The 127,715-nt window shown below is 34.8% G+C and overlaps 3 protein-coding genes across 5 annotated transcripts in view; 1 reads left to right on the forward strand and 2 right to left on the reverse strand.

Moving 5' to 3' along the window:
* Positions 1 to 1,224, reverse strand: part of LOC111053687 — a 9,284-nt gene extending 8,060 nt beyond the window's left edge. The window contains exon 1 of the mRNA XM_022340605.2: positions 1,015 to 1,224. Coding sequence (XP_022196297.2) covers positions 1,015 to 1,121 — 107 coding nt within the window. The 5' untranslated portion in view covers positions 1,122 to 1,224. The remainder of the gene's footprint in view (positions 1 to 1,014) is intronic.
* A 10,392-nt stretch (positions 1,225 to 11,616) lies between these two features.
* LOC111046899 (RNA exonuclease 1 homolog) lies at positions 11,617 to 96,959 on the reverse strand. Of its 3 annotated transcripts, none has more exons than XR_005573108.1 (16): positions 96,828 to 96,959; positions 61,765 to 64,203; positions 59,319 to 59,428; positions 57,822 to 57,950; positions 54,224 to 54,296; positions 52,653 to 52,813; positions 47,771 to 47,902; positions 44,131 to 44,245; positions 38,859 to 38,897; positions 35,592 to 35,846; positions 31,962 to 32,250; positions 26,159 to 26,297; positions 24,845 to 24,965; positions 20,456 to 20,547; positions 16,840 to 17,265; positions 11,617 to 11,822 (listed from the first exon to the last, which is right to left on the reverse strand). XR_005573108.1 is itself a non-coding variant. In XM_022332549.2 (15 exons), the coding sequence occupies exons 1-15, from the start codon at positions 65,985 to 65,987 to the stop codon at positions 11,790 to 11,792; spliced, it is 4,227 nt and encodes a 1,408-aa protein (XP_022188241.2). In that variant the 5' UTR covers positions 65,988 to 66,102; the 3' UTR covers positions 11,624 to 11,789. The 3 variants fall into 3 exon arrangements, 1 of the variants encoding a protein (XP_022188241.2); XR_005573107.1 differs by lacking the exon at positions 96,828 to 96,959 and adding an exon at positions 65,888 to 66,146; XM_022332549.2 differs by lacking the exons at positions 16,840 to 17,265; positions 96,828 to 96,959 and adding an exon at positions 65,888 to 66,102 and having other exon boundaries at positions 11,624 to 11,822.
* On the forward strand, positions 69,696 to 110,790 carry LOC111046906 (glutarate-semialdehyde dehydrogenase). Its single transcript, XM_022332558.2, has 10 exons — positions 69,696 to 69,908; positions 77,181 to 77,429; positions 79,706 to 79,876; positions 82,810 to 82,893; positions 87,842 to 87,974; positions 90,421 to 90,528; positions 92,364 to 92,527; positions 95,149 to 95,304; positions 100,086 to 100,258; positions 109,356 to 110,790. Exons 1-10 carry the CDS (start codon positions 69,873 to 69,875, stop codon positions 109,618 to 109,620), a joined length of 1,539 nt encoding a protein of 512 aa, XP_022188250.2. The 5' UTR covers positions 69,696 to 69,872; the 3' UTR covers positions 109,621 to 110,790.
* The last annotated feature ends 16,925 nt before the right edge of the window (positions 110,791 to 127,715 follow it).

The raw sequence follows: 127,715 nt of genomic DNA on the forward strand, positions 1-127,715 counted from the left end.
TAATTCTGTGTATATTTTGAGTTTTATTGCTGCTATAACATGTAGCCTATTGTGTTTTTGAGGAATAAACAGTTTGATTTGATTTGATATCAAAAACAAATGAAGAGTTTATACTACAATACAATGATATAGATATAGAAATAGAAAGAAAAATAAAAATCTTAGTACACTTTTTGAAATATTTCAAAATATTCAAGTGATAATAATGTGAAATATCTGTTCTATTTTTTGTTTTGAAGCATCTAAATTTGAAAATTTACTTTGTGAACATATTAGTGGTCTGAAAATTTGGCGAAGTGAATAGCTACAAGACTTAACCTATTTCGGACTATGTGTAACCATATCTAAATTGGGGACAGGATTAGCACAAGGTTACCTTATTTTTCCTCTCCCTATCATTTATATGATGTATACTTATTATATCAATCAATAAAGAATAAAGAATAAAGAATTTAATCACAACAAGTTTCGGACATTGATGCCATTTTCAAGTGATATGGAGTAAATAAATAAATACTGCTGGAAGATTCTTATTTTGATCATATGTTAGTGTATTCATATGATTTTATGAACTAAAACTATAAATTGTGGATTTAAATTCGCATAATTCTATCAAAAATGGGGTTATTGGTGTCTAATTGGATTAAGTTTATTATTTTATCTCTGTTTAATTTTGCCGTTTTATAAATTTGAAATTCTTCTTTAACATTCAGTTTACCACTTTTATTACCATACTTTAGTATTTTCATATTTTAATATAGATGTATATTACACATACGGTACTATACAATGTGTACTGTACATCTACTGTTTACAAATCTTATAAATTTGAATGTGTCAAAAATAAAACTGTTTTTTCAATAACGGGTATCCTTCTAATCGTTGTATGTAAATTGGCCTGAGCAATCATTAACTTTCAATTATTTTAAACTATAATGATTCAACTATTAGTACCTAATAATTTAAAATATGATTGATGATGTGTAATAATTGCCGAATAGATACTGTACTTACCCGAGAACTATCAATTGTGGCACAAGGAAATAAGGATTCAGCATGACGTTCATCATTTTGCGATCTTGGATTTGGCCATGAACTTGGCCCGCTTGTTGCTCTTCCATCGTCTAAGTGGTCACTGCGACTGCGCCTGCACACCTCACCTAATTTCTTCACTGAGAAAGCTCTCTTTCTCTCTGCACTGCGCATGCGCAACAACGCAACTCGACTGGACAACTTGTACTAAGCGCTCTGTGGTCACTGATCTAAAAAGTATCACTGGCCTCACTGGCTACCTTCCTACCTATCTGCCTAAACTGATAATGACTTCCATTCTATGAGAGTGGACTTCCAATATGTTACCAATATGAAAATGAAAATTCTTTATTAAGCGGAGACTTTCAAGTCCTTTCTACCACTCAACCTTGAGTATCATTTTAATTAGTTAAGTTCTTAAGGCAGAATAGTGTAATGAATTTAAAACTCATTCATTAAATCATGAAGTACAGGAAGTAAGTACAGGAATATTTGCACTAAGAAGGCTGGCACCCATTTGTAATTTATTAACTTTGAGATCCGTGATCTAAAAAGTATCACTGGCCTCACTGGCTACCTTCCTACCTATCTGCCTAAACTGATAATGACTTCCATTCTATGAGAGTGGACTTCCAATATGTTACCAATATGAAAATGAAAATTCTTTATTAAGCGGAGACTTTCAAGTCCTTTCTACCACTCAACCTTGAGTATCATTTTAATTAGTTAAGTTCTTAAGGCAGAATAGTGTAATGAATTTAAAACTCATTCATTAAATCATGAAGTACAGGAAGTAAGTACAGGAATATTTGCACTAAGAAGGCTGGCACCCATTTGTAATTTATTAACTTTGAGATCCGTGTATTATGCCATTGTCCACTCTCATACTTCATATGGCATTGAGATTTATGGTGGGACTAGTGCATTTAACTTGAATAGGATATTAAAACTCCAAAAAGAAGCAATAAGAAAAATGTTCAATTTAAATAGACAAGAGTCGTGCAGGACATTTTTTAAAAAGTGAGAATTAATGACGGTGTATGGACTTTATATTTATAAAACAATATTACACGTAAAAAATAGTGAAGACAAATTCCCCAGGCAATCCAGTGTGCATGACTATAATACAAGATATAGGAACAACTTTATTAATATTTATAAAACAATATTACACGTAAAAAATAGTGAAGACAAATTCCCCAGGCAATCCAGTGTGCATGACTATAATACAAGAAATAGGAGCAACTTTATTATCAAAGAACTTAGTAAAGAGAAGTACAAACAAAGCCCGACCTATATGGGCATCAAATTCATCACTTACCTTCCTACTAAGATTAATCATGAAAAAGATATTACAAGGTTTAAAAACAAACTGAAAAAGTATATCGTGGAATTAGAAGTATACAGTTATGAAGAATTTTATAGTGCCAACTCATTATGTATTTAGACTACCTATTGTTGATGTATTTTGTTTTTTACTTGTATTTATTTTATTATTTTGGAAATAATAAAGAAAGACGCATTCATGTACATTTTGATGTATGTTTTGAATAAAGAGATTGATTAATTGAATTTCTTTTAGAAGTTTCATGAACTAAATTCTACCTGCCTGACGCCTATAGCCCCACTATAGAACAACTAACTATTTTTCATGACCTTAAAATCTATCAAAGTTTTTGTCTGATCAGTGATCATGTGGTTGACATGTAGGAACATAAGTGATTGTTAACCAAACTTTGAGTAATCTGCCATCAGTGGATTTACTTTCTGAGAAGTTGTGAAGATGATATTGTGGTATAGTGAGGTCCACGTTAAAATGACAGTATTTGATTAGCATTGGTGTTTGCTATCCTTGTTTCAAATCAAATTTTATTCACCAATTAACAACAGTTTTACAAGAAAATAAATAAATAATTTGTTGTTAAATAATTGGCTTGGCTGGAAAAAGAAATCTAGTGCTCTAGCCACGAGTTCAAAACATTCCTTACCTATATATATATAATATATATATATATATATATAATATATATATATATATATATATATATATATATATATATATCATTCGACAAAGCAGATGGTGCTATCCTTTTCTAGCTCTGCAACGTTTCCAGATCGTCTTCAACAATGTAGAAATATAACCAAATAACAATATATTTAATCCCAATCATTTAAATTTACTATTAAATCGTTGAAAATGTAAATTCTTGGCGAATAGAATAAAATTGATTATTTATTTTAAACACAGTTATATCAGATTACTGGTATCAGCTATCCTCTACAGAAGTGGCAAGGCAGAGAATCGGCAATGCCAGAGGCGGGCCTACATGAAGGCGAACAAGGCGGCGCCTGGGGCCCCGCGCTTCTCTGGGGCCTGGGATTTTCTGGGGCCCCACACAGAAAAAAAATTGAGAAGGAATTTTAAAATTTAATATTTCAATTTAAAATATCCTATATAATCGGCAAAACTTCGATCCTATGTACAACTAATTTCCAGATTATGATTATTGTTTACTCAAACGCACTTGAAGTGGGTGGGCATTAACTATTAGCTGCTAGGCTAACTGTAGCTTCGGCTAATGTATGGCATGTATGCTTTTTTGGAACGTTACAAAGGCTTTATATATTGTTTTCTGCTTCACCTAATAGATGGAGTATTCTAAAAAACAAAACAAATACTACCCTTACCTTGAAGCCTCTATCAGAAACTAGATGGGAATGTAGAGTAGAAAGTGTTAAAGCTCTTCGTTATCAACTATAAGAGATTGCTGAGTGTTTAGAAGAACTTTCAGATTCTACTAATGATTCTGCTACTGCCAGCGAATGTAATACACTCACAAATGAAATTCTTTTGTATGATTTCATAATTTCATTAATTATTTGGTATGATTTATTGGTAAAAATTCAGTTTGTTAGTAAAATGTGGCAAAGAGCTGACATAAATCACTTCGATAAGTTTCTATCTTGGTTGGCTGAGTACAGAAATAATGGCCTAGTCTCTGCAATGGTCAGTGCAAATGAGATTGCTGAAGAACTTAGTATATCAAAAGAGTTCAAGAAAATTAGACATAGAAAAAAGAAATCCAGCTTTTCTTATGAAGGAGAAGATGATTATAAGCTCAAATGCAGAAGACCTTTTCAGAACAGATTTTTTTCTCTATTCTCATTGATAAAATTACTGAAAACACTGAGTTGAGATTTAATGAGCTTAAAAAGTATGAAGAGAGATTTGGGTATCTCTGAAGACTAAATTCATTGAAGGGCAAATCTGATATAGAGATTTTAAGTTTCTGTAAACAACTTCAAGAGACGCTAACATTTAAGACAGAAACTACATCTAACTCCGAACTATGTGAGGAATTGAAAATGTACTGTCGAACCATACCTGTGGACTTGAAAATTAGTGAAGCAGTTAAATTACTGATTGAGAAAAACTTAATCGATGTAGTCTATATCCTAATACATCTCGGACATTGACGGCGAAGAACTATGTGAAGAATTGAAAATGTACTGCCGAACCATACCTGTGGACTTGAAAATTAGTGAAATAGTTAAATTACTGATTGAGAAAAACTTAATCGATGTATATCCTAATACATATGTTGCTCTGCGAATGATGATAATAAATTTCTAGTACAAACTTATTTCTTGTTCATTGAATCAGCACTTTTTTTCTAAGTGAATAGTTGACAATTATTTATTTTAGATATTAAAAGGGGCCCACCGTTAAGCTTCGCCTTGGGCCCCGCAAACTCTAGGGCCGCCTCTGGACAATGCTGTTTCCTATCTTTCTCTACTCCCATTATAACGTGAAGCTCACTAGGCCTATAGCTACCGTACCTATCCGTTGAAAGCTGATAATGATTTCTGATTTGTGAGATCATAAGATTTCTTGTGATGTTGTCAATATCATTCTAATTTGAAGCTAGCAATATATTGGTTGAATATCAATATTTACCTGTCTCAAACCAACTTGTAAGATCAAAGAGATTTATATGGTAACAATATTATTCCAATTAGAATATAGCACGAAATTGGCTGATTAACAAAATATACTTTTACTGTCTCAAACCACCTTGTAAGATCAAAAAGAGTTATGGTAGCAATATTACTCCAATTAGAATATAGCACGAAATTGGCTGATTAACAAAATATACTTTTACCTATCTCAAACAACCTTGTAAGATCAAAAAAATTATGGTAACAATATTATTCCAATTAGAATATAGCACGAAATTGGCTGATTAACAAAATATACTTTTACTGTCTCAAATCACGTTGTAAGATCAAAAAGAGTTATGGTAGCAATATTACTCCAATTAGAATATAGCACGAAATTGGCTGATTAACAAAATATACTTTTACCTATCTCAAACAACCTTGTAAGATCAAAAACAGTTATGGTAAAAATATTATTCCAATTAGAATATAGCACGAAATTGGCTGGTTAACAAAATATACTTTCCTAATCTACCACCTTCTGATATCAATATTTATAATATATAGCTGATCATCAATATTTTCTTGTCCCAAACTAGTAAGAATTAGATAAGAGGATGGAGTACGTTTTAGAAAATCATCATTGATTTTTCAGTTTCATTGATGGAAAGGTTTCGATTGGTTTCTTTCAGTACCTGTGCGGCAGAACAATTAAATAATGAACAAGAAAACAGGATTCACGCAACCTATTTCTTATTTGCAAAAAAACTGGAACCTAACAGATAGGCCTACCAATAAAACCTAGGTATTAATTTTTTGTTAGGGCTACTCTTATTTATCAGGAAATTAAAAATTCAAGTAAACGTCTTAAAAGCTCTTTTTCACAACAAGTTTCAACACATTAATTCCATTTTCACTTACTTGGAAATGGCATTAATATGTTGAAACATATTGTGGATAAAAGTTTTTAAAAAAGGGAAATTTGATTTACAATTTCCTGACAAAATCTAGGTACAGTACTTTGACTTTCTCAGAGTATAATTTATAACAAGTTGAGTACCTAAAGGTATAATTTCATTAAAAAATGAAGCCTTCATAAATATGTCATACATGACATCAAAACCTATTCAATTTTTGAAATATTATTTTGTGAATTGGAAATCTGGTCGCGGATTTAATTATTAAATATAATTGATAAAGCGAGAAGATCTCCAATGTACAAAGATGGAACGTGTGTTTTATTAAGGCAATATTATGGGTTTTAGCTCCATGCTATACAAACAAGAGTGAGTTGACTTTTGGTCTGTTCAAGGCTGTATGTGTTTTTCACATAAATAGATTTGGAATTTTTCTTTCGAGGCCCGTTTGTGAAGTGAGTTGTTGAGTTAAGGCATTGGTTACCTGAAGGATTCTGTCTTGAGAATTCAATTATAGGCTGTCGCAGTCCGGGCAGTTTAAACCTACATAATTGTATTTTTCAGGATTTGAATCTTGTAGGGAAAGCTGGTGTTTTTGATTCATCTACTGGCAGAGTTTTTTTTATATTTTTTTATTTTAAATTCGGGAGTATTTTAACTGGACCTTTGAAGAACAGGCCAAGGGACTTTTGTTAAGGTAAAGTAAGATCTATAATTCTAAATAGTAATTTTTTGTTTTTTTTTCTATTGTTTTATTATCATAAACTGAACGACCCCAGATCAGCAAAGCGAGTAGCCCCTGAAATATTCATCTGATTATTAATTATAATCTGATGTAATTTCTAATTATAATTCTAATTTTGTAATAAATAATTTATTGATTTGTTTTAAATATCAAAAACCTGTACGATCTCTTTTTCTTGTTTTTTCATTTTCCCACCCTTACATAATTGGTGAAGGCATATCTTGCTTACAAATAGTTTTGGAATATAGCCGGCACACTTTTTATAGATGTAGGCTATAATAATGGTAGGCCTTCCATAGAAAAATAGTAACTACATAAATTATTATAGACTCTTTTTATATCATAAGAGGTGGTTATCCTCTTCGACTATTACCTATATTAAATTGTTCATTTTAAAATGTAACTCTCATAACCTAAAGTAACTTCACTAATATGGGCTACTTTGTTCAAATTAATAAAAACAATATAAAAACTTGAAAATGGCCAAAGTAGGTCGAAACTAGTCGTTAAAATGTTTTAAAGTTTTTAACATGTTTTAATAAAAGGGTCATACAAGTTTTATATTGTTTTTATTAACTCTCATAACCCTGTGTTTTGTTTAAATTGAAATAGGAACAGAAGTTATGGACTTTGATCTCTTGATGCTTTCCGCAAGTGATTGTACTTATTGTGATAAATAAATAAAATATATCCACTTTGTTGATTCAAAAATTTCTATAAAATAGTGGATGAAAACAGTGTTATAAGCAGTGGATGCTCATTAATCTATTTAATTAAACAATATTCAGTAACTCTTTTGTTTTTTATAAAGTTTGGAGTTTTATTCTCAATAAGCACAATACAAGGAAATGTAAAATACAAATTCTAGTAAAGTCTTCGACTGTATTCTGATAAAAAATGTAGGGAAGCTACTGAACGAGATAACTGGAATTGATATGTGAGTGTGTGTGTGTGTGTGTGTGTATGTATGTAGTGTGCGTGGTGGAGCAACACAATCGACCTACTTGTCAATCTTACCATGCGAGAAAAGTATAAAAACGAAAATAAGTGGGCTGTTTCTGTCATGTGTTCCACTCCAAAGAAATCTCTAGTAAAAGGAGACAGATTTGTTAGTTCATTGAAATGAAACTTGTCGGTTCAGATATCCTTTTCTAGTTCCACAAAGTTGCCAGGTGGTTTTTCAACAATGTCGAAATATAATTGACAAAATTTCAATTTCAATCATGAAAATTTCATGAAACTTTTCAAAAAAGAAGTCAGAATCATGAATGACTCGGCTTCTCTGGATCACTGCAAACCGATTTTTATTGAATTGAGAATTAAAACAATAGTTAATTTATACATTTTTGTCATACTTACTCAATTGCAGCTGTTTTCCATGCATTAAATCAAGCCGGTAAACAGCTGTTTGCAGACAAGAAAACATGTGATTTTCATTACAGCATACTATACTGTAGAGATCATATGTTCTCTTTACAGTCGAGTATGTTAGGACTCTACTGAGTCTCAATAACATCTGAGTAATGAATATGCTAACTCAAATAATAATTAAAGAACTCATTTAAGGAGTTTCAAGTTATAAGAACTCATCTGAAATCTAATAATTTAGGCCTTTATTATTTTATTTGAGGTAGAAGGGTCTGTCTGTTATGAACTAGGCGCTACGGGCTAGGTCATGTTTATAGAATGCAGTAGCTCGAGCAGCAGCAGGTAATGGTTTCTGTTTCTCAGCAATATTATCCTTTCTCAGATAAGTATGACAAAAAATATTGTACGTAACTTGCACGGTAACGTATTCACCGCATTCGTATGATAATTCTAAAACAATCATACTTATGCGGTAAATTATCGTTACCGGACTTGTTACGTTAAGTACTATTTAGAGCTAGTGACATTCTCTTTGAAAAAATAGGTACCCTATTTGACTTTTAATAAAGATGTTCACAAGCATGACATTCGCAGTAAGCGAAAAATTTGTACCGACTATTGCAGATTGGGTAAATCTCTCAAAAGCCATACGGTACTATCTAAAAAGGTTTATAACAAGTTTTCAACACCTTAAACAAATAACCAAGAAAGATTTTCCTTCACAAATTAAATGAATGGCTTTTAAGAAACCCTTTTTATAGTATTGCGGAGTTTTTCGAGCACACCGACATTGACTTCTAAAGAGTGCTTAAATATAATTGATTGGAACATGTAATTTATTGTTATGAATATACCGGAACTGTTTGCTGTGATAATATTTCTGTTTTTGAGTAAGCGAAATGTTTGTATTTATTTATTTTATTATTCTAATTTTTACAAGAAGCACTGAATGGGAGAGAAAAACTAAGGATACTCCTTGTACTATTTCTCTCCCAAATTTAGATAATAATTTAAAAGTCCGAAATGAGGTTATGATTCCACTTTTCTAAAATTTAGTTCTTTTTCACTCAAAAACAACTAAAACTAAGAATTTTGAATTTTGAAGGTTGAGAAACTGGATAGGAAACAAAAATACTACACTCAAATCACTAATAATTAAAACATTTTCACGTAATTTTACAAAATTTAGAACCAGAAAAATAGAACTATATATGATGTATGTATATGTTTACCTGATGACTTTGTCAATATAACATGTATTTGTTCACGGCGATAAAAACATTTTGAATTTGTAAATTTCAAAATATATTATCTTGATTGATTATTTTTTTTATTTATTCCATTGACAATCACAAATCATTATTACATTTTAATATGATTGGGAAAAGACAACAGGCATAGCCAAAACTGTCTGTCTCCCAAATTTTGATGAATAAAAAAACAAGAATGAACAGTTAATATTACATAAGATACCGGTGTCAACTATTCTCTATAGAAGGCAGTGGCAAATCAGAGGATCGGTAACGCTGTTCTTCTATCTTTCTCCACATCCATTATAACGTGGACCTCATAATAGCACTATAGATATACAGTATTGTGAATAACTAGTAGGCCTACTGTCAATACGTAGTTTTAAACATAATGGATTTTTGCAAAAATGGTCAAAAATTTAAATCGCTCTATCTCTAATGGTCAACCTGTATCCATAGCCCGAATTCAACCAAATCTGGGAGATTTTCATTATTCAAGAAATCCATGAATCATCATGGATTTTTGCCAAAATGGTCAAGAATTGAAATCGCTCAAACTCTCAGGAATTATAGTACTTTACTAGAGGAACAATATGTCATCACATTGGCGAAATTACCTCCTATTCTTGAGTTATAAGCATTTGAAGATGAGTGATTTTTCTGATCTGAGAGTGGAGGGAAGATTTTATGTTTCAGTGGATAACTCACCCTGTATTGTAGCGAAACGTCTCATATTATAGCACGACACTTGTTAGGTCAACCTCTATCCATAGCCCCAATATCAACCAAATCTGGGAGATTTTCATTATTCATGAAATCCATTACGGTAATTGAGGAGTTAAATGTGTGACAAAAGCTGCTGGTGGAAGGATGGGAAGACCTGTAGACCTATAAAAAAGGTCCATGGACATGGATTTTTATAGGTTATTATTTTTTATACATTATTTATTATGTTTATATATTATTCATTATTTTTATACATTATTTTCTATAATTTCAATGTAAAATATAGGACCACAACGTTGCCGATTCTCTGCCTTGCCACTTCCTTCTATGGAAGATAGCTGATATGATATTAACTGATGTAATATTAACTGTTCATTCTTGTTAAAAACAAGACTTTATTTTTTATTCGTTAAATAATAGTTATTTGTATATCTAGAGTGAAAAGTACGACTTTTTCTCCCTGTGGGAGCAATTTTCCTGAGGGAGAAAAAGTATTTTTCGCTCGTGATGTACACAACATTTTTCCTCCATCTACATTTTTTTATAGAAACTGCAAATAAAATCATTCTAATAACTTACGTATTGGTGACAATGATTCCTAACAACATAACCTAAATCTAAAACCTAAAATAAGATCGTCTGATTGGCACTGCTGATTGCGCTATCTATCGGCAAAAGTTGTAACAATTATATCAGCTGGGCAGCTACCAAAAATGGCTGACTCCAGATCACGCGGTTCAGATTTGAATTGCAGATCAAAATATTTGTTTGCTGGTATTTTGAATAGAATAAAATATTTTAAAATTGTATAAATTTTTATCGTCTACTAATATTAAGAATATAATAATTATCATACAAACATATATTTCATGAGTTGATCAAATTTCTGGTTGTGGTATTGAATTCAGTTGACTCAATGACAGACACCTCTATTATGCTTTCTCATCTGAGCTTAGACCTTCTAACCTATTACCATGTAAGTTTTTAAAATGGAGATGCTTCCCATGTTATTTAAATGGAGTCACTTTTACTCCCTAGGGAGTTTTTCTGTTTTTTACTACCGAGAGCGAAAAAGTGACACTTTAGTATTATGTTTCAGGGAGTAAAGTAAGTACTTTAGACAGTAGGTGGAGGAAAAATGTATTTGTTTAGTGTACACTTGGAATTTTACTCGGGAATTTTCATTTCCAAGTAATTTAACGTTATATTTCCAAGTATTCGACAGTCTACACTCTGTAGCTATTGGTGTAGGCTATTGGTGCTTTGGAGTTCCTGCAAAGCATATCAAGATGCAGCAATTGTCTAAAAAGTAAAATCATAGACTAGTGTTTTCATTGATTGATGCACAATTTAACTGCGAAGCAACGGATATGCCCATCGTGTGGTGAAAACCAAACCCTGCAATCAAATGGCGCAGAGTTTCACGCAGTAATCGAGTTAGTGAACAATCATAGATATAAATGAATATTAACACGTTATTATATTTCAAAATTCAAAATTTCATTTTGAATAAAATTTATCCAAAATTCAACACACAATATATAAATCAATCTCTTTTTTTTAATTAATGGGGAAAGAATTATGAAATCTTGACATAAAATCTAATCAAAAATTCATAAGTGAAAATAAAAAGTCATAATTAAAAGTCACAAATGTATTTTTATTTATATATATTTTATCATTTTTTTAATTAATCGAAAAAGATTTATGAAATCAAATAAAAAAATCAGTCATAAAAGTAGACAAATATTAATTATGTAGTACATGAAATCCGTAAAAACAAATGAAGTCTATCCTCTCTAGTGCCGTGTCTCATTTTTTGAACGTATCAAGACTTATGATGTTCTGAAAAAGAAAAAAAAATATTAATAATCATGGATTTAAAATTTGAATATTAAACGCAATTACAAATTACATGATTGAGAAAAAATTACACTCTCTGTGTGAGTGTTCCAATTGCTCTTTCCAGATTTTGACCCGGTTGCACAAAAGCCGGTTAAATTTTAACCGTGATTAACTTCACGAGAACCAATCAGAGAATGCGTTTTTGATAAAACGGCTTCTTTAATCACGGTTAAAATTTAACCGGCTTTTGTGCGACCGGGCCTTTGTTTCTCATCTGCACGCTTGATCATGTATAACCAAGCGTGCACTTGCACTAATACACATCCACAAAAGCAAGTTTGAAGAATAACAAATCAATAGCATAATAGTGAGAAGCAATATACAGAGTGTTTACGAATTCCCTACCAATAGTCTAGGGCATTGTTCCTGGGTGAAAAACATATCTAAATATCATATTTAAATTGTCCGGAAGTCTTCAGTTACTCACACAGCGGCCATTTTGCTTTTTTCACCTATTATTTTTTTTCTAAATATTGGTTAAACATACGAAATTGAAACTTTGCACAATCATTTATAACAACTAGACAAAGCTACAAAAAAAATATTATTATTTTTCAAATTCATAAAACAAAATGGCGGCCATTTAAAATTTTGTTTCTTGAATAACTCAGAAACCGTTGGTTTTACAAAAACTTTACATCAATAACTTTTTTAGTAAATTCAATTACCTATCGATTGGTACCAGATTTTTTTAATTGGGCCAAAATTAACTGAGATATGGCCTAAGTGATAGGTGACCACTGAAAGTTTGTTGCAGTGCAAACCAAGGCATGCTAATAGAGTCGCCCCAATGATGCAACAATCTCTATTTGCATTGCATGTTGATAGTAAGCGATTTTAAGTCATTTCAAACTATAAAATAACGTTACATAACCCTCTAAAGGTGAGACACCAACCACTAAAACTGCCATATCTCATTCAATATTGGCCCAATTTAAAAAATCTGGTACCATCCGATAGGCAATTAAATTTACTAAAAAAAGTTATTCATGTAGAGTTTTTGTAAAACCAACGGTTTCTAAGTTATTCAAGAAACAAAATTTTAAATGGCCGCCATTTTGTTTTATGAATTTGAAAAATTATCATAATTTTTTGTAGCTTTGTCTAGTTGTTATAAATGATTGTGCAAAGTTTCAATTTCGTATGTTTAACCATTATTTAGAAAAAAATAATAGGTGAAAAAAGCAAAATGGCCGCTGTGTGAGTAACTGAAGACTTCCGGACAATTTAAATATGATATTTAGATATGTTTTTCACCCAGGAACAATGCCCTAGACTATTGGTAGGCAGTTCGTAAAGACCCTGTATAACAGTCTAGTGAATAAGATTAATAATAAGAAGTATAATTTCTTACTATTCTGTTGCTTTCAAATTCTCACATCGAGTATAATAATCATCATCATCAAATGAAAAGGGAATCAAGGGAAAGAGAATCAAGAAAATAGTATATTACGCTACAAGCACAGAAAGTTAGTGTTTACGGTATGAGGATAGTTTCCCGGGGCGAGGCTTGCCGAGCCCGGGAATATGTTATCCGAATACCATAAACACCTTTCTGAGAGAGTCGCGTATGATATTTTTCGCCACACTACAGGTATAGCTGACGCCAAAAAGTTAGGTGGTTTTCGTGGGTCTCTTGTGCCTTCCAACAGCTGATGTTGTCAAGTAGAGTTGTCATCTAGCTTGGCAATAAATAGATGCATTGCATCAGCTGTGAGTAGGTTACATCATGTGACCCACAAAGCCGCCTAACTTTCTGGAATCAGCTATATAAGAATAATAAATTGAATAAGAATGTTTTATGAGAGGGGGGGAAACTTTGATGTCTCATATCTCAAGAACCAGACGTCGTAGGGTACTCAAAGTGGGGTGGAAATTTCCGATCTCACCCTCCTGAACACAATGCACCATATGACACAGTTGTCCAAACACATTTTCAAAAAGCGGCCGGAAAGGGTACTCTTTCCGGCCTTAGCCGGAAAGAAACCTGTTCTGACGTCAGACGAGAGTCGTCTGCAAACAATGTCTTTCAGATCTACGTAGGGACTGGAAAACAACTGCTTTCTGTGCAATGTGGCGAAAAATAACGAAAAATGTTCTCAAAAAAGTGTAAGCTATTATTTATAAATTTGATTGATCTTTCAAAAGCAATTTCATGCAGCGGCTACAGAGATATAAAATCATATTCATTTTTCATCTAATAAGAAAATTTACAGATAGGCCTGAAGTTTTGGGCTTAGCCTGTTAGTACAAGTGTTAGGAATTTAGTACTATAGTGAGGTCCATGTTATAATGGCAGTGTACGATTAACAATACTGTTGCTGTCCTTTACTATCATATAACAAAACAGATAGAACTATCTCTCTCTCGCTTTGCAATGTCTATTTGCCAGAATATTTTATATTTACTTTTGACAGTGACTGTACAAAACTGAACAAACAATATTCTCAGCCACCATTTTTTTCATTCTATCAAAATACTTGAGTACACAAGTCGTATAATTGATTTAAAATGCATTTTTGAAACAATGAAATAATTTTTAAACATTACCGTATGAGAAACACAAATTAAAATACCTGAAATGACATTTTAAAAGTTGATAACTAACCATCCTAGACTTCATCCATGCTTTAGTTAGCCCACCCGTATAGGTTAGACCTACTCGTACCGGTATAAATAATATTGAAAAGTTATTTCAGAATTAATCCATTGAAATTACTTATTTTTAAATAGGATTTCTATTTTTCTATTATTTTTGAAAGAAATTGGAATAGAATACCCACCAAATAACTCAATTTCTATTGTTTTGAAATTCAGATTGTTGTATCACAGCTTTTCAAATTAGCCGCCATTCCAGGTTTGTATAAAAATAAATTCTGATCTCAGTTACGAAGGCAAATTTTTGAATCAAATTATGGAAAAATATATTTTCTTGATTAATTTAACATTAAATTGATTATTTTATCAAGGAAATGATAATTATTATTAGATTAAATTTAATGGGATGGATTGAGTAACAGCTGTGTACAGTCAGTGGCAAAATGGAGAGACTTGGCAACGTTTTCCTCCTATCTTTCTTCACTGCCATTATAACGTGGACCTCACTATAGACAAAACAATTGTATATGTATATATTTTATCCTTGATTTATGTATAAAATTATAAATACATATGTCTTGTATTTGAGCTAGCTTTTGCTAAACTCAAAAATGCTCAATAAGTTCTCAATGTTGAATTTTGTTTAATAGTTTAATAGGTTTATGTTCCTACATTGATGTTATTTATTTTGATTCAGATTCATGCCGTTAAAAGTTAGAAAAAAGAGTTGATTCACGCCGTTAAAAGTTAGAAAAAAGAGTTAAGTTTCAAGTAAATTTCGATTCAGATTCATGCCGTTAAAAGTTAGAAAAAAGAGTTAAGTTTCAAGTTAATTTCGATTCAGACCGCTATTAAGCCTAGACAACCTATAGCACCACCATTGCCATTAACTAGAATAAAACAGTTGAACTAAACAGTTTCAAGGAATACTATTACTAACTTACAACAATAATATTGTCTACATAGTTTTATAGAATAATGAAGATGTTATAACCATAAAGCAATGACTGATACTAGGACTAATTGGAAAAAATATTGTAGAGAAAACTATGTACATATTGTTTCAAGGCTCGAAATTTTTTTTAATAATTTTTGTTGGACAAAACGTGTCGCAAACATAAAAATCGCAATCAAATTGAGCAAGTGCACTGTAAATAAATACAGATATGATAAGCATAGAATCAGCTGATGAAAAGCGAAATGCGCATAAATCGGTATGCAACTTTAGACAAATAATTCTTGTATAACAAGCTTGTTTTGTAATGTTCTAATTCTAATGGTATCTTTTCTCTATGGTGAAACTAATGAAATGTCTCAATGTGGTCATTAAATGCGCGCGCAGTTAAATGCAGTCAGTCACTACAATGCCCCAGAACTTATCTGAACATCCTACCTACCAGAACTTAGCTAAACATCGGAGAAAACAGTTTTTAGTTTTTTGACTTTTTTATTTACATTTTCATGTATGTTTATATGCACATCATGCATGTTGTGTCACCAGCGAAAGGCTTCCAACAAAAGACAGCTGTTTGACAACAGCTTCTAACACAATATAAACTACTGGAAAATTACAAATTAGAATGATACAAAAATAATTTAACCTCAAAAGAGGTTATTTTTTTCGTCCCTACTCTAATTGAGGTTAACTTATCATTATAATTTGTGATTTTCCAACAAAAACAGCTGTTTGACAACAGCTTTTAACATAATATAATAATAAATAAACTTGAATGAAAAAGACTAAGAAATTGTGAAAAAACCACTGATTTATTGATAATTAGAAAGACCGGTTTCGGTTATTACACCATTGTCAATCTCTGATAAACTCTAATCATAAGGTCTTTCTAATTATCAATAAATCAGTGGTTTTTTGACAAGTTCTTAGTTTTTTTTTCATTCAATATGAATAATTACCACAATATCAACTTCTCAACTACACAAAAAGGGGGAAAAAATAAACTACTGGAAAATTACAAATTATAATGATACAAAAATAATTTAACCTCAAAAGAGGTTTTTTTCGTCCCTACTCTAATTGAGGTTAAATTATTTTGAGGTTAATTTGTAATTTTTCAGTGGTTATTTTATGTTGGAAGCTGATGTCAAACAGCTGTTTTTTGTTCAAAGCCTCACGCTGAAGACAAAACAAGCATGTAAACACATGTGTATCATGCATATCCAACCGTTAGTGGCCAGTCTACGACGAGCACATGTGTACACACACTAGCGAAGACCTTAAGTGGATTGGTTGTCATGACTAATGGGGGACTTAATTCTATGACTACTTAAAGATACAACAATGGTGGCGTGATTGGTAGCCTAGGCCTAAAGGTACTGTAAACATTAAAAAAAATCAAACCTTCCATCTAGATTGCAATCCTCAAATCAACTGAATATTCCACAAAAGTCTCGGCATGAATCAGTTCTGGTGGTGATAAGCTGGGTGGAACTGAGTGGATGGATGGGACGGCATCGGATTCTGGTAGAATTGAATCGGGTGAAACTGAGTTGGATACATTTGCATCGGGAGAAATTGGTTCCCATGAAATTGAGTCGGATGAAAATGATTCCAGGGGAATTGAATCGTCCCAATTTGATTTGTCCCAAATTGATGCGTCGGAAATTGAATTGGCCCAATTTGATTTGTCCCAAATTGATGTGTGGGAAATTGAATCGGCCCAATTTGATTTGTCCCAAATTGATGCGTCGGAAATTGAATCGGCGGACTTTGATTAGTCTGGGGTTGATTGGGGTAGTGGGGGTCCATCCTTCCGTAGTGCATAGTCTGATAAGATAGAGCAAAAATGGATAAATGAAAAAAAGTAATCAAAAATGATTATAATTGACTTCATTAATTCTAATGTCGAATTCCAAAGATGGAATGGCATTAGATTTACATTGAAGTGGAAGGAGAATATCAAAATCAAAAGGAAACAGCTTGATATTAAATATGGACGAATTGCTTGGTCGCCAATCTAATCTTTGAAACAACCAAATCTTAAAACAAATTTGGGTGTACAGGATCCTACTCTAGGGATGTGCCTGTAACATCATTATGACACCAATATACAGGGTCTGTATAATAAGTAACCGAACTGACTTCAGGAAATTTTTTATTGGCAAAATATGTACAATTTTTCATCAGATATCTTCAAAGTAGTCCCTATTGGAGTCGATAACACGCTGATACCGGATTTTCAAATCCCTGAACGCTCCCTGGAAGTCGGCAACCTCTATGCTGTCTAGAGCCCTCGTCATAGCACATTGAACGTTTTCCAGAGTCCCGAACCGCGTCCCCTTAAGTTGTCCCTTGATCTTGGGGAGCGAAAAGAAGTCTGGTGGTGCCATATCCAAGCTGTAAGGAGGATGTGGCAACGTTACCCTCGACTGTTTGGCCAACTGCTCGGTGACGAGCAGGCAGGTGTGCGACGGAGCATTGTCGTAATGGAGGATCCACGAATCGGCAATCCCCGGACGGACTCGATGAACTCATGTGGTTAGTCGACGGAGCACCTCTCTGTAGTACTGGCCGTTCACAAAGAGTTTGTGCCACCCGTCCAAACTGTAAACGACCAGTACTACAGAGAGGTGCTCCGTCGACTAACCGCCCGGGTTCATCGAGTCCATCCGGAGATTGCCGATTCGTTGATCCTCCATCACGACAATGCTCCGTCGCACACCTGCCTGCTCGTCACCGAGCAGTTGGCCAAACAGTCGAGGGTAACGTTGCCACATCCTCCTTACAGTTCGGATATGGCACCACTGGACTTCTTTTTGTTCCCCAAGATCAAGAGACAACTTAAGGGGACGCGGTTCGGGACTCTGGAAAACGTTCAACTTGCTACGACGAGGGCTCTACACAGCATAGAGGTTGCCGACTTCCAGGGAGCGTTCAGGGATTTGAAAATCCGGTATCAGCGTGCTATCGACTCCAATAGGGATTACTTTGGGGATATCTAATGAAAAATTGTACATATTTTGCCCATAAAAAATTTCCCAAGGTCAGTCCGGTTACTTATTATACAGACTATGTATATCATCATTATGACACCATTATAACATCAATATGATACAGAGATTACAAAATTAAGTATGGCGGAATATGGTCAAAGCTCCTTGGTACATGGACTTGAACAGAGATTTATACATTCAATTTGTGTCCAATGAGATCAGTCGATTTGCCATGCGGCATGAGTCGAGATGCCATAATCATGTCAACCCTGAGGCATGCATCAATAGAGAAAATATAGTACAAAGATTTCAAAATAAAGTATAAAGGAATATGGTCAAAGCTCCTTGGTACATGGACTTGAACAGAGATCTATACATTCAATTTGTGTCCAATGAGATAAGGCGATTTGCTGTGCGGCATGAATCGAGATGCCATCATCATGTCAACCCTGAGGCAAGCCAACTACTACAAAATTAAGATCTTATCAGAAGACTGAAGAGAAGGAATCTTTTTGAACTAGTTTAAAACCAATGTGTGATAGTGTACGTAGACTATATAATTGTTACTGTCCTCGGAACAATTTGGGTAATCCATGGATGAAATCTGTAAGATATTTTTGTTTTTAAGACAGGATAAGTCTGTAAGTCCGAGAGATATTTATTTTTAAACGGTTCTCTCTCGATGACAGAGAGGCCCGATGCTCTTTCCTTCACTAATCACTGCCACAACCTAACAGCATTCTGCCTACTTTAGTGTCAGCATCCAGCAAGCTTACTCCTCTCCACTACTCTGTCCATGCTACAAACTGTGCAACGAGAAATTAGTTTCCACTCTTCATGTTACAAGAAATATCTCTCGGACTTTAGCTTTACTGACAATCAACATATAAAAAACAAAAAACGAGAAATATCAAAAACACAAACAAATCGATTGAGACTATCACCTCCCTCCAACTGCAAGATGCATAGTTAGCTATAGTGAGGTCCACGTTATAATGGCAGTGGAGAAAAATGTTGCCGAACCTCTGTCTTGTCAATGCCTTCTATAGACGGTAGCTGATACAGGTTTATTGATGTAATATTAACTGTTTATTCTCTTTTAAAATAATCTGTTGACGCCGTTTGAATTTAATGGAGTTTGGGCGCTGAGTAGCTAGCTTCAATCTCCCCCGTCTAGTTCGTAATTGTTTAATTGTTTGGTTTGAAGTTTTTCGTTCAGTCGGCTCGCATAGCTGCCTCCGTTGACAGGACAGTTCGACTCGTTCGTTGATTTTGTTCGTATTTCTATTGGAAATTATTAGTTGTAATTTCGTGTCTCCGATCGTAGGGAGTAATAATGTGTTTTAAATTACATGTGAGAATTTGAGTATTTTTTATATTGAAAGTAGTAGTGAATTAATAGTAAAATTGAGAAGCAGAATTCCATACATGATTCAACAACTCTCTGCAGTGCCTGGCTACATCATAAATCATCAGAGGTCAAGTGATTTATTTACATTTCTCTATTCCTTAATTCTTTCCTTTACCTTTTTACCACCCAAACCTATAGGTAAAAATCACTCTGACTTACAGCGTAGATCATCAGCCCGGGGTAAGTTTTAATAATAGAGATTTTCATTGCATCATGAATGGATTCATTAGTATTTTTCTACCAGAATATATTGAATATTGAATCGATTAAAATTACAGTCCACTTAATCAGAAATTTGTATAACTATAATCAATTATATTTTATTGAGCAAGAAATGTTTCTAAAAGATGAAATATTTTGTTGATTAATTATCAATTGAAAGACGATCTGGCAACAGAGCAAAGCGAGAGAGATAGCGCTATCCGCTTTGTTGAATGATAGACAAGGATCGCAATACCATTGCTAATCAAACACTGCCATTATAATGTGGACCTCACTATAAAAAAATGAAGCAAAATTAATCAATTGAGAATATCACCTCACTCCAAATGCAAGATGCATAATTAGCTACAAGAAAAGAAGCAAATGAAGTAAACGATTGATTATAACTCACCCTAGGCTTGTAAACCTTACAGTCTTCTTTTATTTTATAGATCATAAGATCTAGAGCCGCAAGAGCGTCTTCAGCAGAGCAGTGCCCGGAATCTGAAACATTCAAATATAATTTTATTTATTTATTTAAATATTAATTTTCAATATGATGAAGAATAGCAACTTCTAACTTTTAACCATTTCATTAACTAACAAACAGTAATTATTCATCAATTGGTTTACCGACATTTTGTCATTATTTCAACGGTGATGCCGCACCTACATGTTGGCCCAATGTCGGCCAGTGCAATGGGTGGTTTGCCAACGCTGGCCTTCATTTGACACTGGTCACATATTGCAGGCTCGGCCAGGCTGAGCCAGTTTACTGGAACAACATGTATATGCGGCATAAAGAATAGTTATTTGTATATCTAGAGTGAAAAGTACTGTTTTTCTCCCTGAGGGAAAAGTTTGAAGCCCGAGGCGAAGCCGAGGGCAACAATTTTCCTGAGGGAGAAAAAACATTTTTCACTCGTGATATACACAAACATTTTTCCTCCACCTACATTTTTATAAAAACTGCAAAATAAAATAATTTTTAAAAACGTATGTGACCAAACAATGTGTTACAACATAATCTAAAAAGTAAACAGCTGGGCTGGCTTGTAATCACAGTTCTCCGCCAAGGTCTATAAAATACAGGTCATGACACAATCCCGTAATGCATTGCAAAATCGCCATTTTATGGTGTTCTAGTTCATCAATTTTCTAATTTATCATCATAGATTGAACAAGATGTGTTATTTTGTTATATTGTTCAAGGAATATTGCTTGGCTTTGAATTGTAAATCGTCACACTTTAGTACAGTATTATGTTCCAGGGAGTAAAGTAAACACTTTAGACAGGAGATGGAGGAAAAATCCATTTCTAACTCCGATGCTTTCAAGTTACATTGGACTTATTTCCAGCCTAAAATTGGTTCTATAGTGGGGTCCACGTTATAATGGCAGTGGAGAAAGATAGGAGAACAACGTTGCCGAACCTCTGTCTTGCCAATGCTTGCTATAGACAGGTTTATTGATGTAATATTAACTGTTCATCCTCGTTTAAAATAATCAATTATATTTTATTAAGTCAGAAATTATATTATTTCATAATGAATTTTCATAATTAAGATTAAATATTTTGTTGATATTAATTGTTAATTCTACATTGTTAAAAGACGATTAGGCAACCGAGCAAAGCGAGAAAGAGATATCTCTATCCGATTTGTTGAATGATAGACTAGGATAGCAATACTAACAAACATTTCCATTATAACGTGGACCTCACTGTATGAAATGAAATGATAATATTCTTTATTTGGCTGAGTTAGAACTTTTTGGTCCTCTCTACCACTTAGGCTGGTGACACACCGATTAGTCAAGACAAGACTAGTCACGTTTAGTCACAATACTTCACATAGCTGCTTATGACGCAACACACACTGATTAGTCATTGCAATTAGACATGACTCCATAAGCAACTATGTGAAGTATTGTGACTAAACGTGACTAGTCTCGTCTTGACTAATCGGTGTCACCAGCCTTATTGTAAAATTATTCATAATTGCTACATTCAAATTATTATTTTTTTATAGCGGATGATCCCCACATAAGTTTTCAGCATGTGCGTGGGTAATGGGAAGGAAGTGGGTGATTACATTAGATGAAACGTCCATGCATACAGCGGGATTCGAACCCAAGACCAGGTGGTGCTAGCAGACTGAAGGGTCCAACGCCTCGGATATCTCGGTTGGTAGGATAAAATAATATTGATTTTTTTCAAGTGATCTAGTTACAGTTTTACATTTGATTTCTTTTTTATACATAATTCAAAAGTATTATTTGTTGTCCTGTATTCTAAATTGGACTTATTTCTTGTGAAAGTTTTTCTAATGACTTTATCAATAAAACTTTTCAGAGGTGTAATTGAGAATTTTTATTTAATCAATGTAAAATCTCATTCAGTTTCAAGTTCCTGTGCATGTTCTTCCTGTAGATTTGATTATAAGTTCTTCCAGTTTTTATTTAGCGAATACAAATTCTTGATTCTGATTAATAATAATAATATAATAATAATAATAATAGGGAGGTCGTGGGCTCATTGACATCAGATGGGCGTGTATGAAGCAGATCAGAAGCATGAAACAATACTTCTTGGCTAAGGATGGAGATTTGTACAATGCGGTGAGGAGAGCTGATCTAGGATATACCCCACTCAATCTCTCTGTACAGCTCAACGACGAACCAAAAACAGATGGGCAGCATGAGAATGAGATCCTTCAGCAATGGCGGGCAAAACAGCTGCATGGGAGGCATGCTTACATTTTGGGACAGCCTGGGATGGATGAAGATGCCTCAAATGCGTGGCTCAGACACGGAGATCTGTTTATAGAGACAGAAGGCTTCATGGTAGCTATTCAAGACCAAGTAGTAGCTACTAAGAACTACAAGAAGCATATATTGAAGCTGCCTATAAATTGTGACTTATGTAGAAGATATGGTATGGCTCCCGAAACATTGCAACAGACTACAGACTACTTGAGGCGCCACAACTCTGTTGCTGGAATCCTACACCAGGATCTTGCCCTGAAGTTTGGTCTACTGGATCAAAAACTGCCATACTATCTATACAAGCCACTTTCTGTACTTGAGAATGATACACACAAGATGTATTGGGATCGCTCTGTGCTGACTGACAGGACAGTTGTGCACAACCGGCCAGACATTATCCTCATGGACAAGACAGCCAGGGAGACTATTTTGATTGATGTTGGCATACCATGTTGCCACAACTTGGAACAATATTACAATGAAAAAGTATCCAAGTATCTCCCCCTGGCTGCTGAAATCAGGGATGTCTGGAAGCAGGAGAAAGTTACAACTGTCCCTATAATTATCTCTACTGTTGGAGTGATCAGGCAGAAGGTTTCAGCGAACCTCAGTCGCCTTGGTGTCTCAGGGAGTGCAAAACATGGAACTCAAAAGGCGGTTGTACTCAGCACGGTATTAATGATTAGATCCTTTTTAAATTTGACAGAATAAAGATTACCAAAGTCTTGTCAATGGCCGACTTAGGTTACAATAAAAAATGCTCACTTTGTAAGTGATGAAATAATTGAATAATAATAATAGTAATAATAATAATAATAATAATAATAATTGTGATAATAATAGTGATAGTTATTAATTCAGTTATGTCTAGATAAGCGGAAGGACCTACAAGAAAATGGCCAGGAGTGGAACTCACGTAGGTCACGAGGACCAATCAGTCTGAAGAAACTGCCAAGCATATCACACTGGATTGCGAGAGACAAGGGCAAGGAGAAGGGCACTGTTTGCCTGCAAGCAGCCAGGTGATGAATGGGATGTTAGTATAGGGAAAAACTCCTGGACCTTGTGAAGGAGACATGAGTTGGTTTGCCCAACTAACATACTTGGGACACACAATAAGCTTCGGTTGACGTGTGAGGTTCTTTGAACCTTTGGATCCTTGAATCTGTCCCTTCAAACATAACATAGGCCTACATAATAAGTGTAACAATTTACACTCACGTATGTTGATTTTGAATAAAAAGACTAGATGTTGTCTAACCACAGATTTATTAAAAACGAAACACCGGCTTCTGTTGTTACACCATTATCAATCTCTGTTAGACTTATCAGTTCAACTCATTATCTAGACTCATCAGTTCAACTCATTATCTAGACTCATCAGTTCAACTCATTATCTAGACTCATCAGTTCAACTCATTAACTAGACTCATCAGTTCAACTCATTATCTAGACTCATCAGTTCAACTCATTAACTAGACTCATCAGTTCAACTCATTATCTAGCCTCATCAGTTCAACTCATCATCAATTTCTGGAAGACACCGTTTACCTCTGGTAAACTCCCCAGTCTACCAGAGAGATTGATATTGGTATAACAACCGAAACGTTTTTCTATATTTAACGAAATCTCGTTTTTCGATAAACTAGTTAAGACAGCAACTAGTAACTCATTATCAATTTCTGGAAGACACCGTTTACCTCTGGTAAACTCCCCAGTCTACCAGAGAGATTGATAATGGTATAACAACCGAAACGTTTTTCTATATTTAACGAAATCTCGTTTTTTGATAAACTAGTTAAGACATTAACTAGTATTTTTATTCAGTATGGGTAAATATCAGATTATCATCTTCACAACTATTAAGTTGGTTTTGATGATAACTGTTATCATTTTGTTTTTGTTCACAACTATTAAGTTGGTTTTGATGATAACTGTTATCATTTTGTTTTTGTTTCAAACAGAATGCTGTAAATTGAAGACTACAAATGGGTAAATTGGTATTGATGAAATCAGCATAGTTTGGGTTACTTACCACCATCTTGGATCGTTCTTTTGAGGAACTCACGCGCGAGGTCACGCAGCTTCTTTTTAAATTCATCGGATCTCTCATGGGGGAAAACAATACTCGTGTCCACTATGTTTGTATGTATAATCTGTAAATTAAAATAAGGGTTTAGCTTTTACATGTATTTTAAGACGTGCCCCGCAAGAGTCTAATAAAAAACTTGACAAATTGGACCTATTGCGATCTTGAATTGCATTGCAATTGCATGCAATTGTTAAGAAGTGCTCTGCAACGGTCTAATCAAAAACTTGACATACTGGACCTACTGAGATCTTGAAGAATTGAAAATAGACCTATAACTATCCTCAGTTAAATTAAAAATCTATATGAAAAATTTAATGTTAATCAGTTCAGTAGTTCATGGAAAACAATGCGCAGTCAGCTAGATATTATAAAAATCGGATTGAGTATTACCATAGAGAAACGATAGCATAAGTAGATATCCCATGGTATAGGGCGTTTATGTCGCAACTTTTACTGTTATCCCAAGCCGATAGTAACGTAGTTCTTTCCTATGCAGCTGTGTGACGCTGGTAGTCTCTCAAATTGTGCCGTTCATACACTATCACCCAGTAAAAATTGACAATAATCGACAGTAATCGGCTTGAGATAACAGTAAAAGTTGCGACATAAATTCCCTATACCATGGGATATCTACTAACGCTATTGTTTCTCTATGGTAATACTATTTATAAAACTTACAACAATATTTAGTATTGACAATACATACAAAAATGTTTTGTGTTGAATAAAAATATTATCTTATCTCATAGAATATCGGTTCTCAAAGATATTTTTGTAGTGTGAAACATGATAAAACTATCAAAATTGACCGCAAACTGAATGAGATAATATCTGTTAAGTATTCGTTTATTCACTTAAATAAGACAAAATACAACATTGACTTGATGCCATTAGGCCAGATCAAGTACTAACTATTTATTCTAAATCCCATGATAACGTTCCAATTAAATATATGATTTCTCAATACATTACAATATCAAACATGAGTATTAATGTTGTGGAGTGATCCGTGGTCTAGTGGATAGAGTGCTTGCGTAGCAGCATTGAGATCCCGGGTTCAAACCCCGCTCATAGCCAAAAGTTTTTGAACTGGTCACTCCCGTGTAATCGGATGTGCACATTAAGCTGTCGGTCCAGGTTGAAGTATGACAGCCGTGAGGCCCATATTCAGAAGAGGTGGGGGACCTTCCCGCAAGAGACCCTCCACCAACAAAAGTCATAAGAATTTACTTTTTATTAGAGCTGTAAGTTACTTACTTTCAACGCTTTCAGATCGTTGCCGATCCCATGGCCTACGAGGATAGTCCTATCGTTGAAAATGCGCATGAGATCTTCTTGTACATCCTCTAAGGTTTTTGTAACACCTTGGAGGTCTTCTTCTGTCACGCCGGAAAAACTGCAATAAATCAACATTATTATTTAAACGTTACATACCAATAATATTGTACAATAGAACTCACAATGAATTAATTTTTCAAATAACGCAATTTAATAATTCCAGTTGACTTGTAATGTTTTAAAGAATGGAGCAAACAAGAAAGGGTAATAAAGGAATGGGGGATATTAGCAAAAGAGATAAAGAAAGAGAAGAAAAAGAAATAGGCGAGGATGAAGAATGAAAATAAAAAGAATCTGTAAATCACTGTTCAGTTTGAGATACGAACACTAACAAATTAAGGCTATGCAAGGGCTAAAAATAAACTTTCTACTCGTTATATTTTTCCAAGTTTTTCGATTTGTATATCATCAAGCTATCAAAATGAAAAAGTTTTCTCATGAAAACAGTTTTTTCCGATCATTACTTTTTGAGATATGAGCGACTGAAGTTTGAATTTTTGGGACAGAACATTTCAAATTCGGTACGATATAAATCCATGAGAACAGAGGATGGATTCTTCATGGTATTGTTGATCTAGTAAAACAAACATTTTCTGAAAATATCAATTTATGAAAAAGTTATTCAATTTACCAAATATAACTCAACTAAAAGTAATTTTTAGTAAATTGAATAACTATCTTAAAAATTGACATTTTCAGAAAATTGTTGTTTAACTCGATCAACAATACCATGGAAAATCTATCCTCTAAATCTCATGGGTTTATCTCTTACCGAATTTGAAATGTTCTGTCCCAAAGATTTGCACTTTAGGCGCTCATATCTCAAAAAGTAATGATCAGAAAAAAATGTTTTCCTGAGAAATATTTTTCATTTAAATAGCTTGATGATTTAAAAATCGAATAACTTGGAAAAATATCGCGAGTAGAAAGTTTATTTTTAGCCTTTGCACAGCCTTAAACGGTTGGAGGTCAGTCTAGACCTCCCTTCAGATACAAGAGCTCTAGTTGACCTATTTTTTCAATTGCATAGGCTAATATAAACAATGAGAGTAAGTGTACTCACATACACTACCTGATAGGAATTCCTTTTAAATTAACAAATAAACAAAAAAAGTACTCAAGCTGTCCCTTGTACAGTTATTTTTAATACATTTGTTATTCATTATTTTCCATCTTGCTGAGCTGTTTTTTTTTGTTTTTTTTTTTTTTTGTTATCTTATTGCTTTTGATTGTAAATATTCTGAATTTAAATACATCTAATTTCAATTATGGGAATTATATTTTCAATGTTCACTGTCACTGTGATGTGTGAATCCAGCTTTATCATTACTGCTCTATCAATCTATGAAATAGATTCAATAACTCATGATATGAAGAAAATATCATAAGAAGATATCCCATGATATAGGGCGTTTATGTTGCGAATTTCTCTGTTAACTCAAGCCGATAGTCCTAGTAGTAGTTTTTAGTGAAGCTTTGTGACGCTGATAGTCTCTCATACTATGCCGTTCTTACACTTTCACACGGCCAAAACAGTAATAATAGACAGTAGACGGCTTGAGTTGACAAAAATCGACATGGAATTTTCAACATAAACGACCTATACCATACTATCTTCTTATGCGATATTTTCTCTATAGTTTAGATTAACACAATGTTTATATGTTCATATTACATTTTATTGATTATTCTCTGTGGCTATGCTTTTTGAGGGTGGGCCTAGTTATTCAGGCTGCAAATTTGATAATAAGCTCCCTAAATATTTAGGGCCGGTTTCCGAGCTTGGGATCTATAAGTTCTGGACTTACAGAGTCCAGGACTAGAATAAGCTCTCGGGTCTAAATCAACTTTCCGAGTCACGGGTTTATGTTCTAAACTCCGGGGTCCATTAAGTTCTCGACTTATTCAAGTCCAGGACTTTAACGCAGTAAACATGAGGGAAATTCTCAATATTTTGCTGTTGTATTGTTGGCATTAGGCCTATAGCAAAACAGCTGATTGCAGCGGGATAGTTCAAATGCTCTCCAAACTATTTTGTGAAAATACGTTTCGATTTCTTTGTATGGTGTAGGTATATACATTCAAAGCAAAACCTAACCTTTTGAAACATGAATAAAAAAAACATTTCATTTTACGTTATGTTATTATTTAGCATTGATTTTGGAATAAAAAGTTTATTATGCTACTACCTATTGAGTTGTAAAACGTATTTGTTTTGAAAGAAACTGGAATAATAATTTATTATTGTTATATTATTATTAATAATATGTTGAATATGGCATTGATTAGTAATATTCACATTGGGAAATAAAATTCCAAGGCAATCCTTGTATTATTTTTCTTGAACATTTTTAGGTTACGTCAGTCGTAAAATAAGGTTAGTTTTTTACATATAATTTTATTCCAAAATAAACTTGCAAACTATGAATTATGAATTTAGATGGGCTAATCCAAATAATTTAGGTATTCCATGACATCTATTTGGCTTTTCATCTACTCCAAAACAATAACTGAATTGTGTTTGCTCAGTTAAGTCTAGAACTTTAAATTAAACCCTACCCCAGTCGAGGGTTTAAAATTACGCTGTTTTAAGTTCTGGACTTGACGATTTTTGATGATATTGTACTATATAGTGAGGTCCACGTTATAATGGCAGTGAAGAAAGATAGGAGAAAAACGTTGCCAAGTCTCTCCATTTTGCCACTGACTGTACCTTAGACCAGTTATAGAATAGACACGCCCCATTCTATATTCGTACTGAAAGTCGATGAAGCCAACATCTACTGCCATATCGCCAAATCGTGACGTCAACATCGGATAGAAAACTTTTCTGTAGAGTTTGTTTACATTGTTTTCCATAGCAGATTATGTCAATTTTCATGAATAATAATCTACTTTCATCTGAAATAGACACAATCTGCTATGGAAAATATTGTAAACAATCTACAGAAAAGTTTTCTATCCAATGATGACGTCACGATATGGCGATATGGCAGTAGATGTTGGCTTCATAGGCTAGACTTCCCAGCGTGTCTATTCTATAACTGGTCTAAGGACTGTACACAGCTGTTACTCAATTCATCCCATTAAATTTGATCAGATAATAATTACTATTTCCTTAATAAAATGATCCATTTAATGTCAAATTAGTCGAGAAAATATTTTTTTTCATAATTTGATTCAAAAATTTGCTTCCATAACTGGGATCAGATTTTTATTTTTATACAAACCTGAAATGGCGGCTAATTTAAAAACTTGTGATACACCAATCTGAATTTCAAAATAGAAATTAAGTTATTTGTTAGGTATTCTATTCCAATTTATTTCAAAAATTATAGAAAAATAGAAATCCTTTTTAAAATAAGTAATTTCATTGGAAATAATTCTGAAATAACCTTTCAATTATTATTTATACCGGTACGAGTAGGTCTAACCTAAACGTGTAGGCTAAAATCTAGGATGGTTAGTTATCAAGTTTTAAAATGTCATTTCAGGCATTTTTAATTGTGTTTCTCATACGGTAATGTCTAAAAATTATTTGATTGTTTTAAAAATACATTTTAAATCAATTATACGACTTGTGTACTCAAGTATTTTGATAGAATGAACAAAAAAAAATGGCGGCTGAGAATTGTTAGTCTACTTTTGTACAGTCACTGTCAAAAGTAAAAATAAAATATTCTGGCAAACAGGCAACATTGCAAAGCTAGAGAGAGAGATAGCGCTATCTGTTTTGCTGTATGATAGAAAAGGACAGCAACAGTATTGTCAATTGTACACTGCCATTATAACGTGGGCCTCACTATAGTGTAATATATTGTAATATTACACTGTGTTGAATGAATTAAAAATCTATCTATCTCTATGGTCATGCTCACCAGGGGCCTATTGCATGTTAAAATACAATCTAATAATATTATAGTTGGGCAAACGAAAATGGGTCCCTCAAGGTCAAAGTTTCTTCTTGACACCACCACCCGTCTCTACCAACACTGTTGCCACTTTGTACTAAGGGTGGCTAGTAAGATAGAAAGTGAATGTGTGTATGAGAGTGAAGTATTGTTCTTGTGAGGAGTATTGTTTGTCTTCGATGGATTGTTGACTATGACGAGGACAATATAGTTCACAGTTTTACAAATGTATTGTACATAATGATTATATATTACGCTGTGGCTACAGTTACGGTAACCGTAGCTCGTATCGAGTTCCGGTAAACATTTGAGCATGCGCGGCTACCGCTATTTACATGTGCATTGTGGTGCTTGTGGTTTTTGGTCACATGGTTATGATTTCTAAGTAACTAACTAACCTCATTATTAACTAACTTATTTCTAACTAACTTCATTGAAACGATAGGTTATCATAACCATGTCACCAAAAACCATCAACACCACAATGCACATGTAAATAGCGGTAGCCGCGCCTGCACAAATGTTCACCGGAACGCGAATGGAGTTACGGTTACCGTAACTGTAGCCACAGCGTATATATTATATATAATACATATAACTTTCAACAGCTGTACTGGTGTTCGAATGAGAATTGATCACATGAGAATTCATGCAAATTGAAAAATGCAGAGTGAAGTGGACACTACAAGAATATTGAATAAAATAAATAAAATTACATTACTCCACTTCCAATTGATTATTATAAAAGTCTTCAAGTAACCTTTATGAAGTAAAGCTCAGTTTATAAATAGTTGCATTTATAAGGAAAAATCTAATCATGATTATAAAATTGGATTTCTTGATGTCATGACTCAATAAAGAGTTATACATTATACATAACAATATTATTTCCTCCATTTCATGATGTTGAAGAAGATAGCGGTGGAGGGGAGGAGGTAACGGGGGATGTTATTGTTCTAACTTCAAAGAATGACACAATAGAACTTTTGAACCTGACGTGCTCAAAAGAATTTGTGACAGGTAGTGACGGAAAACAGGAAGAGGGAAGGTATGAGAAGGAAAGAGCTATCTTCAGGATGTAGAAATATAGTCAATGTATATAGACTGGTCGAGTGAGGGGTGGACAACAGTGGCAACATTGCAGTGGCCTTGAGAGACCCATTTTCGTTTGGGGAACTATAGTAGTCAGCTGGTTATTGGAGTAGGAAATTACAAGAATATTATAGTTATTTGTGCAACTAGTGCGCAAAGTGTCAGTTTGCTGCCCCGAAAGAAACGTTTACGCCCGAGCCGTAGGCGAGGGCGGAATGGTTTCTTGAGTGCAGCAGAGGAACTTTGCGCACGTATTTCACATTAAGTTTTTCCTACAGTTACCATTGAATATGAAAAGTGGGTAATTATGGGTAAAATTGCCTGAAATTCATCAAATGTTTTTCTGTGTAATTTTATTATTGATAAAAACATTAATCCTAAAATCCTAAAGTTCTCGTTGTCCTTGGTTATAATATATAATGAATAATAATTAGCGCGTTGTGCTTGGTTGCACCTCTGCTCACTATAGCAGCCACAGCAGTCACTGTTACCAACTTCATTTTGATTTTGCTGCACTGTTGCTCCATATAACCTACTAAGTATTTTGCGTTGCCATGTTGCAAATCTGGAGTGCAGAAAAATTTTTCCCGCACTAGAGCGGAAAAGTGATTCTTTGCGTTCTGTAATCAGTGCAGCAATGGCCACTTTTCAACGTAACTGTAGGAAAAATTGTATTTTATCATGCAACATAGGCCCGGTATTATTATCGAGACACTTACCGTGTGCAATAGTCAATTATAGGTGCCAACGGTTTGCACAATTCGTCATAGACAGTCTCTCTTTCGTGGTTGACAACGGTAACGCGGGTTAACTCACAGTCTTCTGTGGTGTAGCACATCTCACAATCCAAGGCATATATTCCGGGGAACGCTTCGGGATCCTCACAGAACGGCATTTTTACAAAGCCTGTCATCCTCTCGTAGTTGACAACGTCCCGGATGTGAAACTCGGAAGTTACACAGGGATCATTTTGATTACAACAACCCCAAAAAGGTTCCCTGAAGCCACCTGACAAATAAATAAATTTTTATTTCACAAAAAATAGAACTACTACATCAATTAAAGAAAATATTGGATAGTTTACAATTACATACAATAGTTGGTTTCAGAAATGTCTTGTGTGTTTTCAGTTCACAAGAAACCGTTACAAAAATACCAGGGAGTTACAATGGACTCTTTTCTGCACTGGGATCATCATTTCAATAAATTATGCGGAATAATGATGACACAAATAAACGCTAAAAATAATTGCAAAAATAAAAATAAATGTATTTATTCCACAACATTTCAATATGTGGACAACAGGACAAAACACATGAATGTCAAGGATTCCTCTACAAGACTATACGTCTGTAAGATATATTATTATTTATATGTGACTCATAACGTGGTTGAATAACTCATAACGTGGATTCCTCTACAAGACTATACGTCTGTAAGATATATTATTATTTATATGTGACTCATAACGTGGGTTGAATAACTCATAACGTGGATTCCTCTACAAGACTATATGTCTGTAAGATATATTATTATTTATATGTGACTCATAACGTGGGTTGAATAACTCATAACGTGGATTCCTCTACAAGACTATACGTCTGTAAGATATATTATTATTTATATGTGACTCATAACGTGGGTTGAATAACTCATAACGTGGATTCCTCTACAAGACTATACGTCTGTAAGATATATTATTATTATTTATGTGCAACACATAACGTATAAATTACATAAAGGACTTATAAATTTCTTTGAGGAAGTACTTTCACATTGTCGCCATATTTACAATATTAACCTATATTACAACTTTTTTAATAATTAATTATAAGATATTGGTCAACTGACGGAGAAATGGAATAACAGTAGGCAATTTATATGATGAATCGTCTCACAGACGATAGTGAGACAATGGTGTCAATGACAGGAGGTTGCTAATGATGGTTTTAATTTTGATGAAAAGTGGTTCTAATGTTATGGCTTGTTATGATATGCAGAATGTTAAATGCTCAGAACTCGGTTTCAGATCTCATACTAAAAACAAAAACAAAAGCTAATAGTTTTGCAGAAACTATTCGTCTATGAAACAGGGAAATTTCGTGTTGAAAAGGAAAAAATTGTGCAGTCAAGTGAGACGTTTTCTACAATAATTAATAAATACAGCACATTTTAGAGCGGCACTTGTTCTATTATAAAAAATGAGAGCAAATGCTCTTACTTATACTTATTTTGGGAAAGATTTACTCTTAACATATTGTAAATATAATGATATTTCATTTTGAAAAGAATAAAAACTGCTGTATCTTGCAAAATAACGACGCTAGATACGGATAAGTAACTTTCTGGAAGGAGGTTTGTCTGCGGTTTATCAAATTACAAAAAAAACCGGAGGTCTTATCAAAAATAGTTACACATACGTTTCTGCGCCTTGTTTCAAAGAACTTGTATACCAAATTTTATCCAAATCGGACAATAACTGCGACCGTAACTGCGGTACAAACAAACAAACAGACAAATGCCGATCGAGTCGAAACTAAGACCTCAGCTTCGCTTCGGTCAATTATTAATTCATTAGCATTTGAATAAATGCAATATCTCAGTAATTTCCATCTGTAGAAGGCTGTTATGCTGTTCAAAGTGTTACCAAAGCTGGCCACTAACGCCAGGACAAGTCTGTCAAATATGTGTGAAAGAAGTGTCTTATCGAACGATCTATTCTTAGCAAACATTGTAATCTATTCACTCGGTACCTATATTATAATAATGAATTATTAGTAAAACGTGTTAGGCTGGCCCCTAACGACGGGACAAGTATGTCGAACATGTGTGACCGGACATGTCTTCGCATGAAACACATTCACGCGAAAGGATTCGAACGAAAAACAGCTGTTTGACAGCAGCTTCTAACATAGAATTAACAGTCAATAACAATCAATAAACCACTGGAAAACTACAAATTATAATGATACAAGAATAATTTAACCTCAAATAGAGCAGCGAAGGAAAACTAAACAACAAAGAATCTAAGATACAAAAACCTAACCTCAAAAATTGTTAGAAACCGATGACAAAACTTGTTCTGACATTCGGTCCGCCCGTTACTCGAAAATCACAAAGCTCATTTGATACTGTTATGATAACTATGTCTTCTAAGTATCGTTGCATGTAAAAAGAAATATCACCGCTTATTTTATTATGAAACTATTTAATTTGATTTGATTATTGATCACAATTCCACGGTAACCAACACACTAATGACTAGTCGCTTGAAATAAATAATGAAGTTATAAAACATAATAACTGTCCAAGTAAATAGTGATGGATTATGCACATGCATATCACATATCACATCCCAGCCATATTTCACAGAAGACACAAAGCCTGAAAGCTTATTGTGTAAGGCTCAACTCACACTACCTCAACTCAAATCGTACGACTCCAGTCTGTCGACCTTACGAATTTCTTGCTCATTGTCACTACTTCAGTTCCATGCTACTCCATTTCTAACCTCATATTATTAAAAATATGGGATCAAATTCGTCACTTCTGCGCATGTAACAAATTTTATAATAATAATTATAAATATATTGTCTTATCTAATTCTTATTATTGTCTTATCTAAAATGATGAAACATCACTTTCATTCTTATAATTGACTTTTGAAACATCACTTTCACACAACATAACCTCACTTTCATTAAAAATGCACGGTACTATGCAACTCAAGTCGAGGCTCGACCAACATGTCGAGTCGACGCTCGACTCAGTCTCACAGTCGTGAGGTCGCGGAGACTAGAGTCGACTGGTCTGAGTGTCATCATTTGAAAACACATGCTGCGTCGAGAAGAGACTAGAGTTGCAGTCGCTTCTCGACCTCAGTCGCGTAAGTGTGAGTTGAGCCTTAATGAGCGAGTAGGTGAAAACAGCTCCTATCTATCTACTCTTATGGCTTTTATTGGCAGAGAGATCCTTTCGGATGTTCTGCCTTGCCGTATTACCCAATGTCATTTCCTATCAACACTCAAGTTTATAGGTTATGTTTTGGGTTCTTCATTTTTCTCACTAAAAATTTGCACTTCCACTTCCTGAGTTCCTATTTTATAAATTTTAAAATCAAGAAAACTATTTTCAAACACAAAATCACATTTAAAAAGCAAAAACTATAAAATTTAGCTCCTATTATTTATATGATCACTGATTGTATATTGTTTTGGCAAATAAATCTTATTCTCGTGGGCCAAAGAGCCCCGTGCTACAAAGGTTTGCGTTTAGTGTAAAATTCTGTTCAACAAATGTAGTTAAGTGAATGAAACAGAGAAGATGAAACTATATTGAAAGAAACTCACCAACTTTTCTGAAACGCTGCTTATTATCCAAGTGATAGCGACATTCTCTTTCGATGCTGAAATTATTTTCATCGACAGAAAAAGGCTTTCCGCAGTTTAGACAAATACTTCTTTCCTTATTGAAGCTGCGACGGTTCTCTCTATATAAGACCTTCATCCGTGCGCATCCAGGATCATCGGGGATTTCGACCGGAATACCGGCGTTGTAGAGGTCAGTCATTGTATATTTCACGAAACAGTCGTACAAAGGCACTCCTATGAAATAAAACCGAGAATGAAGCATTGAAAAATTATGAATAAAAAATATCAACAGTAGATCAAAGTGGAGATGTTCGAATTTTAGGCTAAACATACAGAGTGATTATAAAAGGACTTTACAACTTTGGAAGCACATAAATATTTACTGAAATTACTTACAGAATTGAGAAAGGTGTAATTTTGTTACAAAACCCTTCAAGTTTAAGGTGTGGGTGTTATTTTGGTTGGATGTGACAGCCGTTGGTAATGCGACATACATCCCACCGATAATAGATTTCTTGCCACACTCGTACCAGCATATCTGGCGTAGCTTGTGCAACCGAAGCGATCCGATTTCGGAGGTCATTAAGATTTTCGGGTAGAGGCGGACATAAATATTTACTGAAATTACTAACAGAATTGAGAAAGGTGTAATTTTGTTACAAAATCCTTCACGTTTAAGGTGTGGGTGTTATTTTAATGTGACAGCCGTTGGTAATGCAACATACATCCCACCGATAATAGATTTCTTGCCACACTCGTACCAGCATAACTTGTGCAACCGCAGCGATCCGAATGTGATCCGATTTCGGAGGTCATTACGATTGTCTGGTAGAGCCGGAACATGAACCTAATACTTGATGAAACCCCACAGGAAGAAATCCATCGGTGTTTCTAGACAATTGCTTTCAACTTCGCTGGATTACCATGCAGGGCCAATTGCATGGCCACCTCGCTCACCGGATTTAAAACCGATGGATTTCTTCCTGTGAGGTTTCATCAAGTATTAGGTTCATGTTCCGGCTCTACCAGACAATCGTAATGACCTCCGAAATCGGATCACATTCGGATCGCTGCGGTTGCACAAGTTACGCCAGATATGCTGGTACGAGTGTGGCAAGAAATCGATTATTGGTGGGATGTATGTCGCATTACCAACGGCTGTCACATTAAACCAAAATAACACCCACACCTTAAACTTGAAGGGGTTTGAAACAAAATTAGACCTTTCTCAATTCTGTAAGTAATTTCAATAAATATTTATGTGCTTCCAAAGTTGTAAAGTCCTTTTATAATAATCTTGTATTTTCGAGATTGCTTCAATATTCTATTTTATGTACATTGAAATTAAAAATCAAGTACCGTTTTTTTAATTTATTTTATTTCTCAGTATAGACAAAAAATTAAGTTGAAAACAGGGTACTTTGATTTTAAATTTGTATATAAATACAACAAGCCCTTACCAAGAAAGTGAATATTGTATCAAAAAATTATCTATACTATAATTAAGCAAAGGACTGGCTTATACATGTACGGGATAGGAAAATTATGTTTGACGCATCATCAGGTCCGAACTACTGGACTGATTAACTTGAAATTTTAAAAATAGATTCTTAATCAACCGAATATGGCTAAAGGTCTCTTTTCAATTCTAAAAAATTTCATTATGTCAATTTTTAAAATAGACTCTTGCGGAGCACGGGTTACTTGCTAGTCATGTCATACATAAATTGAAACACAAACTACTTCATGTGTTTGTTTGTGTTGTTACTTTTCAATTAACCTATCAAAATTCAAATTATAGTTGAAAATTGAAATGATCACTTATTTATTTTTGAAGTGTAGATTATTGATGTGATTCTAAGCATACTATTTTTAGTAATGTACTATTTATTAGACAAAATTTAGGAACAGAAAAAGATTTGGGCTACCGCCTGTTTCAATTATTGTAACAGTAGGGCTTCTTATGGCTCAAAAACAGGGTTTCGTGGGCAGTTCGTGAAGATGGAAAGAGACCCAAATATTCTGATTCTAGGGTACCTCACGATATCCAAACCACTTGATGCGCATTTGGGGGTCGCGACTGGGCCGCGTAGTAACCAATTCAAAATGGCGGATCCAGCATTAATTAAAACGGTCATAGAATGGTTACCATCCATGATAGAGACCTCTCTCTAGTAAGCGACAATCGAATCAAAATGAACTATTCTACAAAGTTTGTTATTACACATTTCCACCCAAAACATGATTTTAACCCACAAAAATGCACTTTTTCAAAAATATTTCATTTTTCACGAGAATTTTTTCTGAATAAATACTTTCAATGACAATTTTTGGAAATAAAGTGCCAAACAAAACTTCTTTGAAATAGAATTTATGATCTATTCCCGTTTGTTTTCAAGTTTTTATCACCTTTTGTTCTGAAGTTATGATTTTTTTATGATGCCATTCTAGCCGCTGAGCCAATTAACTAGGCTACCATTAAAACCGAACTATAAATTTTTTTTTTCATGATTACTTCATTATGAAGAATTGAAAATGATCTCAATCTCCTCGTTACAACCAACCAGATAAGAAAATTGATGAAAAAGCAAAGAAAATATTTTTCATAATTGTAATGGTTTGGATATCCTGAGGTACCCTAGAATCAGAATATTTAGGTCTGTTTCTATCTTCATGAAGTGCCCACGAAATTCCTCAAGTAACCCGCTACTGTAAATTCATTAGATAAATTTAATATTAAATTACATTGTATGCTACGGAACAACAATAGTATGAAACAGTGTGTTTAGACAAGAATTATTGGAGTGATATAAATCATAGGTCGGTATGGGAACAATGATTTGTCATTATAGTAGATTAAATCAACAAATAGAAAGTCAACATTGTATAGTACATTTTAGGCTCAACTCACACTTACGCGACTCAGGTCGAGAAGAGACTCGACTCTAGTCGAGAGCACGTGGGTGACGTCACGGAGACTAGAATCGACTGGTTTGAATGTCACCATTTGAAAACACATGCTCTCCACTAGAGTCGAGTCTCTTCTCGACCTGAGTCGCGTAAGTGTGAGTTGAGCCTTAGACTCTATAGTGGGATGCTACAAGTTAGTTTATGAAAATTAATCCAAGAATGTAACGGACTTTTTTCCATATTGCAAATGTTTTTTCATGTTTAATAAATACCTCTGACATGGGTTACATGACAGAGAAAAAAAGTAAGTCAACAAATTAAGACAAAATTACTCACCGTATGTGTAACTTGGATTCAGTGGGTCCTCGTCCAAGTCTGAAAAGCAAGATCAAATTTATATTTTAAAAATTTGATCGAAATTCAGATCAAAACGAAAAAAACTTCAGATCGGAAACATCTGAAACTATCATTGCAAATACAAAATACTAATGTTTTTCAATCGTTAAAAATTGAATAGAAAGAAAAAAATTTGTGTCATTTATTGAAAAAATGAGATTGTAACTACAATTGCTGTTCTATGAAGTGATGGCCGATGGTGCAAAATTAATTGTTTATGCAGATGATGTTGCAGCTGTGATCTCAGGTCGAACACTGGAAATGGCCCAGTTAGCTTTGAATCAGGTTAAGAGGAGAGTGAATACCTGGATGACAGACCATGGAATTGAATCGGCCATGTCAAAAACTGACATATCATGGTCTGCATTATCAATACTAGGAGAAGAGTACCAATTACCATGGTGTAGAGAGAGGAAGTGCAAACACATCCCACGGCCAAGTATTTGGGCTTGACCTTGGACACAAGACTAAAGCCTGGTTTTCACTACTACAGATAGTGGTCGAGTGGCATACTAACTCTACCGAGCTAACTCTACTCTACTTACTAGGTCCAGTAACTGTTTTCACTACAATTGAGAATAGTAGGTAAAGTGTGTTGTCTAGTGAACAGAACTAACCTTAAAATGTCAATACTTTTTAATAAAATAACACTTAAACACTTATCAACATTTAAATAAATTCAGGCCCGGTTGCACAACAGCCGGTTAAATTTTAACCATGATTGATTTCACGAGAACCAATCAGAGAATACGTTTTTGAAAAGACAGCTTCTCTGATTGGTTCTCGTGGAATTAATCACGGCTAAAATTTAACCGGCTGTTGTGCAACCGGCACTTTTTAATAAATAACAATACTTCTAACCTACGGCACAACTCTACTCTACTATCTTGAGACTGGTTTCATTAGCGTAGTAGTGGTAGAATAGAGTGAGAAGCGGTGTTGGGTGGTGGTAGATTACTATCCCACTCTACTCTACTAAAAACTTGTAGTCTACCATGAACGTTTGCATTGGGAGAGCTCACAATATAGTTAGTACTTGCCCAGGGAACTCGACCACTAAGGGCCGTTTGCACAGTGTGTTTAAGCTAAAGCTTAAACCAAATCTGGATTTTTTTGGTTTAAACTAAAATTCCGTTTGCACAGTATCAGTTTAAACTCTTTATTGTGTTTAAACTCTGGGACAGTTTAAACCTCCCAAGCAGGAGGTTTAAACCAAATAATTTGGATTAACTTGAAATCTGTAACGATTTGATGGGGAAACAGCCGATAGTAAATTATTTTTTCGACGGTTGTTTTTAATGCTTCTGTAGACGATAATTATTATTAATTTAGGTTATAGTGAATCATTATTTGAATGTAGAAATAATTGTAAAGGAGGAATTGATAGAAGCTTTTAATGCGATTGATAAAGATGACTGCGAAGAAATTTTGAAACTGAGAAAAATTGGGCAAAAAACAAATAATTTAAATTTCTGGGATAGAGAAATTTTCAACGGTTTTGCTTGAGTACAGCAACTGCCAATTTAGTATTTTGATTCAATAAACCACTTGATAGAAATTAAGACAATTTTTAACAGTGGTCTCCGATCAGAAAACATGTTTTTAATAACACATAGCAGAGATATATTGCTTTCGAGAGATTTCTAATAAACGAGGAAGACCGTAGTAGATTCAAGCGTAACAAAATGAATTTTTTATCTTACATTCTAAAATATATTTTCTGGTTCCAACTAAACATAAGTTTTTAAAGAATTTCTTGATCGCTTTTCACTTTTATAACCGTACAGCTTACAGCTCTGTGGATTTTGAATAAGAACAAGAAAATACTAAAATAGTAGCTACATAACCTCAATTTACTGATCGTTTGTAAACAAATAACAAATTTCCTGTAAAAATCATCCTTCCTGATATTATAAACGATGACATTCTATTACCAACTTAACGCTAAACTAGTTTAACTTAAACTGGATTAGTAAATGCACTGAGAAAACCGATTCAAGTTAAAACTTTCAGATTAACTTAAACTCGATTAACTTAATCGAGTTTAGCAATCTATACTGTGCAAACGGCCCTAACTCTACTAATGGAGACCAGGCTTTACTTTCTAGCCACACATTCAAAGAGTATGTGAAAAGCATTAAAGGTCACTCAGGCTCTAAGTACATTAACGGCAAATGTGGGTGGTCTTCATCCAAGCAAGAGAAGGCTTTTCATGTTGACTGCCCCAGGAGCTATGCTGAGATTTGGGCAGAGGCTGTAAACCTAGCTCCGCAGTGCAGGCTGGATGCTTGTCTGACTCGGACTAGGCGCTGAGACAGCAAATAATAGCAACGTTGGTGGGAATGCGAGCGGCCGCAGTAACATCTTCCACCCAGCAATGGTCGGCGTAGTTCCGCCTAGCGGACAGACGAAAGATCAATCCAGTCGGTTATTTGATCCCTCCAGCCAGGCTCAGCCAAGCAGCCGAGACAATAGAATGGAGTGGCGGTCTTATTCGCGTTCATCAGCAGTTTTCTTTCTCACGATTATTTTGATTTTTGTGTGCCAATAACAACTCCAGTCACCAGTAAAAAGTTTCCAGAAACGTGGTGTACTACCATATTAATTACTTTTCATGATGATTTTTAATTATTTAAAAACATTGTTGACATTCTGAGCCTTCAGGCTAAACTTGGGGTCGCTGAGAACGAATCTGCAATCAGAATTTCTCTATCACGAAAAATAACGAAAAAAAACCCAGCTGTTGATCTTCCGGCAACCGTTAACAGTCATCCTGTAATACGGCCGAAACACTTCCAAGCCAGACACCCATCTCAAATGACAACAACGCCAAGCTGTGAGAAACCATCCTGCACTGCGGCGCTAGGTTAAGGGTAACCGTCTACTGGAACCGTATTCAACCGATCCGTTCGGCCGTTGGTCGGCCGAATCTGCCGGCAGTAAATTCTGCCGAATACGGTCGTCCATTGAAACCGTTTTCGTCAGTCTAGTTCAGGTGGTTGCCAGAACGTGTAGTGGCAAGCTAGTTAGTAGGGAAAGTCATTCTTCTGTGTGTGTTTACTAATAATAAATAAAGATTTATAAAACAGAACAAGTTCAAAAAACAAAAACAGACAAGCCTGTGAAACAATTTGGCTTGTAAACTACAGCAGTAGAAAGTCAACTTTTTCTTTCTTGTATTGTGCCCACTGTTGTAATGACTCATCCTCTAAACACGGACTTGTTCCATATTAGAGGGAGTAATTTTCAGGGAATATAGCCTATTGTAAAATGTACTTTCTGGAAATAAAATGAAATTGAATATTGAATATATTTTGAGGTTAGGATGATGTTGTCTCAGCTCAACTTCGGACGGATAGAGCCGAAAAATCCCATTAAATTCTGATCGATAACTTGATCGTGCACGGACGTATGAACCTGTTGCAATGGACGAGCATCTATAACTTTCTTTGTTGGGGGATCGTTCGGACTAGTTGGTAGTTTTCGGCCGATGCTAGTTCGGACGAAATCGGTTCCAGTGGACGGCCCACCTAAGAGTGAAGAAGTGAAGGACTCGACTGGCAATAAAGTCTTCACGGCATATCAATTTACTTTTGGTTTATAATGTATGGTAAAATATAGTAACTCACAGTTTGTGGAATTAGATTTTCTATCACATTGGTTTTTGAATCAATCCCCTTCGAATAATCAAATATTCAAGATTGTAAAAAAAAATGATGCCTAATTTATAAATCTTATTACATTTATCAAGCATTATATCAAGCCATTCATAAAAAATCAAGTCTCATATCTGATAGGATGACATATTTGATGAAATTCTTAATGCCAATTGCAATTGGTTGCAGGCTAACAAGGCAGGCATCTAAAGCTGGCCACTTACGACAGGACATGCATGATGATCATGTTTGTACACACATGTCGTCATAAATTGTTGTGTCATTACAGCGAAACGCTCGTAGCAGGCGCCGCCTTGTCAGTAGAAGCAAGGAGCACACTGGAGACGCCGCTTTTGCTCAACGCACACTGGGAGCGCACCGCGCCGCCCCGCCGTTTACCGGACATGACTCTCCACCCGACCACTGCCTCAATTATGTATCGTGACACCGTTGTGAGCAGTTCGTTTTGTGTCGTTGGATGTGCAGTTCGTTTTGTGTCGTTGGATGTGCAGTTGGTTTTGTTAATTCATTTGTGTCATAAGTTGAGTTATTTTGTTAATTCTGTGTCACTACCCATTTGTGTAGTTAACAGCTCTGAAGATGAGTATTTTTGTCCCTGAATTCAATTTTACATATCTAGAATACTAATTATTGTTTTTTTCTCAAATTGTCACATCTTTGTATTGTGTTTGTGTTTTTTGGAAATAATAATTGAATTGAATTGATGGTATCGGAAGAGGAGGAGAAAAAGAGACAGCTGTATATAAATACAATACAACATTTAAACTCATCTGAAATAACTTCGTGTATGTGAGCAAAATCTGTGCAGTTTGTAGCGAGGAGCAAATCTGAGTGAGCTAACCTAAACAAGATTGAGCTAACCGAGCAAAAGCAAAAGCTTTCGAGGGTAGCGAAGAGGCACCCGAAAGGTGGCGGCACTCTGAGGAAAAATTCTTCTCCTATCGCACACTGGAGACGCGCCTCGCCACGCCGCACAGCCACAGAGGAAAATTTCCGCTCCGTATTCTCCCAAAAGTTCCGGCAGCGGAATAATTCCACGGCTGCGCGGCGAGCCTCCAGTGTGCTTATTCTAACTTATTTACATGCTAAGTATTCAATCAGAATAATTCCACGGCGTCTACGACTGCGCGGCGAGCCTCCAGTGTGCTTATTCTAACTTATTTACATGCTAAGTATTCAACCGGAATAATTCCACGGCGCCCACGGTTGCGTGGCGCGTCTTCAATGTGCTCCGTGCTAAAGGCTTCTAAACAAATTTGAGTTTTCTGTATCTCCGATTTTTTAATGGTTATTTTTTTCTTCGCTGCTCTATTGAGGTTGAATTATGTTTGTACCATAATCATTTGAAATGTTCCAGTGATTTATTTCTTGTTATTCTATGTTAGAAGCTGCTGTCAAACAGCTGATTCTTGCTCAAATCCTTTCCTTGCATGACAGAACATGCATGATGAACAAGTGTGTCCTGTCGTTAGTGGCCAGCCTTATAATAAAAGTAAATGAAAGTTCGAATATACTCGATTTTTGAAGAGACTTACCAAGAGGCATTTGTGTTGAAACATTTTTTATTTTCATCATCAAATTTGCGACTCTATTACGGTACACACAAGCAGTCTTGCAAGATTCGGCGATTTTGCTTTCTGCCGCTACAGTCTAAAAAATGCATAATAATTGACGAATTAAAAACAATCATCATTCATAATAATTCAGCAATAAAAGTTGTTTGGTTTTGGAAATTACCAATTTCAGTATAGCATCCCAAAAATGCAAAAGAATTTTGGGAAGATCAGGTGATCATTCCTTAATTAATTTCAATGGAGTGATCCGTGGTCTAGTGGATAGAGTACTTGCTTAGCAGCCTAGAAAACCCAGGTTCAAACCCACAAATCACCAAAAGTTTTGGACTAGGTCGCTCCCATATTTATCAAATGGCCACGTTATTGTCGGTCCCGGCTGAAGTATGACAATCGCAAGGCACATTGACGGTTTAAATTATATGTCCTAGCGAGGTGGGACCTTCCCGCAAGCGACTCCCCACCAACAAAAGCCATGAGAATTTACTTTATCTAATTAATTTGAATAAACTGTTTCATAATACCGGATTACTACAAAAGATTCATTCATAATTACTCATTCAGTACTCATTCGAAATGTATAATCTCTATACCAATGGACAGAGAAAATTCCAAAGTTTTTGTTACAATGAATACCTTGGGCCCCTTAAGACTAGGCAGCCAGGACGCGCAGCCAGCCAGGCAACCAGGTCATACAGTCAGCCGAGCAGCCTATTTTGGCTGCCGAGCCTGACGACCTCACTGGTAGCCAAACGTGGCTAAAAAAAATCTGGTGTGGTACACTCACACAACTTTCCTTGCTCATATTTGAAACTACAATCAGACTTCTGTAGGTTATATGTGTATATATAATTGTTTTCGCCACACTTGGATGTAATGAGCTGGTTTACATGCGTCATATGGTGGCCGAAAGTGATTGTTTTCCGACCAGGCCGGTAAAACTTTACGGCCCTAGGGCTGTAAAATGACCTTGAATAACAGCTGATTCTGATTTGATATGAACGGGTTTACAAAATAGTTTATGAAACAGAATCAGTTTATGCTTCTAGAATTGAATAAAGTATTTTGCAATAAGATACTATCATTTCATTTGGATGAATGAAATACAAATAAGATATTATAAACTACTCAAATTCAATTTTCAGAGTATAATAGAATCTAACCTCAAACCTCATAGTACTGCGTTTATCACAAAACCTGGTGGATAGTTTTGGAACTACTTGGGCAATATCCATGGTGCTGAACGTTTTAACAAATAGTTTATGAAACAGAATCAGTTTATGCTTCTAGAATTGAATAAAGTATTCTGCAGTAATATACTATCATTTTATTTGGATGAATGAAATAGAGGTAAGATATCTTCTTCTTCTATATAATAAGAGAGAGTGGGGTTGTGTTTGTTCGCATCAAAACATGTCAACTTGTGGATTGCATACCGGAAAAACGGGAATGATTTAGATCTCCAAATTTTGAACATAGATTCTAAAAATATCAATCTCGTGCACCTGGAAGCCCAAATTTCTATTTTCCTTCTAGATTTTTCAGAATATTAATGTTCAAATTCATCTATGCTACCGTAGGCTAATTGAAGTTCCATAGCCCAAAGTGTGTATTTTTATCAGCAGGTTATAAGACTACCATTTACTAACGTTTATGTAGCGCAGCGGTAAGAAGCTTGCTTACGGAGCGATGGTACCTCGGTTCAAATCCCCCGATGCTTCCCATTTTTTTGTTCTTAATTTTTTCCCTCGAAACGTATTATTATCAATTATTTTTTGAAGGAATTTGTTTTCATTACTATTGAACTTGGATTTTATCAAATAATTATTTTCAATGTAAAATTTTGCCACCAGTACAAATGAATTGGACATAGTCTTCATGCTGTAGGCCTATAATTTATTGAATTTCATAAGAAAAACATGAATAGATCACAATAAAATGAGTAATAATTTATATTCTTCAGTTATAATGTAGGCTACTATCAGACACGAATTCCCAGTGAAACGAGTATTTTAGGTATTTTTTTTGGAATTGGGAAAACAAAAGGCTGCCTGATTCAAATTGAGGAGGATCCTAATAGAACTAAAATTTATTGATGTATTGGAAAAATCAATATGATTCTGTGAGGTTTCCAAGTATTATGTATTCTTCAGTTTTCTATACTTTAATAACTAGATACTAATAACTATACTAATAGCTAGAGCTATGACCTTCCACTTTTGTTTTCGGAACTGCTTAATAAACAATTATTCTCATATATATTGTTTATTTCTCTATGTGGCGAAAAATAGCGTTCGCACCATGGGCAAAAATGTTTTTCCGGCTCTCAATCTTTTCTAGTCCTCGGCCTACGGCCTCGGACTTGAAAACCGATTTCGAGCCGGAAAAGTCTCATTTTCGGCCCTAGGTGCGAAATATACTATTTCAGAGTACTTTTTTCCTTTGTGTAAACTGTGAAATTCGATGATTTTTTTAGTCGTCATTTCTTTAAAGTCGTCAAAACAGCTGTTCTACAGATGAAATAACTCGACCATGTGTTATTTTTATGAACTGCGCTACCTACCTACCTCAAGCACAAGAAGGAGGTTACTAAGTTCATTTCTCAAGGATGGGGTGGACCCCCCATTAGTTTCCCAGAAAGGAGACTCATGCCAGTTGATAGAGCTGATAAATAACTATACAGGGTATGAAAAAAATCGGTCAAGTTATTTTTGAGAAAATTGTGAAAAACATGGTTTTTTAGTAACTATCCGCCATTTTTCTCAAGAATATTACGGAGCTCCTGCAATTTTCCCAGAAATAAGACTCATGTCAGTTGATAGGGCTTATAAATAGCTATCCATGGTATAAATTTGAAAAAAATCGTTAGAGCCGTTTTCGAGAAAGCCGTGAATAACATGGCTTTTTAGTCATTATCCGCCATTTTTCTCAAGAATATTACGGAGCTCCTGCAATTTTCCCAGAAATAAGACTCGTGTCAGTTGATAGGGCTTATAAATAGCTATCCATGGTATAAATTTGAAAAAATCGTTAGAGCCGTTTTCGAGAAAGCCGTGAAAAACATGGTTTTTTAGTAATTATCCGCCATTTTTCTCAAGAATATTACGGAGCTCCTGCAATTTTCCCAGAAATAAGACTCGTGTCAGTTGATAGGGCTTATAAATAGCTATCCATCTTTCTTTACTGTATCTTTCCTCTATGATTATACTGAGAGTTGCAATTTCCAGAGCATGTGTGTTTTTATTTTGGAATTGTTTGAAGATTATTATAGAAATTGTTCTATCTTGTTAACAATAAAACTTGATATTCTTACGAAGATGACCCAATTTAGGTAAAAGTTTCTGAAACCAAGACCAACAATAAGAAGCTACAATATCAACTGTTTTTGCAAAAATAATTCATTTTTTAAATATCAAATACTCTGTATACATGGAATGACTTCTTCCAAATAGGTGGCAAATTTCGAAGGAAGTAAAAGTAGGAAAAGATAAGGAAAATATAAAAGTGTCTGTATTGATTATGATTAATACAACACCAGAGTTTAAATCAAAATAAGAATAAAACGTAAATTGAAAGATAGAAGAAGAATTAGAAACACATTTACCTTCTCTTTTGCTTCGACAGGAGAGAATCGTTTTAAGAATTCTTCGTGGATCTTCTTTATATAGTTCTGCCGTAAAGCAACGGAAACCGAGCAACTAGGTAAGTAAGCAATCACCGGGGTTTCCAACAAATCCTGTAAACAAATAAATCAACATTGATAGTAAATGGTCTCCAAACAAAATAGATAGCAATAAAAGAACTAATTGATGTATCAATATGAAACATCTAATTCTTGTTTTTGGTGAAATAAATTGAATTGAATTGCTGTATCCACATAAAACAACTAAACTTATTCAGTACGCACTTCATCTCACATAGCAACTGAGTTTCCACAGTGAATTTTAATACTGTGATTTAAATTTGAATGATTTATTTATTTTTGTTAGCCATATTGAGAATATCTTGCTGATTTATTTATTTATTCAATCATTCAGAATTACACAACTTACAGAAATTACCACAGGCTAAATCACCCAAAACGGTTCCAATTGTAATTTATACAACAGTCCAAATGTAGCTAGGTTATGTATCACTTCAAAATTCTTCAATTTACAATTCAAAACACATAATTCACCAACATTCAAAGTGTGGTGAGCACAATAATATAGTAATTCGAATTTGAATTAAATACGCCATTCAGAGAATATTTTGGACTTTCTAAAGATAAAAAACAAGTGAACGAGTCTGAAGATGAGGAGATCTTACTGGTAGTACTGGAGACCTTACTTGACTAAAAGACAAGTCAGAGTTAATTTACGGCATTCATGTTGAATTTGAATCAAATTTGTAATGAATATCTGAGTAAGAAGTCTAGTAAAATAAGCGGAAGAATAATAAAGTAATTTGAGTAATAAGTAGAATAGAATATAATATATTATTTATTAGCCTCAATAGAATATCACAATTTGACATATAGGCCAGTCAACACAATACAATACAACCCAGTAAATGAGGTGATATCTTCTTCTTTTTATTTGGCATTACAACCCAGCGCGGGTCACAGCCTCCCTCAATTTCCGCCTCCAAGCATCTCTGTCCACCGCTGCACTTCTCCATCTTCGCACCCCAATTACTGCTGCATCCTTATCCACTACGTCTATCCATCTTGTTCTGGGTCACCCTTTCCTTCGCCGGCCATATACTTTCCCTTCCATTGTTATCTTTGGTGGGTAGGCACCGTCAGCTCGTACCAGGTGTCCTGCCCACCACAGCCTGCGAACTCGCATCACAGTGGCTATATCTGCATACTGGTACAGCCTATAAAGTTCTCCTACGCCAGACTCCTGCTTCCTGTATGCCTCCAAACACTCTTCTCAGGATCTTTCTTTCAAAGACGCCCAGCATTCTTTCATCCGCCACCGTAGTTGCCCATGTTTCACTACCATACAGTAAGACAGGCATGATGATTGTTCTGTATAGCAGCAGCTTGGTCTTTCTACTGAGAGTACGTTTTTTCATCAGAGTTGATAGCGCGTAATAGCATCTATTGGCTAGCATAACCCTTCGCCTTACTTCTTTACTTGAATCGTTTCTGGAGTTTATAGAAGATCCCAGGTATACAAACTCTTCTACGATTTCGAAGTTTTTCCCCTGGATCTCTATGCTTTGGCCATGCTCTCGCCCTTCTCCAGAGTTGGAGGCCACCATAACTTTGGATTTATTCTCATTTACTACCAGACCGATGCTTTTTGCAGCTTCCTCCAACCGCGTGAAGGCGTCCTTCATAGCTGCTGGCGATCTACATGCGATGTCCACATCATCTGCATACGCTAATATCTGAGTCAGTCTATTGTACAGTGATCCTCTAGTATTAATTTGCGAGTCCCTGATTACTTTTTCTAGAGCAAGGTTGAAAAGCAAACATGAAAGGGCATCCCCCTGCCTTACACCATTTTCCACTTCAAAGGGCTCCGATAAGCTACTTCCAATCCTTACATAACATACCACCTTCTTCATTGTCATCTGCACCAGTCTCACAAGCTTCCTTGGCATATTCATCTCCACAATAGCCTCATACAATTTACTCCTAATGATACTATCGTAAGCTGCCTTAAAGTCTATAAAAAGGTGATGGGTTTAATATCGAATTCAAGTGTCTTTTCCAGGATTTGCCGGAGCACATATATTTGGTCTACAGTGGAGCGCCCTTCTCGAAATCCAGCTTGATACCCTCCTACCTCTCTATCTGTATACACTCTCAATTTTCCATATAGGAGATTTGAAAAAATTTTATAACCTATATTCACTAGTGTAATACCCCTGTAGCTCTCACAATCTCCTTTCTTGTGTATTGGAACTATTACACCTTTGGTCCACTCATCTGGCATTTCCTCACTGCTCCATATCTTGCATACTAACCTATGCATCTCTTCTTTGAGAGTGTTACCACCAAGCTTAAAAAATTCTGCAGCTAGCCCAGCTAGGCCTGGAGCTTTATTATTCCTCAATTTCTTTATTGAGTTCTCCACTTCCTCCAGCGTGGGTGGGTCTTCCTTCATCTCATCCCCATGCATCACTTCCACTGTCACTTCTGTATTCAACTCAGAATTCTTATTAAGTATTTCTATAAAATACTCTCTCCATCTATCCAGTGCCTGCGATCTTTCTGCAATAATTGCTCCATCCTTCCCTTTGCATATCATTACTCTAGGGGTGAATCCTCTACGCTGATTACTTACAAAGCTGTAGAACTTCCTCATCTCATTTTGCTCCTGGAATTTTTCCATCTCTTCAAGTTTTTGTGCTTCGGCGCTTCTTTTCTTCCTTCTGTGCAGCTTTTTTTCCTCCTTCCTCAATTCTCTGTATCTTTCTACTGCGTGCCTCGTGCTGGTCCGTTGTTGTAGCACCTGGTATGCTTCATTCTTCTTCCTTGTAGCCTCTCGACACTCCTCATCAAACCAACTCCTATTCTTTTTCTTCCTTTGATCCCCTAGTACTCTCTGAGATGTTTCTTCTATAGCTTTTGAGCATTTCTTCCATTTCTCTGACACTGCTTGCTCGTCATGCTCAGCCTCCTCCAACAACTTGTTTGTTATAATCTGCCGGAATTCTTCCACTTTTTAGGATTTTGGAGCGCCCTCAATTCATACCTTTTTAAATTACCAGGTTGCGATTTCCTTGAGTTGGCTATTCTTGCTCTTATCACCGCCCCACCAGATAATGGTCAGAGTCAACATTGGCGCCTCTATAGCTCCTGATACTCATGAGATTAGAGTAATGGCGCGAATCTATCAGCAGGTGGTCGATCTGATTGTTTGTGACTCCATCAGGTGAATGCCATGTAGCTTTATGAATATCTTTTCGCTGGAACATTGTGCTCCCTACCACCAAGCTCCTTGCTGCTGCAAAATTGACCAGTCTCACTCCATTATCACTTGACTCAGAATGCAGACTATGCTTGCCAACATATTGCCTAAAGCATTCCTCTTTACCAACCTTAGCATTGAAATCACCAACTATAATCTTCACATCATGGCCTGGACAATTATCATAGACTTTTTCCAGCTCTTCATAAAAGTCCTCTCCTTCCTCTACTGCCCTCTCTTCTGTTGGTACATGCACATTTATAATGCTAGTGTTGAAAAATTTTCCCTTTATACGGATAATACATATTCTATGATTGATTGGGGTGAAACCAATAACGAGTTCTCTATATTTTCCGTTAACTACAAAACCAGTCCCAAATACGTGTTGTGTTTCATGGCAGCTATAGTAGACATCGCAGTTCCCTTTATGAAACATTCCATTGCCAAGCCACCTGATCTCTTGGATTGCTGTAATACCAGCCCTATAATTCTCAAGTACCTCCACCAGCTGCTGCAATGCTCCACTTCCGTATAGTGTCCTCACATTCCAGGTACATAATCTCAAATCCATTTTCCTAATTCGTTTCAGTGCAAGCCGTTTTCTTAAATCCTTATAATCCAAATGAGGTGATATAAGCAATCTAAAATGAAGATTAAAACATAGAGAAACAATAGCGTAAGTAGATATCCCATGGTATAGGGCGTTTATGTCGCAACTTTTACTGTTATCTCAAGCCGATTACTGTCGATTTTAAGTGTTTTGACCGGGTAAGAGTGTATGAACGGTACAATATGAGAGACTACCAGCGTCATAAAGCTTCACAGGAAAGAACTACATGGACTATCAGCTTGAGATAACAGTAAAAGTTGCGACATAAAGTTTTGACCTGGTAAGAGTGTATGAACGGTACAATATGAGAGACTACCAGCCTCATAAAGCTTCACAGGAAAGAACTACATGGACTATCAGCTTGAGATAACAGTAAAAGTTGCAACATAAACGCCCTATACCATGGGATATCTACTTATGCTATTGTTTCTCTCTGGTCATCTAGCTTGGCTTAGGTGATGTTTTTTAAATCAAAAGCGACAATAAATAGATGCATTGCATCAGCTGTGAGTAGGTTACACCATGTGACCCACGAAGCCCCCTAACTTTTTGGCATCAGCTATATAAGATTAATAAATCGAATAAGAAAGTTTTATGAGGGGGGGGGGGAACTTTGATGTCTCATATCTCAAGAACCAGACGTCGTAGGGTACTCAAAGTGGGGTGAAAATTTCCGATCTCACCCTCCTGAACACAATGCACCATATGGCACAGTTGTCCAAACACATTTTCAAAAATTTTCAAAAAGCGGCCGGAAAGGGTACTCTTTCCGGCCTTAGCCGGAAAGAAACCTGTTCTGACGTCAGACGAGAGTCGTCTGCAAACAATGTCTTTCAGATCTACGTAGGGACTGGAAAACAACTGCTTTCTGTGCAGTGTGGCGAAAACTTAATAAATAAATGAGGAATAAATAGATAAATAATATAGCCACTCAGGTGATAATAAAGGATGAAATTGAGATTACTTACCAGATTTTTTTTCAAGGCACTGGCGTAGGTTGTAGATGCAGCAGGTTGATTGTTAGTTGATGGACCGGTACTTCGAGACGCCAGTCCACTTATTATTTCTTTCTTGCTATTTAGCAAAAGTGCTACGTTAGGTACATGTGCGATACGCACTTTTGGTCCAGCTAAAAATGAAATGGACGAATAATAATTCATTGATTTCGATTAATCTACAAAACTTACTCAAGTACAGAATTTTGAAAGAAAGAACACTTGAGAATGTCGAAACTAGTGTATAATTTGAAAGGAATATTTCAAGGATGATAGTTATTTTCTATAATTAGGTGAATCAAGTATTTTATTAGGATCTTGATCATTTGAACCCTTATTATACCTTAAATAAAACAAAACTGGTTTCGACGATGATTCCGTTATCTTAATATTATATGAAAAAGACTAAGAAATTGTCAAAAACCACAGATTTATTGATACTTAGAAAGACCGGTTTCGGTTATTACACCATTGTCAGAGTTTATCAGAGATTGACAATGGTGTAATAACCGAAACCGGTCTTCCTAAGTAATATTAAATAAAAAATACTAAGAAATTGTCAAAAAACCACAGGTTTATTGATACTTGGAATTGTATTTCTAAGTATAAAATCTGTGGTTTTTTGATAATTTCTTAGTCTTTTTCATTTAATATGAATAATTACCACAATATCAACTTCTCAACTACACAAAAAGATTCTGTTATCAATAATTAATTTCAAAATCCGATTATCAAGTATCCGATAATAACACTATAACTAGTGAGGTTCACGTAATAATTGCAATATTTATTTATTTATTTGAGCAAACAATACAATAGTCGGAAAAGAAAAAGCAGGCTATTGTCCAAAACTTCTCCAACTTCCTAATTTTGTCTTAAACTGTCCAAATAGTATGTAGGTTATATCCATTTATTTGGGTTATTTGATCAACATTGGTGTTGCTATCCTTGTCTATCATTCAACAAAGCAGATAGCGCTATCCTTTTCTAGCTCCGCAACGTTGTCAATTATAAAGTAAGATCATCCTAAGATTTTAAAATGTATAAACACATACGTTTACAGATAATTATTACCGTGTTAATGATGTAAATTATAATGATCAGTTATTACAATAGAATAGTCTTCTTTTATTGTGAGAATTTATTTATAGTTATAAATAATTTGTTGCTGTAGTGTACCGTATATCGTTCTGAACTGATTTATTTATTTATAAGTTGTAGATAAACAAAGGAAGCTCAAAATAATGTTTCAAAACAAGCACTTTGATGTGATTTGTTTGGATGAAATTTAGTACAAAACTGAGTCTGTTTATGTTACCACAACAAGATTAAACCATTAGTCTTCTAATCTTTTTCTGATAACAATGATCACAATGAAATATCTCAGATATTACAATCACAGTGCCTAAGATTGAGGTAGGTAGTTGATATCTACTGATAGTGGAATCTTGAAATATTAAAACTTAATGAAGCACTAGATGATTTTCAAGAGTCAAATTTATCTAGACTAAAAATGTAGATAAGAGATAAATTTGTTTGGTTACCTGCTTGCTCAGACAAAGGCACCGGGGCTGGTCCAGGTGAAATGGAAGTTTTATGAAAGCGGTCCAGCAACGTCTACAAAATATTTAATCATTTATTTATTTACAACAATGTGGAAGCACACATAAAAATCAATATCGGGGGACAGAGCTTTGCTCTGGAGTGTAGAAGCATAGAAAATTTGTAACGAAAGATTGAATTTATAGTTTATATTTATTTATTTATTTTCTCAGTCGTACAATTATTATTTTTACAGTTATATGAGGAGGCACAACAGGCTTATGCCCAAAACTGTCCCTTTTCAAATTTATACTACAGTCCAAATCAAAATCTAGGTTGAACTACTATCACTCAACAAAATAACAATTTATTCACACTTCAAAAAACAAACACATCATCAATATTACAAATAGATGTACCATGAATTCTATTTAGAATGATATACTATGCTTGCTGCAATATTATACTAGTATTATACTATATTATACTCTACATCTAGTTACTATTTTGGACTTTCTGAAGTAAACATGTTTTCTAAAAAAAGAGAAATAAACGAAAAAAGTTTTTCTTGCTTAATTTTTCTTCTCGTGAGATCAGCTGAATGATCCCACACATGCACTCGTTCACTCAATTCCATTACAGTATCGACAGACGACAAAATTTCCAGCTGTTTTTCCAAGGACGTATTTATCCTTTTAATGTCCTTCAGCGAGTTATCCCAGGGTTGAGACCTAGTGCAATCGAATTTTCATATCATAAACCTACTTTGTTCCAATTTCGTGAGAATCGTTAGAGCCGTTTTCGAGATCCGGTCACATAAAGATATATATATATATATATATATATATATATATATATATATATAATATATATATATATATATATTATATATATATATATATATATATATATATATAAACATAAAAACATCTAAACATTGTGACATCACGTTTCATAAGCGGGCTGGCATAGCTCAAATTGATAGTAGCGAGCAGCAATATCGATAAGATAAGATGCCAGCCAGCTATTACTTCGATTCATGCAGCTTTAATATAATAAAAATTCATTTTAATACCTTATTATAGCTGTCAATGTATCTCAAGTTATATTTTTAATTATTATTATATACTCTCTCTCGGAAAGGTGTTCTTCAAATTATCCCTCTACCTCCATGTTCATTATCTAGTCCTCTTACATTGAGAGTTCTCTATTTTACAATTGAGGGTGCTTACCCCCACCTCCATAACTTTGGGGAAATATTGGCTTACGGCGTTATCTGCCAGAGTAACGGGACTTTCTCCCGTCAACTTAGAAGGGGCTCGGCCTGTTCTTGTCACTCTTCTCCTAGACTTCTCGGGACTCGCAATCGTAAAAGTGTGCGGATAATCGAAGTGAATCAACGGTTTAGTGAATACGCGTGTGAAAGAAGGCGGGCGGACAGAAGACTAATGCTCTACCGGAGGATTGCTGTCCGGGGACGAATGCTTAAAAAAATCGGTGAGTCCATTCCGATTTATCGAATTGAGGACCCTTAGGTCAATCCCAAATTCTCACAACATATAAACAGAAATTGCTCGTTTAATAATATAGGATACATGACATTTACAAACTTATCCGTGTATCTAGGGACTAGAGTAAGACTTTTATGATCTGGCAAGAATAAAGAATTGAAGCCGAGTTTACATTACTGAAGTTTCAAGAAATAGCATTTCTATTGAAAGAGCTTTTGAGTAAAATTAACTATTTTTGCAAACTTGAAGTAAAGTTTACTTGAATTCAAATTTTCATAACCTCAAGATTATGAAACAACAGATCGAATTAACCTTAAAGTTTTCTTCTTTATCTGCATCATACTTTATTATTTACATTCGACATTAACTGACCCATTTGTAGGTTAGATTGTACCATCAAGTTGATGCAAAAGGATGTTCAACATCCAGTTGATTCAAGAAACTTGAAGAAGGGTTAATATTGGTATAGTGGGTTCATGTTTCTTTCTAATAAAACATACCAGTATTTATTTTATTAATCTTCTATCTTAATGAGCTGTGTTTATTTTTTCTTATTGATTTTGATTGTAAATATTGAGAGTTTCAATAAATAAAATTTGAATTTGAATGTTTCTGTTTTTGTAATTTCAAGTTTTCTTGAATTCAACGCCGATTGCAAGAACGATCTTTATCTTGATTACTAAACCGCGATAATAATAGCCATTAATTATCATGTTTTATCTATGATTGGCAAATAAATGATTTTGATGCGTTGAGATACAAATATGTTGTTTTTACAGCACTAATGCCGGTTGCAAGAACGATCTTTACCTTGATTACTGAGCCCTGATGATAATAACCATAAATAATTAAGCGTTGATGAGTTGAATAAAATATGGAGCCACAGTAATTTCGGAAATAGTTATTTGTGCAACTAGTGCGCAAAGTGACAGTTTACTGCACCGAAAGAAACGTTTACGCACGAGCCGTAGGCGAGGGCGGAATGGTTTCTTGAGTGCAGCAGAGGAACTTTGTGCACGTATTTCACATTGAATTTTTCCTACAGTTACCATTGAATATGAAAAGTGGTTGATTATTGGTAAAATGATGGCTGAAATCCATCAAATGTTTGCCTGTATAATTTTGTTATTAATAACAACTTTAATTTATTTTAAACTTGATAATCCAATTGAAAATTAATAATCGATAATTTATTCAAATTACAAATTAAATTTGAATAATTTTGAGTAAATCTTATTTCCAAATAATTTTTCAACCAATCAATTTATGAATTAAAAAAATATTATTTGAAATGATGAATAATTAATAACATTCAAAATTTTTAATTTTATGAGTTCTCAAATTTATCCATTTGAAAATCAGAAAAAATATATACTGTATAGAACAAATTTGCAGTCATAATACACGCCAAAAATGTCAACAGCTGATTGGAATGGCTACAAGATAATATGTAAAGTATATAGAGTACGCAAAGTAATTCTTTGCGCACTAGAGCGGAAAAGTAATTCTTTGCGACCTGCAATCAGTGCAGAAATGGTCAATTTCCAAGGTACCTGTAGGAAATAGTTATTTGTGCAACTAGTGCGCAAAGTGACAGTTTGCTGCATCGAAAGAAACGTTTACGGAATGGTTTCTTGAGTGCAGCAAACGAACTTTGCGCACGTATTTCACATTAAATTTTTCCTACAGTTACCATTGAATATGAAAAGTGGGTAATTATGGGTAAAATTGCCTGAATAATGTAGTAGTGTTTGAATGGCGGGGGGCAGCTGTGTGGTGTGTGCTGTGGTGGCACTGTGCTGTCGTTGTCCTTGGTTATAATATATAATGAATAATAATTAGCGCGTTGTGCTTCGTTGCACCTCTGCTCACTATAGCAGCCACAGCAGTCACTGTTACCAACTTAATTTTGATTTTGCTGCACTGGTGCTCCATATAACCTACTAACTATTTTGCGTTGTCATGCTGCAAATCTGGAGTACGCAAAGTACTCACTTTGCGCACTAGTGCGGAAAAGTGATTCTTTGCAGCCTGCAATCAGTGCACAAATGGTCACTTTTCAGGGTATCTGTAGGAAAAACTATATTACCTGCGATGGCGTTGGCGGCTTAGGATGACGCGAGCGACTGACTGCACCTGAACGCACTGATGCATACGTTGCGCCATTAGCAGTACCAGCGGAGTGTGCGGTTCGCACTTTAGTTTTGACAGTTGGAATCTGAAAATAACAAGCTCATATTTGTTATCTTTTCCAAGTTCAGATAACAAAGCTAATTCAATCCATTTGTTGTCAAAAAAACAAGCAATTTACATAATTATGCTTCAGAGATTTAACAAGATATAAATCAGAATTTGCGATTATGAATTAATCCATTTTCTTTCCTATTGACATGTTTGCTGTACCTAGTTGTTCGAACTCACTGCCGGCGCACAAGTTGTTCTTAGCCGGTAGTGCCATTTTTTTTTTTAATTGAGAATATTTATTTTTCGCCACACTGCACAGAAATCAGTTGTTTTCCAGTCCCTACGTAGATCTGAAAGACATTGTTTGCAGACGACTCTTGTCTGACGTCAGAACAGGCTTCTTTCCGGCTAAGGCCGGAAAGAGTACCCTTTCCGGCCGCTTTTTAAAATGTGTTTGGACAACTGTGCCATATGGTGCATTGTGTTCAGGAGGGTGAGATCGGAAATTTCCACTTTGAGTACCCTACGAATTCTGGTTCTTGAGATATGAGACATCAAAGTTTCCCCTCCCCTCATAAAACATTCTTATTCAATTTATCATATCTAAACACAGTAACACATTAACAACTTCAAAGGACACTAACTAATTTAAACTCTTCAAGAGTTTATTATAGATGGAAATAAATTAAAAGTTGCATTTTTTATATGCTAATTAAATAATAATTATTATTAAACGAAAATCCCAAATTAAATGTTGTAAATCATTTCCCGGGCTGACAAATACATTTTATTTATTTATTTATTAGATAGAGCGAACAATACAATAGTCGGAAAAGAAAAAACAGGCTATTGCCCAAAACTTCTTCAATTTCCTGATTTTGTCACAAATCGTCCAAATATTATGTAGGTTATGTTCACTTCAATTTCAACACCAAATCTTCAATCTGAAACTATGAATCAGAATAAAACAAAGAATTTCAAATTTAGATAGATTGATAATGAAACTTCCGTTAAAACAAAAAACCAAACTTCAAACAAAACAAACTTTAAAACAAAACCAAACTTTTGTACAGTAGCGCTCATCGAATTTCCATCTAGCTGTTTACCCCGTTGTCAATATTTGTAGTAGCAGAAGTCTTCGGGGTGATTTACAGCATTTAATTGGGATTTTCGTTTAATAACTATTCATTAATTATTATAATGTTCTTGGAAAAAGTATAATTCAGATTGGAGTGGTAGTACTTAACATTGTTCACATTGTTTGCAAAAGTCAAGTATGATTTTTCATATTGTGGCTCGACTAGCATAAACTTGATTACTTTTATTGTTTTTCAATAACTTCAGTAGTCCTGTAAAAAAAAAAAACATTTAAAAAATGTATAATGTTTAGAGGTGTACTCACTTCAGGTTCCTGTCCGGAATCCATATCAGGATCAGATTCACTGGAGGAGTCTAATGATATTGTCTCAACAGGTACGATAACTTCTTCGATGTCAGAGCTGTGGTCAGAATCTGCAAATTATTTCAGAAGATGATGGATTATAATTATCATTCATTTATCAATCAACACAACATCAACTATCACTTACACCCTTTTACAGAATCACTGCAATCATTAAACTACATTACTACATCAAAACTTGTTTTTACAGAATCACTACAATGAAATGAAAATGTAATGAAATTAAATGAAAATGAAATTGAAAGAAAAGTTTCTTTATCAGGCGAAGATAGGCGAACCACAACCATCGTACTTCAAAACTACATGAACTATTGACACTTCATTATACGAAATCACAAAAATCAATAATTGCTTTTACAGAATGAAACATAAAGAAGAGTAGGGAAGATTATGTAAAGAAGATTTCAATGAGAATGAATGGGAATTATCAGTGAAAACGACAAACAAAATATATTTCATTCTTTATTAATCATTCAATTAAACAAACCATACTTCTCACCTAAAATATGATTGTTATTTAAAATCACAAAAATCAATAATTGCTTTTACAGAATGAATCATAAAAAATGAGTAGTGAAGATTATGTAAAGAAGATTTCAATGAGAATGAATGGGAATTATCAGTGAAAACGACAAACAAATAAAATATATTTCATTCTTTATTAATCATTCAATTAAACAAACCATACTTCTCACCTATAATATGATTGTTATTTCATACATTTATACATTACATGCCTCAATATAATTATCATTCCACAGAACAAATAAATACAAATAATAGACATTTATTTTTCATTGATTGTGATAGTCAAGAGATAAAAAACACAATGTTCTTTACAGGTTTAATTTTATATTACGTGTACATACATGCAATAATTAAAGGTGAAATACAGTATGACATTCAAGAGCTTGCTTGTGCGTGGGTAATGGTGAGTGCGAACGTGATTTGAGATGATCAAATGTCCATTCCTATCCGATGGGAGTCGGCGGGATTCGAACCTGCGACCAGGTAGCAATAGCAGATTGAAGGGTGCAAGCCTTGGTCGAAGTTTTATATGATTAAATTTTTTTTTCAATACTATTCGGGATTCAAGCCGTTAAGGCCCGAAGAATAAGGTGGTTGGGGCATGCGATGAGGATGAGTGAGGCTAGAATGCCCAAAATAGTATTTAATAGCAAGTTGCACAGCAGACGAAAAAAAGGTAGGCCATGGAACAGGTGGGTGGACCAAGTGATGGAAAGTGTCTGAGAAAGATGGGGGTGAGAGAATGGAAAGAAAGATCCATGAACAGAGAAGAATGGAGGCGTGTTAGGGGGCCAGGGCTCACCTAGGGCTGTAGCGCCGGATAAAGAAAAAAGATAGAGATTCGGGATTCAAGCAGTACATTTGGCAATTATTCTTAGGCCCTAATTATAAGGGCATCTTAGGGTATGATCACCCGTATATGTGCAAGTGCAAGACCATGCTTGACCAAGCGCGCAAATGAGAAAGAAAATCTGGAAAGAGCAATGGGAACATTCACACTGAACACGTGCACTTGCTGGTTACGTTCAGTGTGAGCAGCTACAGGAAAGTCACAACGTGTTTCTATGGATCTTTCCAGATTTTGTTTTTTCTATCTGACGTGCACTTGCACATGAACGAACTCAATGTAATCATACCCATAGAAGCACTGAATTTATTTCGCGCGTCTTCAGAATGCTTGCGGCCTCTTAGGGAGCATGCTTACCTCATAAGACACAATGCATCCGGTTAACAAGAGAAAAAAATTCAGCACGTCTAAGACGCCCGTATAGATGGGGTCTAAAGTTATTTCTTTGCAAACTTACATCTTGATCTGATGCAATAAAATTGATTTACGTCACTTCTAATAGAATATTTGTTACCTCTACTACATTATCTAAAAAGTTGAAAGAAATGTAGCAGTTGAAAAGACACAGTTTCATTTTATCACATCCACATTTATGTGTATAAAAGTAAATGTGGATCTAACAAAAATAAAACTGTGTTCTTACAATAATTATGGAAGAATTCCACAATATCAAATCTTATTCAACAAATTTAATAAATGTACTGTCTTGCAATTGACTTTGGACAGTCAAATCTTTCATCTTTTAGGAATTAGGAAATGAAAGTTAGCATATTTTAGGCTGCATTGTGTGTGTCAAGTATTAACTGTTGGAAAATAAATATCTATCGAAGCAAAAATACAGAAACTTGGAAAAGATACATGAAGTAGAAAAATCAAACACCAAAATATTGCAACATACAGTATTGAAAAGATATATAAAGGAGAAAAATCACACAACAAATATTGCAACATGCATTCCTTTACTACACTCATGTCACAAAGAGAGTATATCTATGAAAAAAATGCACTCACCCATGTGGCTGTCTTGTGAAATTCGAGATTTTGATTCATGCACATCACGTTTGGACTTTTTGTGGTGACTAGACGAATGATGTCCGTCGGATGAACGTCTTTTTCTTTTAATACTGGCTTCTTGATTTTCAACACCTTTTTCATCGTTGTTATTGTTATTAATACACTTATGGTTTTCACTTCTTTTACTGTGCTTTCTGCTGGACTCACTTATCTTATCATTGTGCGAATGTTTTCCATGTTTCTTATGTGATTCATCCTTTGAATCACTTCGAGGACGTTTTTCAGAATTGCTTTCTTTGCTAGAGTCTACCTTATCAGATTTTTCCCGCGAAACTTGAGAATCATCTTTCTTCGTGTGTCTGTGAGTCTTTTCATCTTTGCTGGATTTATCATTTTTTGAATGTTTGTTTGATTCCTCATCTTTTCTAGAATGTTTATCAGATTTTTCATTCGTTGAATGTTTATCCGATTTGTCATTCATTGAATGTTTATCAGATTTTTCATTCGTTGAATGTTTATCCGATTTGTCATTCGTTGAATGTTTATCAGATTTGTCATTAGTTGAATGCTTATCCGATTTGTCATGTTTGCTGGATTTATCATGTCTTGAATGTTTATGTGACTTTTCATATTTGGTTGATTCATCTTTTACAGAACTTTTATCAGATTTGTCATTCTTCGAATGTTTATGCGATTTTTGATCTTTGGTTGAATCCTCTTTTCTAGGATGTTTATCAGATTTGTCATTCTTTGACACTTCATCCTTATTTGATTCCTGTTGTACAGAATGTTTATCAGTTTTTGCATGTTTATCATCTTTGGTTGATACCTCTTTTCTGGAATGTTTATCAGATTTGTCAATTTTTGAATGTTTATCCGACTTTTCATCTTTGGCTGATTCATGTTTTCTAGAATGTTCATCTGATTTGTGATGTTTGTTTGATTTGTCATGTTTCGTATGTTTATCAGATTCTTTGTTTGATTGTTCTCTTCTTGATTCTTTATCAGATTTGTCATCTTTGTGAGAGCTGCTTCTATGACTACTATGTTTGTCTGATGAGGATTTATGAGATCTTTCAGAACTTTTGCTTGAACTGCTTCTATGAGAAGAACTATGATGTTTGTGTGACTTGTCAGAGGTTCTATGCTTCGAGGAACTATGTTCGGACCTTTTCGACTTATTGTCATCAGTTGTCTTACTTTTCGATTCTGTTTTCTCCAGATTCCTCTCATCACATTTAGCCAGACTCATTTCTGATTCTCGGACAATTTTTGTGTTATTAATACTATTTTCTAAACTATCAGTCTTAAAAGTTTCAGGCATGACTTCGTTTTCATCCTTTTCATCACCCAATTCACTACTTTGTGCTTCAGCTTGCATACCTTCAGCATCATCATCGTCACTGAATTCTTCAGCTCTGTTACTGTCAGTTTCTTCTATTACAGATGTAGTAATTCCATCAGCTTCTAGTATTTGACCTAGTAGATCAATCTCCTTAGCTATAAATGCGTCGAGATTGTCAATTTCATCGTCGTCATCGTAAATCTTACTGTGGTTTTCCTGAGATTCCTCATTCACTTCATAATCGACTTCTTGCGTTGATGAATTAGAAGTGATCGTTGAAGATTTAAAAGTGCTCGTTGATGATTGAGTGATCCCTAATTCCTTAGGCATCATACGCGGATTTTTCACAATCAATTCCATCTTTTCCTCCTGTGTTGCCGTGATATCGAATGAGGAATCAGATAAAGGAATGTCTGAAGAAGGAGGTAAAATATCTGGACTTTGATCTACTTCCATACTTTCAACGAAGGTGTGCTTGGCAGGATCCTTGCTTGACCTATAAAAATTGGCAGATTTTGATGCCGCAGAGGTTGAGGGGGTGGGCGTATAGTCTCCGGTAGGAACTTTGCCGCCTGTTGATTTTGGAACATACTCAAGCTTAGGCTTTTTACGAACATGAGTCTTCCTTCTAATCTTCTCAGAATCGGGGTTGAAGGTGACAGGAATATGTGGTTCTCGTTTATTTTTGTGTAGTTCATAAATTGGAGTAGGTTTATAAACTGGAGGTGCAGCCGGAGCACTGATTGGCTTGTCGGTCGCTTCTACTGAAGAACTTGGATTATTGTCTGTTTGTTTTTCATTGTTGGATTGCATTTTTTCGACTTGAGCTTCGGCCTGATCGTGAACGCTGTTTGATTCGGTAGAGGGGAGTGGTTCAGATGTACTGGCCTGATCCTGAACGCTATTAGATTCGGTAGAGGAGACTGGTTCAGATGAACCAGCCTGATCGTGAACGCTATAAGATTCGGTAGAGGCGACTAGTTCCGAGGTACTGGCCTGATCCTGAACAGTATTAGTTGAGGTAGAGGTGGAGGGGAGTGGTTCCGATGTATCGTTTGTGAGAGGAGATAAATCAGTGAGTCTCTGAACATCTGAAAGAAATCGACATGCAAAAATGAGAATAGCAGTGATATTGTGCCCCACATATTGTTGGTTCCAGACAGGAGAACTGGCAGGAAAAAAGTTAATTCGAGGCAGAACTGACAGGATAAAAATTGGATGGAGGCAGTTCTCAAAGGTTACATCTTCAGTGTGTACTTAGAAAATTATTTATCTGTATCAAAGAGTATTAACAACTCTACATGTCGTATAAAACTGTATTGATCATTAAATCTCTCTAATCCATGTGCGTTAATTTGATATTCAATCCATTCCAAATTCTAAAGGTTTAATTGCTTTAATTTGTTTGTTTTTCGGTAATTCTTCAAAATTATATTTTTAATATGGGAATATTTCCTATTCTAGTTATACCGTAGTAATGTGAATTATTTTTTCTATGTTTAGTTTTGAAGCACCAAATTTGAAAATCTACTTTGTGAAAATACTTTAGGACTGAAAATTTTGTGAATTCAAGAACTTAACCTATTTCGGATATGTGTAACTTCATCTAAATTTGGAAGAGGAATAGCACAAGGTTACCTTATTTTTTCCTCTCCCTATCATTTTGATAATGTACTTATTGTATAAATGAATTCCCAAGCAACAACTCTGGTCGCACGGCTATAGCCGCTCTGTAGTCTAATAATGTATATATTATTGTAGTCTAGGCTATTGTAGGCTGTGATTCTTGATTTGAACTATGATATGGATGTTTCTGAATGTATGTTTCTTGTGTTTTGTTTTCTGTCGGTATTTGTCTGTTTATAATATTATTTTAGCTGTTGACTTTGTTTTGTAACACCCAACTGTTGATCTTGACTAGAGATTTAATTAAAATGTGATGTTTCTAAAACTGTAAGACTGAACTGAAATTATGTAAACAATAACTAAAGACTGGAACTGTAAATAATTACCTAATTGATATTGTTTCAATGCCTAACAATTATTTTTTCTTTCTATTGACAATACTGTATGTTTGAACCAAATTCTTGAGTTAATAAATTCATTTATTCATCTATAATGTCGAACCAAATTCTTGAGTTAGGCCTAATAAATTCATTTATTTATCTATAATGTCGACTATGGCCTACAAAATATATACAGTGATAGACTACAGCCGTTAATTCAGCGCAGCTGGAGTCGCGCGTGTAGAGTCGTCCCTTAGGAATTGAAACTTGAGTATGAAATAGGCCTACCAATCTTACTCATCACACTACATAACGTGGACGATTTACTTATTGAGATTATTCTTATGACATAATTGGTTTTTTTAATCATTTATTAGGCTACTAAACGAAATTCACACAATTGATGAAGTAATTACAATGAAACTCCAATCGGTAGTGAATAATAAGTAGGCTAAGTAGGCTACTGTAAATTGATCAAGCAATTCATCATGTTTTCAGATAAAATGGTCAATATTTTTGAACATAAGCATATCCTTTCAAAACATAAGCCTACTATACTCTATTTATCTATAAGTTTAGATTACTGTTCATATTTGAAATTCCAAATTAATGTGTTGTCTCAATCACCCTCCATGATTCATATAGGTGACTAAGTCAAAAAAAAAATTGGATGATTTTTCAAGAGGTTTATTATTGTTAATCTGATCTTTAATAAAACTAAAAAATTGTAAATGTTATACAGCTGAGATCCTGTGATGAAGTAACTAACCTCTTCTAGAATGGCGAAAGTGGCAATAAGATCTTTTACAAGTCCGATCATGATGAAATGGGCAGCTTACAGACCTGAAGTAGCCCTTAGTGGGTAGCATTTCAAACCCAAAACAAATAATTCTCAAAAATTTCAACCAAAAACAAAAACATTGCAACTTAACCTAACTTGAAATTTTCACACACTCTCTGGGTTGGTTCTTTGTTGTGAGTTGTGAGTCACCCATTTTTGAAGCGCGAGAAAACCGGAAACCGACTGCTGTATAAATAGAGCTGCTCATTCTTCCACATTGATACTGCTCTAGTTACGTTGCAACTCTCTATGATACACACTAGTCGCACTTATTCTGGTTTCAGCCAATGATCTTCTTGATGTCTATAAAAAAAGTGAGGTCCACGTTATAATGACAGTATTTGATCAACTTTGGTTTTGCTATCCTTGTCTATCATTCGACAAAGCCGGTGGTACTATCCTTTTCTAGGTCCACAACGATGACAATAATGTTTTTGACAGTGTAGAAATATAATTAATTAATGCAGAGAATCGGCATCGCTATTCTTCTATCTTTATCCACTGCCATTATAAGGTGGACCACACTATAGATGAGCTCCATCCATGATTTATGAGGGGATTCCAGATTCCATGGAGGCTGTAGATCTATTTTCAGCTTTGGTTCAGCATCCTGCCTTACGTCAGCTTCTAGTATGATGCTACAAGAAATGTGATGATGTTACAAAAACTGCACCTTGCCTAATTCTATGAGTAAAGATATTTACCCAAAGCACTCAAGGGCTATCTGATCTATATACCTTACTATAACACAGCTGTATAATGTCCCACATGCATACCTACGATGACTTGATGGGGCCACAAGTACTTCTTGCTCTGAAGGATAGGTGACAGGAGAACGATGGCGACAGGAAGAGATACTGATGTGCCAAATCCATTTATAAAAATCACATTGAGAATGCACCAAATCACTGTAAGGCACCATGGAATGTGATGAACTCACATTGGTCCTTGCCGAGGAGACAGCTTAATTTTGTGAGTCCTGATGTATTCAACAATTTTCTCGTTGAGTCAGTGAACAGCATCGTGAGTGATCTGCCCACAGTTACTGGTGATCCAGTTGAAATTCTAAAGTCTGTGAGATATAACTTTAAACATGAAGAGGAGAAACCCATTTCTCCTTCCACAGTTTGTAGCATAGACAGAGACGGTCATCCTGCACATTTAGATGTGCCTTCTTCTTCTTCCCCCACACTTGTGGGATCAATGGTATCATAATACAAAACACTACTTAACACATGACTATGATCAAGATGGCAGTGTGTGGGATCCAATCCAGGTTTTAAACAACAAAACACACTATTACATGCCTGGTTAAGAAGATTAAAAAAATCTGCATCAAGTCATCATCCAGAAACTCTTTAACACTGTAATAGGCCCTGACCTTCAAGCATTTGGTCACTACTTCCTCAAATGCTCCCAATTCCAACTGCTCCACTCATATTGATAGCTTGTTGAAGAAGCATAGTGCTGAGCTCCTGTAGCATACCTGTGATCTCTGGAGAAACACCCTGAGAATTTATACACACTTATACACTTAATCTTCACCAAGACCAGCGGAGCTGGATAGGTTGTGTCTATAAGAATATAAATTGATCATTTCAATCAGCTCTCGATGCCTGGTGTTGTAGTGATGCACATCTGACCGGGTTTCAAAGTCTTGTTGATTCTTTTTTATGTATATCAGTCATACAAGGATAAAGTGGCTGACAACTGTCAGAATACTCAATCTAACAGAAAGGGGCTTGCAATGTGTACGACGTTCACTTGCAGTCATTATCCAGGCAGCCTGTTTTTGCAGCTTCATTAGGTCCACAATCTTAGCTGAATGACCTCACAAGAGTTGACCATAGGTAATATGCCAGTGGAAAAGGGTGTGATACATCATAACCATGTAAGCCTATGTCAGATGTCCCCACAGCTTTAGCAACAGGAAACTCTGGACAGTCTCTTGGTCACCTGCTGAATGTGGCTAGACAAGCTTAGTCTTGTGATCAGGACAAAGCCTGGTAACTTCGCAGGGTCTTTTCATTTAGCTGGAAGCGGTTGATCTGGAACTTGAGGGTTGAAGACTGCAGATGTTCCACTGACATATCCAACACCTGCTGAATGTCCACACCTGATGACAGCAGGGATGTATCATCCACAAACAAGAGAGTCGAGCCATTGCTGTCCAAGTCATTGATCATTATTATGAATATTATTATTGAACACATTATAACCCTATATGTACCTTTCAACTAATAGGTTGTCCATTTGTGTATTTGATTACTGAACTGGGCTTGAAAAAAAGTGTTAGCATATACACTATTATGAGGAGGATTGGTCCCAGTATTGATTCACTGAGGCACTCCAAAATTCACAGGAAGTGAAGATGAAGCTGCCCCACTCAGAGATACCACCTGTGCCCTCCCAGTCAGTTAAGAGCTAGTCCAAGATGGATAGAGCAGAGTCCACAACCCCCATATAGTGAGGTCCACGTTATAATGACAAAGTTTTTTTTTAATTTGGTTTTGCTATCCTTGTCAAAACCAACATGTTTGTATTCTAATTCGACAAAGCCTGTGGTACTACCCTTTTCTAGGTCCACAACGATGCCAATTATGTTTTTGACGGTGTAGAAATATAATTAATTAATGCAGAGAATCGGCATTGCTATTCTCCTATCTTTATCCACTGCCATTATAAAGTGGACCTCTCTAAAGTATTATTCGTTCTTTCAAGCCCAAACCCCTGATGGGTATGGCATGTTTGTATTCTTGGTTTCCAGAGGTGGTGGATGTTACTATGGACCCTTGCTGCAGTAGTTAATGACTGCCTGAGATGCAACCCTGCGCTACATAATTCAAATAAATTGTTGATTGAACCGAGCCTGACATTCTCTTTTGACAAAAGGAAGCAAGCTCAAATGAAAAATGCAGCCGAGCAAAGCAAACCTGCAAAGCAAAGCAAAAAAAGCAATCCCATTTAAAGATGATGGGGGGAGATCGAGCCCCCTGGCTAAATGTATAAGGTGATCCCTTAACCTAAATTAAGAAAGACAGAACCGTCCCCGTTGGTCAGGGGAAAAGTATGGCAAACCTACGGCTCAACTCACACTTACGCGACTCAGGTCGAGAAGAGACTCGACTCTAGTCGGAGACTAGAATCGACTGGTCTGAATATCACCACTACTAGAGTCCACTAAACACACTCTATGCATTCTATTGAATAGTATCATCCGAAAGGTATTCTCAGAGCACTCTATATGAATGTAACAATAGAGCGTATCAATTTTCCGTTGGTAAATTTGACCGATGTGTAATGTTTATGAATTACACATACCTATAAGGTTAAATTATTAAGAGCTACAGGTTGGAGTTTGATAAATTAGAGAAAGCTTGCTCGTTCTATGACAAACCTTTCTCATATTTATGACGGTTTTGTTGATTTTGAAGGTTGGGTTAGATTTGGTAGGTAGGCTATGTGATAATTTTAGGAATCGTCTGCTCTCAATTCGAGCTATTCCAATTTTTCTATTCTTGTTGCCCCGAGATAGGATCTCTAGAATAATGGTCTTATGATGCAAATGATACTCTTAATCCTTATTAAATGACGTGTATTAAACAACTCCTTAGTACACACGCATACTCCTTAATACACACACTTATTCCTTAATACACACACTTATTCCTTAATACACACACATACTCATAATACTCATTGTTGCCAACATATTTTTGTTTCTGTCACACACAGCTCAAACAGCTGTACTGGAACCAAACAAACAACCAACACTGCAGCAGACGGTCAAACTGATAACTGGCATAATAATGGAATAATTTGAATGGGAAGGTTAAATTTATTAACATTTTGTGTAAGCGAGTATCCTTATACTATTCAGGTATTTCGGGGCTACTAAATTTTATAACAAGAAATGTTGCGCTACAGATTTCCCAAAGAGTGTTTGAAAGTAAGTATTGAATTTTTCTTTTATTCTTTATCAAGTGTTATCACCTTTCTCAGTTGTATCTGCACTAGGATTACCGATATCTTCACTTTGAATCAGAGATTATTGCACGCTCATGTTGTGAGTTCGATCTTTGGATTCAAAGGCAAGCATCTAAATCAGTACATTGAGCAAGTAAAACATCTGATGCCACATTAATTTAGGGTCATAGGTAATTCCGACGTTTCGTTTCATCGGTAATGTTGACAGGGGCGGATCTTATTCATTGCACCTGTAGATTCATAAGAATAGTTTATATAAAATTCACTACCACATTCCACTCCTTTTGAACTTGTATTATTCACTGCCAGTTCATAAAGGCTACCTACTTTAAAAAGACTGCATCATTTTAATAATAACAATGTCGAGTGACCTGGCTGGCTCAGGTCTGGTGTCAGAGTTTTCAGGTCGTACCTGATGAGTTTCAGGGCCTCTGGCATGACATGACGACTGCTATTTTGGCAGTCAGGACCGACGTGTCCATCCGAAACACAGGGGTGGCCCGAAAAAATATATTGCCCGGACTGGGATACGAACCTGGGCCTCTCGTTTACAAAGCCAGCGTTTAAACCACTCGACTACGGCCAATCCGTTTTTATTTTGAAAATCGTGTATTAAATGACAAAGGAGACTTATTGCCTTGATTTCGCAAAATCTCATCCAATCATTTATCACCTTTCATCAATTCTTTCTATACCAAACAAAAACGTCCTCCCTGGTGCCTCCTTCAAACAGTATTGCTATATCATCAGCAAATGCTATGACTCTACCTCCAATTTAATTGTTAGGGTTGTGTGACAGAGAGGACCTGGAGTAGTAGCTCCACCCTAAATAAAGGCAACCCTAAATCTAATCAAAATTTACCCAAGGTCCTATCATATCTTGGGATATCCCAATTTCATTGTTTGAAATTTCATTTCATAGTTAAATGTTTGAAAAGATGATTTCTAAAATATTCATAGAGAGGATTAGCATAATACTGATGAAAAAATACACATTATCCTACTTAAAATGAGAAATCCACTGCATGAGAAAACCTTTCAAATCGATACCCTGAGAAAGTCTTAACCATGAAGTAGCAACCATTAACCACACTCGTTTCCTAGTTATTGTATCTGAGATAGAAGCAGAACATTCATTGTTAGGTTAGGTAACATTTTATCTCAGAAGAATATCTTCATCAGCAATCATAAGGAGATTGAGAAATATCATAAACGAGAAAACTCCACTTACAGCCTACCTCCCCCAATCCGCCTCACACCATACAGGGTGGGTGAAAAGTCCGAGAACGGCTTAATATCTGATACACAAAGATAATTTGATGGTGGGTGTGATTGGGGATCCTACTCAATTTGAAAATACTACTTTATAATGACTTAAAGAATCTGGTCTGCCATATTGAATGCAACTTCATTTTTTGAAATAGGAAGGTGGTCGTGCGATATGATTTCGATAGGGAATTTGAAGAAAAAATGAATGGTGGGAACCGCATATCAATATCTCAAACCGTTTCGGAAATATTCACATTATTAACCAATACTATTCTAAGCAGAAAAGAGAGAAAAAAGTCTGAGAACGGCTTAGTATCTCAAGTGATTCCAAGGTGGGTGTGATTGGGGATGTTACTCGAATTGAAAATACTACTTTACAATGACTTTAAAAATCTGCTCCGCCATTTTGAATGCAACTTTTTTTTAAATAGGAAGGTAGTCATGCGATACATGATACGGAATTTGAAGGAAAAATGAATGGCGAAAGCCGCACATCGATATCTAAACCGTTCAGAAAATATTCACATTGCTAATCAATAACACGTGTATTTCATTTCTGATATGCATGATATGATTAATAATGTGAATATCTTCTGAATGGTTTGAGATATCGATATACGGTTTTCGCCATTCTTTTTCTCTTGAAATTTCGTATCGAAATCATGTATCGCATGACCACCTTCCTATTTAAAAAATAAAGTTGCATTCAAAATGGCGGAGCAGATTTTTAAGTCATAGTAAAGTAGTATTTTCAATTCTAGTAGGATCCCCGATCAAACCCACCAACAAATTGCCTTTGTGTATGAGATATGAAGCCGTTCTCTGACTTTTTTCTCTCCTTTCTGCTTTGAATAGTATTGATTAATAATGTGAATATCTTCTGAACTGTTTGAGATATCGATAAGCGGTTTCCACCATTCATTTTTTCTTCAAATTCCCTATCGAAATCATGTATCGCATGACAACCTTCCTATTATTTAAAAAAATAAAGTTACATTCAATATGGCGGATCCAAGATGGCGGACCCGATTTTTAAAGACATTATAAAGTAGTTTTTTCCATTTGAGTAGGATCCTCAACCACACCCACCATCAAATAACCTTTTCCTACAGTTACGTTGAAAAGTGGCCATTGCTGCACTGATTACAGAACGCAAAGAATCACTTTTCCGCTCTAGTGCGGGAAAAATTTTTCTGCACTCCAGATTTGCAACATGGCAACGCAAAATACTTAGTAGGTTATATGGAGGAACAGTGCAGAAAAATCAAAATGAAGTTGGTAACAGTGACTGGGCTGCTATAGTGAGCAGAGGTGCAACAAAGCACAACGCGCTAATTATTACTATTATAATATTATAACCAAGGACAACATTTTTATTCAATTTGACAATAAATTAAGGTTTTTATCAATAATAAAATTACACAGAAAAACATTTGATGCATTTCAGGCAATTTTACCCATAATTACCCACTTTTCATATTCAATGGTAACTGTAGGAAAAACTTAATGTGAAATACGTGCGCAAAGTTCCTCTGCTGCACTCAAGAAACCATTCCGCCCTCGCCTACGGCTCGGGCGTAAACGTTTCTTTCGGTGCAGCAAACTGTCACTTTGCGCACTAGTTGCACAAATAACTATTGTGTATGAGGTTTTAACCCGTTCTCGGACTTTTCACCCACTCTGTATACTGCACGTCAACACACGTTTCAACACTGCAAGCCCCTATCAATGCCTCACAGTAGTATCACCATACATTCTTGAATCCATTATAATAACAAGGAATTGAACTAGAAATTGCAGACCAGAACTGCATTGTCTCTAACAATCGACATAGAAATACCGCTGCAGATAATTGACAAAAGACTGGAGAAATTGAAAAAAAACACTAACCTAGCTTATTGAGGGTAGTATTTCTAAAATCTGCTGCCCAAAGATATTAAATGTATAGAGCCACAAACGTTATCCTGTTATATCAAGCGAGCAATTTCTGTATTTATATATCTGGTTATTTTTATATCTTGTTATGTTTATATCTGGTTATTTTTATATCTAGTTATTTATGTTTAACGGATCTCGAGAACGGCTCTAACGATTTTCACGAAATTTGGATCATAGTAGGTTTATGATATAAAGATTCGATTGCACTAGGTCGCATTCTTTGGAAAACTCGCTGAACGACATTAAAAGGACAATTCATCCTTGGAAAACAGATGATAATTTCGTCGTCTCTCGATAACAGAAGATGCGTGTGCCTGTGTGGGAGAGAGACAGAATTATTTCCAGCTGTGTAATCATAATCAATCAGCGATAAATTTTTTCTAGCTAGACAATTTAATCGATTTGATCAACATAATCTGATTTGTAGACATGACATGATAATCCTCCTAAACTAGAGTACATCATAATTTTCAAAGTTGATCATTATTTGACAATTTCAAGTGATTAGTGAGTGTTATTTTGTTATTCAATTTGGTTTGTATATAATCTAAATTATAATTTTTTTGTTTTCAAATGTTTGAATAGAAAATTGAACCTGAATTCAAGTGTATGGAACATAACCTACTTTCTGGACTATTTATAGTGTATAAATCAAAATTCGGGAAAGAAACAGTTTTGGGCTGTGCCTGTTAGTACTTTCCCAATCATTATAAAGAATTGTGTTCGGTTTATCAAAAGTCAATAAATAAATAACGAGCTGAGCTAGGTGCCTCGATATTTTATAAAATAAGGAAAAATGACCTAGTGTGTAGACCTTATTATACAACTCAGGAATCTGTAAAGGAGTAGCATACAATTTGGCACATATGAGTCCATTGAGGAGCAAACTCCATCAAAGGAAGAAAAATCACCTGACTTTCCGTGAGGACATATAAAAGAAACAAATACTTGGTTAGCATTAATAGAGATGCACCTTATGACCTTAATTCATGAAATTTCCATCCCCGTTTAACGGATGTTAACTGTTCAACGGATGTTAACTGTTTAACGGCTGTTTAACTGTTTAACGGATCATAAGACAACGTCTAGAGCTTAACAGATTAGAAAACAATTTGATACAAACTGTGACTTGCATTTCCATTAACCTTAGTTAATGGAAGCTGTTTAACAGCTGTTCAACTGTTTAACGGATCATAAGACAACGTCCAGAGCTTAACAGATTAGAAAACAATTTGATACAAACTGTGACTTGCATTTCCATTAACCTTAGTTAATGGAAGCTGTTTAACAGCTGTTCAACTGTTTAACGGATCATAAGATAACGTCCAGAGCTTAACAGATTAGAAAACAATTTGATACAAATTGTGACTTGCATTTCCATTAACCTTAGTTAATGGAAGCTGTTTAACGGCTGTTCAACTATTTAACGGATCATAAGACAACGTCCAGAGCTTAACAGATTAGAAAACAATTTCATACAAACTGTGACTAGCATTTCCATTAACCTCAGTTTCATAATCCTAACTGATTATGCTGAAAATTGTCATGTAGATTTTTGTTTTATTTCGGATGATGCCCAGATGAGCTTTTTGCTTGTGCATGGGTAATGGAAAGTGGTGAATTGATGACATGATCAAACGTCCATGCCATCGGCGGGATTCGAACCCAAGAACCAGGTGATGCTAGCAGACCGAAGTTTGTAACGCTTCTTATCTCTAGACCCACCTGGCTGGCTAAATTTTTTCATACTAGGAATCTCAAACTATCTCAAAAGTCGTTCAAATTGCCAAGTGGAATCGAACTTGAACTGATCTTCAACTATTTTTAATTTCCTATACTTTTTCCATTATTCCTGCAATTCCTTTGTTGAAGTTTATTGTCATGGTGAAATCATTCTGCATGAAATTAGCGAATCAATCTTAGTTACCTTCAAATATACTCAACTATTGACAAATATTTATTTCCGTTATCCTCCCGCCTTTCAAATGTTTTTCGAAAATAAACTCTGAACTGTTCTCATTGACAAAAGACAATACATACAACAAGACTCTTGCACATATCTCCAAAATCCTTCCGTACCATTCAGTCATTCAATTTTGAAATTCCATATCCAGGTATCTTCACATTTTTTTGCAAGATCCGTTCAAAATAAGAAGAACAAATTAGGCTGTAGGCCTATTGAGTTGTAATCCAGTCAAGGAAAGGTTATAGAGGGAAAAGTTGGGAAGACAATTTTTGACCCCACAGTTCTGTTTAGGGTGGTAAGGAGGTAAACATATCAAAAGTCCCCACCCCTACCCCATGTTCTAAGGGGCTGGAAAGCGTCCTTTGGAACTGATTCTGAACAAATTGAACAAATTCAGTGATGAACAAGCTGGTGCAAAAGGTGTAGGGAAATTTGTAAAAGCGTGAAATTAAACATCAAATTGAAGAGAATTTAATGCTCTATAAGCTCATAATCAGGATAGATTTCCCCCGTCAATTTTTCAAGAATTAGAAGAGCAAAAATAGAAAAAATCGGTGGCTAACGTGATTTTTTTCAAAAATGTCACACCTTCAAGAGCGGATATCTCGAAAACTAGAGGAGATATAAAAAAAAGTTGTAGAATGAATATTGTAGGAAATTATGTAAGCTTTAATTTATTATATGACAGTCAAGTCCTTAGGATACATAGTTTTTTAGTTTTATGCGAGAAACCAAAAAATGGTACTTTTAAACCACCCCCACCCCCTTAGCACAGTGGGTAGGGATGGGGACTTTTGATATGCTGTCAAACTACCGTAAACAGAACTGTGGGGTCAAAAATTGTCTTCCAAACATTTCCCTCTATACCCTTTTTTGAGCATTCATTTCCTGGACTATTGTTAGTTTTTACAGTTTACATGCTAACAAAAATTCAAATCAACTTATTAGCAATGTATTCATATAGAAATATGTATATATAATGTACTAGCCGTCAGGCTCCCTTTGCTCGCCATATCCGTCTAGCCAGGGGGCTCCTCCCCCTGGACCCCCGACTGGATCGTCCAAGAATGAGATCAGCAGGCTCGCTTCGCTCGCCTGCATTTTTCATCAGAGCATTTTTATCATATGTTAGAACAATCCAGCCGGGGGTCCAGACTAAACGTCTGGCTAAACGGATATGGCGAGCGAAGCGAGCCTGACGGCTAGTAATATAATACTCCCAGGATTGAAGAAGCAGTGCCCAATCAATTTTTCCGCGATAAATGCATTTAAATCTTCAACTTGGTGCCAACCTAACAAAGTCAACTCAACTTAATGCCAACCTGACAAAATTATTAATTTAGTTGCCAGTTAACAACTGTTTGGAAAAGGTACTCTATCTAGATTATAGTTCTATAGTAACATATGATATGGAAATTTCAATTATAATCAAGAGATTGGGAGAAGAAGAATATACATGCTAAAAGACGAACTTTAAACCCTTAAAAACAACCCTTAGAGTTAAAATATTGCCAAAAGATTTCTTAGTACGCCTCTAAAGGGCCAACTGAACATACCTACCAAATTTGAACGTTTTTGGTCCGGTAGATTTTTAGTTATGCGAGTGAGTGAGTGAGTGAGTGAGTCAGTCAGTCAGTCAGTCAGTGAGTGAGTGCCATTTCGCTTTTATATATATAGATTCTATATAATGTATTCTATATAGAAATAAAACTTGAGTGCTTCGTATATGATTGTGCTGTCAACTTATGAAAGCGTTCCATTCGACACATGGATTAGCAATTAAATTCTTATCGATAGGGTTCTTATCTGAAAGATTCAATTAGTCAACTAAGATACAGATAAGGATTCATACACAATTCTATTACTGGTTGTTATCATAATTTATGTAATACATTTTCCTAGTAGGCAATATCATTTAGTTATCGTTTATTATGTAACAGTGGTTGTAGATTTATCAGACGAACTAGGTGTTTGCTCAGATAATATTGGACTGGAGAATTATTCTTGTTGGGAAGTTCATTTGTGAAGCAGTTCTGAATAAGAATGTCTTGTGTTTTACAGTTATTTAGAATTCAGGCTTCCAGCTCAAGATTTTCGAACTGCGGTAGGATGTCGATAAGCTTTCTACATAACAAAGGTTTCATTAATGGATCCTGGGTGGATGCGAAAAGTGGTAAAACGTTTGAAGTGAAGAATCCAGCTACTGGGGAAGTGATCGGTTTGGCCCCTGATATGGATGTGGAGGATACTAAATCAGCTATAAAAGCTGCAGCTGATGCATTCCCGGCTTGGGCCAAAACACCAGCAAAAGTAAGTCATTTCAATTGATTTTCATTAAAAAAAAATCTTATCAGCATATGTGTCTAAAAATAGCCCTATATTGATATGTTTATTGATATGTTATACCAGTGGTCGCCAAACTTATGAGCCTGTGAGCTAGAATAGCATTTATAAATGTTCTAGTGAGCTACCAAGCAATATTAGAATAAAGAAAGTATCTTTTATTGCCTATAAAGAGACATTTCTAGTGTTGAAATCTACTTATCTCATAGCAAAAAGTTTAACAAAGGTTGAAATTGAAAGTTACATTTCAATGAGGGCAGTGGAACTCTTTTTGGCCATCAAGTATTTTCTTGATGTTTGGAGTGAACGTTGTAGCCGCCATTCTGATGCAGTTGTCCAAAAAATTTTCCTATATCGATTTTTTATGAATTACATACTTGAAAAAGATGATTCACACAAGTAGGTAGAGCTGAGCATAGCTTTCAACCTCAATGTAACTTCAATAACTTCAATAATAATTGGACATTTTTTTGAGGAGTTGAGGCCAAATATTTCCAGTTGTAGAAAGTGATCTGAGAGACAAGATCCTTTTAAAAATCCACAAATTCCATTTCAACTGAAGCCTGATCTCCACAAAAATGATTTACAACATATGCTGCAAAATCTTCTGCATCGATCTCTACAAAAGGAGAGTTGACGAATTGTACCATATTCGATATGCTTTTAAAATCTTGAAATCATTGATCAAACTGCTGACTCAAGTCTGAATTGTAACGTATTCTTGGTTATTGCTGAGGTGTTGTGGAGGATTTTTCTCGTCATTGATTTTCTTCAGACTGGAAAAGTGTTTATATTCAAACTAGACGACATTCTTTTCCCACATTTCAAGCTCCTTGGAAAACGATTGTACAGTTCAAATCATTCTACCGATGTCCTTATGTTTCCCTTGAAGCTGCAAATTTAAATCATTCAACTTCTCAGTTATATCTGTGAGAAATGCAAAATGTTGTAGCCATGTTTCTCAATGCATGGTTGATAACCCAAGCATTTTTGTGAGCTATCAAAAACTACCCCAAGAGCTACCGGTAGCTCGCGATTGACTGTTTGGCGACCACTTTGTTATACGAAGCTACACATCGCCAGTAGAAAGAAGCATTGGAAGTGCAAATAAGCTTTCTGAAAGAATGGACTTTTTTGTACCAGTGAAGGTTTTTAAAGCAAAGCTTAAGTCTCTTACAGAGTATATTTTTTAATGCTGACAAAATTGCTATACTGATCATTTGCACGTCACAATTTCACGACACAAAGTTATATGTTATTTTTAGCAACTCAAGACATTTATATCAATGTACCTGAACTTTTTCTCTTTTCATTTTTGACTTGTGCAACTTCAAAGACCTTGATCTGTCATTCTGCACGTTAAAAACCTACTATTATTCTGTATATTTAGATGAGGTCCACGTTATAATGGCAGTGGTTAAAGATAGAAGAATAGTGATGCCGATTCTCTATTAATTATATTTCTACACTGTCAAAAACATAATTGGTATCGTTGTGGACCTAGAAAAGGATAGTACCACCGGCTTTGTCGAATGATAGACAAGGATAGCAAAACCAAAGTTGATCAAATACTGTCATTATAACGTGGACCTCGCTATAGACCATATTCTTAATTGATTCATACAACAAGTACATTATTGAAAATGATAAGGAGAGAAAAAATAAGGTAACCTTGTGCTATTCCTCTCCCAAATTTAGATAAGGTTACACATAGTCCGAATTAGGTTAAATAATTTTTAAACCATAAATTTAGCATTATTCCAGATATTTTAATTTGAGAATCTAGTCCTATCTATAGTTTTACAGTATGAAAACTAATTTAGCGTGAGAGATAATTTACTCTGCCTAAAAACAGTCTTCAGGTCAAGTCAGAGGCCCATGATCAGCTGCGATCTGGGAACCCTGACCTGAGACAAACAGATACCACGATAACTATTATTATCATCGAGATAAATACCGCTTTTATCTGAATTGAGGTGACGTGGATGGATTATCATTATTACTACGATTTCTGTGTATTTTTCTTCTTTTGAAACGAACAAAAATATTATTTATAATATGCAGTCAAGTTTCTCTACAAAACGAGATCCAAGCTGTTATAGTTCTGCGTCACCACACACTGCTAATTCTCTTAAAGTCTCTTTCTTGAATATAATATATTTATTGATAGTTATGAATGTAAACATATATTTTGTGAACCATAAATTTCAATTTCAAAAACTAACTTCGGCTTTTTTTTGTAGGAGAGAGGAGTATTGTTGAGGAAATGGTATGACCTGATGGTATCAAATTCTGACGAAATTGCAAAGATTCTTACATGGGAGGCTGGCAAACCTCTATCGGAATCAAAAGGTGAAATAACATATGGCAATTCATTTATTGATTGGTTTGCTGAAGAAGCAAGGAGAATTAACGTGAGTAGATGCCTCATACTATTTAATAATTCATTCATACTTTAGATTATATATTCATTGTTGATGGAGGTACAAATTTATTATTTTTTTATCCAATACTTTAGATCATACACAGTCTTTCAGAAGTAGTGTCGAATATTCCAGGGTATTGTTCCTGGATGATAGGAGACTAAAAAAACTTTGTATTTGATGTGTCCAAAACTCAGCGGTTATCCTTATAGCTGCCATTTTGTTTTTTTCACTTAGACATTTTTATCTCAAGAACGAAATGTTGTATTGATCTGAAATTTGGCATGAATATTTATGCTATAAAGACTCAACTTTAAAAAATAATATAAACAATTTTCGATTCACATTGTAACGATCCATTTTCATAATAATAAAAAATATTGTCCAATTTTTAAAACAAATTCATTCCAACCCGGCTATCTGCCAACTAACCGATAAGGCAGCTCTAGCCAAGCTATATGAGGTAATTGTACAAACAACATAGGCACCTCTATCCTCTTTCCCGTTCCTTACTGGCATAGTGATAAGCAGGACAGTGCAAGAAACAAATTGGCAGTGATGAAAAAAAAACAGTGCGGTTTCAGAGTTAGCAGTGAACGGTGCGATCCCAAAATTGCCGTGTCAAGCTGTGTTGAACGCGTGCGTGTAGGCAAATCATTATTAACAGCGGTGAGTACAAGAATCACATTCATTATTGTCATTTGCCAGTTTCAAATTATAGTCCCCGACCTAATTTTTTTTATCCATCACCATCCTGAATACCATCAAGTTTCATAATAAGATTCTCCAATATTTTAAAGATAAACCCTATTCCGCTCACCATAACCTCCTTTTCGAAAATGTTTAAGAGTTATATTTTGATAAAAATAGAATCCGTTACAACATATACAAATTTTTGGCCATTTTAAATTTTTGATGGCAAATTTCACATAAGCCGTTCACTTTACAGAATATTTACAAGAGACAAAAAGTTAGCAAATGTTATCAAGATTTCAAGGATAACTTATTTATAAAGTTTGATTGATTGATTGAGTACTTTATTTATGTAGATTATAATATATACTGGCTTATACACTTATATACAATAGCTTACAATACAGCAAAATTATAGATGAATTTACATAATATAGACTAAGAAAATAATTATTGAACTGTATATGATATAAAAAAGCAATTTGTAATATAATAACTATAGATAATTATATTGTTATGCATCTACATAAATTGGCGGAGCTTTGGACATATCAATGTCCATTATTCGGAAAGAATATTAAAAATATCCTCCCCACTAACTCTCTACCAGATCAGAGAATAACAGTGAAATAAATTATTTCCCTACTGCATGCATGACCACTTTTCACCATTTCAACATCAATATTACATTTTTAATTCCAATTGTATTTAAGATGAAGCTTTGAAACACGGTATGGCTCCATATGGCCATCCAGCTGATTTTACAATGTTTTTCAGATGATCTTGTTTGTTCATGGTCATGCATGCAGTACGAAATGAATTAATTTCTCTGTTATTCTCTGACCAATCTTAATAAATAAAGTATCCTTGAAATATTGATAAAATTTGCTAACTTTTTCATCTCTTGTAAATTTTCTGTAAAGTGAACGGTTTTCGTGAAATTTGTCATCAAAAATTTAAAATGGCCGCCATTTTGAAAATTTACATCCAAAATTTTTATTTTATTTTTTTAAATTGAGTCTTTATATTCATGCTAAATTTCAGATCAATACAACATTTCGTTCTTTAGATAAAAATTCCCAAGTGAAGAAAACAAAATGGCGGCTATAAGGATAACCGCTGAGTTTTGGACACTTGAAATACGCCATTTGTAGTCTCCTATCATCCAGGAACAACACCCTAATATGTTCGACACTATTTCTGAAACACTCTGTATATTCATTGTAGATGGCGCTACAAATTTCTACATTTTAATATATTATCAACTATTTCAAGCTCTTATTTACATGGAAAACTAACCGCAATGTTTATCATCTCCACAATTGTTGTAAACGACAATACCTGAATATCATATTTCTAAACAAAGAGCGAACTATGCTACTGAAAGTTCAGTATAGGTACTTTAATTCATATGTTACTAGAACCATAGACTGACTGTGCCGCGTAGCTTGCTTCATAAATTCACTCATAGAACAATAATCTAGTTGCTGATAATATACTCTAGAACTTCATTTTGTCTTTCTAGGGCGAAGTTTTACAGAGCTTTATAAATTCATTCATAAATAGTATATTTCGCACCTAGAGCAGAAAATGAGATTTTTCCGGCTCGAAATCGGTTTTCAAGTCCGAGGCCGTAGGCCGAGGACTAGAAAAGATTGAGAGCCGGAAAAACATTTTTGCCCGTGGTGCGAACGCTATTTTTCGCCACACACAAAAATAAATATTTATATATATATATATATATATATATATATATATGAGAATAGTTGTTTACTAAGCACTTCCGAAAGCAGAAGTGGAAGGTGATAGCTCTAGCAAATCTGAGGTAATCTGAATATCAGGAAATTGTCCAAATATTTTTAGTTTTTATTCTGATTTTTCTAAATAACCTAAAAGATTATGTTCAATTATGTGGGAGGTTGAGTTTATACTTTTTTATTCTTTCAAATGACAATAAAATGATATTATTAGGCTATAAATGTTTTAATTATTGAATAATGAACACATATAATGAAACGTTTTTTGATCAGCTGTTTTTTTGATCACCTTTCTTAGTTCCACGTTAGCGGCTGGAAAGGGTACTCTTTCCGGCCTAGGCCGGAAAGAAACTTGTTCTGACGTCAGACGAGAGTCGTCTGCAAACATGTCTACGTAGGGACTGGAAAACAGCTGCTTTCTGTGCTGTGTGGCGAAAACAATATACTAATAGAACTTCATATTGTCTTTTCTAGGGCGAAGTTTTACAGAGCCCCGTGAGGAATCGTGAAATGGTTTTGCTGAAACAACCAATTGGAGTGGCTGCTCTTATCACCCCGGTCAGTATATTTTGGTTGTTAAAACCAATTAGAACTACGCAAAATCACTTTATGAGAATAGTTCTGAAGAAGCCAAGGCGTGAAAGCTCTTTTCCACTCTATAAAACAATTAATGTCTTGTCGGTTCAATATATTTTTTGTATTCAGGGTTCTGCGATTATTCTATGAAAAAAGTGGAAATACGGGTATAGATAACTTGATTTATAATACTAGACGAGCAGTTTCAAATTTTTTCAGAACTCAAAAAGTTAGTACAATGATTTACAAAAATTATTTTAGTTACTTGGGTACCCAATACTTTAATAGTTTGCCAATAGATATCAGGAAATGTAATAATAAGAATAATTTTTTAAAGAAAATTAAAGCAAGGCTATGGGTCCAAACGGATGTTGATGTTCCAAGAATTAACCCGGTTTGAAATTTTTTGTATTACTGTTTATTTAGAGTTGATTATGTTGATTAGAAATTCATGAATACAGTTGTCTTTCAGTTGAGGTATTGTTTTTGTATGCTGCTTTGTTTTTTTTTTGTTAATTGTATGTTTGTATATCATTGTGCTGTACGGAGATCTACTCATGTATGTTGTCTCGTTATATTTGATTTTTTGTTTCTTGCTGGTTATCTTGGCTTGTTGGGAATAGTGATTAAAGTTTACAGGATGCTACAGACGTCGTGCGCTAAAATGTCTGTAAAGTTACGAACTGAACTCCAAAAAAAATTAATCTATACGTCTTAACAATTATTTTAGTAATTACAATTGAATAGATTACTAACAATGACCACGCAACTTGTCAAAGTGGTCATATCATTTCCAAAACTTGAAATGAATGTCAAGTGAAATTTATGATGGAAATAAAATTATTTATTTTTCAAATAATTTCCGTGAATAAATAAAACATGTAATATTGATTTAATTTCCAATTCTTTTATCACATCAACTCCATGTAGCTGGAAAGCTATTATTGTAGCTAATATTTTTTAATAGCCATTTAGGATACTATGATGAGCTATAAAGGGAGACACGATTGCAATATGATCTCGCCATTTAATTTTATAACTCTAATCTTGTTCATGATTCCGTTTCCATGACAACTGCTACAACTGTCATCAGTCATCATAACATGCATAAAGTTTGAATGTGTGAAGAAGTTGAAAATTGAAAGGAATAGGAAAGCTATAATTAACCGAGAAAGGGTGAAGAAAAATGAAAATACAAGCTGAGTGAACCTGATTTATATATTCACAAGACTTATACATCTCTTCCCAAATTTCATACTGGAGCTACTAGTTAATTGCCTAAATAGTTGAAATCTCCCTTTTACAACAGTAGGCCTATAGTGAGGTCCACGTTATAATGGCAGTGTAGGATTGACAATACTGTTGCTGTCCTTTTCTATCATACAACAAAACAGATAGCGCTATCTCTCTCTAGCTTTGCAATGTTGTCTGTTTGCCAGAATATTTTATTTTCACTTTTGACAGTGACTGTACAAAAGTAGACAAACAATTCTCAGCCGCCATTTTTTTCACCATTCTATCAAAATACTCTAGTACTCAAGTCATATAATTGATTTTAGATGTATTTCTGAAACAATTAAATAATTTTAGACATTACCGTATGAGAAACACAAATTAAAATACCTGAATTGACATTTTAAAAGTTGATAACTAACCATCCTAGACTTCATTCATGCTTCAGTTAGCCTACACGTATAGGTTAGACCTACTCGTACCGGTATAAATAATATTGAAAAGTTATTTCAGAATTATTTCCATTGAAATTACTCATTTCAAATAGGATTTCTATTTTTCTATATTTTAAAAAGAAATTGGAATAGAATGCCTACAAAATAATTTAATTTCTGTTGTTTTGAAATTCAGATTGGTGTATCACAGCTTTTCAAATTAGCCACCATTTCAGGTTTGTATAAAAATAAAAACTGATCTCAGTTATGGAAGCAATTTTTTGAATCAAATTATGAAGAAATATATTTTCTTGATTAATTTGACATTAAATTGATTATTTTATCAAGAAAATTATAATTATTATTAGATCAAATTTAATGGGATGATTTTCTCCTATCTTTCTTCACTGCCATTATAACCTGGACCTCACTACACCCACATGTTTAGCAAAAGTCCGGACGCGTTTCAATGCACTACTGTACCATAGCCACCTCTAATACAAGGCCGCGGCCTACGATGTTGCAACATCGCAGTGTAGGCCTAGAATCTAATACATGATTGGTGAAAAAGATCAGCTGGTATTTTTTAAAATCTCTTCCACCAATCATGTATTAGATTCTAGGCCTACACTGCGACGTTGCAATATCGTAGGCCGCGGCCTTGTATTAGAGGTGGCTATGACTGTACTCATCTTCAGCGTGCTGATAGTACTGAATATCAAGATACTCCCCAAAGCTATTCACCCACACATCGATTTTTAGACATCCGTTTTTTTCCGTCCTCATAAATTATACCAGATTAGACGGAGATTGGCAACATATGATGTGTGCAAATACACGTCAAGTTATGTTCAATCTCATAGAATTTATCAAAAAATCTAACGTCCTAAAATTGATGGGTTTGTAACTGGCTCAAGATGGAACCATAGAAAATATATAGCAAATAAATAGCTATGCTATCTTTTCTCTTTAATGGGACCCAGAGTCTTGAAACACATACTTTACTTTCCAAAAACTTTACTATAGTGAGGTCCACGTTATAATGGCAGTGAAGAGATAGGAGAAAAACGTTGCCAAGTCTCTCCATTTTGCCACTGAGTGTACACAGCTGCTACTCAATTCATCCCATTAAATTTGATTTAATAATAATTATCATTTCCTTGATAAAATAATCAATTTAATGTCAAGTTAATCAAGAATTTATAATTTTCATAATTTGATTCAAAAATTTGCTTTCATATCTGAGATTAGATTTTTATTTTTATACAAACCTGAAATGACGGCCAATTTAAAAAGCTGTGATGCAACAATCTGAATTTCAAAACAACAGAAATTAAGTTTTTTGGTAGGTATTCTATTCGAATTTCTTTTAAAAATAATAGAAGGATAGAAATCCTATTCAAAATAAGTAATCTCAATGGAAATAATTCTGAAATAACCTTTCAATATTAAGATAAAGAAAGGAAAAAAGATGTTGTCGAATTCTACTATAACATTTTTATTCACCAAAACTTAAATGACGCACAGTTTTGGTGAATAAAAATGTTATAGTGGAATTCGACAACATCTTTTTTCCTTTCTTTATCTTAATATGGAGAAGTTCCACAATATCTCTGATAAAAGTGTTAAATCTTTCAATATTATTTTATACCGGTACTAGTAGGTCTAACCTATACGTGTAAACTAACTGAAGCGTGGGTGAAGTCTAGGATGGTTAGTTATCAACTTTTAAAATGTCTTTTCAGGTATTTTAATTTGTGTTTCTCATACGGTAATGTCTAAAAATTATTTCATTGTTTCAAAAATACATTTTAAATCAATTATACGACTTGGGTACTCAAGTATTTTGATAGAATGAAGAAAAAAATGGCGGCTAAGAATTGTTTGATTACTTTTGTACAGTCACTGTCAAAAGTAAAAATAAGATTTTCTGGCAAACAGACATTGCAAAGCTAGAGAGAGATAGCGCTATCTGTTTTATTGTATGATAGTAAAGGACAGCAACGTTATTGTCAATCGTACACTGCCATTATAACGTGGACCTCACTATAAGCATGTGATCACTGCCGTTGAAGAGAGATTGGAAACTAATTTGAAGAATATTCAACGTGGTGAATGATTGAGGATTTTATCTAGGATTTGTTGAAATTTGAAGATATTTCTAGGGGGGGCATAGATAGGGAAATATACTTAGGGCCATTTGCACAGTGTAAGTTTAAGCTAAAGCTTAAACCAAATTTTTATTTTTTTTTTTTTTGTTTAAACTAAAATTCCGTTTAAAGTATCAGTTTAAACTTTGTATTAGGTTTAAACTCTGGGAAAGTTTAAACCTCCACAGCAGGAGGTTTAAACCAAATAATTTGGATTAACTTGACATCTTTAAAGATTTGATGGGGAAACATCTGATAGTAAATTATTTAAATTGTTTTTATTGCTTCTGTAGACGATAATAATTATTATTTAGGTTATAGTGAATCATTATTTGAATGCAAAAATAATTATAATGGAGGAATTGATAGAAGTTTTTAATGCGATTGATAAAGATGACTGTGAAGAAATTTTGAAACTGAGAAAAGTTGGGCAAAAACGAATAATTTACATTTCTGGGATGATAGAGAATTTTTTAACGGTTTTGCTTAAAAAGCAACTGCCAATTTAGTATTTGATTGAGTAAACCACTTGAAAATAAGACAATTTTTAACAGTGATCTTTGATTGAAAACATGTTTTTAATAACACATAACTGAGATATTTTGCTCTTGAGACATTTCTAATAAACGAGGAAGACCATAGTGTCCATAGTAGATTCAAGCGTAACAAAATAACTTTTTTATCTTACATTCTAAAATATATTTTCTGGTGCCAACTAAATATAAGTTTTTGAAGAATTTCTTGATCACTTTTCACTTTTATTACCGTACAGCTTACAGCTCTGTGGATTTTGAACAAGAAAATAGTAGCTACATAACCTCAATTTACTGATGGTTTGTAAACAAATAACAAATTTCCTGTAAAAATCAGCCTTCCTGATATTATAAACGATGACATTCTATTACCAACTTAACGCTAAACTAGTTTAACTTAAACTGGATTAGTAAATGCACTGAGAAAACCGATTAAAGTTTAAACTTTCAGATTAACTTAAACTCGATTAACTTAATCGAGTTTAGCAATCTATACTGTGCAAACGGCCCTTAGTGTTCCCGATTAAACTTTTTCATAAAACTGTGATTTACTTGATAATTTAACAAATTTTCTGTACAGTGGAACTTCCCTCATGCGATGATCACAAGGAAGGCAGGTGCTGCATTAGCGGCAGGCTGCACCTGTGTTATCAGGCCGGCAGAAGATACGCCTTTCACAGCTTTAGCCCTAGTTGACCTGGCTGATAAAGCAGGTAGGTAGAATAGAATAGAATATGTTTTAGTGTAACCGCTTCTGAGCTTTTCATCACAATATACAATGACTGTTATACATACACTATACAATAATCGAAGACTACTAGTAGTTCTGCGAACAGTAGACCTCGCTCATGAATAGCCTACAACTTTCAAACTAATGAGAAGGGCCATTAAGAAAGTACCTACAGTATATTGTGAAGATTTATCCATGTCATCTATTATTTTCTCAATTGAAAGTGCTAAAGACATTGTTTCCAGGGACACCGGACTTATAAATGTCTCTCAAGGAGGTACCTTCATATCGTCCCCATATTTACAATATTAGAACTTTTCTAACAATAAATTAATTATAAGAAGTCGGTCAACTGACAGAAAAATGGAATATTCAGTAGGCAATTTAGACGATAGTGAGACGGAAAATGATACTGAATAAGATGGGTTTGTTGGTGACAATGACAGGAGGTTGCTAATGATGTTTTTCATGAAAAGTGGATTCAATGTTATGGCGGCTTGTTATGCCTATGCAGAATGTTTATGCTCACAAGTCGGTGTCCGATCTCATACACATACTAAAACGGAAACAAGAGCTAACTAACTAAGCTGTGATGTCTCCGGCTGGTTCGGTAGGTCTAGAAACTATTCATCTATGAAACAGGGAAATATCGTGTTGTAAAGGGAAGAAATGGTGCAATCAAGTGAGAAGTTTTCTCCAATTAATAAATACAGTATGATTTGGAGCGGCTCACACGTTTCAAGGTTCACCGCTGACAACTCTTGTCCTCTATCGATAGCATTCCAACGATACTATTCATTCAATACAGCACATTTTAGAGCGGCACAATTTATATTAAAACCAGAGGTCTTATCAAAAATCATTACACATACGTTTCTGCGCCTTGTTTCAAAGAACTTGTATACCAAATTTCATCCAAATCGGAAAATAATTGCGACCGTAACTGCGGTACAAACAAACAAACAGACAAAAGCCGCTCGAGTCGAAACTAAGACCTCAGCTTCGCTTCGGTCAATTATTCATTTTAAACTATTATATCACACGATTATGTTTACATTGTACAAAAATTCATTGAATAGAAAAAGTGTGCATTGAGAGAAATAATTTGCATCTACCTAACCTAACCTAACCTAACCTAACCTAACCTTACCTAACCTAACCTTACCTAACCTAAAGCTGATCCTACATATTGCAGTCGCCATAAGCTAAATAAATTATACAGTGAGATCCACGCTAGAATGACAGTGGAGAAAGATGGGAGAACTGCGTTGTCGATTATCTGCCTTCTTTAGAGGATAGCTGATGCCGGTATACAGGTTTAATATTAGGCCTACATATAGGCTATTATGTGTGTGTGTACACACATGCTCGACACAAGGGAATAATATGGAATGAGACATTGATGACATTGGATTTTTACTTTCCTTGCCCTATTACCATAGGTAAGGAAAGTATTGCTTTCCGAACAAAATTAAGGTACCCCAATTTCTAAATTTTTATACGTTTCAAGGTCCCCTGAGTCCAAAAAAGTGGTTTTTGGGTATTGGTCTGTATGTGTGTGTGTGTGTGTGTGTGTGTGTATGAGTGTATGTGCGTCTGTATACACGATATCTCATCTCCCAATTAACGGAATGACTTGAAACTTGGAACTTAAGGTCCTTTCACTATAAGGATCCGACACGAACAATTTCGATCAAATGCAATTCAAGATGGCGGCTAAAATGGTGAAAATGTTGTCAAAAACAGGGTTTTTTCGTGATTTTCTCGGAAATGGCTCCAACGATTTTGATCAAATTCATACCTAGAATAGTCATTGATAAGCTCTATCAACTGCCACAAGTCTCATATCTGTAAAAATTTCAGGAGCTCCGCCCCATCAATGCAAAGTTCGATTTTAGATTCCCAATTATCAGGCTTCAGATACAATTTAAACAAAAAAAATCAAGTGGAATAGATTGAGCATGAAAATCTCTACAATTAATGTTCAGTAACATTTTCACCTAAAATTCAAAATTCTCTAAATTCGAGAAAATGTGATTATTCAATTGCAAATTATTGTTGATTCTATTAAATCATTCCCTATGAAGAGATAGCAGACTTCGTGTGTCTCCAGCGTTATTGCCCTGTCACCAGCTGGCTCAAATCTTTGAACAGTAGACTTGAGATGCGCGGGAACACTAGCGTCAGGTGATCAATTTTCATAATGGCAAGGAGAGTTGTGTGAGTGCGCCACACCAGATTTTTGTATTCAATGACTGAACTGTGGTTGGCGGAAGTCGATGGATATAAAATAAACCTGTTTGTTTTTTGGACCATCGCCAACCGTTTAGCCTAATCATACTGTTATGTAAATTCTCATATTTTTTAAATCTTATTTTGCGTTTTTATGTTTGACAAATTCTACAAAATAATTGTGTGCTATGTTTCAGGTATTCCAAAAGGAGTAATCAATATTGTTACAAGTGGACGCCCCAATGCTGCCCCTATTGGAAAAGAACTATGCGAAAACCCACTAGTTGCGGGACTCTCTTTTACAGGTAATTAATTTTATTTATTTTTTGAGTTGTCGGTAATCCAAATCTATTTGTTTAAGGGGAGGGATGATTGACAATATGATAAGAGATCAATCAACGTTTGGTGAGTTCATAATCATCGGGAAGTGTTTTAAATCTCATAAAGATATTCGAATACTATTTTCAAGAGATTAAGGGCAGGTTTCCGAGCTCAAGATTTAGCTAAGTCCTAGACTTTGAACAGCTGGAGTCAGAAAATTGGCTTTCCAAAACGGGGCGTAGTCACAGCTTTTATAACAGTAGTCGTAGTTTTTATTTTCTCATTTCTATAATTGGAAACGTTTTTCCTTGACGAAATTAGACATTCCTAAATAATTCAAAATAGCTGAAACTTTACACTATTTTCTCTTTATTTCATTTTGTGTTCAATTTTCTAGTTTTTCGAAATCTAATTCAAACGTGACTATGACAATGACTGCGACTACGCCCCGTTTTGGAAAACCAATTTTCTGACTCCAGCTGTTTAAAGTCTAGGACTTAGCTAGATCCCGAGCTCGGAAACCACCGGCCCTAAGTGTGTAGAGTGAATATGTTGCGGACATTTTCCATAATATTGAAAAGACTTCTACTCTCCAACAGCATCTTACAGCTGATGATGTGTGAGCACACACGAAAGCATGCTCCTGTGAAATATTAATTTTTACTAAAATAATTTTTATTTTTTGACAATATCTCAAGTATCTTAAATTATTTTCAATAGGTTTCAGAAATGTCTTATAAAGGAATGAATGCGATATTCTTTAACCTAAAAATTGCTCTACCAATCAGTTCAATTATAATTGGAAATATTTGTACCATAACGCTAGTTCGCCTACTTCACTTTTCAATATTACTCTCAATGAGTATTCTCGGACCAAAAATATGAAGTGCTTGACACATCATTTTCTGGATTTACGCTATGAACAGAAATATTTTGGAATTTCTCCATATAAATGTGAAATAAAAATCTTATTTATCATTACAATTATAACAAAAATATAATGATAGACATAGTAATCTCATAAAGATAATCCAATACTATTTTCAAGAGATTAAGGGCACTCAAATAAATTATTTGAAACTGACAATATCGTTTTTATTTCACCTTTATAATCTTTTGGACTTCATAACCATTAACATTTGAAAGAGTAATAGTCCAAGCTAAACTTAGCTTTTCCTCTTTTATATTACTATGTCTATCATTATAGATCATTGTTATAATTGTAATGATAAATAAAGTGGTTCACACTAAGGGACGGTTTCCGAGCTTGGGATTTGACCAAATTCTAGACTTTAAATCGCTGGAATCAGAAAATTGGCTTTCCAAAACGGGGCGTAGTCGTAGTCGTAGTCATTGTCACAGTCACAGTCACGTTTGAATTAAATTTCAAAAAAACTAGAAAATTAAACACAACATAAAATAAAGAGAGAATAGTGTAAAATTTCAGCTGTTTTGAATTATTTAGAAATGTTTAATTCCGTCAAGGAAAAACGTTTCCAATTATAGAAATGGGAAAATAAAAACTGCGACTACTGTTTAAAAACTGCGACCACGCCCCGTTTTGGAGAGCTAATTTTCTGACTCCAGCTGTTTAAAGTCTAGAACTTGACTAAATCCCGAGCTCGGAAACCGGCCCTAAATGGACTAGCAAATAATGGCAGTCACACAAACCTTTAATAATATAAATATTGTTATATTGTTCTCCTGACCAAAAACTACAAAAGATCTCAAAAAATTGAAAATATACTATGCAGGCATTTGAGACAATCCTTACAGATTTCTAGATAATTGAACTTGATTATCGCAAATTTATTTTTAGGATCAACCGAAGTAGGAAAACTTCTTTATAAGCAGTGCGCTACTGGAATCAAGCGAGTTGGACTGGAACTTGGAGGGAATGCACCATTCATCGTATTCAACTCAGCTGATATAAATAAGGCAGTTGAAGGTGCTATTGCTTCTAAATTTAGAAATTGTGGACAGGTTAGTTCTCTTCTTTTATACTTAATAATTATCTCTTAAGGGCAGGTCACACCGAGCTCGCGTCCGCGGCGGTAGCGAAGTCAAAAAACTCGCCTTCCATGCTATTACGTTGTGCAGGTCACACCGAGCTCGCTACCGCTGAGGTAGTACCTCGGCGGTAGTTTCACTTCGCGAGCCAGGCGAACTTTTGAAACGTCTCCTAGTGGGAGTACCGCTAGCGGTAGTGAGCTCGGTCTGACGTGGCCAATCTAATAACATGGAAAGCGAACTCCAGAACTTCGCCATCGGTAGCGCATGCGCAGAATACCGAGACTCACACGTGACAATGAGTCATTTGCATGCCTACAGCGACACAACATTTTGTGTTGCAGTCGGAACTGAGCTATTGTCATTTGCATTGTATTCCGTTGTTGCATTGTCATTTTCGTTGTTCATCATTTTATTTAAATTATTTAATTATATTTATTTAATCTACATATATTCTTAATCAACTATTGCTTCAATGGAGAACCTAATTGAAGAAGTGAGGAAACGACCCATAATATGGGATTTCTGAAACGACAATTATAAAGAGGCGAAGTACAGCACTCTGGTTGCCGGCCTTCCACCACTTTTAGAAAACCAGCCTCATCAAAACAAGAACAAAACCAAACTACCGCTGGCGGACGTTTTTTGGTGTGAACTGCTTCCAGAAAAACTACCTCCGCGGGAGCGAGCTCGCTACCGCTAGCAGACGTTGGTGTGACGACCGCTTTAAGGATTAATTATAGTATCTCATTTTCAATAGATCAAATTTGAAAACAACTTAATATTCAGTAGTAAACTAGGAATAAATATCTTCTACCTTGGGAAAAAATTAATCAATACAGTGGATAGATAGATGCCTTCATTTTTTCACTTTAAAACATTACAAGTGTAGTGGGCTATAGTAGTATAGTATGGATTTAACATTAAGCATTCTGACTTTTTAGCATTTAATAGAGGAATATTTTGTTTTTATTTCGATTATAAGGTACTGAGTTAAACTTTAGTTGGTTACACAGTATTCTCCTGACACAAAAAATTGAAGTCCTATTTGAAGAATCTCATCTTTATTTGAATAGAACAATTTAAGGCTGTGCAAAGGCTAAAAATAAACTTTCTACTGGTGATATTCTTCAAAGTTTTTCGATTTGTATATCATGAAGCTATCAAAATGAAAAAGGTTTCTCAGGAAAACATTTTTTCCGATCATTACTTTTTGAGATATGATCGCCCAAAGTTTAAATTTTTAGGACAGAACATTTCAAGTTTGGTAGGAGATAAATCCATGTGATTTAGAGGATAGATTCTCCATGGTATTGTTGATCAATCAATCAATTTTATTAGAAAACATTTTTACATTTTTGGGTCTTGCTAAACCCGTGGGTTTTTCAGCAGGTGCCAGATAAAAAACAAAAATCTAGTAAAACCAAAATTTTCTGAAAATATCAATTTTTGAGAAAGTTATTCAATTTACCAAAAAATACCAAATATAACTAAAAAAATCATTTTTGGTCATTTTTAGTAAATTGAATAACTTTCTCAAAAATCGATATTTTCAGAAAATTTTTATTTTACTAGATCAACAATACCATGGAAAATCAATCCTTCAAACCTCATGGATTTATCTCTTACCGAATTTGAAATGTTCTGTCCCAATTATTTAAACTTTAGGCGCTCATATCTCAAAAAGTAATGATCATAAGAAAATGTTTTCCTGAGAAAACATTCTCATTTTGATACCTTGATGATATACAAATCGAAAATATTTGAAAAATATCACTTGTAGAAAGTTTATTTTAAGCCTTATTTGCACAGCCTTAATATCAAAGGAGAAAAGATTGAAATGTTTTCTATTCATTCAGAGTATATTCAATTCTTGTCAACAAATCATTTATAGCTTGTAAGATTCTAATTGAAATATTATTTATCCTGAATTTATCAAATAATTCTAAAGTATGTAATAAGTATCAATAAATCTAGTAATTTTATATTATGTTTAAGAATTTCTTATTAGTAAGCGCCGTAAAAGTTTTGTCGTCAGAGAATGATCAATTTAATATATATGTACAAAAATCTCTTTCCTGTATAGGGCTACTTGTAATATAAATATAAAGAAAATAAAAATCTCAGTACCCTTTTTTTAAAATATTTTATCACAACATAATGCAATTTTGATAAATGACCGAAACATGTTGTGATAAAATATTTTAAAAAAAGGGTACTGAGATTTTTATTTTCTTTATATTTATGTACAAAAATGTTTGTTATCAATTATTGTGATAAGACTGATATCAATCTCAAAACAACGATAAACATTTTGTTTATTTATTATGTCAAGGCCATGATTTTTATTTATACCATTTGTGTTCAATATTATTATTTAAATGATTAAATCATTATTTGAATAGAATATAATCATCACTTTCAAATAACATATAGTGATATTTCATTCATATTTTTTGAAGTGGATGATGTTTCTGAAGACTAAACGATAAAATTTATTCATACTATTTTAGAAATACATACTAAATCAATTGAGACAAAATAAATAAAGGCTACTAAATTTTCTTTGAGTTTATGTTTTTGACCATTTTCAGACATGCATAAGTGCAAATAGATTCATAATTCAAGATGGCGTCTTCGACGAATTTGTCGAAAAGCTGAGAGACAGGATGAGCAAATTCAAACTTGGAAATGGAATGGATTGTGATGTAAATCAAGGACCTCTTATCAATGCAGCCCAAGTGAAAAAGGTAAGTTTGTCTTACTACGCACAGAATTATACTATAGTGAGGTCCATGTTATAATGGCAGTATTTGATATAACATTTATTTATATTCAAGGGCAATTCTTCACGAGTATTTTAAGCCCAGGTGACAATGATGAGGGGATGAATGACATTAGTGTTGCTATCCTTGTCTATCATTCAACAAAGCAGATAGTGCTATCCTTTTCTAGCTCTGCAATGTCGCCAGCTTGTTTTTTAACCATGTAGAAATATAATTAATCAACAAAATATTTGATCTCGAATATGAAGATTCCTTATTAAATCAATGAGAAATATATTTCTTTGACGAATAAATTTTATTATTTTGAACAAGAATGAGCAGTTAATAATATTACATCAGTTATACTGGTATCAGCTATCCTGATATCAATTATGAAAGTTAATAATTAAATTATTGAGAAATATATTTTTCACGAATAAAAATAAAATTGATCATTTAAATCAAGAATGAGCAGATTAATAAAAACTTGTAGAGCCCTTTTATTAAAAACTTTAAAATATTTAACGTCTAGTTTCGACCATTGGTCATGACCAAAGACCAAATGACCAATGGTCGAAACTGGTCGATAAATATTTTAAATTTTTTAATGAAAGGTTACTACAAGTGTTTTTATATTGTTTTTATTAATTTTAATAAAGTAGCCCATATAAGTGAAGTGATTTTAAGAATGAGCAGTGAACTACTAAATCAATCATACTGATATCATCTATCAGAAGGCAGTGGCAAGGCAGAGAATCGGCAACGCTGTTTCCCTATCTTTCTCCTCTGCCATTCTAACGTGGTCATCACTTTAGTATAAATATTATCATATTATAAAACATATTATATAGTTCCTATTAGTCGAGAAATAAAGCCCTTACTAGATCAATATCAGTCCAGATAAGTTGTGGAAAAATTTTGTCTTAACTGGTCGCAGACAGACATTTATTTTTATTTAAATTAACTGCACAATCTGCCATCAACTAAGGCAAAGCTATATAGCTATATAAATCGATTCTCATCAAGAAAAAAACAGCATTGCTTAATGAAGGCTTTTTATATCCTTGTTCAGCACAAGTCAGGTGTCAATAGCTCTACTCTACTCTACTCTACTCTACTTTACTCTACTATAGAGAAATTATAGCATAAGAAGATATCTCATGGATAGGTCGTTTATGTTCCAAATTTCAAGAAGATTTTTTGTAGACTAGCCGATTACTGTCGACTACTGTATATTATCACTGTTTGGGCCGAGTGAGAAGTGTAAAAACGGTACAGTATGAGAGACTACTAGCGTCACATAGCTTCACGAAAAATAACTACTATAACTATCGACTTGACTCTTGACAGTGAAATTTGGAACATAAATACCCTATATCATGGGATATATTCTTATGCAATTTTTTCTCTATTTATTACTCCTAGAACAACATAAAGGCAGCGATTCTATTTTATACTATTATACTCAAACTAAAGCACAATATACAATTGATAATAAATTCACTCACCCACGGCAAACTGCAATGAAAATGTAGTGAATATCCAAATTTGTGTTTTATTTTACAAATGAAAGAATCTTTGAATAGTTTCTTTTACGAATGCCTTCTGTTGAAACACAACTATAAATAACAACACCGCCCAAGGATTAATTTTATAACTACCGTATTTTATTAATAGATAAGCCCTAATTAATAGATAAGCGATAATAATAGATAAGTGATAGCGCAGTTTGTTTACACTTGAAAGACGACCCAAGTTAGCAATCAGAAACTCCTTATCAAGTGGTCGTCGTAAAATTAATTAAACGGTGACTCGACGATTGATTTATCAATTTTTTAATCTTTATCTAACTTTTTAATCTTTTGGAGTGACCTTGTCGAGTGGATTAGATGTTGTTTTTAAAATTCAGAGGCCCGGGTTCGAATCCCGGCCTGGACAAGATATTTATCATGGACACGTTAAATCGTCGCTCTCGGCTGCATTTTAATGCAATTTTCGAACAGTTTCCAACTAGATGGAAGCTTGGATTTATTTTTAACAGCTAATAGGAACTATATAATATGTAAAGAATATAGCGTGGGTCAGAACCTGATGAAAATTTAATCTATAATTTTTTTTTGTATTGACTCATTTATTCTTATTCTTCATTTATTTTTGAATGACTTCCAAAAATCACTTATAAATGTTCATAAATGTTCATAAATGTTTTTTGGATAACAGAATATCGTTGATTATAATTAAGAGAAAAATGTATCAATTTATTTATTACAAATCACATGCATTGTGGTCAGATTTTAATAAGATATTGCATTAGTTACGCATGTAAATAACATATTATCAGGTTTACTTCACATGTTCCTGATTTGATTTAAGATGCTTATGTAGATCTAAAAGGAAGATAATGAATATAGTAAAGGAACTCTTGATAACCGACGTTTTTCTACCGACTAAAAAGAAATAAAATAGTTTTTCTGCCATATTAAAATATCTTCAAGTATTGAATAGTTGAATAATAATAGTTTAATAATTATAATAATATGTCTTCGAAGATTAAAGTTATAACTTAGTAATCAAGTGCCATCGAAATAGTTAATGTCTGGATTTTTTTACATGCGCCTAACATTTTTAGTATGAGTGTAAGGAACTTTTAGTGAAAAACATTTTCTTCTATTTATGGTCAATCATAGGTTGAAACACAATGATCCTCATACTTTAGTTTGTCATATTAACTATTTTCTATCAATTTTGATACTATTTATTTACTCACTAAATTGTTGACAGATCAATAAGTATTGAATGTAAGAAATAATTGATGTAAACTTAGGGCTGTGCAAAAGCTAAAAATAAACTTTCTACTGGTGATATTTTTCCAAGTTTTTCGATTTGTATATCATAAAGCTATCAAAATGAAAAAGTATTCTCAGGACAACATTTTTTTTCTGATCATTACTTTTTGAGATATGATCGCCTAAAGTTTAAATTTTTGGGACAGAACATTTCAAATTCGGTAAGAGATAAATCCATGAGATTTAGAGAATAGATTTTTCATGGTATTGTTTATCTAGTAAAACAAAAATTTTCTGAAAATATCAATTTTTAAGATAGTTATTCAATTTATTAAAAATAACTTTTAGTTGAGTTATTTTTAGTAAATTGAATAACTTTTCCAAGAATTGATATTTTCAGAATTTTTTTTACTAGATCAACAATACCATGAATAATCCATCCTCTAAATCTCATGGATTTATATCGAACCGAATTTGAAATGTTCTGTCCCAAAAATTTAAACGTCAGGCGCTCATATCTCAGAAAGTAATGATCAGAAAAAAATGGTTTCCTGAGAAAACTTTTTTCATTTTGATAGCTCGATGATATACAAATCAAAAAACTATGAAAAATATCACGAGTAAAAAGTTTATTTTTAGCCTTTGCACAGCTTTAAAATGTATGTATGAATTCAGGACTACTTTCTTGTATTTATAAAATAGAAACTTAATAATAATAATATACTAAACATCACCCATAATATGGAGAATCATAACCCAATTTTCGAAAAAAATTAAAACTAAAAAGTCTCAAATAAATCACTTGATGGATAGGGGCAGCTGTTAAAATAATTTACTTGAAGATGATAATTATTTAAAATAACAAAACTATTAGTAAACATTTATATGAAATTTATTTTATAAACTGACGATGGTGTGATCACCGAAACTAGTAGTTATAATTTGTATTCTTATTATATTATTTAATTAATTTCAAAGGGTACTATTATTATTATTATTACTAGTGTTCTGCCCTAGGGCAGGTCTAAACATGATTCCTCCTTCTCCATTCCTCTCTGTCCTGTGCAATTGTCTTCATCTTGGAGTACTTTCCCTCCTCCCTGATATCATTCACCAACTTCACTCTTTTTCGTCCCAGCACCCTCCCTCCTTGCACAGTCCCCTCCATTGTCTCCACAAGTAGTCCGCCATGCCTCAGCAAGTGTCCCAGCCAGTTCCGCTTTCGTCTCCTTATCACTGCCATAATATTCCTTTCCTCTCCTACTCTACGCAGTACCTCCTCCTTCCTCACTTTATCCATCCAGCTGATCCTCTCCATCCTCCTCCACACCCACATTTCAAAGGCCTCCAATCTCTTCTCTTCCTGCTTTCTGAGAGTCCAGGTTTCCGCTCCATAGAGAGCCACGCTCCACACAAAACACTTGGCCATCTTCTTCCGCAGTTCTATTTGCATTTTGCTACTCACCAATCTTCTTATATTGCTGAATGCCTCCTTTGCTCTTGCAATTCTCACTTTTACTTCTAAATCACATCGCATATCCTCTTTAATCATACACCCAAGGTACCAGAATGATGACACCTGTTCAATGTGATGCAATCCTATGTTGATTGTTGCTTTCCTTGGAGTCTTGCTGATCACCATACTTTTTGTTTTCTTCACATTCACTCTCATCGCATACTCTTCACAACAGTGATTGATATGTTTTAACATATCATTCATTGCGCGCTCATTTTCAGCCAGCACAGCCATGTCATCTTCAAACTTGATACATTCTATTCTTCTCCCTCCAATCTTTACCCCCCTTTTACCTGACAAACTCTTTCCAATCATTTCCTCCAGGTAGCAGTTGAATAATGTTGGGGACAAGCTGCAACCCTGTCTCACTCCTCTCCCAATTCTACTTCCTTGTGACATTTCATTTCCTAAAGGGTACTATAATTCTATTTATTAATGTAAACTATTGATTTGTTTTTTTAAAGGTGGAGGCAATAGTAAAAGATGCTGTGGACAAGGGGGCCAAAGTGCTGCATGGGGGTGAAAGAGCGTCCAACATTGGCGAATTGTTCTATGTGCCGACACTTCTGGTCGATATCAAGCCGAATATGGCGTGTTACACTGAAGAAATTTTCGGTCCAATTGCTGTTTGCTTGAAGTAAGTTCACACAAAAATCCATTCGCTTTCGCTAATCACGTCTACATAAATTATACTGTGATTCACGTTAAGGCTGTGCAAAGGCTAAAATTAAACTCTCCACTGTTGATATTTTTCAAAGTTTTTCGATTAGTATACTATTAAGCTATCAAAATTAAAACGTTTTCTCAGGAAAACATTTTTTTTCTACAACTGCGCGTAAAAAAAAATTTAAATACTCAATTCTCCTCGTAAAACAGCTTATTTCTGAGGAGAATCTACTTTTTCGCTCGCTAACCATCCGCGCATGAGCAGTAAATTTTCTTTACGCTCGCCAATCAGCTGATGGTAAGCAGCTCGCCAAAAGGTCAGATCTTAACCTAAAAAGTCGGTAATTGTAACTCCGCCGATATAAGTAATTTAACAGGTTTGGGCAGTTGTAGAAAAAATTTTGTATGTAATTCGCGCGTAATGCTTCTTTATCGCTCTTGCGAAATTATCACGCTCCGCTTCGCGTCGCGTGATAACTGTTTTGCGCGAGCGATAAAGTCGCGCATTACGCTCTTATTACATAAATAGCTATTTTCGATCATTATTTTTTAGATATGAGCGCCAAAAGTTTAAATTTTTGTGCCACAACATTTCAAGTTCTGTGAGAGATAAAACCATGAGATTTTAAGGATGGATTCTTCATAGTATTGTTGATCTAATGAAACAAAGATTTTCTGAAAATATCAATTTTTGAGAAAGTTATTCAATTTACCAAAAACGACCGAAAAAACTCATCTAAAAGTTATTTTTGGTAAGACAGTAGTCTATAGTAATCTACTCGAGTTAACAAAAAATCTGCTTCAAATTCGGAACATGAACGATCTATGCAATAGGATATCTTTCTATGCTATCCTTTCTCTAGATAACCGCCACCACAAAATAAAATAAACACTTCAAAAGAAAATAATTACCTATACGATAACAGCAAGTCATAATAACTGTGGAACATTCAAAGATAATTACCTAGGCCATACAAACAGATCAAAACCTAATAGGAGATTAATTATGAATGAAACATAAGAGATGACCTTTACCACAAAATGAAATAAAAATCTCAAAAGGAAAATAATTACGTAACTAACAATAGGATATCTTTCTATGCTATCTTTTCTCAAGATAACCAACCGCCACCACAAAATAAAATCAACACTTCAGAAGAAAATAATTACCTATATGATAACAGCAAGTCATAATAACAGTGGAACATTCAAAGATAATTACCTAGGCCATACAAACAGATCAAAACCTAATAGGAGATTAATTATGAATGAAACCTAATAGATAACCTTCACCACAAAATGAAATGAAAATCTCAAAAGGAAAATAATTACCTAACTAACAACAGTAGAACATACAAAGATAATTACCTAGACCATACAAACAGATCAAAACCTAATAGGAGATTAATTATGAATCGAACCTAATAGATAACCTCCATCACAAAATGAAATCAAAATCTCAAAAGAAAATAATTATCTAACTAACAAAAGTAGAACATACAAAGTAGCTACAACCTTAAAACACCTGGAAACCATAAAATCATAGAGCACTCAAACATAAACCATAGAGCACTAAACCATAGAGCACTCATACATCTAAATATCCATATTAAATAAAAAGACTAAGAAATTGTCAAAATACCACAGATTTTATTGATAGTTGGAAATCTAATTTTCAAAATCTGTGGTTTTTTGACATTTTGGTTTCAAAATCTATTTGAAACCAAAATGTCAAAAAACCACAGATTTTGAAAATTAGATTTCCAACTATTTTGGTTTCAAATAGATTTTGAAACCAAAATGTCAAGAAACCACAGATTTTGAAAATTAGATTTCCAACTATCAATAAAATCTGGTTTTTTGACAATTTCTCAGCCTTTCTATTTAATATGAATAATTACCACATTATCAACTTCTCAACTACACAAAAAGTCTAAATATCCATTTCACTAACCACATTTTCAACCATTTTTCATCAACAAGCTGATGAAATCGATAAGTAGTTGGAACACCTTCCCCTCAAAAAAACTAATCGAAGAAGAGCTATATGGAATACATACACATCAAATAACAACTGAAAAATATAAAACTAACAATCAAATGAAATTTACTTCTCATACTGTAACGTCGACTCTACCCTCCTCCTTACACCACCACCATAATCATATATGCCTCTCAATAAAATTCCCACAAACAATCACTAAAATCATCTGCGTCAAATAACAATCAAACAACATAAAAACTGAACAATCAAATAGTTATTTGTGCAACTAGTGCGCAAAGTGACAGTTTGCTGCACCGAAAGAAACGTTTACTTTGAGTGGAATGGTTTCTTGAGTGCAGCAGAGGAACTTTGCGCACGTATTTCACATTAAGTTTTTCCTACAGTTACCATTGAATATGAAAAGTGGGTAATTATGGGTAAAATTGCCTGAAATCCATCAAATGTTTTTCTGTGTAATTTTATTATTGATAAAAACCTTAATCCTAAAATCCTAAAGTCCTCGTTGTCCTTGGTTATAATATATAATGAATAATAATTAGCGCGTTGTGCTTGGTTGCACGTCTGCTCACTATAGCAGCCACAGCAGTCACTGTTACCAACTTCATTTTGATTTTGCTGCACTGTTGCTCCATATAACCTACTAAGTATTTTGCGTTGCCATGTTGCAAATCTGGAGTGCAGAAAAATTTTTCCCGCACTAGAGCGGAAAAGTGATTCTTTGCGTTCTGTAATCAGTGCAGCAATGGCCACTTTTCAACGTAACTGTAGGAAAAGAAATTTACTTCTCATACCGTAAGTCGACTCTACCCTTCTCCTTACAACACCACCATAACTATACCCTCAATACTATTACTACAAATTATCTACTAAAAATCAACAATCTACTAAAGTAAGCCATATGAGAAGGAAACATCCCGGGCTTTATAAAGATAAAGTAAAAACAACAACATTACCTTTTAATTCCAGCTTCCAATATGTAGGGTGATTATAAAAGGACTTAACTACTTTGAGAGCACATAAATATTTATTGAAATTACTTACAGAATTGAGATAGCTGTCATTTCGTTATAAAACACTTCAAGTTTAAGGTGTGGGTGTTATTTTGGTTGGATGTGACAGCCATTGGTAATGCAATATACATCTCACCGATAATCGATTTCTTGCCACACTCGTACCAGCAAAACTTGTGCAAACGCAGCGATCTGATTGTGATCCAATTTCGGAGGTCATCAAGATTGTCTGGTAGAGGTGGAACATAAACTTTATCCTTAATAAAACTCCACAGGAAAAAATCCATCGGTGTTATTAAATCCAGTGAGCGAGGTGGCCATGCAATTGGCCCAGCACAGCCAATCCAGCGAAGTTGAAATCAATTGTCTAGAAAATCCGGAACTTCTCTGTGGAAATGAGCTGGTGCACCGTAATGCTGAACAAAATGAACAAGTGCCCTTTTACTTTCTGCATGACGGTGCACCAGCTCATTTCCAACGTTCCAGAAGTTTGGGATTTTCCAGTCATTCGCTTTCAACTTCGCTGGATTGGCCGTGCAAGGCCAATTGCATGGCCACCTCGCTCACTGGACTTAACATCGATGGATTTCTTCCTGTGGGGTTTCATTAAGGATAAGGTTTATGTTCCACCTATACCAGACAATCGTAATGACCTCCGAAATCGGATCACATTCGGATCGCTGCGGTTGCACAAGTTACGCCTGATATGTTGGTATGAGTGTGGGAAGAAATCGATTATCAGTGGGATGTATGTCGCATTACCAACGGCTGTCACATTAAACCAGAATAACACCCACACCTTAAACTTGAAGTGTTTTGTAACAAGATGACACATTTCTCAATTCTTTAAGTAATTTCAATAAATATTTATGTTCTTTCAAAGTTGTAAAGTCCTTTTATAATCACTCTGTATAATTTAAAGCTTATAAAATCCTATGCATCAAATTATATACATCTACATCAAATAACAACCGTACAAGATAAACTGAACAATCAAATGAAACGCACTTCTCACACTGTAATGTTAACCCCATGATTCTCTTAATACCATCACCATAACTCAACTCAATCGTTTCCCCTATATCAATCAATCAATCTCTTTATTCAAGACATACAACTTATATTGTACATTAATGCGTCATCTCATTAAACAATACTTCTAATTCTTAAACATAAAACTAGAAAGATACAGGATCTTTATAATGAGTAACCGAACTGACCTCAAGAAATTTTTTATGGGCAAAAAAATACAATTTTTCATCAGATATCTTCAAAGTAGTCCCTATTTGAGTCGATAACACGCTGATACCGGATTTTCAAATCCCTGAACGCTCCCTGGAAGTCGGCAACCTCTATGCTGTCTAGAGCCCTCGTCGTAGCACGTTCAACGTTTTCCAGAGTCCCGAACCGCGTCCACTTAATAAGTTGTCTCTTGATCTTGGGGAACAAAAAGAAGTCCGGTGGTGCCATATCCGGGCTGTAAGGAGGATGTGGCAACGTTACCCTCGACTGTTTGGACAACTGCTCGGTGACGAGCAGGCAGGTGTGCGACGGAGCATTGTCATGATGGAGGATCCACGAATCGGCAAACCCAGACGGACTCGATGAACCCGGGTGGTTAGTCGACGGAGCACCTCTCTGTAGTACTGGCCGTTCACAAAGAGTTTGTGCCACCCGGCCAAACTGTAAACGACCAGTACTACAGAGAGGTGCTCCGTCGACTAACCACCCGGGTTCATCAAGTACGTCCGGGGATTGCCGATTCGTGGATCCTCCATCACGACAATGCTCCGTCGCACACCTGCCTGCTCGTCACCGAGCAGTTGTCCAAACAGTCGAGGGTAAAGTTGCCACATCCTCCTTACAGCCCGGATATGGCACCACCGGACTTCTTTTTGTTCCCCAAGATCAAGAGACAACTTAAGGGGACGCGGTTCGGGACTCTGGAAAACGTTCAACGTGCTACAACGAGGGCTCTAGACAGCATAGAGGTTGCCGACATCCAGGGAGCGTTCAGGGATTTGAAAATCCGGTATCAGCGTGTTATCGACTCAAATAGGGACTACTTTGAAGATATCTAATGAAAAATTGTACATATTTTGCCCATAAAAAATTTCTTGAGGTCAGTCCGGTTACTTATTATACAGACTATGTAGAAAGAAACACAACAAAAAAAGGCACAATAACAATCAAGGTAGGTACTGCATCCCTAATTCCCCCGCTTAAATTCTTCAAAACTATATTTTTCTAACTCTATTAGGTACTTTTACCGTATACCCTACCACCACCGTCTCAAACTCTACTAGGCACAATAAAGGCACAAAAAAGGCACAATAACAATCACGGTAGGTACTGCATCCCTAATTCCCCCGGTAAAATTCTTCAAAACTATATTTTTCTAACTCTATTAGGTACTTTTACCGTATACCCTACCACCACCGTCTCAAACTCTAACAATGACTCTACAATCACCACTCCCTCGTCATAACCCCAAGTTCATACCTCAAGTGGCCGTAGCCAAATAGGATCATCACAGGTTTGATGGTTCATAGGACCGGGTTCGTTCCCTGGTCCCATCAATATATTTTTCTTGGAGAATATCCGTGTTTCGGATGAAAACTTTGAGTCCATCAGTCTTGGCTGCCTATAAAAACAGTCATTAAGTCATGTCAACACTGATATTAATATGGGGCGACCTGAAAATCCTTGATACCAGACTTGAGCCAGCCATTTCACGATTATTTATTATTGCATACCTAGAGGTGCGTACAGATATACGCGCAGCGAACATGAGCAATTCACTTTTAATCAGATCTGTATTTTTACAGAAACGGTAAGATACAGATATAAAAAGCTTGGCATCAGCTGATTAAAAGTGAATTGCTCATGTTCGCGGCGCGTATATCTGTACGCACCTTAGGAATACAGCTAATTTTGTCTATTTATCTATTTTGTACCTTACAATACAGTTCACTGTATCTTTTTATCTATTTTATACCTAGGAATACAGTTAACTGTGTCTATTTATCTATTTTGTACCTTAGAATACAGTTTACTGTGTCTATTTATCTATTTTATACCTAGGAATACAGTTTACTGTGTCTATTTATCTATTTTGTACCTTAGAATACAGTTCACTGTATCTCTTTATCTATTATATACCTAGGAATACAGTTTACTGTGTCTATTTATCTATTTTGTACCTTAGAATACAGTTTACTGTGTCTATTTATCTATTTTGTACCTTGGAATACAGTTCACTGTGTCTATTTATCTATTTTGTACCTTAGAATACAGTTTACTGTGTCTTTTTATCTATTTTATACCTAGGAATACAGTTTACTGTGTGATGATACCTTTACACCAAGGCAACGTGATACATGACACTCGCAAACAAATAGAATAGAATATGTTTTTATTACATCATGTAATAATAATTACATCATTAATATGTTTAAATATCACAACAATAGAGCGCACAAAATAGTTTCATGTTACAAAAAATATCTGCACTTCATAGCTTCTAAAACAAATAATTAATTGAGAAAACACTTCAATTCTCAGCTGAGAAATTCCATAAATATATAAATTAATGGATCTTCCACGTAGAGTCAATAGTTAATCACTTAAAAGTTATAGTATTACATATATTAGAATTATAAAAGATTAATTGTGGAGAAGCATTTTCGGACCTATGTTTGTGGGACATTTTATCCTATATTGATCCGTAATCAGTTCCTGTGGAATACAGGTTTTCAATAACATTCACTTTCTTGATAAGGGCTACTCGTATTTACATAAAAATAAAAAAATAAAGTACCCTGTTTTCAATTTTATTTTATTTCTCACAACCTGTTTCGAACATTAATGGCATTCCCAATTGAGTGAGCATATTAAATAACTTTTAATACTACCTCTAATTTCCTATTATGATCATTTGTTTTCTATTCATATGATTTACTTTTTTGAACTGCTAATTTTATGAGGAAACTTGATAGTTGTTTATTCAAATCCAGTTTTTGAAAGCTAAACTTATTATTTGTCGCTATTTTGCCACTCAAATAATACACGAAATAAAGCAAAAATGAGTTTTCAGTACTGTAGATTGGAAAAGTCACATAGTAATTTTCAAAAAAGTTCATAATAAGCTATTTGACAGCATTTGTAAATACTCTTACAATCAACAAGTGTATTTTTAAGAAAATTGGATGTTTGGCTGGTTGAAAATCCTTGGAGTTCTTTGAAAATACAAATGTAAACTTTTAGGTTTGAGTAAGAATACCTGTACTACTTTTCTAATCTATTATTTTATATTATCATGTACACAAATTTTAATGTGTATCTAAAGGTGCGTACAGATATACGCGCCGCGAACATGAGCAATTCACTTTTAATCAGATGATTATATCTGTATTTTTACAGAAACGGTAAGATACAGATATAGAAAGCTTGGCATCAGCTGATTAAAAGTGAATTGCTCATGTTCGCGGCGCGTAAATCTGAACGCACCTTTACATTGACATTGTCGATACATGTATGTGTTAATGGCAATAAAAAATATTTGATATGATTTAATTTCCAGCTGATTTCTTTGTAATTGGGTTGAAGATTATTTATTTTTTCACTCGAAAACGACATCAACGGTTGAAACATGCTGTGAGAAATTAAATAAAGTTGAAATGGGCTTTGAGCCTGTTGGTCCTTTCCCAATCATTCATAGTTGAATAGTTGTGTAACCGGTGGAGGTATTTTTAACCCTACACCACACCTGACAACATTTCTGCAACCGGTGACATATTTGTCTCTATTGAGTTAACCTTCCAAAATATGAAATATATAAGAATACATGTGGTTTGATAGTCATTCTTGCAGACTATACCACCGCTAGCCACCAATGTAAACGGAGGGGGGTTGTTTATTCTCTTCTATAATATTTACCAAAATTATGCTATCAAATCTCTATTTGAATCCTTGATTGGTTGGGAGCTTTTAGTGGATTCGTTCATTCAAATGCACAGATTATCATCATTATCTAATTGTCACCTATTTCAGCAACTAGCAACTATAGTAACTACGAGCCAGGAACTTCAATGAAAAATTCTAATGAAATTCAACTTCGGGTTTATTGAACTCTAAATAGGTAGAACGAATTAATAGTCAGGTAACATGTCAAATTTTCAAACAGAACAAAGTGATTGATTCAGCAATTGATTCACAAAAAATATATTCAATTATTCCAATCTACACATTTTGGGAACCTGCTAACTTGCTGCATTTGAATTTGGGCCTCGGTCATTCTATGAAATTAAATTTTGAGCTTAATCAGAAAAACAACAAAAGTTTGGCACTCACCATTTTAACAATATTCAAACTTGGACTCTTCAGAAACACTCACATACGCTTTAATAAAACTCACTATATTTAAACTCACACGCACAAATAATTTCCTAATTCTACTCCTACTAACTCTATAAAATTTGGTTTCCTACTGAACTAGATAGAAATTACTGAAAACTTAATAATTTGTCCCTCTGAATGGGAAATGGGCCCATTCAGAGGATCGAGGCTCGCACACCGTTACATGTTTTCCCAGTTACGTCTCGATTCCAACTGTGGCCTTTCCACTGAAAATTATTCCCCCTCCACGAGCGTTGAGCATAACTTCCAGTGGAAAAGCCAAAGCTGCAAAAAAGTCAATGCTCGTACAATTTTCAAATACAGTGGCTTTTTCGACATGAAATTGAAACTGCACTTGGAAAATGCACGAAAATTGCTTTAATTTTGACAACTAAGCGACAAGTTAGCAAATTCAAACAAGACAGAGTCAATTCTCACACTAAAAACGCAGGGTTCAACAAACAGTAAAATCAAAGTTCATTTCAGTTCAAAAACCTGAAAAATAATATAAGATACACACAAACAACTACAATAATACCCACTCAATATCACACTATTACAGTTGAAAACAGGGAACTTTGATTTCAAATTTTACTGTAATGATCATTTTCTTTTCATGGTAACGCTTTTTAAATATAATTTTTATGTGAAAACAGGTTCAAAACGGAAGAGGAGGCTATAGCAATCAGTAACGGTACATCTCGAGGTCTAGCTGGATATTTCTACTCGAATGATTTGAACCAAGCGTGGCGCGTAGCCAGAAATCTAGAAGTTGGAATGATAGGCATCAATGAGGGCCTTATATCAGCTGCCGAGGCTGCATTCGGTGGAGTCAAGGAGTCCGGAATTGGTCGCGAGGGATCCTCCCATGGAATCGAAGAATATGTTTACATCAAATACTTGTGTTTTGGAGGAATTTAGAATGCATTAATCTATCCCAGATGAAGCCACCTGTCTAGTCTTGAGGTTTACATTGTCGACTATCCTAAACCGCAGTTAGAATCACAAATATTTCGAATGCTTGCCGAATTTATGAATCTTGGAGTTTCTATTTTGGAATATCCTGAACCACAATAAAAAATCGGAGAAAAGTTGAATGCTAATCACGTTTATGAATCTTAAAGCCTTTACTATGGAATATCCACAACCGCAGGTGAAATCATAAATCTGTTGAATGCTAACCATGTTTATGAATCTTCAAACTCCTATTTTCAAATGTCCCAAACCGCAGTTAAAATTAGAAATCTGTTGAATTCCAGCCACATTTTTTAATAAAAGTCTCTACTTTGGAATATCCTAAACTACAGTTAAAATCATGAATCAGTTGAACACTAGCAAATTTTTTGAATCTTGGAGTCTCTATTTTGAAATATCCTAAACCGCAGTAAAAATCAAGAACGCTAGTAACCTTTTTGAATCTTGAAGTCTCTGTTTTGGAATATTCTTAACTACAATAAAAGTCGGATATAAGTTGAATGCTAGCCAAGTTTTTGAATCTTAAAGCCTTTACTATGAAAATCATAAATCTGTTGAATGCTAACCATGTTCATGAATCTTGAAATTTCTATTTTCAAATATCCTAAACCGCAGTTAAAATTAGGAATCTGTTGAATGCTAGCCACATTTTTGAGGCTTGAAGTCTCTACTTTGGAATATCCTAAACTACAGTTAAAAAACGGAAATCTGAAAAATGTTAGTTAGCCAAGTTATTGAATCTTGAAGTCTCTATTTTGGAATATCTTGAACTACAATAGAAATAGGATATAAGTTGAATGCTTTTATAACCCATGTTGTAAAGCTTGAAGTCTCTACTTCGGAATATCCTGAAATACAATAAAATTAGGATATAAGTTGAATGCTTTTATAATCCATATTGTAAAGCTTGAAGTCTTTACTTTGGAATATCCTAAACCACAATACAAATTGTATATCAGATGAATGCAAGTCAAGATTTTAAAAGATTTCTTTATTCAAAAACAGTTTTTTATCCAAATTTGTTCTACAATAAAAGGATTCAGTTAATCTAGAATACTGCGTTCGTTTCCATACCTACTGGATTTCTAGATAGAACACTGTTCCTTTTCATATTTTTAAAAAATATCTATCAATATTAATCAACATAGAATAACATTTTTCTTCATTTTATTGAAAGTATCTATTAATTTTAATCAACATCAATTGAATTAATTGTGGAACTCCCATCTCTTGTATTTATCGTTGGGTGAGTTTCAATCATTTCTACATAATTATCAAGCCTATAGGAGTGGCCGTAGCCGAGTGGATCAGAGACCGGGTTCAAATCCCGGCCCGGGCAAGATATTTATCTCGGGCCACTCCCGTGTTTCGGATGAACACGTTAAGCCGTCGGTCCCGGCTGCCTAAAAAGTGGACGTTAGGTCATGTCAGAGGCCCTGAAATTGATCAGTTGCGACCTGAAAACTCTGACACCAGACCTGAGCCAGCCAGGTCACTCAATATTATTATTTTTTATCAAGCTTTCTTTGTAGAAGATTAATGCTTGTGAACATGATGAAATTTTTATAGGGGATTGAAAAATAGATAAAACTAACAAGCAGCAAAATTATATCTAAGATCTTAATAGCAAGATCAAGCAGATCTTTGTTCAAGATCTTGCTTGAATGCCTGACAGTATTATATTTCCATTATTTTCTTTCAGGCAGACTTTCAGTTACATTCCTTACTAAAATATTAAGATACATATTTTATTTTTTTAAAAGATATGATGATGCTTTTACCAAAAATTTCACTATTAAGAGGTGGTGACAAGAGCGGGAAATGTTGGATCAGAATGTTCCTAGAGTTGATAACATTATTTTTAAGTCATAGCGTAGATTAGAGCACCTATCTTTCTTTTTAGAATTATGTTGTATGTTAGAATTATCAATAAGTTGCCATTTGTGCCATATCTATCAGGTTACTATTAGTTTATTTAGTTGAAATATTTTTCTGTAATTAGTGTAAGTTTGAATGTTGTAAGAATTCCCGTTTCTAGAGTAGACCAAATCAATAGTCTTCCAATGACAAGTCTTTCAAGATATATTATTGAAGTCTTCCAATTTAATGTTATTGGTGTGCCTGTTTAATGAGACTTCAAAAATACATATATTGTACTGTAGAGGATTAAATATATTTTACGACCTTAAGATAACAGTAGTTGCTCATGATTTATCAGCCTTAAAAATTTAGAAATACTTGTCTAAAGATAATGTAACGAACAATAAAAATAGGATACATTCTACTCTACTCGTCTAATGCATGATTGAGAATACATTACATGAAAAAATACAACTCGAGGAGGTTTAAATTAATGTGGAGATTGATAATAGGATAGTTTAGAAAATATTTCCAAGACTATCTCGATCATTTATGTCTGATGATAATGTACTCGGCAAATTATGATTGACTTTTGTAAAAATCAAATATATTATGTGCGATTAAATGATGATAATGATTGAATGAAAAACATGATTGGTAAGCAAATAACCTTGTAAATTATTTAGTGAATGTACTCCTCTCCAATAAAGTAATCTAAAAATTACCCAATTCTAATAAAATATATATGTTCATATCGTATTTTTATGCAAGGGTGACTTTTGATTCCTGTGGGGAAATCCGTATCTAAACAAATATCAGGCCTATAGTCCTGATATAAATATATATCATGATATATAAAAAATATATGATATATGATATGGTATATGATATATATAAATATATATGATATATAAATATCAGGACTGTAGTCCTTCAAATTCAAATTGATTTCAAACTTTGTTAGTTATACAGTCGAGATTAAACGTTACTTTTTATTGTCTATTTTCTGTTTGGGGCTACTTGTAATATAAATAGAAATACAAATATCAGTACCTTTTTTTAATTATTTTATCATAACATGTTTTGGACATTCACGTCCCAACAGGTGAAAATGGCATTAATGTCCGAACATGTTGTGATAAAATAATTCAAAAAAGGGTACTGCGATTTGTATTTCTATTTATGTTTTTATTTATTACTCATATAAGGGTGGACGACAGGAAAAGTGTGTTGAGAATGTGTGTACACACATGCTCGTCGTACATGTGTCATCAGTGAAATGCTTCGAGCAAAATGTTTTGCTGTTTATTTTTTCTTCCCTGCTCTATTTGAGGTTCAATTATTTCATTATAACTAGTGGCTCTGTGAACAGTAGACCTCACGCAGTATTTTCATCCACAAGTACCTGATGTCAACTGTTTTAAATGTTAACAAAATCAGTTCACGTTTGAATTTGTATTCCATAATTTATTAATATTTATGTTAATTTAAACAATGAATAGAATATATTTCTATTCCAGAATTTATATAATATTCATACAGTTCCGTGATAATCTTTCCATCTAATGAAAATTATTTTTTTTCAATCAAAATATTATAATTTCTTCAGTATTATTTAGTTCATTTGATTATTTTTAATCACTTATTAAATTAGTTTTTTCGAATGTGAGAATATTGATACTGATGGACACGCATAATAATACCATGACTGCAAAACAAAATATTGAAACCAAAGACCTTAAAGCTGCGATTAGACCAAATTTATTAACAAAATGTTAATAACTCAATCCTTATAGATTATATTAGATTGAACATAATTTATCATACACATGATGAACATGTGTGTTTGTCAACTTGCGTTTAATCTAATAGAATCTATAAGGATTAAGTTATCAACATTTTGTTAATAACTTTGGTGTAAACCCAGCTTAAAGATGTATACCTCTTCAAGATCCTTGATTGAAACTATATACCTTATATAAAACCTAATATAGACCATATTCAGTAATAGACTGGCTTCTCCACACATCTGTGTAATCACTTGTCAGCTGACTATGAATAATTCTATAGTCTGATTTTCACTCTAATATTGGCGTATGAAGGAGGCTCCTTTTTCCTTTTATATTATCCTTGAAATGCAAAATTTCCAAAAACCTTGTATATAGGTCGACGCGCAATTTAAAAAGGAACATACCTGTCAAATCTCATGAAAATCTATTACCGCGTTTCGCCGTAAATGCGCAACATTTAAACATTAAGAGAAATGCCAAACCGACGACTTGAATCTTAGATCTCACTTCGTTTGGTCAATTATATCATTATAATTTGTAATTTTCCAGCTGTTTATTGATTGTTATAGGTTGTTTATTTTATGCTAGAAGCTGCTGTCAAACAGCTATTTTTCTTTCGAAGCGTTTCGCGTGAATGTCCTCAAAGACTTGTCCGCTCACACTTGTTAAACACACTACTTGTCCTGTCATAAGTGGCTACCCCAAGGTTGCCACCCCTTACTTGAGTAAGGAATATCTACCAAAATCATTCGTTGTTTCATTCTTTTCTGTCAAACTGGATGGACATTTAATTGAATTTATTTATTCATTTACTCACGCAAGATTCAATACAAATGAATAAAAATTAATTTGATATTCAGAATCGTCAAATTCTCAGAAGTTGAAAGAATATACCTAAACCAGGCACAGGAATAGAACTGTGCAAAAGTTTGAGTGAAATATATTCTCTACAGATGGAAATTATTGAGAAATTGCAATCATTCAAATGCTAATGAATTAATTATTATTATTAAACAAAAATCCAAATTAAATTCTGTAATTCACACCGAAGACTTCTGCTACTGCAATCGATAGGCAATTAAATTTACTAAAAAAAGTTATTCTTGTAAAGTTTTTGTAACAACATTTTAAATGGCCGCCATTTTGTTTTAAGAATTTGAAATATTATCATAATTTTTTTCTAGCTTTGTTTAGTTGTTATAAATGATTGCGCAAAGTTTAAATTTCGTATGTTTAACCATTATTTAGAAAAAAATAATAAGTGAAAAAAGCAAAATGGCCGCTGTGTGAGTAACTGAAGACTTCCGGACAGTTTAAATATGATATTTAGATATGTTTTTCACCCAGAAACAATTCCCTTGAGAATTGGTAGGGAGTACGTAAATACCCTGTAGAAGGAAACTGATGTCCAGAAGGCCAGCGGTCAGGATGGCACAGCAATAAAGAGATGGTAGGTTCTCTCTGACCAGAAGAAGATGGAGAGAGGAAGCGCCCCAGGAATTATCAGCCCCCGGAGAGCTATTTCTCATGCACTAGGCCTCCTGGTTTCGAGCTCCCCCGGCGTATCTGGGTGACGCTTAACAGAATTAGAACCCAACATGGGAAATGCAAGGCATCATTTTGGACTTGCAGACTCCCCACTGTGGGGCGATGGAGCAGACAGTGCACCACATCATATTTGAATGTGAGAGACGTGCCTACCTGAGCGAGGCTAACTTCACTGTAGCCAGTCCCCAGGCAATACACAATACATTTAAACCCTTGACGTGCACTTGTAAACGTGTGAAATTTTCAAAATTTGACAAATCCCATACGCTAACAGGGGCACCATTTAGTGGTGGCTGGGTGGGCCTAGCCCCCCTCAAAGACCAGATAAATAATGAAAATGCGGGTCTATCTACACGAATCCTTAGAATCTCATACTGATTTAATACTTTTTTGAACAGCAGTAGTATAATTCCTTCTACAGTATCAACAACGTAGCACAATTGCCTCGAAAGTTTGGCTAAAGGTACGGAGTAATAAAGAATATATTTTTCTTTGTAGTATAGTTGAAGCTTAAATATAGAATGGGTACAATCTATTGATCAGGGCACAATAGGTGAGTTATTGCATGAATTTCAACTTGAGAATTAACAAGTTGCAAGATGTCACAGTTAAAGCAAAAGATAGGGCACAATCAGAAAATCAAAAATGTATGAACAGAGTTTGTGAGAATTATGGGAACAGCTTAATGATTCTTTAGCTTTCTAACTGAAAGTTATTTTCCAATTAGAATATGATCCCCAATGATATTGTTGAAATTGTGATGGTAAAAGAAACATTCATCTGATTCCATGAATTTTAAGAAATCTGTTTCAGTGTATTCCTACTTTAGGACCTCTCTGTAGGCCTATATTTCTAATAAATATTCCATGACCCTCTATCCTTTGGGGATATTCCTTCCCCCCCTCATACCACTTGGTTTTTGCCCCCCCCCCCCTAGCAGTTTGGTAAAATGGCGCCACTGTAACGCTAAATAATCAAGTTATAAGTAAAAATAAATCAAATTCGACGTTCAACGAAAGAGGTTACGGTACTTGATTATCAGCTACAAATTAATCAAATTTTGCGTTCCACAAAAGAGGTTACATAATTATCAGCTAACTCTATAGGTACCTCTTTTCTATCAATATTATAGAGAAATCTTCGAACGACTTTATTTAGAAAAATTAAGATATGGTATTGTAAGTTACAGTGGGCCTACCGTAAGTCCAAATCGGATTATCTTATGAGATGTTAACATGATGTTTAAGCCTATCGGTACTGTACGGTACCCTACCTTTGCAGAATGCAGTCTATTCTGTATTGGATATAACAGTAGGCCTACCAGTTATAATTAAAACAGAACATTTCCAACCGTACGGTAGCTATTTATTTATAAAAATTAAGATATGGTATTGTAAGTTACAGTGGGCCTACCGTAAGTCCAAATCGTATTATCATAGAGAAACAATAGCATAAGTAGATATCCCATGGTATAGGGCGTTTATGTCGCAACTTTTACTGTATCTCAAGCTGATAGTCCATGTAGTTCTTTCCTGTGAAGCTTTATGACGCTGGTAGTCTCTCATAGTGTGCCGTTCATACACTCTTACCCGGTCAAAACAGTAATAATCGACAGTAATTGGCTTGAGATAACAGTAGAAGTTGCGACATAAACGCCCTATACCATGGGATATCTACTTACGCTATTGTTTCTCTATGGTATTATGTTATGAGATGTTAACATGATGCTTAAGCCTATCGGTACTGAATCTACCTTTGCAGAATTCGGCCTATTCTGTATAGGCCTACCAGTAATAATTCAAACAGAACATTATTTCAACCGTAGCTATAGGCCTATTAAAAACCACAATCTAGACGTCCTGTTTGCTAGATCGTTTTGCAGTCGAGAACATTTTCAACCGTAGCTATAGGCCTATTAAAAACCACAATCTAGACGTGCTGTTTGCTAGATCGTTTCGCAGTCGAGAGATAAGAAAGAAAACTCATGATATAATTGTACCGTAATACAGTACCTACGGTATATCCTAAACAAGGCCGATTCAATCAATTTCTTTAATAATTAAGAATAACACAACTTTTTATTTTGATATTACACAGGCTTTGCTTGAGTTACCGGTACCGTAACCTATATTTTACACAGGAAATAATTGTTTCTGTTAATCACTTCCAAAACAAACCCATCCTAATCTGTATCAAGATATCACACACCAACTTTGCATAGACAAGTTATGATTTCCTCGAAGTAAAAAAATATCAGAGTTACGATATTTTGTACAGCCTAAATTACTTTGAAGAAGAAAACAAACAGATCATAACTAAATAACTAAAATTTCAACAGAATCGGTAAGTTAACCTAGCCTAATCCAACTTGGCGCCAAAACCCTTTATGAAAAATTTATCAACTGATAAAGTTTTCAACCCCTGAAATCACGAATTAAAATGATATCGTGATAGACCTAATGATGGAAACGAAATGTTGACACTTTTCAATTTGTTGTCAACGAAAAATAGTTGAAATCGAACAAAATAATCAATCCAACTATGTCAAATCCGACATTAATTCTGTCAAATTTGCTGAAATTATTATAACCCTGAAAGAGATTAGTTTCTCGTTTCTAAGAGATTAGTTTCTTAATGATGGAAACGAAATGTTGACACTTTTCAATTTGTTGTCAACGAAAAATAGTTGAAATCGAACAAAATAATCAATCCAACTATGTCAAATCCGACATTAATTCTGTCAAATTTGCTGAAATAATTATAACCCTGAAAGAGATTAGTTCCTCGTAGAAAAGTGGTTAACAGTTATGGAGTTTCAACAGGAAAATATTATTAATATTTAAATGATAATAATATTAAATATTGATCACTTACATGGCGATTTTCACTGCAAAAACAGAAGCTTGAAGTCTTCAACCCGTTGGCGTCTCTTCAAGTCAGGTGTCTTAGCTCCTTCTAGATAAGAAATGGCGCGACCATACGAAGAATTCGCGGTTCAAAAAACAGCTGACTAGGCTACATGGTGAGTTTTTGTGAAATGTCAAAATATATCAATATATGGAATTGATCAGTAAAATTCATTAATATATAATTTATGAATATATAATTCAATTTTTTTTATAAATTTAATTTTAATCATGAATTTAATTTCATTCTATGAATATACAGTTATATTTAAAATCTATATTAAGCTAAATTTATGATATTTCAATAATGAAAATCCATCATTCAATCAATAAAAAATATTTTTTTTGATGACAAAAATATAATTGATAATTTTGAACAAATACAGTTACTTAATATTGCGTCAGCCTACCATTATCAAGTTGCCAGAATCCCGCCACTCTTCAAACAAAAGTGGCTGAAACAATCATAAGTTTTTATTTGAATTATGTAGCCCAGGGTTGCAAACTCTTTATTATCATCAGAATTAATGAATTATTTGGTCATTTCTTAATTGGAGACTTGAATAAGATATTATGAGGATTATTTGTATTTCAGTTTAAAAGTTATTTGAAACAGGAATGATGTGGAGAACTTAACAGACAAACATATCCAACTCTCTAAAGTATGAATGTACTTGAGAAATGTAGGAAAATGCATTGAAAACTCAATGAAAAATTAGTGAAAAGAAACCCTCTAACTTAGCACCACTATGCTCTTCCGTCCCCTGTGGGTTGGGGGAGCTTTGAGTCGAACATTGTGCTCAAGAATGTGTTGAAAACCAGAATTCGCCCACAGCATCCCTGCTTGTCGTAGGAGGCGACTAAAAGGGACCCCACGGCAACTCCAGAAGTTGCCTTGCCTTCAAACCCACGGGATCTGCCCCATCAGGGCAGTTTCGGAGGGACCAAAAAAAAACCAAGAGACCAGAGATGGGTGAAACTCCAGGCACAAATGTAGGTCAAGAGGCTGATTTGAGGGTGACCAGGTGCCCTAGAGGCAATTTGGCGACCCCTCCTTCAGCGGAAGGACATACAAAAAGGCCAGGAGTGGAACTCACGTAGGTCACGAGTTTGTGGGTGGAGAGGCCAAAACTCACCACTGCTTAAAGAAGGGCGGCCATTCAGGCAAAAGTTCTTGGGAGAGGTGAGGCTTTTGACCCTGCAGAGCTTTGGAGGGGCAAAAAGAATAACCCAAGAGACCAGAGATGGGTGAAACTCCAGGCACAAATGTGGGTCAAGAGGCTGAGTCGAGAGTGGCCGGGAGCCCAAGAGGCAGTTTAGCGTCCCCTCCCTCAGCGGGAGGACCTAAAAAAAGGCCAGGAGTGGAACTCACGTAGGTCACGAGTTTGTGTGTGGAGGGACCACAAACCTCATACTGCTCAATGAAGGGCGGCTATTCAGGCAAATTTTTTGGGAGAGGTGAGGCTCTTTTGACCCTGCGATGTTCGGAGGGGCAAAAAACCCTAGAGACCAGAGTTGGGTGAAACTCCAGGCACAAATGTGGGTCAAGAGTCAAGGGTAGCCAGGCGCCCTAGAGGCAACTTGGCGACCCCTTCCTCAGCGGAAGGACCTTCAAAGAAGGCCAGGAGTGGAACTCACGTAGGTCACGAGTTTGTGGGTGGAGAGGCCAAAACTCACCACTGCTTAAAGAAGGGCGGCCATTCAGGCAAAAGTTCTTGGGAGAGGTGAGGCTTTTGACCCTGCGATGTTCGGAGGGGCAAAAAACCCTAGAGACCAGAGTTGGGTGAAACTCCAGGCACAAATGTGGGTCAAGAGTCAAGGGTAGCCAGGCGCCTAGAGGCAACTTGGTGACCCCTTCCTCAGCGGAAGGACCTACAAAAAGGCCAGGAGTGGAACTCACGTAGGTCACGAGTTTGTGGGTGGAGAGGCCAAAACTCACCACTGCTTAAAGAAGGGCGGCCATTCAGGCAAAAGTTCTTGGGAGAGGTGAGGCTCTTTTGACCCTGCGATGTTCGGAGGGGCAAAAAACCCTAGAGACCAGAGTTGGGTGAAACTCCAGGCACAAATGTGGGTCAAGAGTCAAGGGTAGCCAGGCGCCTAGAGGCAACTTGGTGACCCCTTCCTCAGCGGAAGGACCTACAAAAAGGCCAGGAGTGGAACTCACGTAGGTCACGAGTTTGTGGGTGGAGAGGCCAAAACTCACCACTGCTTAAAGAAGGGCGGCCATTCAGGCAAAAGTTCTTGGGAAAGGTGAGGCTTTTGACCCTGCAGAGCTTTGGAGGGGCAAAAAGAATAACCCAAGAGACCAGAGATGGGTGAAACTCCAGGCACGAATGTAGGTCAAGAGGCTGAGTTGAGGGTGACCAGGTGCCCTAGAGGCAATTTGGCGACCCCTCCTTCAGCGGAAGGACCTACAAAAAGGCCAGGAGTGGAACTCACGTAGGTCACGAAGACCAATCAGTCTGAAAAGACTGCCAAGCATATCACATTGGATTGCGACAAGCAATCAGGTGATGAATGGGATGTTAGCATAGGGAAAAACTCCTGTAAAGGACTCAGGTATTGGTTTGCCAAACTAACATACTACTTGGGAACACAATAAGCTTCGGTTGACGTGTGGGGTTCTTCGAACCTTTGGATCCTTGAATCCGTCCCTTCAAAAAAATAAAATAATAATAGCACCACCATTATAATTAAACTAAACCACTCTGTACATTTAGTGTTCACACTTTCAAATTCATTTGTTCTGGAAACCCCTGGAAAAACTTACTCAAAACCCCCAAAAATATTGAACGGAACTGTCTATCAAATTTTAATAATTGTGTCTATAAGATAATGAAAAATTTAGAAAAACGCCAATTTTGAGCGTGAATCTTCTGCAAAATATTGGAGTCCTCTCAAAGTAAAATATTTAGAGACCTCTGCTAAGCTGAACCTCTGTACCTAATTTGAACGTTTTCTGTTTATTTGGTCTAGAAAAAGCTGTGAAAACGCAAAACCTGCTAAAACATCTATTTTGGGCGTATCTTTGGTCGTAGGCTAAGTCCTCCTGTTACAAAGTTTTTCCACTTCAGTTGAACCTGTGTACCAAATTTGAATAAAAAATATGTCCTATCAATTATTTAAAAAAGTGAGAAAACACATAGAACGCTCGAAAATTTTTGGGATATATTTGACGAAATAATGAAGTGTACTCTCATCAAAAAATTTCTAGACCCTAGAGGTTCCTAGCTGAACCTCTGATGGTACCAAATTGAACGTTTCTGTCAATCTGTTATTGACAAAAAAACGAAGATTTTGGGCGTATGTTTTGACGTTATTTCAAAGCCCTTTCAATATAACATTTCAGCACCTCATAGGAACCTTTTTACCAAATTTGATTTTTTTGTGAATTCATTTTTTATAGAAATAAGAAAATGTAGAAAAATACTGAAAACGCTGAAACCCCGCTAATCTTGGGTGTATCTTAGGCGTAATTGGAAAGTTCTCTGAAGGAAACAATGTCTAGCTGAACCCTAGCTGAACTTCTGTACGAAATTTGAACATTTTCTCTCAATTTAGTTCCTAAAAAATGTGAGAAAACGCAGAAAAAACGCTAGGGAAAAGCATAGTAAAAGAGCGTATCTTTGGCATAATTCTGAAGTCCACTTAAGCCAAAATTTCCAAACCTTTGCTGAACTACTGTAGTGTATCAAATTTGAACATGATCTGTCAATTAGTTCATCAGAAGGCCTAGACAACGCAGGAAAATCTCTCAAGAACCGACGATGTTGGGCCGAACTTGAGCATTATTATTTCAAAATCCTTCAAATACAACATCTTTATAACTCAGCTTAGCCTGTTTACCAAATTTGTACATTTGCTTTCAATAAGTTCTTGAGAAATTTAAGAAAACGCAGATTTTGAGCGTATCTTTGGAAATTTTTCGAAATCCGTTGTTAGTGCGCCTCTATAGTGCGGTCCACGTTATAATGTCAGTATTTGATCAACATTGGACTTGCTATCCTTGTCTATCATTCGACAAAGCAGATAGCGCTATACTTTTCTAGCTCCGCAACGCTACCAGATCGTTATTTAACAATGTAGAAATATAATCTGGCAAGGCAGAGAATCAGCAACGCTGTTCTCCTATCCTTTTCCACTGCCATTATAGCGTGGACCTCACTATAGAAGCCCAAGTGAACATATATGCCAAATTTGAACATATTTGGTCCAGTAGATTTTTAGTTCTGATTATTATGAATGAGTGAGTGAATGAACCAGTGCCATTTCGCTTTTATATAGATATGCTCCAACCGCGGTTGTTTGTATGTTCGAGGATAAATTTTGATTGCTTTTATCAATCGACACAAATTATTTGAATCATTATAACAGATTAAGTTCGTTGGCCAAAAAAAAGTGTCACTCCTTCGTCTATTTTTAGTGAAGTACAGAAGAAGTGCATGAGAAGAATATCATTACAAATCGCAAATGAGCTGGATCATTAATTGCATGTAATTAATAACTCAATAAAACTTTTCTCGACTTTCCATCACTTTTAATAGAACATACACACAAGAGCTTTCATTTAAGAAAAACATGTGGGCAACGGGTTAGTTCAAACAATGGCTGTGCCACTAGATTTTTCATAGTTGTACCGGAATTTCGCGACACCCTATCTTTTATAGAAGGCAGTGGTTCTCACTGTCCGTTTGTGGATTTGTTTGTTCGACTATTACTTATTTCCATTCTTCCTCTTTCTTTATCCGGCGCTACAGCCCTAGGTGAGCTCTGGCCTCCTTCACAACACACCTCCATTCTTCCCTGTTCATGGCTCTTTCCTTCCATCCTCTCACCCCCATCTTTCTCAGGTCATCCATCACTTGGTCCACCCATCTGTTCCTTGGCCTACCTTTCTTTCTTCTGCTGTGCAACTTGCTATACTTATTTCCATTGCTTTTATATAAATCAATATTTCAAATTTTCAACATAAACATTTATTCCATGTTTAAATGCCAATGAATCACCTCAAGTTGGTTGTAAGAGTGGGACCCATTTTCAAAAGACCACATATTCAAATTTATTTATTCCACACTCTTAAATACATATACATAAATCATACAAAGCTCAACATGACAACACAATCCAACCAAAATGTAATGATAATAAACGGTAAGTGAAAAAAACCACTGGCATAAGATGACTCTTGTTCGCCAGTGGGAGTAGGAAATAAAATTATGATACGCTTAACCTGATTTAGCACAGAAGCAAATATATAAACAGAATAGAAAATAAATGAAATGAAGAATCGAAACAAAATTCACAACAAAAATAAAAAATTCTCGCGAGTATCTTATATTATAATTATAACTATGGTACTCTCTTATTCATAGATATAGTGATTCATAAAATACAGTGTAAACAGGGTATATAGAACGCATTACATGGGAAATAGGAAGAGGGAAAAATCACAAAATATTTATAAATTCGACTGAGTCATTGTCAATATTGTAGAACCGTTCCATAATTGAATAAAAACACAAATATGTTGTCAGATTCTACACAGTTTTATTCGGTACACGACCATGGTTTCGTGACCACACCGGTCACATTTTCAAGTTGACTGAAAACTTGACCGGTGTGGTCACGAAACCATGATCGTGTACCAAATAAAACAGTGTAGAATTTGACAACATATTTGTGTTTTTTTTCAATTACAAAATATTTAAATTGAAAATAAAAAATTCTGGCAAATCGTAATTCCTATACATATAGTTCAAAAGTATTACTTATCGGTTCCATGATTCCAATTGCTGAGAAATGCGTATAATTTAAAGCCTCACCACATTGAAATATCAAATATTTAATATTTCTCGAGTCTACGTGTAGGCCACAGTGCTCATTTAGGCTCATTCCATAATATACAAAGTGCGCCAGAGAAAAAAAAGCTGTTAGAGCGATCAAAGGTATTATGCCTTTAGAGTCCTGTAGGAACCACTTTAAAGAATTAGGCATACTAACCGTTCCCTCTATTTTATATCTATGAGGTGATTATGCATGTTAGAAGACAGACAATGACTAGAAATGCTGATTCGCATGGATACAATACTAGAAATAGAGGAGACTATGCTTCACTGTATCACAGAACAGCTCTTTTTGAGAAAAAACCTACATATATGGGCCTTAAATTTATTAGAAAGCTTCCTACTCACTTGAAAAATTGTGAAGATGTCGATGTTTTTGAGAAGGAATTAAAAATTTTTTTGATACTTGGAGTATTCTATACCACAGAAGAGTTTGTGTGTAGAGAGGGTTCCTTTGTGTGATTTTTTTCTTCTTTTTTTGTAATACTGTATGTATTATAAACTTTTGACAATTCCTATACTCTGATTAGAGTCTCTGGGGAAGCTTTAAAAACAAACAAACTTCCATATTTGAAAAAATTCCCCCGCGGTGAATTGGTCGTGTAGAGGGGCAGGAGGGGTCGCATCTGGAGGAGGAATTTCTCAAATTTATCCTCCCTCAAGTAAGTAGTAATTAAGTAAGTAGTAAGTAGCCATCATGCTCTGGTCTAGAGAGCAGCGGGCCTTCGCAGTAGAGAGCTTCTTTCATAATGGTCGATCACTTGTTGTTGCAAAGCATCGTGCCTTCCGCGCACGATTTGAAATTCCTCCTCACAGACTCGTTCATGGCCGTAATTCGATTCTGTCGTGGATTAGCTCATTCCGGGAGTATGGAAGTGCCGATAATCCCAGAAATGGACTTCATCAGAACTCCAGAAAATATCGAAAGAGTGAGGCAGTCTGATGTGCGTTCGGCTCGCGAACACGCAGCTGCTATGTCAATTTCTGATTCCACTGTTCGACGAATTTTCCATGAAGACCTGCAATTCCATCCCTATAAATTGGCTGTTGTTCAAGAATTGACCGAACGCGTTTTTGTTGCCCGTCAAAATGCATGTGATATGCTGATTGACAACCTGTCTGAGGACGCGGTCATTTTTTTCAGTGACAAAGCTCATGCGATTTTTTCCATGGGGTTATTTGATATCCCTGGTTTATGTTAATCGACCACGGACCATAGCACACCTCAAGAACAACATTCGCGACACCATTGCCAACATACTGGTTGATATACTAGCCTGTGGCACTTTCCTGTAAGTTGTATAATTCTGAATGAATTATTTTTATTATTATTATTATTATTATATTCTGAATGAATAAATTGAATTGATATACTGCTACTAGTGGATACAAATTTCAAAAGTCGACTCCATCAGTGTATGTGCAATGGGGGTCGCCATTGATCTGGTGTAATTTTGAAGAATGCATAAAAAAATGGGATATTGTATTCTCATATAAAAAAAGATTAAAACAATAACTCAAGTACTTTTGTTTTTATTGACCTTTCAAATAAGTAAGTTTCTCTGGCACACTTTTTATAATATGAAACCCTAATTCAAGTACCGTACCTACTTTAATATGATTTATCATTGCATATTTGTACTTACTGAGTGAAATAAAGAAGATTTCAGATTTGGTATTATTTTCCAGAGCTCAAGTTTCAAGCATTTCTGGAAAGGTTTGTATCATTATTTTTGTTTATAGTATAGTGTTTTATATTATGTATATTTTGGGCAATAAAAATTAGTCGACTTCATCATTGTATGCGCAATGGGGGTCGCCATTGATCTGATGTCATTTTGAGAAGAATGCATGAAAAAAAATTGGGATATTGTATTCTCATATAAAAAAAGATTAAAACAATAACTCAAGTACTTTGTTTTTATTGACCTTTCAAATAAGTAAGTTTCTCTGGCACACTTTGTATAATATGAAACCCTAATTCAAGTACCGTACCTACTTTAATATGATTTATCATTGCATATTTGTACTTACTGAGTGAAATAAAGAAGATTTCAGATTTGGTATTATTTTCCAGAGCTCAAGTTTCAAGCATTTCTGGAAGGGCTTGTATAATTATTTTTGTTTATAGTATAGTGTTTTATATTATGTATATTTTTGAATAAGGCAATCAAAATTATTTCAATTTATTTTTAAGTTTAGTTAGCTACACCACAGGGTGGCACTTCTTCAAGATGTTCTGTCAATCAACACCTCGAGCAGTAACTTTCGAAAAATTATATTTATTTCTTCCCTGAAGATAGAAATTTCAAATTTCATACTGAATAAGTCCCAATTATTAACATTTTCCGTAGAACATACTAGGAACTTTCAGCTTTGGATCGATGAAATAAAAGCATCGAGAAAAGATAGCATAAGAACATGGTATAGGTCGTTCCAAATTTCAAGCCGATTACTGTCTATTATTACTGTTTTGGAAGGGTGAGAGTATAAGAACGGCACAGTATGAGACCAAAGTCACACAGCTTCACCAAAGAAAACTACGTGGACTATCGGCTTGCATAACAGTGAAATTTGGAACATAAACGGCCCATATACCATGACACTTCCTCTATGCTGTATTTTCTCTACGATAATTTTCAAGATTCAGTTGCATTACGTTGGCTAGCACTTACTACCCCCAGGTAGCACTAGACAATTTCTAGTTTACTATTATATTTGATATTTTGGTCGCCCTAGCAACCGCTAAAATTCGTGTGGATGAAAATTGATGTAGCAACAGCTGCTAGACCAAGCATTTCCATAAGACTTGAAACATATGATTACATCTAGTTGAATCTATCTAGAACCATAGGAGGTCCACGTTCTAATGGCAGTGGAGAAAAAAGATCAGCATTGCCGATTCTCTACCCTGCCTTCTATAGAGGATGGCTGATACCAGTATATCTGATGTAATATTAACTGGTTATCCTCGTTTAAAATAATCAATTATATTTTATTGCCAAGAAAATATATTTTTCAATGATTGAATAATAAATTTTCATAAGACTTGAAACATGTGATAACATCTAGTTCAATCTACCTAGAACCATAGAAGGTCCACGTTCTAATGGCAAAGGAGAAAAAAGATCAGCATTGCCGATTCTCTACCTTGCCTTCCACTGCCTTCTATAGAGGATGGCTGATACCGGTATATCTGATGTAATATTAACTGGTTATCCTCGTTTAAAATAATCAATATACACTAGAGTCTCGATTAACCGAGTCTCGGTCAACCGAGGTTCCGTGTTAACCGAGCCTCGGATCGGCCAAGGTCAAGGTCAGTTTGGCAGCTAAGAAGCGAAGCAGTTCGATTACACAAAGAACTGTCAAAGATTTTTTCAAACCTTTGTAACTTTTTAATACTTTAAAGTATGTACTACTATTATCTAGTTGTGTGGTTTTGAATATAGTTCATGTTGGTGTACATCACATGGTACGTATTTTTATTTGATTTCCTTAACCCCTTATTTAGATTAGGCCCTCCGTGTTAACCGAGTATTTGACTATCCGAGGTTGTAGCGGTCCCGATTAACTCGGTTAATCGGGACTCTAGTGTATATATTAATATATTTTATTACCATGAAAATATATTTCCAATGATTGAATGATAAATTTTCATAATAATTATTATGAAATAAATTATCTCAATTATTGAGATAAAATATTTTGTTAATTGATTATATTTCTACATAGTTAAAAATGATCTGGTAACGTTGCTGAGATAAATAAGGATAGCGCTATCTGCTTTGTCGAATGATAGACAAGGATAATCAAATACTCATTATAACGTGGGCCTTCCTATAGCACATGATTATTAAACTGAATTTTGCATTGGGTAGAATGTAATATTAACCGGTTATTCTCGTTCAAAATAATCAATTATATTTTATTCGCCAAGAAAATATATTCTTCAATGATTGAATAATAAATTTCCATAATAATTATTATGAAATAAATTATTGAGATAAAATATTTTGTTAATTGATTATATTTCTACATAGTTAAAAATGATCTGGTAACGTTGCGGAACTAAATAAGGATAACGCTATCTG

This window comes from Nilaparvata lugens, chromosome X (genome assembly GCF_014356525.2).
Source record: "Nilaparvata lugens isolate BPH chromosome X, ASM1435652v1, whole genome shotgun sequence".
Classification (NCBI taxonomy): Eukaryota; Metazoa; Arthropoda; class Insecta; order Hemiptera; family Delphacidae; genus Nilaparvata; species Nilaparvata lugens.

Bases quoted from the DNA above. Each gene is read 5' to 3' on its own strand.
- LOC111046899 (XM_022332549.2), bottom strand. From the start codon at position 65,987: ATGCTACCCACTAAGGGCTACTTCAGGTCTGTAAGCTGCCCATTTCAT. The intron at 64,204-65,887 runs GTTAGTTACTTC...GATTTCTTTCAG, and splicing joins CTTTCGCCATTCTAGAAGAG to ATGTTCAGAGACTCACTGAT. The intron at 38,898-44,130 runs GTAAGTCTCTTC...CTTGCTTTTCAG, and splicing joins TTCAACACAAATGCCTCTTG to ACTTGGACGAGGACCCACTG.
- LOC111046906 (XM_022332558.2), top strand. From the start codon at position 69,873: ATGTTGCGCTACAGATTTCCCAAAGAGTGTTTGAAA. The intron at 87,975-90,420 runs GTAGGTAGAATA...GCTATGTTTCAG, and splicing joins TGACCTGGCTGATAAAGCAG to GTATTCCAAAAGGAGTAATC. The intron at 95,305-100,085 runs GTAAGTTTGTCT...GTTTTTTTAAAG, and splicing joins ATGCAGCCCAAGTGAAAAAG to GTGGAGGCAATAGTAAAAGA.